The sequence below is a fragment of the Trifolium pratense genome, linkage group LG2, assembly GCF_020283565.1.
Source record: "Trifolium pratense cultivar HEN17-A07 linkage group LG2, ARS_RC_1.1, whole genome shotgun sequence".
Classification (NCBI taxonomy): domain Eukaryota; kingdom Viridiplantae; phylum Streptophyta; class Magnoliopsida; order Fabales; family Fabaceae; genus Trifolium; species Trifolium pratense.
The window spans coordinates 8162369-8306547 of record NC_060060.1 but is presented as its reverse complement, the minus strand read 5'-3'; the positions used below and the strand labels follow the sequence as shown (position 1 = coordinate 8306547).

At 35.8% G+C, this 144179-nt stretch overlaps 9 protein-coding genes and 3 long non-coding RNA genes across 38 annotated transcripts; 6 read left to right on the top strand and 6 right to left on the bottom strand.

The window, feature by feature from the left end:
• Positions 1-15665: 15665 nt before the first annotated feature.
• Positions 15666-18038, bottom strand: LOC123904106. The gene is made up of 3 exons (XM_045953796.1): positions 17103-18038; positions 16203-16874; positions 15666-16142 (listed from the first exon to the last, which is right to left on the bottom strand). The coding sequence occupies exons 1-3, from the start codon at positions 18036-18038 to the stop codon at positions 15666-15668; spliced, it is 2085 nt and encodes a 694-aa protein (XP_045809752.1).
• Positions 18039-26263: 8225 nt separating this feature from the next.
• LOC123905738 lies at positions 26264-35106 on the top strand. Of its 9 annotated transcripts, none has more exons than XR_006808479.1 (11): positions 26264-26398; positions 27284-29518; positions 30192-30228; positions 30368-30490; positions 30819-30855; positions 30956-31208; positions 31781-31878; positions 32026-32142; positions 33019-33850; positions 33984-34289; positions 34401-35106. It is a non-coding gene; the product is annotated as an uncharacterized LOC123905738 (long non-coding RNA). The 9 variants fall into 9 exon arrangements; XR_006808477.1 differs by adding an exon at positions 30603-30699 and having other exon boundaries at positions 26267-26398; positions 32026-33850; XR_006808480.1 differs by lacking the exon at positions 26264-26398 and adding an exon at positions 30603-30699 and having other exon boundaries at positions 29277-29518; positions 32729-33850.
• A 519-nt stretch (positions 35107-35625) lies between these two features.
• Positions 35626-36851, bottom strand: LOC123905740. Its single transcript, XR_006808487.1, has 3 exons — positions 36699-36851; positions 36549-36621; positions 35626-35704 (listed from the first exon to the last, which is right to left on the bottom strand). It is a non-coding gene; the product is annotated as an uncharacterized LOC123905740 (long non-coding RNA).
• Positions 36852-51413: 14562 nt separating this feature from the next.
• Positions 51414-74667, top strand: LOC123905739. Its single transcript, XR_006808486.1, has 5 exons — positions 51414-51727; positions 56847-57019; positions 73023-73077; positions 73699-73821; positions 73935-74667. It is a non-coding gene; the product is annotated as an uncharacterized LOC123905739 (long non-coding RNA).
• A 17370-nt stretch (positions 74668-92037) lies between these two features.
• Positions 92038-93849, top strand: LOC123905737 ((+)-neomenthol dehydrogenase-like). The gene is made up of 5 exons (XM_045955452.1): positions 92038-92113; positions 92270-92513; positions 92690-92767; positions 92840-93028; positions 93472-93849. The coding sequence occupies exons 1-5, from the start codon at positions 92082-92084 to the stop codon at positions 93847-93849; spliced, it is 921 nt and encodes a 306-aa protein (XP_045811408.1). The 5' UTR covers positions 92038-92081.
• Positions 93850-93906: 57 nt separating this feature from the next.
• Positions 93907-98619, bottom strand: LOC123905735 (bifunctional aspartokinase/homoserine dehydrogenase 1-like). Its single transcript, XM_045955447.1, has 13 exons — positions 98264-98619; positions 97855-98005; positions 97684-97761; positions 97446-97561; positions 96705-96758; positions 96027-96114; positions 95788-95880; positions 95622-95662; positions 95272-95325; positions 95010-95173; positions 94783-94852; positions 94422-94588; positions 93907-94222 (listed from the first exon to the last, which is right to left on the bottom strand). Exons 1-12 carry the CDS (start codon positions 98357-98359, stop codon positions 94463-94465), a joined length of 1131 nt encoding a protein of 376 aa, XP_045811403.1. The 5' UTR covers positions 98360-98619; the 3' UTR covers positions 93907-94222; positions 94422-94462.
• A 2820-nt stretch (positions 98620-101439) lies between these two features.
• LOC123905734 (protein EDS1L-like) lies at positions 101440-104818 on the bottom strand. The gene is made up of 3 exons (XM_045955445.1): positions 104275-104818; positions 103019-103822; positions 101440-102473 (listed from the first exon to the last, which is right to left on the bottom strand). Exons 1-3 carry the CDS (start codon positions 104665-104667, stop codon positions 101745-101747), a joined length of 1926 nt encoding a protein of 641 aa, XP_045811401.1. The 5' UTR covers positions 104668-104818; the 3' UTR covers positions 101440-101744.
• A 2480-nt stretch (positions 104819-107298) lies between these two features.
• LOC123904105 (UPF0481 protein At3g47200-like) lies at positions 107299-108663 on the bottom strand. Its single transcript, XM_045953795.1, has one exon. The coding sequence runs from the start codon at positions 108661-108663 to the stop codon at positions 107299-107301; it is 1365 nt and encodes a 454-aa protein (XP_045809751.1).
• A 2130-nt stretch (positions 108664-110793) lies between these two features.
• On the top strand, positions 110794-117810 carry LOC123905733 (protein FAR1-RELATED SEQUENCE 3). 2 transcript variants are annotated; one of them, XM_045955443.1, is made up of 6 exons: positions 110794-111245; positions 111765-114078; positions 114173-114262; positions 114485-114634; positions 116354-116470; positions 117284-117810. In XM_045955443.1, the coding sequence occupies exons 2-6, from the start codon at positions 111832-111834 to the stop codon at positions 117326-117328; spliced, it is 2649 nt and encodes an 882-aa protein (XP_045811399.1). In that variant the 5' UTR covers positions 110794-111245; positions 111765-111831; the 3' UTR covers positions 117329-117810. The 2 variants fall into 2 exon arrangements, with proteins under 2 accessions (XP_045811399.1, XP_045811400.1); XM_045955444.1 differs by lacking the exons at positions 116354-116470; positions 117284-117810 and having other exon boundaries at positions 110826-111245; positions 114383-114523.
• A 2063-nt stretch (positions 117811-119873) lies between these two features.
• Positions 119874-125249, top strand: LOC123904104 (linoleate 13S-lipoxygenase 2-1, chloroplastic-like). Its single transcript, XM_045953793.1, has 9 exons — positions 119874-120102; positions 121733-122004; positions 122239-122479; positions 122632-122958; positions 123044-123129; positions 123231-123341; positions 123425-123726; positions 123810-124076; positions 124341-125249. Exons 1-9 carry the CDS (start codon positions 119874-119876, stop codon positions 125098-125100), a joined length of 2595 nt encoding a protein of 864 aa, XP_045809749.1. The 3' UTR covers positions 125101-125249.
• A 3558-nt stretch (positions 125250-128807) lies between these two features.
• LOC123904103 (protein FAR-RED IMPAIRED RESPONSE 1-like) lies at positions 128808-131078 on the bottom strand. Its single transcript, XM_045953792.1, has one exon. It carries the CDS (start codon positions 131076-131078, stop codon positions 128808-128810), a length of 2271 nt encoding a protein of 756 aa, XP_045809748.1.
• Positions 131079-133628: 2550 nt separating this feature from the next.
• On the top strand, positions 133629-143018 carry LOC123905736. 18 transcript variants are annotated; one of them, XR_006808469.1, is made up of 11 exons: positions 133881-133997; positions 134869-135184; positions 135376-135567; positions 135640-135831; positions 135954-136051; positions 136179-136288; positions 136358-137366; positions 137442-137498; positions 140244-140280; positions 140484-140811; positions 140909-141593. XR_006808469.1 is itself a non-coding variant. In XM_045955450.1 (8 exons), the coding sequence occupies exons 5-7, from the start codon at positions 135971-135973 to the stop codon at positions 136735-136737; spliced, it is 534 nt and encodes a 177-aa protein (XP_045811406.1). In that variant the 5' UTR covers positions 133881-133997; positions 134869-135296; positions 135376-135567; positions 135640-135831; positions 135954-135970; the 3' UTR covers positions 136738-137366; positions 137442-137715. The 18 variants fall into 18 exon arrangements, 3 of the variants coding, with proteins under 3 accessions (XP_045811406.1, XP_045811404.1, XP_045811405.1); XR_006808464.1 differs by having other exon boundaries at positions 133629-133997; positions 135983-136288; positions 136526-137366; positions 140909-141592; XR_006808468.1 differs by having other exon boundaries at positions 133879-133997; positions 135983-136288; positions 140909-143018.
• The last annotated feature ends 1161 nt before the right edge of the window (positions 143019-144179 follow it).

Below are 144179 nucleotides of genomic sequence, written 5' to 3'. Positions count from 1 at the left end.
ATTTGAACGGCGGAATTAATCACAATTTTTATTTATTTATGGATGTCTACTTAAGTTTATGTTCTTGATTATGTCTTTAATTTTTTTTTAACCTTTAATTATCATCAATTTTTTAACAAGTAAACAAAACGATGGGGTTCCAAAATTATTTATAAAATATATAAAATATAAAATATAAAATAAGCACATAAACAAATATAGAATAATTTTGTTTTGAAGAAGCTAAATTAGCCCACCTAAATTGCAAATATAGAATAATTAGTCCATGAAATTCCCTATAATACTCTTATTGAAAATGCTCTTATAATTTTTGTATTTTATTTTTTATTGTTACATATTACAGCTAATTAGACTCATGCACCGCATGACCCATGCACCGCATGGGTCAAAGTTCTAGTAATTTAAAACTTTTTTATTAGAGTAAATAATTAAATTATTAAAGTAATAATATTTTAAGATTTTAATAATGATATGTCATAAAAAAAACTATTTGAAACATATTTTTTTTGACAAACTATTTGAATCATGTTATGTAAACCTTTGTAATGAAATAAGACTAAAATTAAAATAGTAAATTTAAAAGGTCCAAAGTTCGAAGAAAATATTTAAAGAAAAGTTTATATAAAAGTTGATATAAGTGAGATGACCGAATTTCGAATTCCGACCCCTGCATATCTTTTATATTACAACTTTGTATACACAAGCAAACCCTAAACCCTAATTTGTTTTCCCTGTTTTCCCTCCATTTTATCTTGCAATTTTTATTAAAAAATAATACAATTTTGTCTTGATTAGGATTCGAACCCGCAACCCGACAATATTTCCACCCACTATGGCAAGTATACTGATGAAAATTTAGCAAGTGTACTAAATAGCCATCAAGTAGTATAATAAAATCGTTCTTTCCGCAGGGATTGTTGTAAATCAATTGTAAATTGAAGACATACTTATGTAAATTGACATAAATTGTAAAGGGGGGTCTTGTTTGGTTTCAAGTTTAAATTTTTAAACTTTGGAATTGCTTTAGTGTTTAGATTGATGTAAGAAAAGCGATTGGTCCTTTTTGGGTCATCTAATTACTATTTCTCTTGGTAATGTCATGTATGATAACGAATTATTCAAATTAGTTTCATGATTTGATTAAAACACAAGTGATTATGCCCAATGTCTTGGTAACATAATCCTCTCTCATGATCATCAATCCCTAATGTCTTAGTAAGACCTGTGATCATGTGAGGAAGAAAAACTTTAATCATAAAATCTCAATTAACAATCCGAAATGTCTTAAGTGATAGTTAATTGATTAATTATTCCTAGATCGATGATTTATTCCCATTTTCATGGTAAAACAAACAATTGAAATCATCACACAATTGATCAGATCATGTAAAGCATTAAGAACAAAGAACAATCAATAGAAACTAACTTCGTAATTCATTAATCATATCATATGACAATCACATAATTCAAGAACAAAAGTAATTAGAATCACCTAAGGACCAATCATGAGAATTTAGCTAGACATTGCAAATTCAGAAATTACATCAATTAAAATGAAAGAAAGCATGATTACAAGAAGAATCTTGATGTGTTTCCACACTGGAATCCTTGCTTGGTCGCTCTTGATCTTCCAAAATCGCTCCAAATGCTGTTCTTAGTGTAAAAATTCGATATGGATCCAGATCTGATGTTTCCCTTTAATAGAACTGATCAAAAAATAACGTTTTCCGCCTGAGGCACAGAATTTCCGCCCCAGGCGCAAGCAGTTTCGCCCCAGGCACCAAAATTTCGCCTGAAACGGCAAAACAGAGAGCAAACCAGCTTCTTCAGCAATGTTTCCGCCCTAGGCGCAAATAATTCCGCCCCAGGCGCAAAAATACTTCAAATTCCACCAATTTTCATCTGCTATCTTCCTTTGCATGTAGTTTCAAATCAGTGTCTTATTCTTCATGATTTAGGTCAAAAACCTCTAAAAAAAACACTTGAAAATGGTCTTTATTTCCATGTAATGACTAACGTCATCACAACCCCAAACTTGAACTTTTCCTTGTCCTCAAGGAATATCTCAATCTCTAAGAAAATAAAACACTACCTCAATCCATTTGGCTAGACAAACTCAAACCCAATCAAGTTAGATGTAATTTGCATAATAATTCAATGATCAATTTCGTCATGATTCAAATACACACAGTTTCAAATTTAGGCAAAACAAAGAGCATCAAACAAAGATTGACCATACTTAATCTCTTCAGACCCTCACCGTGTAATGACCCGATTTTCAGTAAATCGATATTTTATATATTTGCATATATTTTGGGTTAGTGTTAAATATTTATTTACGCGACCTATTATTATTTATCGCGAACATAAGTTTGTGAGCGAAACCTTTGTCGTGTTAGTGGGCTTGGGCGTGTGATAGAAGCTTAGTGGGCTTAGGCAAGTTGGGCTTGAACCAAGAGAATTGGAGAGTAGTATAAGTAACCAAGTCAAAGCCATGAATAGTTTCACAATTCATTTTTCATGAGAAGTGAGGTTTGTAAGCTTAGAAGCAAAGCAAGAACCCTAGGAGAGCAAGAAGAAGAACACAAGCAAGGAGAAGAGATTTAGAGGCCAAGAATCATCTTTCAATCTAAGGTGAGAGTGGTTAAGCATAAGCTTGGGTGATCCAAGAGAGGGGAGGTGTCTAGCCTCCATTCCTAAACTCTCTCATCCAATTTCTTTGGGGTTTTGGGTGAAGTTTCTTTATCATAAACATGTCTTTTCATCTTAGTATGCTTAATGAACATCTAGGAGGGAATATGTTTATGTTTGATGATGGTTTTGCATGTTTATGCAACTTTGCTTATTTTGCAAGAAATTGACATGATTTTGTATGTGTGATGTGTTTTGGTGTTTTTGATTGTTGATTCATGTATATATGTATGGTATATACATGATTGATCACTTGTTATGCATTTATAACATGTTTAGATGTATTTTTGAGTGGAATCAATGTTAAACCGCCTTAGAAACTCAAGAACAGATATTTTCTGGTGTAGTTCGCTACGGATTCGCTACGGATTCGCTTAGCGAATAAGTTCGCTACGGATTCGCTACGGATTCGCTTAGCGAATAAGTTCGCTACGTGTTCGCTACATGTTCGCCATGTACCTGTAACCCTCTGATGTAGTTCGCTACCTGTTCGCTACAGCGAACGTGTTCGCTACGTGTTCGCTACGTGTTCGCTACGTGTTCGCTACGGGTTCGCTACGGATTCGCTCAGCGAACAGCTCTGTGACAGCAATTTTGTTAATGTTTGTAAAGTGTGTGTATCCATGTATTTGGTTTCGTTTTGGTTTGGAATTATTATATGTTTAATAATTGTGTTGTGTAATGGCATTTATATAAAATGTCAAAGAAGTATATGTATTTTTGTATATCGGGTTGTCCGATAAAGAAGAATATCAGTTTGTCTGATAAAGAAGTTTAATGGATTATGTTATCCATGTAGTGAGCAGTAGCTTCGTGCTAAGTGATTATCATATGTTTGGTAAATGCATGGCATTCATAAATTCATGCATTATTTAGGGATATCAGACTCGTCTGATAAAGAAGGATATTGGACTTGTCCAATAAAGAAGGATATCAATGGTAAGTTCCTTGATAAAGAAGATGGTACCACATGCATTAGTCGTGTCTAGGTTGGCATGACATTGAATGTTTGGCATTAGTCGCATTTGAGTAAATGTGCAATTATGTGTTATGTGTTATGTGAGTTCTTTGTGTGGTCCGAAACGACGCGAAACTATCTGGTTGTGTATTTGTGAGTATGTGTTATCTGGTGTGTTGCTTATGGAAGCATGTGTGTGAGTTAGTAATATGTGATAGGTTGAATATAGGTGCGTTTCTATATTCGTATGTATGTGATTATGTTTACTAACTCTCTACCTATTTGTTATGTGCTGGACCTTTGGGGGTTCAGGTATTCAGGTCGAGGTTTCGATCGAGCTTTAGCTGTAGATCGTTTTTGTGTGGAGCACTTTTGGTGAGGAGCTAGTGTAGGCTACCTTTGTATAGTTTTGTTAAGTTAGTTTGGTTGTGATGTATATTAGTGCTCTGGTATGTTGTAACATCGAGTCGGGGATCGTTTGTATTTCGTCGTATATCGATGCGAACATCTTAACTTATGTTTTATGTTAATGAATTATCTTTTGAACTATTTTGTTCATTGCTTTGAAAATCCTTTATGTTATGTTTTCCGCTGCGACGTTTCGTGTCATGTGCACGATCGTTTTTGAAAATGTTTTTCCGTAGCGCTCCGGCTACTTATCTTTAAAAAGTTTTTAAGATCACGTTTTTAAGGGTAGTTAGTTCGGGGTGTTATAATAGTTGGTATCAGAGCAGGTCGGTTCATGTGAGCCATTAGGATTTTCTTTCTCTTGTATGAAGCATGTGTTGGGTACACTGTTAATACATTCTAACGTTGAGTTGTGATTCGTTCAGGAATCATGGCTGCTGCTAGGACCAACGCTCAGATTGCACAAGCTTTGACTGCTTTGACTACATTGGTGGTAAGGGATAATGACCCGGGAAGGGATAGTGAGAAAAGATTGGAAAGGTTTATGTCGCATAAACCAACTCTGTTTACCGGAGGCTATAACCCGGAGGGGGCTATCAAGTGGTTAGATGAGGTGGAGATCATCTTTGAAGCAATGTGTTGTTCTGAGGAGAACAAGACTACTTTGGGAACTTATGCCCTTAGAGAGGAGGCAATCGTTTGGTGGAGGAATGTGAAACTCAGGATTGGAGTGGACGGTGTTGCTATTGTTTGGGAAACTTTCAAAAGGGAATTTTTAAGGAAGTACTTTCCGGCTGATGTGAAGAATAAGAAAGTGATCGAGTTCATGGAGCTCAAGCAAGGAAATTTATCGGTCGCCGAGTATACAGCTAAGTTTGAAGCTTTGTGTGTGTTTAGTCCACACTACAACACGGTGGAAGCCGAAGAGGATAAGTGTGTCAAGTTCGAGAGTGGACTTCGTCCGGATATCAAGCTTTTGATTGGATTTTCTGAAATCAGGGATTTTCCGACCCTTATGACCAAGGCAAGGATTTGTGATGAAGATAGCAAAGCCAAGACCAACTACTATAAGGTTCTGAATGATAGGAAAGGAAAAGGTTTGGATCGTGGTAAACCGTATGAGAACAAGGGTAATGGAAATGGAAAGAAGAAGCAAGGAAGTGGAAGTTGTTACAAATGTGGAGAGCGGGGTCATATGTCATATGATTGCCCGAGGAAAAGCGACAAGTGTTTCAGTTGTGGACAGTTTGGGCACAAGGCCGATGCTTGTCGGGTGAAAGTGTTTTGTTTCAATTGTGGCGAGGAAGGTCACAAGAGTCCGGTATGCAAGAAACCGAAGATGCCGCGTTGAGGGTTCGTTCTCTGTTTTATCTCTTAGGTAATTTCGAGGGCGAAATTCTTTTAAGGGGGGTAGAGTTGTAATGACCCGATTTTCAGTAAATCGATATTTTATATATTTGCATATATTTTGGGTTAGTGTTAAATATTTATTTACGCGACCTATTATTATTTATCGCGAACATAAGTTTGTGAGCGAAACCTTTGTCGTGTTAGTGGGCTTGGGCGTGTGATAGAAGCTTAGTGGGCTTAGGCAAGTTGGGCTTGAACCAAGAGAATTGGAGAGTAGTATAAGTAACCAAGTCAAAGCCATGAATAGTTTCACAATTCATTTTTCATGAGAAGTGAGGTTTGTAAGCTTAGAAGCAAAGCAAGAACCCTAGGAGAGCAAGAAGAAGAACACAAGCAAGGAGAAGAGATTTAGAGGCCAAGAATCATCTTTCAATCTAAGGTGAGAGTGGTTAAGCATAAGCTTGGGTGATCCAAGAGAGGGGAGGTGTCTAGCCTCCATTCCTAAACTCTCTCATCCAATTTCTTTGGGGTTTTGGGTGAAGTTTCTTTATCATAAACATGTCTTTTCATCTTAGTATGCTTAATGAACATCTAGGAGGGAATATGTTTATGTTTGATGATGGTTTTGCATGTTTATGCAACTTTGCTTATTTTGCAAGAAATTGACATGATTTTGTATGTGTGATGTGTTTTGGTGTTTTTGATTGTTGATTCATGTATATATGTATGGTATATACATGATTGATCACTTGTTATGCATTTATAACATGTTTAGATGTATTTTTGAGTGGAATCAATGTTAAACCGCCTTAGAAACTCAAGAACAGATATTTTCTGGTGTAGTTCGCTACGGATTCGCTACGGATTCGCTTAGCGAATAAGTTCGCTACGGATTCGCTACGGATTCGCTTAGCGAATAAGTTCGCTACGTGTTCGCTACATGTTCGCCATGTACCTGTAACCCTCTGATGTAGTTCGCTACCTGTTCGCTACAGCGAACGTGTTCGCTACGTGTTCGCTACGTGTTCGCTACGTGTTCGCTACGGGTTCGCTACGGATTCGCTCAGCGAACAGCTCTGTGACAGCAATTTTGTTAATGTTTGTAAAGTGTGTGTATCCATGTATTTGGTTTCGTTTTGGTTTGGAATTATTATATGTTTAATAATTGTGTTGTGTAATGGCATTTATATAAAATGTCAAAGAAGTATATGTATTTTTGTATATCGGGTTGTCCGATAAAGAAGAATATCAGTTTGTCTGATAAAGAAGTTTAATGGATTATGTTATCCATGTAGTGAGCAGTAGCTTCGTGCTAAGTGATTATCATATGTTTGGTAAATGCATGGCATTCATAAATTCATGCATTATTTAGGGATATCAGACTCGTCTGATAAAGAAGGATATTGGACTTGTCCAATAAAGAAGGATATCAATGGTAAGTTCCTTGATAAAGAAGATGGTACCACATGCATTAGTCGTGTCTAGGTTGGCATGACATTGAATGTTTGGCATTAGTCGCATTTGAGTAAATGTGCAATTATGTGTTATGTGTTATGTGAGTTCTTTGTGTGGTCCGAAACGACGCGAAACTATCTGGTTGTGTATTTGTGAGTATGTGTTATCTGGTGTGTTGCTTATGGAAGCATGTGTGTGAGTTAGTAATATGTGATAGGTTGAATATAGGTGCGTTTCTATATTCGTATGTATGTGATTATGTTTACTAACTCTCTACCTATTTGTTATGTGCTGGACCTTTGGGGGTTCAGGTATTCAGGTCGAGGTTTCGATCGAGCTTTAGCTGTAGATCGTTTTTGTGTGGAGCACTTTTGGTGAGGAGCTAGTGTAGGCTACCTTTGTATAGTTTTGTTAAGTTAGTTTGGTTGTGATGTATATTAGTGCTCTGGTATGTTGTAACATCGAGTCGGGGATCGTTTGTATTCCGTCGTATATCGATGCGAACATCTTAACTTATGTTTTATGTTAATGAATTATCTTTTGAACTATTTTGTTCATTGCTTTGAAAATCCTTTATGTTATGTTTTCCGCTGCGACGTTTCGTGTCATGTGCACGATCGTTTTTGAAAATGTTTTTCCGTAGCGCTCCGGCTACTTATCTTTAAAAAGTTTTTAAGATCACGTTTTTAAGGGTAGTTAGTTCGGGGTGTTATACACCGACTCTCCTGTTTAAGGGTAATATTCACTCAATCAACACATCATAACTAGACTACTATAAATTTGCAGACATTCTCAAAAATCAATCACCATGTCATGAGCACACACATTAGAGGACTTTTATAGGTTATAATGTGGCCTGGTTATAAGGTGGTTGATGGCATTTCTGGTAAGTGAGTAAAAAAAACTTGAAGTTAGATACCACTAAATTGAATAGATACAACACCCCACCCTACTTTGTAAGAATTGATACTAGAGAACAATTTTCTTTCACAAAATTTTCTTTCAAGGAATTCTTTTTGTTTTCAAGAAGATCACCATGATTATTTTTTTTCTTTCTTTTTTTTTTTTTCGAACTTCTTTTCTCGGTGAACTTTTGAATTTTTCTTTCATAATTTTTTTTTTAGTTCTCTAGTATACCCACCCCAAACTTAAGTTGTTGCTAATTCCAAAAGCAACTCCAAACTTAGTGACATGCATTGTGCAAAAACCACTAAAGGTATCTAATTCTCCAAGAAAATCATTTTTTTTTATATATTATTTTGATAACTTGGGTCAGATAACAAACAAAACATTTTTCTTTAAGCTCAAAAGGGGTTAAACAAAGGATAAGCAATGATAAAGGTGGCTAGAACAGGCTCAAGGTACCAAACAACTTGCCTCGTGTGTACATCACAACAATAAATCAATTAAAGAGAACATGCGCAAATTCTAGAGACATAGCTAAGTGTGGAATTCTCATAATCATCAAAAGAAATCAGTGTTTGGGCTCAAAATCTCACGGTTTTGCTGGATTAAACTATGGTCAATATTTGTGAGAGTCCCTAAGCTTTGCCTAAATTATCACTATGATGCATAAGAAACAATCAAAAACATCACAAATTCATATCACGCATTTGGTCAACAATTTTGAATCCAAGATGATAGCCAAACAAATTTCAAATAGTGTGAGGTTTTCAAAAAGACTAAGACATTCAAAGAAAACAAAACGACTAGCTCAAGTACTTATATAGACCAAAATCAAGCATGCAACATGTAACGACCCGATTTTTAGTAAATCGATATTTTATATATTTGCATATATTTTGGGTTAGTGTTAAATATTTATTTACGCGACGTATAATTATTTATCGCGAACATAAGTTTGTGAGCGAAACCTTTGCCATGTTAGTGGGCTTGGGGCGTGTGATAGAGCTTAATGGGCCTAAGCCATTGGGCTTGGTTCAAGACCAATAGAGAGTGGTATAAGTAACCAAGTCAAACCCATGAATAGTATCACAACTTGTTTTTCATGAGAAGTTAGAAGTTTGTAAGCTTAGAAGCAAGAGCAAAACCCTAGGAGAGCAAGAAGAAGAACACGAGCAAGGAGAAGAGATTTAGAGGCCAAGAATCATCATTCAATCCAAGGTGAGAGTGGTTAAGCATAAGCTTGGGTGATCCAAGAGAGGGGAGGTGTCTAGCCTCCATTCCCAAACTCTCTCACCCAATTTCTTTGGGGTTTGAGTGAAGTTTCTTTATCATAAACATGTCTTTTCATCTTAGTATGCTTAATGAACATCTAGGAGGGAATATGTATATGTTTGATGATGGTTTTGCATGTTTGTGCAACTTTGCTTATTTTGCAAGAAATTGGCATGATTTTGATTGTTTGATGTATTTGGATGTTTGGAAGGGATGATTAATGTTCCTTGATACCATATATGCTTGAAATAGCTGTTTATAAGAATTTATAACATGTCTAGATGAATTTTTGGTTGAATCCAATGTTAAACCGCCTTATTGAAACTCAAGAACAGATATTTTTCTGGTGTAGTTCGCTAAGCGACCAGGAGTTCGCTGTAGCGAACATGTTCGCTGAAGCTCGCCAATGCTCGCCATGAGCAGGTGACTTCCTGGTGAGGTTCGCCATGTCTCGCTGAGGCTTCGCTTAGCGAAGGCCTCTGCGACAACAATTTTTGTTGATGTTTATAAGTGTAATTAGACACTTGTAACATGGTTTAAGGGTATCCTTACATGATTGTTGATACACGTTGATGCTGTTAATGCTTATGGTTAATCGTTATATGATTGTACGTGTATGCGATAAGTTGCAGTTTAAAGTATGTTTAATAATTGTGTTGTGTGATGGCATTTATATAAAATGTCAAAGAAGTATATGTATTTTTGTATATCGGGTTGTCCGATAAAGAAGAATATCAGTTTGTCTGATAAAGAAGTTTAATGGATTATGTTATCCATGTAGCGAGCAGTAGCTTCGTGCTAAGTGATTATCATATGTTTGGCAAATGCATGACATTCATAAATTCATGCATTATTTAGGGATATCAGACTTGTCTGATAAAGAAGGATATTGGACTTGTCCAATAAAGAAGGATATCAATGGTAAGTTCCTTGATAAAGAAGATGGTACCACATGCATTAGTCGTGTCTAGGTTGGCATGACATTGAATGTTTGGCATTAGTCGCATTTGAGTAAATGTGCAATTATGTGTTATGTGTTACGTGAGTTCTTTGTGTTGTCCGAAACGACGTGAAACTATCTGGTTGTGTATTTGTGAGTATGTGTTATCTGGTGTATTACTTATTGAGGTATGTGTGTGAGTTAGTAATACGTGATAGGTTGAATATAGGTGCGTTTCTATATTCATATGTATGTGATTATGTTTACTAACTCTCTACCTAATTGTTATGTGCTGGACCTTTGGGGGTTCAGGTATTCAGGTCGAGTTTTCGATCGAGCTTTAGCTGCAGATCGTTTTGGTGTGGAGCACTTTTGGTGAGGAGCTAGTGTAGGCTACCTTTGTATAGTTTTGTTAAGTTTAGTTGGGTTGTGATGTATATTAGTGCTCTGGTATTTTGTAACATCGAGTCGGGGATCGTTTGTATTCCGTCGTATATCGATGCGAACATCTTAACTTATGTTTTATGTAAATGATTTATCCTTTAAACTATTTTGTTCATTACTTTGAAAATCCTTTATTTAATGTTTTCCGCTGCGACGTTTCGTGTCATGTGCACGATCGTTTTATAAAATGTTTTCCGTAGCGCTCCGGCTACTTATCTTTAAAAAGTTTTTAAGATCACGTTTTTAAGGGTAGTTAGTTCTGGGTGTTACACAACAATTTCAACAAAAGAACATAACAAACAGGCCAAAAAGAATTCATAGAGGAGGAGAAGGAAAGTAAAGATGAATGGCACAAAACCTCAATCCTGCTCAGGCATGTTATGATCATGATCAAAACGAGGTAAGTTTTCAGGAAATTGCATTGAGGAAGACCCTCCTTCATCCGGAAGGCCAGCTGCCCTCCTTTGGCGAATGTAGGTGGCACGGTTCACTTCATGTGTAGCTGCCATGCTCCTAACTCTTTGATTATAGGCTTCATCAAAATCATGCATTGTTGGATATCTAGGATAGAAATATGCCGGGACTTGCTCTCGGTAACGCATGGATTCTTGCCATAAGGCGAATGAAGTGTCATAGTGGTCAGCCATATCAATCCCCTGTTGAGTGCTCATATCCATAATCCATCTTCCACACCATATCCGCAAGAACATTCGCATCATATTGCGGAGCTGGAAAACTCTCCATTTCCAGAGCTTGTGGCATTTCATGGTGCATCATATTTTCAACATTTTCCTCCCTTTCTTCACCTCCTCCCTCAACCGTGTAGTCCATCACATCATCCACATCGGCAAACGGAATGAATGTCTTCCCAAAAGTTTTTCTTCTAACATCTCTCACAAAAGCCGTAGTGACTTTTCTAGGTTCTTCTATATGATCATCATTAAAAGCAGTAACATTTTGATCACGACAAAGTTTTGTGATCAAACAAAGATGTGTCAGACTATATGAACCCGAATCTTTCTAGATAAGTGAAGCCAAATCATCACTCAAAATTGTGCCCAAATCTATGTCTTCACTTAGCAAGATGGCTTGAAGTGCTAGCCCTACATCCATTGCAATCTCAGAATTGTTCCCACTTGGCTCCACATTGTTTAGCCAAAATTCCGCCCAAATCCGTGGAATATCCAACAAATGAGCGGTTTTAAACCGCTGGGGTGGGAGCTGTCTAGATGGTCTCACCCATACACTTCCAGGTGCGGTCAACTGAGATTTTAATGCCTCCCGTTTATCCGATGCCATGGTTGCCCTATTCTCACGTCTATGTTTCAAAACACAAAATTCAGGAACAATAAAATGAAACACCCTATTGATAGCTTCCGGTGAGTAGTCTACATCTACCCCGCGTACTTTAGCAATTCGCGATGACACACTTTTCACTCGCCATGCATTACTCAAAAATTCTAATGCCATAGTACGATTCCCAGACCTAAGACAAAAATTAAATTCATACCATTGTCTGTTGCGGAATTCTGCTTCAATTAGAGGATATGCTAACACTTCATCCGTGAGGCGCCTTTCGGGTTTGAAATCCTTATTTTGGAGAGTCTGATACCGAGTGAAAGCCGTTTGACGAATAAAGCGTGATCGAGGAATTTTAGTCACAACCGGTGGTGGAGGAGGTGGTGATTGCTCTCTAGGCGGTGATGGTGGAGGAGAAGGTGAAGGTGACGGTGTAGGAGTTCGTGCTACTCTCCTTTTTTTCACTTCCTTCGATCTTGATTTTGAAGAACCAACTTCAATTTCTTTGTCTTTTGAAGATTTTTTGAAGATGTTCCTCATGGTGAGAAAATTTTTTGCAACCTTTTTGGAAATTTTGTGAAGGTGAGGTTTTGGGAATTATGGTTTTAGGGTGAAAGATGTAAGGATTGGTGAGGGTAGTGGTTGTTAGATGAGGTTTGTGGTGGTTATTGATGAAGAAGATGAAGATTTATGGTGGTTTTGGATGGAATTTGATGTAGGTTTAATGGTGGGTTCTTGGGGTTTTGAATATGAAGAAGGTAGAGATTTGGTGGTTGGTGAGGAGGATAATGAAAAGAAAGAGGTTTTGGATGGTGTTTTGGTGAGAATTGTTGGTTTTAGTGAGTTTGGGAGAGATTAGGATGAGGGAATTGAATTTCTTGAATATGGGTAAGGTATTTTGTGTTGGAAAAGATGAATTTGTGTTGGAATGAAGAGTTTCACGTGCAGAATTTTTCCTTTTCATCAGTATTTTTCCGCCCCAAACGCCAAAACAGTGAGCAACCGCTTTTCATCAATATTTTTGCGCCTTAGGCGCAATATTTCCGCCCCAAACGCAAATCACTCAGGATTTTAATTTTTCTGCTCCTTTCTTACGCCTAAGGCGAAATTTTTGTGCCCCAAGCGTAAATTCCTGATTGTGACACTTTTCACACTCCTCTTTTTTCCAATTTGACCTGCAAAACACAAAAAATCAAAAGAAAAACTATTACGGTTAAATAAAACCTTGGGTTGCCCCCCAAGCAGCGCTACTTTTAGCGTCATTAGCTTGACGGTCTCAAAACCACAAGGGTCTTCGAAAAGTACTGCCACCTTGTGGCGATTAAAATCTCCTCCCTTATAAAACTTAAGTCTTTGTCCATTTACTTTGAAAGATTTCTCCTCCTCTCCTGGTGTAAAAATTTCCACAGCCCCGTGTGGAAAAACTTCCTTAATGACAAATGGACCAGACCACCGAGACATCAGCTTACCCGGGAACAACCTTAAGCGAGAATTGAACAACAAAACTTGCTGTCCTTTCTTAAACTCCTTTCTTACCATCCCTTTATCATGATACTTCTTTGTTCTTGCTTTAAAAATCACAGCATTTTCATACGCTTGCATCCGCCATTCTTCAAGTTCATTCAGCTTAAGCAATCTTTTCTCATCTGCAAGACCTGCATCAAAATTTAAAAATTTCACAGCCCAATATGCCTTGTGTTCTAGCTCAACCAGTAGATGACATGATTTGCCATAAACTAGTTGGTACGGAGAGAACCCCAAGTGTGTCTTGAACGCGGTTCTATAAGCCCAAAGTGTATCATTAAGCTTCATTGACCAGTCTTTCCTTGAAGTAGAAATCGTTTTCTCCAGAATTTGTTTCAATTGCCGGTTAGATACTTCAACTTGTCCACTTGTCTGAGGATGGTATGGAGTGGCCACCTTGTGCTTGACATTGTATTTCTCCAGGACATTCTCCAAGTATTTGTTACAAAAATGTTTGCCTCCATCAGTAATGAGAATTCTAGGAACCCCAAACCGAGTAAAAATATTTTCTTTAAGGAACTTCACCACGGTATGAGAATCATTTGCTTGGCAAGGAATAGCTTCCACCCATTTTGTAACATAATCCACACACACCAATATATGAAGGTTAGACCGTGAAGATGGAAAAGGTCCCATGAAATCAATCCCCCAACAATCAAAAGGTTCTACTTCGAGCATTTGGTTTAGAGGCATCTCATCCCGCTTTGAAACATTGCCGGTCCTCTGGCAATTATCACATCTTCTAGCAAACTCTACACAATCCGCAAACAGTGTCGGCCAAAAGAAACCACTTTGAAGCACCTTTGCTGCTGTTCGTGGACCACTGTGATGACCACCATATGGAGAACTGTGGCAATGCCACATTATGCTTCGCGCCTCTTCTTCATCAACACATCTACGGATCAAGCCATCTTGCCCCACCTTAAATAGGTATGGATCATCCCAAAAATAGAAGTTAGCGTCTCTAAAGAATTTCTTCTTTTGTTGATAGGAATAGTCCTCCGGAATTTCATTTCCTGCTTTGAAGTTAGCCATGTCAGCAAACCAAGGCCTTTTAGAAACCATCAGCAATTTTTCATCCGGGAACTCTTCGTTAATGCACTTCTCTTTTGTGGTCACCATTGGATTTTCTAACCTTGACAAATGGTCAGTGACCACATTCTCCACACCTTTCTTGTCTTTTATCTCCAAATCAAATTCCTGCAAAAGTAGTACCCACCTCAAGAGTCTAGGCTTTGAGTCGCCTTTTGTGAGGAGGTACTTAAGTGCCGAGTGATCTGAAAAAACAACAACTTTCGATCCAATCAGATAAGAGCGAAATTTTTCCAAAGCGAATACTATTGCAAGCAACTCTTTTTCAGTAGTTGTGTAATTGATTTGGTTTTCATTTAAAACCTTGCTTGCATAATATATAGCATGGAAAAATTTCGCATGTCGTTGGCCAAGCACCGCTTCAACCGCATAATCACTTGCATCACACATTAATTCAAAAGGAAGATCCCAATTAGGTGCAACGATTATGGGCGCGGTGACCAACTTTTCTTTAATTACAACAAAAGCATTCAAACATTCATCATCAAATTTAAATTCATTTTCCTTCACAAGGAGGTTACTTAAAGACTTTGTTATCTTCGAAAAGTCTTTGATGAAACGCCGATAGAAACCGGCATGACTCAAAAAACTTCTCACTCCCTTAACATTAACGGGAGGGGGCAATTCCTTAATAACCTCTATCTTTGCTTGGTCAACTTGAATGCCCTTTGAAGAGATTTTGTGTCCAAGCACAATACCTTATTTAACCATAAAATGACATTTTTCCCATTTTAAAACTAAATTGGTACTTATGCATCTCTTCAATACAGCATTCAAATTGGCTAAACATTTATCAAAAGACTTACCAAACACAGAAAAATCATCCATAAATACCTCAATTGTGTCCTCCATCATATCAGCAAAAATAGAAAGCATACACCGCTGGAATGTGGCCGGTGCATTGCACAACCCGAAAGGCATCTTCCGGTAAGCGAATACCCCAAAAGGGCAAGTAAAAGCTGTTTTCTCTTGATCCTCTAGGTCTACCACAATCTGATTGTACCCAGAATATTCATCCAAAAAGCAATAATAGGCCTGCCCTGCAAGCCTTTCTAACATTTGGTCCATGAATGGAAGAGGAAAATGGTCCTTCCTTGTTGTTGAGTTCAACCGCCTGTAGTCTATACACATCCGCCACCCAGTGACGGTGCGAGTGGGTATCAGTTCATTTTTTTCATTTCTCACAACTGTCATACCACCCTTTTTCGGGACCACATGGACAGGACTTACCCAAGCACTATCCGAGATTGGATAAATCATACCAGCTTCTAGAAGTTTAAGAACCTCTTTCTTCACCACCTCTTTCATGGTTGGATTTAGTCTTCTTTAAGGTTGCACCACAGGTTTGTATTCATCTTCCATTTTTATTTTATGCATACAGAATCCGGGACTAATCCCTTTCAAATCAGAGATGCTCCAACCCATGGCTTCTTTATTTTCTCTCAAAAATCTAGTTAGTTTCTCTGCTTCCAAAGAACTCAATCTGCTGCTTATGATTGCCGGTTGTGAAGCATCTTCTCCTAAGAAAACATATTTTAAGTGAGGGGGGAGCTCTTTCAACTCCGGAATAGTAACTTTTAGGTCCTCCCTACCACTAGCTTTCTCATCCACAGCATACACATTTTCAAAATCTTTTTGTGCCTCTTCTTCTTTACATGATTCAAGTTGGCGGAGACATATTTCGATCTCTTTGTCCCATTCCTCCTCTAGATCATCAATAGAATTTACAATGACTCTTTCTAAAGGAAATGAAGGTGTTTCTTCAATTAACACATCTTCAGCCACCTCCTCTATCACATCAATCTTAAAACATTATGGTTCATCATCATGATGCTTCATGGCTTTGAACACGTTAAACATCACCTGTTCTCCATGTGTCCTTAACATAAGCTCTCCCATTTCCACATCAATCAATGCTCTCCCGGTAGCAAGGAATGGTCTACCCAACAATAATGGTTCTACATCTGCATCATCTTCCATATCAAGGATGACGAAATCAGCCGGAAAAACAAACTCAGCAACTCTTACCAAAACATCATGAAGTACGCCGTAAGGATGTACAATAGAACGATCAGCTAAAGAGGGCTGCATCTTTGTGGGTTTTGCAACAACTCCGGGTATCTTCTTCATCATTGACAATGGCATTAGGTTGATGCTAGCTCCTAAATCACATAGAGCTCGACCGACGGAGATGTTACCTATTGAACATGGTATGGTAAAGCTTCCAGGATCCTTCTTCTTTTGAGGAAGTTTCTTTTGGATTATGGCACTACATTCCTCTGTCATCTCTACTGTGTCATCATCAAGGGGTTTCCGCTTCTTTGTCATAAGTTCTTTCATGAATTTGGCATAGACAGGCATCTGTTCCAACACTTCAGCAAAAGGAATGTTAATTTGGAGATCATGAAGCATCTTCATAAACTTTTTGAATTGTTGGTGATCATTAGCCTTTGCCTTCTTCTTGCGCGGATATGGCAATTTGGCATGGACAGAACTTTCTTTCTTCTCTACACCCTTGCCTCTCTTTTCAACTAACTTCTCATCATTATGTTTTTCAATTCTTTTATCTTTCTCATCTTCAACTAACTCCTCTTTCTCAATCTCAATCATTTTCTCCAACTCATTTTCAACTTCTCCCTCATTCTCATTTTCAACTTCTCCCTCAACATTATTTTTTTCTTTCACTCCCTCAACACTAGACTCACTCTTTTTCTTCGTTACAATCTCAGGTGAAGGAACCACTCTATTTCTCAAATTAATCACCTTGCAACTTTCATTCCTCGGATTATCCTTTGTAGAACTTTCAAAACCATTATTTTGAGTAGCCGCGAATTGCCTTGACAGTTGCCCAACTTGAGTTTCCAAGTTCTTAATTGAAGCTTCATGATTTTTGTTGGCAATATCTTGGTTGGCTTTCATTTGATCTTGGCTAACCTTCATAGCTTCGAAGTTCCCTTGAGTCACCTTTATGAATTGAGTAAGTGTATCCTCTAATTGAGAAGGTCTCCTTTGTTGAGAGTTTTGTGAAGAAGATTGTTGTTGAGATTGATTTGAGTTTTGATTTCCTCCCCAACCAAAGTTTGGATGATCTCTCCAACCTGGGTTATAAGTGTTTGAATATGGATCGTGCTTTGGGTTGTTCCTTTTGAAGTTGGCTAGGTACTTTGCCTCTTCTGACCCTTCAGGAAAACATTGGCCATTAGCATGTCCTTGTCCACAAAAATCACATTTCACTTCATTAGCTGCCATGACTGGCATTTGGGAATTGGAAGTGCTAGTGATGTGTTTCAACACAGCTGCCATTTGAGAATTCATCAATGTAGATTGGGCCAAGAGAGCAGTTTGAGTATCAAGCTCTAACATGCCTGCCTTCTTCTTTGCACCACGATAATTTTCAACTCTGTATTCATTTTGAGCCATGGATTCCACCAACTCTCTAGCTTGAGCTTGATTTTTATTTTTCAAAGATCCACCTGCTGATGCATCCAGAAACATTCTAGTTTGAGCTCTCAATCCTTGTGTGAAATGCTGCATTTGAGTATGACTATCGAGCCCATGCTTAGGACACTTTTTCAGGCACAGTTTGAATCTTTCCCATGCATCATATAATGTTTCGGAGTCTCCTTGCTCAAAACTTGTAATGTCAGCTCTTCTGTCAAGATACTTATGAATTGGAAAGTACCTATCCATGAATTTCATTTCTAGCTCTTGCCAAGTAGTGATGGTGTTAGGTGGTATTGTGTCCAGCCAGTCTTTAGCTCTTCCAATTAGCGAGTACTTGAAAAGCCTTAATCTCTTATCTGATTCAGATACTCCTGGTGGGTCTGTGTAGTCACAAGCTTCATAGAAATACTCCTGCTAACCGGGCAAACTCTCGGGCTAACCGAACTGCTTTTCTGTTTGCTTTAGCTGTTTTCTCTATTTCAGGATCAAAGATAAGTTCTCTTGCTGCTTTCCTACCTTGCATAAACAACCAGAAAATACCTTAAGAAGCAACTGCACTACACAAGAATGAAAATGAAAATAAAATTCAGAACTTATTTTTGTATATATATTTTTTATAATTAACATAAACAAAAACTTAATCAATAAACCAATAAAATTTAAAAAGTATGAATCAATTGCCTTGTTGATTTAATCAACAATCCCCGGCAACGGCGCCAAAAACTTGATGAAAATTTAGCAAGTGTACTAAATAGCCGTCAAGTAGTATAATAAAATCGTTCTTTCCGCAGGGATTGTTGTAAATCAATTGTAAATTGAAGACATACTTATGTAAATTGACATAAATTGTAAAGGGGGGTCTTGTTTGGTTTCAAGTTTAAATTTTTAAACTTTGGAATTGCTTTAGTGTTTAGATTGATGTAAGAAAAGCGATTGGTCCTTTTTGGGTCATCTAATTACTATTTCTCTTGGTAATGTCATGTATGATAACGAATTATTCAAATTAGTTTCATGATTTGATTAAAACACAAGTGATTATGCCCAATGTCTTGGTAACATAATCCTCTCTCATGATCATCAATCCCTAATGTCTTAGTAAGACCTATGATCATGTGAGGAAGAAAAACTTTAATCATAAAATCTCAATTAACAATCCGAAATGTCTTAAGTGATAGTTAATTGATTAATTATTCCTAGATCAATGATTTATTCCCATTTTCATGGTAAAACAAACAATTGAAATCATCACACAATTGATCAGATCATGTAAAGCATTAAGAACAAAGAACAATCAATAGAAACTAACTTCGTAATTCATTAATCATATCATATGACAATCACATAATTCAAGATCAAAAGTAATTAGAATCACCTAAGGACCAATCATGAGAATTTAGCTAGACATTGCAAATTCAGAAATTACATCAATTAAAATGAAAGAAAGCATGATTACAAGAAGAATCTTGATGTGTTTCCACACTGGAATCCTTGCTTGGTCGCTCTTGATCTTCCAAAATCGCTCCAAATGTTGTTCTTAGTGTAAAAATTCGATATGGATCCAGATCTGATGTTTCCCTTTAATAGAACTGATCAAAAAATTTAGAGAGCAAACCAGCTTCTTCAGCAATGTTTCCGCCCCAAGCGCAAATAATTCCGCCCCAGGCGCAAAAATACTTCAAATTCCACCAATTTTCATCTGCTATCTTCCTTTGCATGTAGCTTCAAATCACTGTCTTATTCTTCATGATTTAGTTCAAAAACCTCTAAAAAAACACTTGAAAATGGTCTTTATTTCCATGTAATGACTAACGTCATCACAACCCCAAACTTGAACTTTTCCTTGTCCTCAAGGAATATCTCAATCTCTAAGAAAACAAAACACTACCTCAATCCATTTGGCTAGACAAACTCAAACCCAATCAAGTTAGACGTAATTTGCATAATAATTCAATGATCAATTTCGTCATGATTCAAATACACACAGTTTCAAATTTAGGCAAAACAAAGAGCATCAAACAAAGATTGACCATACTTAATCTCTTCAGACCCTCACCGACTCTCCTGTTTAAGGGTAATATTCACTCAATCAACACATCATAACTAGACTACTATAAATTTGCAGACATTCTCAAAAATCAATCACCATGTCATGAGCACACACATTAGAGGACTTTTATAGGTTATAACGTGGCCTGGTTATAAGGTGGTTGGTGGCATTTCTGGTAAGTGAGTAAAAAAAACTTGAATATATTATGATTATGTGCAATTGTGAATAAAATTATGTGCAATAATTGATAAGCACCATCAATTTTAAAAGTATATCATATCAAAATTATTGTTGACTATATTATTCATCACGAAATATTTTTATGTCTTTCCTGATCAACGTTTTTTTTTCTACCGGATCAAAAATTTAGAGAATAATTATCATGTGAGATTTGGAACGTTATTATCACGTGTGATTTGGAAAGTTATTATCAAACTCAATTCTGCTAAATCAATTTTTTTTTTTGCAATACAACCAAACACAACTATAGTCATGTCACTAATCACATTCATTATTTTGATTTTAACATTGCAGATTTAATATTAACCGATGATCAATTAATACAATATGCACTAGCAGATATTGAGATGATGTTACGTAGTTGTGGGAAGAGTTTAAAAGAATATCCTTTAATGCCTAGAGCAGACATATTATTAGTTCCTGATATACAAAATAGTTTAATACACGACGAATTGAATTATAACAGAAAATCAGTAGCTGAAGAACGTATTAGATTGATGTCAACTATGACTTTAGAGCAACGTAAAGTATATGACACAATCATTACAAGAGTTAACGAAAACAAACCTGGTGTGTTTTATCTTTATGGTTATGGCGGTACAGAGAGGACATTTATCTAGAGGGCCATGTCAGCCGCATTACGCTCAAAAGGTGAGATAGTTTTAACAGTTGCCTCAAGTGGGATCGCTGCATTGCTTATACCTGGCGGTAGAACAACACATTCAAGGTTTTGTATTCCTCTAAATGTTGACGAGTTTTCAACATGTACCATAGTTCCTAAAAGCTCTTTAGCGCTATTAATACAAAAAGCAAAACTCATTATATGGGATGAAGCACCAATGATGCACAAACACTGTTTCGAAGCTGTTGATCAAACTTTAAAATATATTCTCAAGTCTGTTGATGAAAAAAATAAACATGTTCCCTTCGGTGGAAAAGTTGTTGTTTTTGGCGGAGATTTTAAACAAATTCTATCAGTAATACCCAAAGGTACAAGGCCAGAAGTTGTTCATGCTTCTATTAATTCTTCGGTTCTTTGGAATTTTTGTAAAGGTTTAACATTGAGTAAAAACATGAGGCTTCTCGGTGGTACTTCGAGTGTAAACGTTGAACAAAGAAGATTGTTTTTTGAATGAGTTTTGGGTGTTGGCGATGGAGAAATTGGAGATGACAACGACGATGATTTAGAACTTGACATTCCATCAGATTTATTGATTCCAAATTCAGGTGATCCTCTTGCTTCTATCGTTGAAAGCACCTATCCCCAACTTTTACAAAACATGAACGATATAACGTATTTCCAAAATAGAGCTATACTAGCTCCTAAAAATTCAATAGTCGACACAATAAATGATTATATGTTGGATTTAATTCATGGTGAAGAAAAAACATATTTGAGTTATGATACTCCACTCACACAAAATGTAGACGGTCAAACAGTGGATGATGTTCATACTCCCGAATTTTTTAACACGATTTCTACGCTAGGACTTCCAAATCACAAGTTGAGACTTAAAGTTGTAGCTCCAGTTATGCTATTAAGAAATTTGAATCAAAAATTAGGATTATGCAATAGAACAAAACTTATTATTACGAGATTGGGAAAACGTGCTCTTGAAGGAAAAATTATTTCAGGAAGTAATATTGGTGATCAAGTTTTCATACCTAGATTTTCTATGACACCATCTGACGTGAGAATTCTTTTTAAATTTCAACGGAGACAATTTCCTATAATGATTTCTTTTGCAATGACTATTAATAAGAATCAGGAACAATCTTTAAAGCATGTTGGGATATATCTTCCGTCGCAAGTGTTTTCACATGGTCAGTTGTATGTTGCAATTTCAAGAGTTACTTCTAGAAAATGATTAAAAATATTGATCATCGATGACGACGGTGAAGATACGACTAAGACTTCGAATGTGGTCTATAAGAAAATCATCCGCAATATAACATAATTTTCTTTGTATGAATATTTTTCCAAAATAATTGTTGAACTATCGTTTAATGTTACTCAACTTTTTTCATATACCTTGTATTATTGGAATTATCATATCTTATTTAATCATTATATAACTTACAACTAATTAGACCCGTGCACCGCACGGGTCGATGTTCTAGTATAATGACATTGAAGATTCTCAGAATTTCCACCGATTTATTTTTTCAAGGTGTTGTAATAACAAGTTTGTGAGTCTTGGAGGCCGAATTATTCTGTTGAACTCTGTTCTTAATGCTATTCCCATTTTCTACCTTTCTTTATTAAAAATACCTGTACAGGTGTGGAAAATTATTAGACGTATTCAGCGGGAATTCTTGTGGGGAGGTAGAGGAGGAAGGAAACAGATTAATTGGGTCAAATGGGATGTGGTTTGTCAACCGAGAAGTTGTGGAGGGTTAGGAGTTAGAGATATTAGAGCGGTGAATATTAGTTTGTTGTCCAAATGGCGTTGGAGACTGCTAAAGGATGATCATTCGCTGTGGAAAGATGTTATTAGGGAAAAATACGGGAATACGGTAATTGGAAAGGTTGATTTGGGTGAAGAGTGTAAACCTTGGTTCTCCTCATCTTGGTGGAGAGATATTTGCTCGATCGGTACTAATCTTGATCATAATTGGTTTTCTGAACATGTGGTTAGAAAGATGGGTAATGGAGAACAAACAAGTTTTTGGGAGGATATATGGGTGGGAGAAGTTTCGTTACGCGATCATTTCCCGAGATTATTCTCTATCTCAATGCAGAAGGAAGCATCAGTTGCGAGTCTAAGGAATTTGAACGATGCAGTTGTGTGGAATTTTATTTGGCGTCGGAGACTGTTTGTTTGGGAAGTTACTTTGCTTGATGAGCTTTTATTGATTCTAAATCCAATAACTCTGTCATCAGTGACTGATTGTTGGGGCTGGAGACCGGAGAAGGGTGAAGAGTTCACTGTAAGATCTACTTATGGTCTGGTGTTGAATTTGATTATTCCCAGGGATGCTATGCCTAATGAGGAGCGATTAGCCTTCAAAGCTATTTGGAAGGGTCCGACTCCGTCTAAGGTATCAGGTTTTGCTTGGATGCTTCTGCATGATAGAGTTCCAACTAGAGTGAATTTGTACAAATGTCGTATTATCCAAGAGGACGGTGATCAACGCTGTGTGTTTTGTGGTCAATGTGCAGAAACAGTGACTCATTTGTTCCTGTATTGTAGTGGTATTACACAGGTATGGCATAGAGTTTGTGCTTGGTTGGGATTACATTTCTTGCTTCCTCACAGTATTTCGTCGCTGCTGAATTTCTTTGCAACAACTCCCGGGTGTAAACAATTGCGACAAGGTCTGACTATGATATGGAATGCGGTTATTTGGGTTATTTGGAGACACCGAAATAGTATTATTTTTTATAATGGTGTTGCGGATTTGGCAGGCTTGGTGGATGAAGTTAAAATCGCGTCTTGGAAATGGTGGATAGGAAAATCCAAAGCTTCTCCGTGTTTGTTCTATGAATGGAATGTGGAACCTGAGATTTGTTTGAAGAGGTGAGAGAGCTCAGGTTGTGTTTCTGCGATTTTGTTTTTGGAATCTGGTTTTTTTTTTCTGGTCTGTACACTTAGCCTTTGATGTAGCAATTTTAGTTGCAATTTCCTTGGCTTTTGCTGTTCTGTTATTGGTTTTAGTGAGTTTGGTTCAGGAAGAGCTTTTCTCTTCCTTGCCTCTCCCTTTTGCTTTTGTTGTAATTATCCTTTGGAGCTTCTTTGTACTTCTTGTGCATAGAACTCCTTTTAATAAAATTTTGCAGTATTCAAAAAAAGTAGTAGCATTTAATTTTCAGATTTTGTTATGACATTCTTCAAGGAAATTGTTTCAATTGTTTCAATTGTTTCAACTATCTATGGTTTGGTTGGAAGGAAGAAGCCCACCCCCCTCCTTGATTTTGCTTATGTACTTAGTCCACTAATATAATGCTCTATTCAATCCAAATTGGCCTTTAAATTAAGTGTATAATAATTTTCTGAGATCAAAATAAGCCATTTTTTATAGAGACAAAAAATAAAATTCGATAATTTTATAATTATAAGAATCGAAAATATATTTAACCTTAAAATTTAAAAAGTTAAAAATTTATTTTTTAAAAAATCTAAAACGGCACATTAAGTGAAGGGATTACTTGCGTAAAAAAAAAAAGAAGCTAAGGGATTACATTACACACACGCAGTACGCTACGCATTGTAATAGGCAAAAGTTAATATGCATAAGTCATTCACAGCCATCAGATGATTTTACACATGTAATAATCATAACTGAAGAACTTTTTATTTTTGCTTGCTCAATTTCGGCCACATTTTACATGCGATTCGATCACCGATTTCGAAAAATAATACCAGAAACATTCATAAAATCGAACGACGATCAAAACGGTATAAAGAACGTCGAGTTTCGTTGATTATTGAGGGAGGACGAACCGGGTCGACGAACCGGGTCGTAGTGACCCGTTTCTGCAGAAAATGGGTGAGGAAGATGACGAACAGTGACGCGCGTCCACGCTCACTCTCACTGGCGGCGCGTGGGGGCGCGTGCGGTGCCAAGGAGACTCCAAATTTTTTTATTATTTTTACATAAAAATAGTAAATAATTTTCTGAGAATTTTGGGACCAGTTTGGTATTTTTCTGAGACCTGGAACTATTTTTAGTTAATTAAATGAGGTAAATATGCTTTTATAAATATAAGATATTAATAAAATTTTCCCAAAATTTTATTTAGGGTATTTTGAATTATTTGGAACGGTTGGGGATACCTCACTCTCTTCGGTTTTATATCGTCTTAAAAATTTAAATTTATTTCACAATTTTTATTAAAGGTTAAATATGTTTTGGAGAACAACTCTTTGAAACCATTCCACAACAAAAATGGTTTCATACCGTTATACACTGAAACCATTAGTCTAGTTAAATGGTTTCATGGCGTTATACACCGAAATCATTATTATAGTTAAATGGTTTTATATGAGCATTATTGTCAAGATGTTATACACTGAAACAATTAGTCTTGTTAATTGGTTTCAAGATGTTATACACTGAAACCATTTGTCTAGTTAAATGGTTTGATACTGTTATACACTGAAACCATTATTATAGTTAAATGGTTTTATATGAGCATTAGTGCCAAAATGTTATACATTGAAACCATTAGTCCTTTTAATTGGTTTCAAGATGTTATACACTGAAACCATTTGTCTAGTTAAATGGTTTCATACTGTTATACACTGAAACCATTATTCTAGTTAAATGGTTTCATAGCATTATACACTGAAACCATTAGTCTTGTTATTTGGTTTCAAGATGTTATACACTAAAACCATTAGTTTAGTTAAATGGTTTCATAGCGTTATACACTGAAACCATTATTTTAGTTAAATGGTTTCATATGAGCATTAGTGCAAAGATGTTATACACTGAAACCATTGTTATTAAGTAAAACATCACATAACCATTTTACAAAACCATGCTACATAAAGCAAAAAATCATATAAAGCAATTAGGGTTAGTTTAGTTGAAAAAAATTTGGATAGTATGCATGCGATATTGGATTCGATCATTTTTTTATTGTAAAGAAAAATCGATATATATATGTAATTAATGTATGAAATTTTATTTATATTGTGATTATGATTGATAAAATTTAATATTAAATTGTATGTTTGACAAGTATGCTTTATATATACATGAACCATTCGTTATTATGTTGGGCTTCGAGGGGGTGTATGACGAAAATTAATTAAAAATGGATTTTTATAATATATACTTCAAAGGAACAAAAATTATTATTTAATTGGAAACGGGGGGCGCGCTAGAAATTTGGGGGAGGGGTGCGCTAGAAGTTTGGAGGAGGAAAAAAAATTGGGGGGCTCACAAGAAATCTAGAAAAAAAAGGAAAAAAAAACTGGGGGTGCGCTAAGCAAAAGAGGGGCGTGCAAGTAATGGGGTAGTATATGGGGGCGCGCGAGTAATAGATTGCCTAATTTTGGGCTTGGGCTGACCTTTGGTTGACTTTTGGTGTAGAAAGTAAATATGGTGGGTATAGGAAGCAAGTTTATGCATGGTGCATAAGTACCATAACCACACCCATCGTAATATGTCTGCAATTCAAATTTTCAATCTCACGCTAATTTGTGAAAATAATATATAAAAACTCATTTTGTCAAAAAAATAAAAATAAAAACTCATTCTTTCTTTCTTCTTCAAGAAATGAATGAAACGCACAGCACACAATGGAATTTATGGCGATGGGTCGGTCGCTCAAGAATCAAGAAACTGGTATGCTCGATCTGTGCCGATAATCACTACGGTAATTTTTCAACTTTCTTTCCACATATTTTGATTACGACAACATTCAATCTTCTGCTTCATAAAATCAAATCCCTTTTTTCTTGTTTTTTTTTGGATGAAAATGAGGGTATAAACCCTAAATCAAGAACATTCAATCTTCTTCTTAATCGGGCAAAAATGTGTTATGTGCCAAGATCTTGTTTACGATTGATACCTTTCTTTCGTTGTGATACCGATTTTTCAATTCTTGATATTTCAAGAACATTCAATTTCTGGTTGATGAAAACATGAAACTTTAATTGAGGAAACGTGTTTTGTCCCAATAACTTCATTCCAACAGTATTTGCCGCGTTTGGTTTATAATTAATACCTATTGGTAACATGTAACGATGATGGGTTTTCAATTTTTTCATTCTTGAGTATTCAAGAACTTTCAGTCTTCTGCTTCGGAAAAAAATGAACTTTCAATAGTGATTTTGAACTCTCTTGTTGAAGGAGGGGTTTTGAGATCTTTCTTTTCGTTTGGTATCTCAGTTATTGTTATAAGGTAGTGATTCAAATCAATATCGTTGTGATTTTTTTTGACTGATTTTATGAAATATACATTGTTACGAAGCATCTCTTAAGAGTCCTGCATAGGGTGAGAGATGACCTGAAGATATGTTTTTAAGTGGGGCAATTCTTACCTTGATCAGTTAGGCCCAACTCAAAATTCTAAGAGCCTCTATGCAGTATGCATACTCTTGGAACTAATTTTACATGTCATGCTGTCTTAAATTTTATTACATTTTCATGTTTTACTTATGATGAAACATGTTCATTTCTGCGGTCTAACGTTGTTGTATTGCTTGTGTTAATTGGTGGTTCAATAGTGTCATTGATTGAATTTTGGCATGGTTTGCAGGCTTTTTTCTTTCCTTTGAATTCTACAGCTCTGAGGAAAGATCATCAGGCTGTAGAGGAGAGTGGCAGAAACTATGGGGTCCAGTCACTTCCACCAAAGAGTGTTGTGAAGAAAATTATGTACATTCGACATACATTGCAGAACTTTATAACACTATATCCAACATTCCCACAATTATTTTGGCTTTGATTGGTCTTATAAATGCTTTATGACTGCGATTTGAGAAAATGTTCCTTCACCTATCAAACATGACACTTGCCATTGGAAGCATGTTGTACCACGCCACACTGCAATGAGGTAAGTATTGATCTCCATTTTTGTGTTGAAATATTTCATTTCCAGATAGTTTGTATGATACAAAATGAGGTTGCCATTTTATAAATTGTTTGTTACAAAACTAAAAAATTCAGAATTTAGGGATATATCACTGTACTGTCCATGGGGAAATGTTGGTTTATAACTCAGATTTGTAAGGGATGGATGCTTCAATGACCTTTGAGGAAAATGCATTATGAATTCATTATTCATAATGGAAAAGTTGGATGGTGGTTTTCAAAGCAAAGCAAAGTAGTTTTATTCAAAATGTGAATGGATAGACTTTGTTCCATGATTTTTTTAACTGTGGCCCAAAAATGTTGGATGATGCCTTAATGTGAAAGCTAGTTGTTGACCCTAGTCCCTAAATGCTATTATCTATTGTGCTTTGAGGTTATAAACCGTGAATCAAGAACATTCAATCTTCTGCTTAATAAAAGGTATAACTTTACCCTTTTTCTCATTCTTGATCATTCAAGAACATTCAATCTTCTGCTTGAGAAAAACAAAAAAAAAACCTTAATCGTGCAAAAATACGTTTTTGTGCCAAGATATCATGTTTACGATTGATACTTGTTGTGATCCCAATTTTTTAATTCTTGATATTTCATTTCAAGAACATTCAATTTCTGCTTGATTTAAACACAAAACTTTAATTGAGGAAACATGTTTTTTCCCAATAACTTTCAATCTTTTGCTTATTGGAAACTTCATTCCAACATATTTGCCCCGTTTGGTTTATAATTAATACCATTGGTAACGATGATGGGTTTTCGATTTTTTCATTTTGAGTATTCAAGAACTTTCAATCTTCTTCTTTGAAAAAAAAATGAACTTTCTATTTTTGGAAGAGATTAAATGTCACTGAATGTGAAAACTAGTTTTTGCCGTAATTGCTTGTCTCTATCAGTAAAAATTATGAATTTTTATTCATAATAATGCATGAATGAATATATATTCTGCTTCGATGACCCTTAGTCCCTAAATTCAATTTTGCAATTGCAATTAGAAGTGATTTTGCATTATGAACTTAATGACCCTTGTAAGGGATGGTTGCCTCAATGACCTTTGAGGAACATGCATTATGAATTCATTATAAATAATGGAAAAGTTGGATGGTGGCTTTCAAAGCAAAGTAATTTTAATATGAAATTTATTCAACATGTGGATGGATAGACTTTGTTCCATGATTTTTGTAAGGGTGGCCCAAAAATGTTGGATGATGCCTTAATGTGAAAGCTAGTTGTTGACCGTAGTCTCTAAATGCTATTATCTATTGTGCTTTGAGGGTATAAACCCTAAATCAAGAACATTCAATCTTCTGCTTAATAAAAGGTATAACTGTACCCATTTTTCTCATTCTTGATCATTCAAGAACATTCAAGAAAATTATGTACATTCGACATACATTGCAGAACTTTATAACACTATGGGTGTGTTTGATTTGTTAAAGTGTAAGTACTGGACAGAACAGTACAAGACAGAACAGCACAACACATGACAGAACAACACATAACAAACTTTTGGGACATTGAACATTTTTTTGTCTTATACGATATTTTGTTAATAAAATGGTATTTTGGCATTTTAGACAACTTGTACTGCGGACAAAAAGTTGTGCTGTGGTTTAGTGAGGGACAAAAAATTCTGTTTTTGTCCTGTCCATTGCCTCCCAGCTTGTCCAGTTCCTGAAACAGTTTTACAATCAAACACAGTACAACTACAGTTGTCCTGTCCAGTCCCTTATTTTTTAGCAGATCAAACGGACCCTATATCCAACATTCCCACAATTATTTTGGCGCTGATTGGTCTTATCAATGCTTTAAGACAGCAATTCGAGAAAAGGTTTAGTATCCTTCATCTGTCAAACATGACACTTGCCATTGGGAGCATGTTGTACCACGCCACATTGCAACAAGTGTAAGTATTGATCTCCATTTTTGTGTTGAAATTTATGCTTGCTTTACTGATTGGTTCTATTTTATTTCCAGCTAGTTTGTATGATACAAAATGAGGTTGCCTTTTTATAAATTGTTTGTTACATAACTAAAAAATTCAGAATTTAGGGATATATCACTGTACTTGCCATGAAGAAATATTGGTTTATAATTAATACCTATTGGTAATGATGACGGGTTTTCGATTTTTTCATTCTTGAGTATTCAAGAACTTCCAATCTTCTGCTTCGGAAAAAAATGAACTTTCAATTTTTGGAAGAGATTAAATGAACTTTATAATTAAGACGCATTTTCCTGTCAATTTTTGTGATTTGATGCAAGTGAAGAATAATCTTGGCTGCCATTTATACATAATCTATGTGTTGGGAAACTCAAAACAAAATTCCCGTACTAGAATGGTTGTCAGTTGTCATGAAAATGGAGAAACACAGTAGTTTCTGTTTGAGTGAACAAATTGAGCTTCTTTGCTAGCTTCATGTTTTTCTTTGGTTTGGTTGAAGTTGTTGATAAAATACACCTATAATTCAGTATGTAGGTTCATAGCTTTATTGATCAATGTTTTAATTTTAGTGTCGCATGATACAATTTTCTCAATGTCTTTCTGATGATTTTGTTTTTCTGATAAATTTTCTCAGCTCGGAGGAAAATGAAAGTTCTCTCGTTGGACACCTTGTAAGGCATAAGGGACCGGCATGTTCTTCTCTGTTTTTATGAGCCTACTTGCTGCATGTTTTTATTGTCTTCTTTTGTTCTATGGCATATATGTAGTGTTTGCTATTGAAATCATATCTTCGACATTCTTATATTCCAGGTTCGTGGACTTGAGTTTAATACAATTGCACCCAATCTTCTTGCATTGGGGGCTGAGGATGGTGAAATTTGCATATGGGATTTGGCCAATTCTTCATAGCCTACACATTTTCCACCATTAAAGGTCAATTTTTTTTCCCTCTATGATCTTTAGTCACCCCCTCTTTTGATGGATTAATATGCTTCTTAATCATCAACTATATTTTTACACACATAGTGTTTATGATCACTGGCAGGTTAGTGGCTCTGCTTCCTAGGGGGAAGTTTCATTCTTATCTTGGAATAGTAATGTGCAACACATATTAGCATCCACTACATATAATGGGACTACTAGTGAGGAAGCGATTAAATTCAACCTTTATATTTTGTTCTCATTGTTGTATTGTTCGTTGGGATGATACTTGTTTTGTTTATTTTTTAATATTTTTTAAAATTTTGGTTTTATTCTCCAGTGGTTTGGGACCTAAAGAAGCAAAAACCAGTGATAAGGTAACTTGATCATCTCTTGCCTTCTGGTTTTGAAAAAGCCTGATATTATATTGCCAAAAAGAACTCACTGTAACCTTGTATGTCCTATTGGAACTGACAGCTTTGCAGACTCAGTTAGACGGCAGTGCTCAGCTTTGCAGAGGAATCCTGATGTTGCTACACAACTTTTTGTTACATCAGATGAAGATGGATCTGCTTCTATAAGGGAATAGTCTCTGCGGATTGTCTGTTTATTTTGAAGGTAATTTGTCTGTGTATTGACTTTATATGAGCATGTTGGCGCAGCTTTGGGATATGATATGAGGAATATAATGACACTGATAAAGGAGTTTGTGGGGCACACTAGAGGTAAGGTAAAGTCAGCCATTAATTTATTTATGATTTATTGTATTCTGTGTCTGCATAGTTGGCATTATCAATGCCACCTTTTCTTTTGTTATATTCTTATTCCGCTCCCATGAATCCATTGAAAAAACATGGGAAACAAACGAGTAATTAATAAAAAATAATTAAAGTCTGATGGCTGTATATCCCAATTATGTGTGAATTGTATATGACAAGGGATAGAGAGTGCTAGGAAGCAAAAATACAATATAGAACATGTGTATTTTACATGGTATCTAGATATCTTAGAACGTAACATAGCTTGGGCATGGTAAAGAGTATGCGATATAATATTTCTCTTCCTTAGTGCTGTATTTTCCGGCTCTTCCTTTTTTGATCAAGTATGATGTACTGCAATATTATTGATTGTTCCGGTCAAATTGATGTGATGATGGATAATATTATGTTTTAAAATGATTGATAGGCTTCCTGGATTGATCTTAATTTTATAGTTATTTTAGCTTTTACTGTGAAGCTACAGTCTCCATCACTGTTATAAGTTTATCTGACTTTATTTTATTGTCTATATCTCTGATATCAGACGTAATTTCAATGTCTTGGTGTCCCAATGATAGCTCTTATTTGCTTACTTGTGGCAAAGATAGCCGAACCATATGCTGGGACACTATTTCTGGAGAGGTGGTGTTTGGCCTTCTTTTATCGCTTTCACATTTTATTTTTTTTTGGTGAAGAATTTCAAAATTGCCAGATTTGGCTAGATTTCGTATTTATAAGACATTTTTCCAGTTGTGACTATTTTTCTTTTTTGGTTGGGGGTGGGCACAGATTGCCTATGAATTGCCAGCCGGAACTAACTGGAACTTTGATGTGCATTGGTATTCTAAGATACCTGGAGTAATAGCATCTTCCTTTGATGGAAAAATAGGCATATACAATATTAAGGTACATAAATATAATGTTTCCATTAAAGCATCTGTATTTGGAACTCTGGATTCTGGAAGTGAGATTGAAACACTAGAACACAGTTATATCTTACTCATGTGGGTCTGGGTCTGTTGACATGCCTTTGTAATACAAAACAAGCAGATCTGAAGTTGATTTAACAGAGTCTACTTTTTTTGTTTAGAAATATTGAGAACGATATTTAAAACCACATGATTCTTGCCGAAAATTGTTTCTAATTGTATCTATGTGCTAGTTGAGCTGAGACAGGAGTGGCTCAAATGTAAGGATGGTTGCGTGTTTTTTGCTACCAATCAAGTGCATTAAAATAACAAGGCTAATGAATAGTCATACTATATAATAATATTGTAAAATTCTTTATGCACTTCAATGTGCACCGGTATTAAGCTAGCTTTCAAACAAGTTGTTTATAAGGGCGTGCCTGACTATTTGTTTATGTCGACCATCTTATTGTTTCTTGTACATTGTTTATTATAATATGATGTAGGGATTGTGTGAGCCAATATATTTCTTAGCACCACACTGCGATACCTGCTAAAATTAATTCATCTTTACGCATTTGCAGAAGACTTTGGTTAGGGAAGAAACCCGTTTCCGACCATCCTGCTGCTTTAATTTGTATCTTATGATTAGTAGACGCATGTTAAATACTTTCTTTCTAAAGATGAATTATAAAACTGCTAGTTGTCAGAATTATCAATGAGAGAAGGTTTATAAAGATAACTAAGCTTTCTTGAACATAAGCATGCTGTTGGAGAGCATAATTCTAGGACTTGGAGGCTGTATTTTGAACTTCCGTGATTCCTGTTGTCGCTCATTTATTTGTCCGTGCTTATTCTGAATATTGACTTACAGTTAAAGAGGCTGCTGATCAGGTTCAACAACCATATGCAATGTTTCCTTTGCCATGTTCCTCATCTCAAGAACAATACGATGCGCAACCATCAATGCATGCACCATCCTTTGCATCTCACAGCCATTCTGACTCATCTATCAATGTTGCTGATTAACCTTTAGATTTTGCACCTAGGTTTGTCGTGATGGTGACCTGCATATGCAATCAACTTATAATCATCATGATTCTGGTTCTTCAATGAATAACTGGGGTGCTCCAGTGGCACCTGGTGTTGGTGGTTATGGACCAATACCTCCAAGTCATCCCTCAGGGCCAGAGGTTATAAATTTTAGCACACTGTTTTTTCTAGTCAACTAATATGTTTCTTTTAACACACCTGACACTTGGTTAATTTAACCGCACAATCCTTCTATTACCACTCCTGATCATGTAGCAGCACCACACGGAAGGTTTCCTGGACCTGGTCACTCTCCAACAGTTTCACCAAATGATGCACCCTATTCCCTTAGTACAATAGCTACGATTCATCCTACTGCAGCTTTTGCTGCTGATGCATATTGCGTATCTGGTCTTCCTGAACGTTCTAAGAAGGTAATTACCTTCTGAAGGTTAGTGCTTTGATAGATATGATTCATCCAACCTCATTTTGAAAACTGGCTTAGAGAGGAAATAAAGAAAACAGTCATTGCCGCTCCTTCAGCAGATCATCCAAAAGTTGAACAAACACTTGTGCGTGATGGCATTGATAAATCATATGTGAAGGCTGATGATGAGACAAATAGTAGAAGTATTGATTCGTCTAGATCAGCTGAGGATGAAGAGGACTAAGAGGTTTGCTTCTTTACTATTTCTTCCCATAAAAATAAATTCTCTCTCTCTCCACACACACACATACCTGCTTCATTTGTTATTGAATGTGCTTTGTCCACTTCCAGATTTGATATGACATATAATGTATGATCAGGTCGAAGTTGATAGAACTGCAGAAATCATCCAAGAAATAAGAAAAATTCTTACTGACCTTCTTTTGAAGGTAAGCATTGGTTGAAACATAAACCTCTGTCTTATTTAACACCTTTTTTATTTTGGTGGAAAAAAAGACGTTAAATTAGATGCAACACAACAATTCATGATTAACATCTGTATACTGTCTGTAGCAGAAAATGATATATTACAGTTCTAATTTTATAGCCTCGTCCTTTAGTTACTGATGAATTGTTTGATGAGATTGTCACCAAAGTTCTTGGTGAAGACAATTTGCCTGCTGAAGGTAATTTCCTGATCCTTCTAATTTTCTCTATCTTCCTTATACACAAATGATTAAATGCTAGCTATGTAGTATTAGGTATTGGAAGCTCTAACCGTTATTTTTTTTCACCAGTGGGTCATAATGTTGCCACTTCAAACTATAATGCATCAACCTCTCCACCCTCTGCTCCGGTTGCTAAGGCAACTGCTAAAGTTTTAGTTACAGTTAAAGCAAAGGAAATAGAGAATGATGGTGCCAATGAAAAATCTAATTCAAGCTCTCCTGGAGATGTTTTAGGTCCTTGAAATTATGGTTCTGATGCCGATGATGAAATTGAGAGTTCCATTGTGCCTGTTCTTGCAAAAGATGCTGCATATATGGTGAATAATATAGTTAAAACCAACTCATCGCTCTCCAGAAATAGCAATGGCGATGCTATTGATCAATTACATGATGCTAAGATGACCGAAGAATCTGATCATTCAGATTCCAAGATAGTTTATAAATAATGCGCTTGATGCAATTGAAGACGCCACACAAGATTTAGTGGTTACAGCTCGAAAGACATGTCAGGGGTGCCAAGATTTGACCTGCCTTGAAAGAATGGTGTGGAAAAAGTAACAGAAGATCATCTAGGAAAGGAATGCAGAAGAAAATCAGAAAAAAGTGACCGACATGTCAAGAGTTCTTCCGAGAAGGATTTTAAAGAGGTAAAAAGTAGTCACAAGTCCAAGACAGATGAAAAAAGTTACGAGATCAAAAGAAGAAAGGATGAAAGATGTAACATCCTAAAATTTTAGTCAATTAAATTGAATAAATTTACTGAACTTTTTTTTTTTGAAAGAAGTAGGACAATTTTGAAAACAAGGGTCATTGAAAACATACTGTGATAGTAAATCAAGCAAAATACCAAAGTGGCCAAAAGTACGATGATCTCTAACTCGGATAGTATTATTATCGTGGCACTTGAAAAGGTTCCTGGACCAACCAATTTGTTTTACAAAGACTTGAACTATGGATGAATTGAAATAAGTTTGAAATTGGATTTTCATGCTCATAAAGCAAGTCCATATTATTATTGACGTAAAGAAGAAAATATTCATAGCCTATTAAGAGTTATCTTGCCTTGACGGGCTATTGTTACGATGAAATATGCGTATTTAACTATTTTTAAAATAAATCAGAATATGTCATTAAGTAAATTGTTTTAAAACTTAAAAGCCAACATTGAACAAGGTTATTGAAAACAAATCAGTTTTGACGTCGATCCTAACAGAAGACAGCCTGCTTCCATATTTCTAAGGATGGTCGAAAATAAGTAAACATCAAGTACCAGAATTATTGTTTAATACAAAGATTGTTTATTGGCACAAAACCCCTTTTATTTTCCCCGCGCGCATAAGCAACACATCAACTTCACACATCACTTTTAGTACCTACAACAATAATCATGTAAGGGTCAATTTCCCTATCCAAATTGATTCATACTTGACGCAGAGAAAAATGCCATGAAATAAGTAGCATAAAAAGTTATCAAACAAAAAGAATAAAAAGTAATCAAATTGTATATATGTATACATTTTATATATATATATATATATATATATATATATATATATATATATATATATATATATATATATATATATATATATATATATATATATATATATATATATATATATATATTTTATCACGACAACTTTGGACCATCATTTTTCTTTAAGAGGATTTAACACAATATTAAGGCACAAAAGTTGGACAATCAAACTATGCAAAAATGCATGCTCCTAAAATCTAAATGATCCGGATATAGTCACCCATACCAATGGGGAAAATCACGTACCCCCTTACGCACAAGGCTGGAGCACCACAAAATAAGATTACGCACAAGGCTGGAGCACCACAATAATAAGAAAATCACGTACCCCCTTACGCACAAGGCTGGAGCACCACACACAAAATATTTATGCCATGATGATACTAATATTTATACCACAAATTACAATCACTAAGATACCACAAAGAGATCAAATAATCACACCATCATGACAAACCACCACTATATTTTTTTTTCAACGATGTCATCTTCTTTCTTTTTTTTTTTATTTTTTTTTTTTAATCAACACTCATTTCTCATACGACAAGCATTTTAAAGATTCAAGCTTTAAACTATTAAATTATATTTTACCTTCTTATCTTTCTACATGACAAGAGTTTATACAAATATTTCATAACATTAATCCCATGAGCATGAATATATGGGGAAAAAGCCCTTACCTTAGGCGCTTTACTACTCTAACGCAAAAGTCCTTAAGTTCTCCACGTCACTCGAACAAAGAGTGTTTTAAGACTTTAAAAGAATAAATTATAGTATTAGAGACAAAACAAGGGTTCACGAAGTAGAAGAAGGAAGGAAAGAGTTGTTACCTCTAGTGACACCAAGAAAATAAAAGGACTGGCGCGGTGTTTTCTTGCTCTTTCTATTTCTCTTATATTTAGGAATATGGAATTGAGAGGAGATGATTGAAACTATAGCATATGTGTCTTTAAATAATGGTATGACTCTATGACAATTTTTCCTCACAAGGTTTAGGGAATCTAATGAAAAAATGGTTGCAATATTTTTTATCCTATACTAAGTTTCACATATACGGCATTCTAGAAAGGAGATAGACATACAATTTATGGGAATTAAATGGCTGCAAGGTGTAATGGACTTGGCGGTTTTATCATCTGAAAGGAGTAATTAAACATCACGTGGTATAAGAAAGGGAATTATACTAAGAGCAAATCAATTGCAATAAGTGGGGTTCATAGTATTTTATCATAATTGATTTTGCCCATGAAAATCATAATTTCTTCAACCATTACACTCAGCATGAGTTGTAACTAGAATGGAAAATAAATCCTCAAACAAAGTCAATGACCTGCTATATTAATAATATAACATTTTCACATAATTTGCATAATTATAGGACTTACAATAAAGGTATTCCGCTCCACATATAATATTAAATCATTTTTTTTTTATTTTGTTGTATTTATTCTCACACTATGTTAGTAAATTATGGAATAATTCACTATTCATTAAAACACATTTTCAATTGGTCAAAATAGGAATAATTCATAGACAAGTAGAGTCCAAAAATAATTATTTTATCACGGTCACACCGAAACTAGAAAATAAAATAGTTAGGTGCACCAAATAGATAGAATACGATTCAATTTTTATTACTTAAAACAAAATGAGGACGTTACAAAAGAAATCATAAAATGGAACAAACAGATTACATCAGTGAGTCAAATGAAACATCGAAAGGCACAATGTAAAGCATGGGGAGAAGTCAAAGGAATCAGAATCAAGGAAAAGGTCCTCCCATGTTGATGTCAAGGATGATAGGAAGGGAGGAGAAAAACCTCAGAGGTCGTACCACTGAAGATACTAGCCGAAAAAAGGAGCATTCAAAGGATAAGGGGAGCATAAATCTAGGGGAAGAGAAGCTAGTGACCATGACAGGCACAAAAGAAGGCGTTCTTCGTCAGTAAGCAGTAGAGGTAGAACCAGCAAGGATCATAGTCTTGCCGATGATTCAAGTGGTGAAGGCTCAGATGGCTCGAAAAGGTTCAGAACAAATTCCATTTTCCCTTCATTTTTCATGGTTGTCATATAGTGCCTAATTTCATTTTTGTACTGCAGGATGCTGCGTTCAAGAAAACGTGACTTGTCACCATCTCCGGTCAGGTCTAAAAGAAGGTATTATTTAAAAAGTGACTCCTTACCTTTTTTCAGGTTTACAATATGAATGTTTTGAGTATTTCATAGCATATGCAGATGCTGAGATAAGTTGTTTGTGTTTATGGGCTATAGTGTAATATCTTTCTTCTTCCTGTTCATATATAAAATACATTTACAGTCATAGTAATTCTCAGTTGGTTCATGTTGTATGGCATATAATTTGATAGTGTATCATTTTATATTTTCTTGATTATTAATAGCTTTTTGGTTAAGCAAATATCTTTTCTTAGTTTGATGTGCTAACTAGTCTTAAAATGATCAGTACATGATTAGTAGGATACACAATTTCTTAGTCAAATTGCCATTCTTTACTTTTTTTCTTGTTTGTCTGTGTTTAAGCTTCTAAGTTACTTGCCCGTCTTTCTGCAATTTCCATTATTGATTTCAGCCCCAAGTCTTTTTGCAACTTGAAGGTCAGGGTCTTGATTGCTTCCTTCATATCTTTTGACTATTTTTTTTTTTTTGCTTGATTATTATTGGTCAGAAATTTAATAGATAGTTGTTATTGTGGTATAGACTGAAGTTGTCTCATAAAGGGTATAGAATGATTTTGTATTTCACTCTGCAATATTTTTTAAAAATAACAAATTTCATGTTGTCCATCCTACAATTCTGTTTGTCAGATCAAGTTACTGCGTATCTTGTTCTACTTCTCATCTCTTATCTTATCACTTCAATCATGCTATGAATTGTAAGATAATTTGTTCTTGTTCAAGTTATAGACATGGAACTGATCTCCATAATTTTAAATTCCATCTCGTAAATAAAATTCTTGTTTTTTCCTCTATAATTTCCCTTTAATTACTGACCTTTGACTATAAATTGGACTTGCTCTTTTGTGAGTATAATAGTGTGCCTTAAATCCTATCTATCAGTTTTCACATATATACTTAGCTTATGTTCTTATTTTAACATTTTGCTTAGAATTCAGGCCTTCATATATGTTTTAGTAGATGAAAAAGAAGCCGTTGTGAGCAGAGTTCCTTAAGGGCCTCTTTGTTTTATCTTTAATAAAAGTGATTTTTTCTTTGTATTTTTAAAAATGGTTTTTTATGATAACTTAATTAAAAATAGTAAAAGTTATTTCAAATTCTTTTTTATATAAATTAATAGAGTGATTTTGACATTTAACAACTTAAATATTCATGTTAGAGATTTTAACTTAATAAAAATCACATTTTTTTAAAAAAATATATCTCAAAAATGATTTTTATGACAAGCTATTTAAAATAGGTTCTGATTTTAGAGATGATTTAAAATTTATCATCCAAAAAAATTTGTAACAAAATGATGAAATACTTAAAATGGGATTTTAAGAGAAACTATGTAAACCAATTTCTCACTTGAAACTTTTATAAAAAAATTATTTGTTAATTTTTTTTTTAACAAAATAACAATACACTTACCGTAAAAAAAAAATAACAATACACTTTGAAAATCATTTAAAAGAAAAAGATAAAGCAAACGGTCCCTAAATCCTACCAACCAGTTTTTTCGACTTGGCTTATATTGTAATTTGTATATTTGGCTAAAAATTTTGGCCTTCATATATTCAATTTTTTAGTTCTAGTAGACAAAGAAGCGTACGCATAGATGGTATAGGAAGTTGAATAAGTTATGCCTATTTCGACTTTTATATTTTAGACATAATCTGCTTTCAATACTCCTTCCTGCTGATCCCTTTACTGGCATATTAATTCTAACACGTGTGGTTATCTGCAGGGTTGCCGTGGTTCTGGAGAGACTGATTTTAGTGCAGGTGATGCTTTAATTATTTAATTTGATCAAATAAGTTTTTAACTATTATATTTACTTTCTTATAATTCATCTGCATGTACTATGCTCAGTCTATGTAGATTTTGTTTCTAAGCATTTGGTGGTGTATGCTTGTTTTGGTTTTTATTTTTTATTTTTTTGTGGCATTTGGTGGTGAAATGACACACGCATGTCCTTTCTGTGCAGTACCGCCGCTGAGTGCTCCAAAATGGTATAAACGTCCTGCTGGTGTGTCTTTTGGCTTTGGAGGTAAACTTGTGTCATTTCGTCCTAGTGCTTCAGGTTCTCCTGCTGGGGCTTCAAAGGAAAGATTTTAGTGCTTTGAGTATATTTCTTTGTCCATGTTCTGTAACCTTTCAGTTGAATTCATCTTATTTACAATTTTCCAGGTTTATGTGCATAACATGGTCACTGAAGACGGTCTGGTGAGTCGTTCATCTGAATTTGAAGCTGCGATACATAATGGGGAAAAAACTTTATTAAGGGTTTTATGAGATAAAAAGACTCAGGAGTCAGGGTAAGTTATATCGACGAAGCGCAATATTGTTTTATGCTGTTTGCGTTTGATTGTCAGTCTAACAATTAGGCTATGGCTCTTTTTATTGTTATGGAAGATCTGAGGAGGAAAGGGAAACATGGGCCTTTTTGAAGGTTATGTTTGAAGATGACGGAACTTCAAGAACAAAACTTCTCACACACCTTGGTTTTAACGCACCAAGTGAAACAAAAGACACAGTTAGTGATGATCTTTCTCAGGAAGTCAATGCCATTGGACTTGAGGACACAACCGTTAATAACGTAGGGCATGTGGCTACTAATGATATCCACCGTATCAGACTTCTTAGTGAGATGGTCCTTGTAATCTTGACCAATCACCCATAATTTGATATCGGCGGCCCAACTATCGTAATTGGAACCATTCAGTTTTTCTGTAGAGAGAGGAGATGTAACATAGTTGGTAAAAATACTCTTGGAAGCATCAGAAGTGTTGGTAAAAGCACTTCGGTATAAATATGGACTGTTTGTGAAAGAACACGTATTTTGGTCGATCGAAACTGAAAACTAAGAGCAGATATAGAACCAGCACGGAGAGGTGAGTCAGGCGCTGAAAATGGCAACCTGAATGGCGGCCGAGTTTTTCTGTAGAGAGAGGAGATGTAACATAGTTGGTAAAAATACTCTTGGAAGCATCAGAAGTGTTTGTAGCAGCACTTCGGTATAAATATGGACTGTTTGTGAAAGAACACGTATTTCGGTCGATCGAAAATGAAAACTAAGAGCAGATATAGAATCAACACAGAGAGGTGAGTCAGGCGCTGAAAACGGCAACCTGAATGGCGGCCGAACGCACCGTCACTCGCAGGTTGGACGGCGGCGCGTGGAGAAGATCGCCGGAGATGATGGTGTCACACGAGAGCGCGTGTGAGGTCTTTTTCGGTATAGGCCGGATCGGAGGTTGCGATTCAAATGGTGGGGTTGGTTGCTGGAAACGTTACCGGAATAGGCGGCGGTGGCAGATGCAAGGAAACATGTCGGAATAAGTCACAGCAGCAAATAATAGAAAAATTGGAGTTAACACACAGTTTGTCGAAAAAAAATATCACCGAGGACTGTGGGTCCACCGGATAAGCACGGTGTAGGGTTGCTCTCCTTTCTCTCACTGCCACCTGTCCTTTTCAGCCCATGTGATTAGTGGTGATAGTTAGGGAATAATTCTGTGGTCCCATCTTTCTTTTTTCTCTTGTACACCTATCAAACCTTTCTATTAGAAGTGAGAGAGAAGAGAGAGAAATTGTGATTCATTGATTATGGCAAAGTTAGTTACAACTGAAAGTGATTCTTATCTTATATAAGAATCTGAAAACTAACTAGGAGATATTCTAGAAGCAGTATTACAAAGCTAAACTGAGCTTAGCCATCTAGAGTACTATATATCTCTAATATTCCCTTGCAGAAGCTGAGCTTGGCTTGAGTAATTGTTGCTTGTCAAAGACCCTGAGTTTGTCACGAAGGGAGCAAAATTTGGCAGCAGATAGGGGCTTAGTAAGCACATCAGCCCACTGGTCTTGTGCAGGAACATGAGAGACCACAAGGTTTCTGCTAAGAACCTTCTCTCTAACAAAAAAGATATCAAGCTCTATGTGCTTGGTCCTGTGATGTAAGGTTGGATTATGAGCCAAGGAAACTGTACTCAGATTATCACATAGAATCTTAGGAGTATGAAACTGACATCCTAATTCAGTAAGTAGGGATTGTAGCCATAATATTTCTGATGATAGATTAGCAAGACTTCTGTATTCAGCTTCAGCACTAGACCTTGCCACTAGTGTTTGCTTCTTGGACCACCAAGAAACTAGATTAGGACCAACAAAGATGCAAGCACCTTCTATCATCAGGATCAGATGCCTAGTCAGCATCACAGAAGCCAATGAATCAATGGCTTATCAACTGGTGCTGCTTGTATTAAAAGACCATAATGCAGGGTACCACTGAGATACCTAAGAATTCTCTTAACTGCCTTCCAATGTTCTTCAAGAGGATTAGATAAAAATTGGCATACTTTGTTGACAGAATATGCTATTTCAGGTCTAGTGAGAGTTGCATACTGCAATGCACCAACAATAGAACGAAATAGAGTAGGATCTTCAACAGGAACAGACCCCACTTTGGAAAGCTTGAGACTTGAAACCATAGGAGTTGGCATACCATGTGCAGTATCCATAATTGCCTTGGCCAGAAGATCTCTAATGTACTTAGCTTGTGACAATAAAAGAGCACCATTGGCTAAATGAAACACTTCAATCCCTAAAAAATAGTCCAAGGCACCAAGTTGCTTAAGAGCAAATTCTGCATTTAGCTTGGAAATAAGTTGTTGAATATGATGTAGAGAGCTGCCTGTGATGATAATGTCATCAACGTACACTATGACAATTAAATGTAAGGTACCAGTTTTTATCATGAATAGACTTGGGTCACACTTACTTGCCTTAAATCCATAACCAATGAGAGCAGCCTTCAGCCTATCAAACCAGGCCCTTGGTGCCTGTTTGAGACCATATAAAGCTTTATTAAGCTTGCAGACCAGAGTCTTATCTGAGACCTCAAAGCCATGTGGTTGTTGCATATAAACCTCCTCTTCTAGAATCTCATTCAAAAAAGCATTATTCACATCTATTTGCTGTATAGGCCATTTGTTTGACACAGCCATAGTTAAAACAGTTCTTATAGTAACTGGCTTCACTACTGGAGAGAAAGTTTCAGTGAAGTCAGAACCAGCTTGTTGATGGAATCCTTTAGCTACAAGCCTGGCCTTGTACTTATGAACAGTTCCATCTGGATTCTCTTTAACTTTAAAGACCCATTTACACCCTATAGGTTGTTTATGAGCAGGAGGAGCAACCAAGGTCCATGTATTATTTCTAAGAAGAGCATCGTACTCTTCCTTCATAGTAGTAACCCAATGAGAGGACTGGAGTGCCTGCTTAACACTGTTTGGTTCAATGTGAGTTACAAGGACAGTGGGATTATTTTTGGTTTTGGACCTTGTGAGCATGTGGTGAGGGACATGAGGCTTCTTGGTAGGCAAGGGTGGAGGTGATGGTGAGGGTGAGACATGAATAGACTCATCTGCTGGAGAGGGAGAAAATATATGTTGAGAAGCATTAGATGTTTGTATGGGAGGAGAGCTAGTGGCAGAGTTAAAGGATGATGATGTTGATGGTGGGGTGGGAGGTGAAGGAGGGCTATGAGTATGGTAAACAGTGGTGAGAGGTGCGGGACATAAAACTGGAGACTAACTAGGTATATTTTGAGTGGGAGTGGGTATATCTTGGTGCTGGGTAGGTGAATTTATAGATTGGGTGGGAAGATGAAGATGGACATGTGAGGGAGAGTTGTAAACAGTAGGTGTGGGATTAGGATTGTAGGATTTAGTGTTGGAGAAAAGGGAAGAATATGGAAACCGTTGTTCATTGAACAACACATCTTTGGATATATATACACGACCCTCAAGACTTAGGCACTTATAACCTTTATAGGTAGAGAATTAGCCGAGAAAAACACACTCTTGAGACCTATAAGCTAATTTTGTAGTATGATAAGGTCTAAGGAAGGGAAAGCATGCACAACCAAAGATTTTGAGAGCTTTATAGTCAGGTTGTTTATTTAAAAGGACATAATAAGGTGACTTATTGGTCCAGCACGGGGGTAGGAATTCTGTTTATAAGAAAAGCTGCTGTAACAAAGGCATGATCCCAATATTTCATTGGTAAGTTGGCTTGAGATAACAAGGTGAGGCCAGTTTCAACTAAATGTCTATGTTTTCTTTCAACTAGGCCATTTTGGTGATGAGTGTGAGGGCAGGTTAGTCTATGAACAACACCAAGTTCAGTGAGGTATTTGGTAAGAGGCCTAAACTCACCACCACCATCAGTTTGGACGGTTTTAATCTTGCAATTAAATTGCAGTTGAACCATAGATTTGAAGTGAATAAATTTGCTCATGGTTTCAGATTTTAGTTTTAAAGGATACACCCAAACAAATCTAGAAAATGCATCAACACATGTGAGAAAATAAGTAAAGCCAGTAGAGGACTTGATAGGGGCAGGACCCCATAAATCACAAGTGACAAGTTCAAAGGGTGTGTGATAAACAGTAGTAGAAGAGGGTGCATGCAATCTATGACTCTTTCCTAAGCAACAAGCAGAGCATAGACCATTTGGAGACTTAGATGGAATATTAACATTGCATAGTTTTAAAGCTTCTTTAAGTGCATCATGGTGAGGGTGTCCTAAACGTGCATGCCACAAATCATAAAGAGAGACAGTCATTGGTGCACAACCAGAAATATTATTATTATTTGATGCAAATTGAGAAACATGAACATAAGGTTGAGAATTAACCATAGAAGCAGACAAACTAGAATGAGGAAAGAAAACAGAATTACACTGTTTAGGAATTTTATTCAAAGCAGAAATTGAGTCTAAGGGTGAGGCAAACTTATAGAGTCCATCAGCTCCAACAATGCCATGTAGCAGAACTTCAGAAGAAGCCTGTGATTTAACAAGACAAAATGTAGGGTGAAATTCAAAGAAAACATTATTGTCCTGAGCAAATTTAGACACGCTCATGAGATTTTTAGTTATAGAAGGAACTAAAAGCAGATTATTAAGAGTAAGGGAGGTTTTAGGGTTAGTTTGGGAGGTAAAACACATTGAACCAATAGAGTTAATAGTCAAACCTTGTCCATTTCCCATTAATACTTGATCAGAACCAGGCAAGGATGCTGCATCAGAAAGATTAGAAGCCTCAGGTGTGACATGATGTGAAGCTCCAGAGTCAGGGTACCACCACTGGTTGTTAAAACCTGCATTTCCACCAGTAAGTAGAGCTTGAGGCATAATAGGACGTTGAGGTCTGGGTTGATATCCATAGCCATAAGGATTTGAGAAAGAGGCTTGGTACTGTGGAGGTTGAAACTGTGTAGTGACAGATAGAAGCATCATGATTGTTCATGTGACAAATCTGACAAGTGACACCACTGTTGTTTCTGCCTCCACGGCCAGAGCGTCCACCACCTCTACCATATCTACCACCACGATGAAATTCATCTCCTCCTTGAGATCCATTAGCAGTAATATGACTGGAACCAGAGGGAAAAGAAGGATTAGGAGGCTGTGAAGTCTCACCAGTGGAATTTTGAGACGAAACTGGTAGAGATGGAGTTTGAGCAAGATTGACAGTTGCAGCATCAGTGAGACTCTGTTTCTTGTTCTTCTCAAGCCTGGTTTCATGTGCGAGCAAGAACGACTTAACCTCATCAATGGAAACAGAAACTGACTTACTCGAAATCGCAGCAATAACTGGATCATAATCTTCTGGTAGCGCATCAAGAACTATCTCAATTAGGTTACGAAGAGGAACGGGATCACCAATGAAAATTAGAGATTCATTGATTACGCGAACGCGTTGGATGAAATCAGTGACGGTGCGATCTCCTTTGCTTAGGGTTCGCAATTCCGATCTAAGTTGTCGCGCTTTGGTAGTGAGTAAAGTATGAAAATGACGATGAATTTCGTCCCAAACCTGCCACGAGAACGTGTGATCAACGACCTTCGCAAGAAGCGAATCAGAGATGGTGGAAAGAATCCAGGTACAGATTAACGCATCATTTTTCTCCCATTCTTGATGAAGCGGATTGATTGTTTCTGCAATACGATCTTCTTCGGTGAGAAATTTCTCTGGTATCACTGGATCGGTGATGTATTTCTGCAAATCACATCCACGAATAACTCCTGAGATTTGTTGTTTCCACTGCTTGAAATTCTTGTCGTCAAGCTTAAGAGAAACGAGATTTGAGATCTTGTTCCCTTTAAAGGGATTTGCTTCCGCCATGGATCGAAGAAAGAAAAAGCTCAAGATACCATATTAGAAGTGAGAGAGAAGAGAGAGAAATTGTGATTCATTGATTATGGCAAAGTTAGTTACAACTGAAAGTGATTCTTATCTTATATAAGAATCTGAAAACTAACTAGGAGATTCTAGAAGCAGTATTACAAAGCTAAACTGAGCTTAGCCATCTAGAGTACTATATATCTCTAATACTTTCAAACCTATCATACATCTCTTTATGAAGAATTACCACTTTGTCCTCCATTACTCTTATTTCAAATTTCCATCTTGCTTACTAGTCTTCATTATATTTCTTAAATAAATTCTCAACTTACTAGTCTCCATAATATATGAAACAAAACATATATTATTACCTTATACGTGATTATAATTTTGGGGATGTTATAATCTACCCCCTTAAAAGAATTTCATTCTTGAAATTCAAGGCTTTCCATCTTATCATCGGGATAATTGCCTATACTCACGTCTAAATTCATCGACTTCACTTTGTTACCTATCATGGTTTGCCGTTGTAAGGCATAAGGGACCAGCATGTTCTTCTCTGTTTTTAGGAGCCTACTTGCTGCAAGTTTATTGTCTTCTTTGTTCTCTGGCATATATGTAGTGTTTGCTATTGAAATCTTATCTTCGACATTCTTATATTTTAGGTTTGTGGACTTGAGTTTAATACAATTGCACCCAATCTTCTTGCATCTGGGGCTGAGGATGGTGAAATTTGCATATGAGATTTGGCCAATCCTTCAGAGCCTACACATTTTCCACCATTAAAGGTCAGAATTTTTTTCCCTCTATGGTGTTTAGTCACCCCATCTTTGGATGTATTAATATGCTCTTAATCTTCAAATATATTTTTACACATATAGTGTTTATGATCACTGTGCAGGGTAGTGGCTCTGCTTCCCATAGGGGGGTTTCATTCTTATCTTGGAATAGTAATGTGCAACACATATTTGCATCTACTTCATATAATGGGATCACTAGTGAGGAAGTTGTCAAATTCAACCTTTCTATTTTGTTCTCATTGTTGTATTGTTCGTTGGGATGATAATGTTTTTGTTTATTTTTAAAATTTTTGGTTGTATTCTCCAGTGGTTTGGGACCTAAAGAAGCAAATGCCAGTGATAAGGTAACTCGATCATCTCTTGCCTTTTGGTTTTGAAAAAGCCTGATATTATATTGCCAAAAAGAACTCACTGTAACCTTGTATGTCCTATTTGAACCGACAACTTTCCAGACTAAGTTAGACGACGGTGCTCAACTTTGCAGTGGAATCCTGATGTTGCTACACAACTTGTTGTTGCATCAGATGAAGACGGATCTCCTTCTATAAGGGTATAGTCTCTGCGGATTGTCTGTTTATTTTAAAGGTAATGTGTCTGTGTATTGACTTTATATGAGCATGTTGGCGCAGCTTTGGGATATGATACGAGGAATATAATGACACCGATAAAGGAGATTATGGGGCACACTAGAGGTAAAGTCAGCCATTAATTTATTTATGATTTATTGTATTCTGTGTCTGCCTAGTTGGCATTATCAATGCTACCTTTTCTTTTTGTTATATTCTTATTCCACTTTTTTATCTTACTCATGTGGGTCTGGGTCTGTTGACATGCCTTTGTAATACAAAACAAGCATATCTGAAGTTGATTTAACAGAGTCTACTTTTTTTGTTTAGAAATATTGAGAACCATATTTAAAACCACATGATTGCTGTCGAAAATTATTTCTAATTGTATCTATGTGCTAGTTGAGCTGAGACAGGAGTGGCTCAAATGTAAGGATGGTTGCGTGTTTTTTGCTACCAATCAAGTGCGTTAAAATAACAAGGCTAATGAATAGTCATACTATATAATAATATTGTAAAATTCTTTATTCACTTCAATGTGCACCGGTATTAAGCTAGCTTTCAAACAAGTTGTTTATAAGGGTGTGCCTGACTATTTGTGTATGTCGACCATCTTATTGTTTCCTGTACATTGTTTATTATAATATGATGTAGGGATTGTGTGAGCCAATATATTTCTTAGCACCACACTGCTTTAGCTGCAAAAATTAATTCATCTTTACGCATTTGCAAAAGCCTTTGGCTAGGGAAGAAACCCATTTCCGACCATCCTGCTGCTTTAATTTGTATCTTATGATTAGTAGACGCGTGTCAAATACTTTCTTTCTAAACATGAATTATAAAACTGCTAGTTGTCAGAATTATCAATGAGAGATGGTTTATAAAGATAACTAAGTTTTCTTGAACATAAGCATGCCGTTGAAGAGCATAATTCTAGGACTTGGAGGCTGTATTTTGAACTTCCGTAGTTCCTGTTGTCGCTCATTTATTTGTCCGTGCTTAATCTGAATATTGACTTACAGGTAAAGAGGCTGCTGATCATGTTTAACAATCATATGCAATGTTTCCTTTGCCAAGTTCCTCATCTCAAGAACAATACCATGCGCAACCATTAATGCATGCACCATCCTTTGCATCTCACAGGTTTTCTGACTCATCTATCAATGTTGCTGATTAACCTTTAGATTTTGCACCTAGGTTTGTCGTGATGGTGACCTGCAAATGCAATCAACTTATAATCATCATGATTCCGGTTCTTCAATGAATAACTGGGGTGCTCCGGTGGCACCTGGTGTTGGTTATGCACCAATACCTCCAAGTCTTCCCTCAGGGCCACAGGTTATAAATTTTAGCACATTGTTTTTTCAAGTCAACTAATGTTTCTTTTAACACACCTGACACTTGGTTAATTTAACAGCACAATCCTTCTATACTCCTGGTCATGTAGCAGCACCACACGGAAGGTTTCCTGGACCTGGTCACTCTCCAACAATTCCATCAAATGGTGCACCCTATTCCGTTAGTACAGTAGCTACGATTCATCCTACTGCAGCTTTCGCTGCTGATGCATATGGCGTTTCTGGTGTTCCTGAACGTCCTAAGAAGGTAATTACTTTCTGAAGGTTAGTGCTTTGATAGATATGATTCATCCAACCTCATTTTGAAATTATTTTTCAGGCATCAGTCCCTAACTGGCTTAGAGAGGAAATAATGAAAACAGTCATTGTGGCTCCTTCAGCAGATCATCCAAAAGTTGAACAAACACTTGTGCGTGATGGCATTGATAAATCATATGTGAAGGCTGATGATGAGACAGATAGTAGAAGTATTGATTCGTCTAGATCAGCTGAGGATGAAGAGGACTAAGAGAATTGCTTCTTTACTATTTCTTCCCATAAAAATAAATTCTCTCTCTCTCCCCCCCGCTCTCTCTCTCTACACACAGACACATACCTGCTTCATTTGTTATTGAATGTCCTTTGTCCACTGCCAGATTTGATATGACATATAATGTATGATCAGGTCGAAGTTGATAGAACTGCAGAAATCATCCAAGAAATAAGAAAAATTCTTACTGACCTTCTTTTGATGGTAAGCATTGGTTGAAACATAAACCTCTGTCTTATTTAACACCTTTTTTATTTTGGTGGAAAAAAAGACGTTAAATTAAACGCAACACAACAATTCATGATTAACATCTGTATACTGTCTGTAGCAGAAAAAGATATATTACGGTTCTAATTTTATAGCCTCTTCCTTAAGTTACTGATGAATTGTTTGATGAGATTGCCACCAAAGTTCTTGGTGAAGACAATTTGCCTGCTGAAGGTAATTTCCTGATCCTTCTAATTTTCTCTATCTTCCTTATACACAAATGATTAAATGCTAGCTATGTAGTATTTGGTATTGGAAGCTCTAACCTCAGAGGTCGTACCACGGAAGATACTAGCCGAAAAAAGGAGCATTCAAAGGATAAGGGGGAGCATAAATCTAGGCGAAGAGAAACTAGTGACCATGACAGGCACAAAAGAAGGCGTTCTTCGTCAGTAAGAAGTAGAGGTAGAACCAGCAAGGATCATAGTCATGCTGATGATTCAAGTGGTGAAGGCTCAGATGGCTCGAAAAGGTTCAGAACAGATTCCATTTTCCCTTCATTTTTCATGGTTGTCATATAGTGCCTAATTTCATTTTTGTACTGCAGGATGCTACGTTCAAGAAAACGTGACTTGGCACCATCTCCGGTCAGGTCTAAAAGAAGGTATTATTTAAAAAGTGACTCCTTACCTTTTTTCAGGTTTACAATATGAATGTTTTGAGTATTTCGTAGCATATGCAGATGCTGAGATAAGTTGTTTGTGTTTATGGGCTATAGTAATATCTTTCTTCTTCCTGTTCATATATAAAATACATTTACAGTCATAGTAATTCTCAGTTGGTTCATGTTGTATGGCATATAATTTGATAGTGTATCATTTTATATTTTCTTGATTATTAATAGCTTTTTGGTAAAACAAATATCTTTTCTTAGTTTGATGTGCTAACTAGTCTTAAAATGATCAGGACATGATTAGTAGGATACACAATTTCCATTATTGATTTCAGCCCCAAGTCTTTTTGCAACTTGAAGGTCAGGGTCTTGATTGCCTCCCTCATATCTTTTGACTAATTAGCAAGGAATGATGTGATGAGGAAAATGAAATAGTAGATTATAGTTATATTGAATTTTTTTTGCTTGATTATTATTGGTCAGAAATTTAATAGATAGTTGTTATTGTGGTATAGACTGAAGTTGTCTCATAAAGGGTATAGAATGATTTTGTATTTCACTCTGCAATATTTTTTAAAAATAACAAATTTCATGTTGTCCATCCTACAATTCTGTTTGTCAGATCAAGTTAGTGCGTATCGTGTTCTATTTCTCATCTCTTATCTTATCACTTCAATCATGCTATGAATTGTAAGATAATTTGTTCTTGTTCAAGTTACAGACATGGAACTGATCTCCATAATTTTAAATTCCATCTCGTAAATAAAATTCTTGTTTTTTCCTCTATAATTTCCCTTTAATTACCGACCTTTGACTATAAATTGGACTTCCACTTTTGTGAGCATAATATTGTTCTTGCCTTGGCAACTAGCCAGAAGCGCTTTAGTGCCTCTCTGTGCAAGCTTGTTGAGAAATATGCTGAAATCTTAGCAAGTCAAGGGTTGCTGACCACAGTAATGGAGTATCTAAAACTTTTGGGTTCTGAAGAACTTTCGACATAACTTGTGATATTGAAGGACCGAATTGCACGGTTAAAAAAATAGAGGAAAATTATACAAATTGAACGCTATTTATTAGCATATGACTCTTTAAATGCCACTTCTGGTTGAGGAATACTTCAAGTACTAGCATTTTTGTGTATTTTGTTATAGTGGGATAGCATTAACATTATAATAGCATAGTGAACATCAGTGCGTAGTTATATTTTGCTGTTATTAAACGTGCAACATTATACACCTAACCATATTTCAGGAAGATATTGGCCGGTTTAGAAACACCTAACTACTCAAGTGATTACTTGTTGACCACTCTTTTAAGATTTAACATTGTTTTTAACATTGTTAATAACTAGTAGAGTGGTTATGTAACACCCTCAGCTAACTACCCTTAAAAACGTGATCTTAAAAACTTTTTAAAGATAAGTAGCCGGAGCGCTACTGGAAAACATTTTCAAATAAAACGATCGTGCACATGACACGAAACGTCGCAGCGGAAAACATAACGTAAAGGATTTTCAAAACAATGAACAAGATAGTTCAAAAGATAATTCATTAACATAAAACATAAGTTAAGATGTTCACATCGATATACGACGGAATACAAACGATCCCCGACTCGATGTTACAAAATACCAGAGCACTAATATACATCACAACCAAACTAACTTAACAAAACTATACAAAGGTAGCCTACACTAGCTCCTCACCAAAAGTGCTCCACACCAAAACGATCTACAGCTAAAGCTCGTCGAAAACCACGACCTGAATACCTGAACCCCCAAAGGTCCAGCACATAACAAATAGGTAGAGAGTTAGTAAACATAATCACATACATACGAATATAGAAACGCACCTATATTCAACCTATCACATATTACTAACTCACACACATGCCTCCATAAGCAATACACCAGATAACACATACTCACAAATACACAACCAGATAGTTTCACGTCGTTTCGGACAACACAAAGAACTCACATAACACATAACACATAATTGCACATTTACTCAAATGCGACTAATGCCAAACATTCAATGTCATGCCAACCTAGACACGACTAATGCATGTGGTACCATCTTCTTTATCAAGGAACTTACCATTGATATCCTTCTTTATTGGACAAGTCCAATATCCTTCTTTATCAGACAAGTCTGATATCCCTAAATAATGCATGAATTTATGAATGCCATGCATTTACCAAACATATGGTAATCACTTAGCACGAAGCTACTGCTCACTACATGGATAACATAATCCATTAAACTTCTTTATCAGACAAACTGATATTCTTCTTTATCGGACAACCCGATATACAAAAATACATATACTTCTTTGACATTTTATATAAATGCCATTACACAACACGATTATTAAACATATAATAATTCCAAACCAAAACGAAACCAAATACATGGATACACACACTTTACAAACATCAGCAAAAATTGCTGTCACTGAGGCCTTCGCTAAGCGAGGGCTTAGCGAGACATGGCGAACCATACCCGGAAGTCACCTGCTCATGGCGAGCTTTGGCGAGCTTCAGCGAACCTGTTCGCTGCAGCGAACTCTTGGTCGCTTAGCGAACTACACCAGAAAAATATCTGTTCTTGAGTTTCAATAAGGCGGTTTAACACTTAAATCCATCCAAAATACATCATAACATGTTATAAATGCATAATAAGTGATCAATCATGTATATACCATACATATATACATGTATCAACAATCAAAAACACCAAAACACATCACACATACAAAATCATGTCAATTTCTTGCAAAATAAGCAAAGTTGCATAAACATGCAAAACCATCATCAAACATATACATATTCCCTCCTAGATGTTCATTAAGCATACTAAGATGAAAAGACATGTTTATGATAAAGAAACTTCACCCAAACCCCAAAGAAATTGGATGAGAGAGTTTAGGAATGGAGGCTAGACACCTCCCCTCTCTTGGATCACCCAAGCTTATGCTTAACCACTCTCACCTTAGATTGAATGATGATTCTTGGCCTCTAAATCTCTTCTCCTTGCTCGAGTTCTTCTTCTAGCTCTCCTAGGGTTTGCTCTTGCTTCTAAGCTTACAAACTCTAACTTCTCATGAAAAATGAATTGTGATACTATTCATTGGTTTTGACTTGGTTACTTATACTACTCTCCAATGGTCATGAACCAAGCCCAATAGCCTAAGCCCATTAAGCTTCTATCACACGCCCAAGCCCACTAACACGACAAAGGTTTCGCTCACAAACTTATGTTCGCGATAAATAATAATAGGTCGCGTAAATAAATATTTAACACTAACCCAAAATATAAGCAAATATATAAAATATCGATTTACTAAAAATCGGGTCGTTACAACTCTACCCCCCTTAAAAGAATTTCGCCCTCGAAATTACCTAAGAGATAAAGCGGAGAACGAACCCTCAACGCGGCATCTTCGGTTTCTTGCATACCGGACTCTTGTGACCTTCCTCGCCACAATTGAAACAAAACACTTTCACCCGACAAGCATCGGCCTTGTGCCCAAACTGTCCACAATTGAAACACTTGTCGCTTCTCCTCGGGCTATCATATGACATATGACCCCGCTCTCCACATTTGTAACAACTTCCACTTCCTTGCTTCTTCCTTCCACTTCCATTGCCCTTGTTCTCATACGGCTTACCACGATCCAAACCTTTTCCTTTCCTATCATTCAGAACCTTATAGTAGTTGGTCTTGGCTTTGCTATCTTCATCACAAATCCTTGCCTTGGTCATAAGGGTCGGAAAATCCCTGATTTCAGAAAATCCAATCAAAAGCTTGATATCCGGACGAAGTCCACTCTCGAACTTGACACACTTATCCTCTTCGGCTTCCACCGTGTTGTAGTGTGGACTAAACACACACAAAGCTTCAAACTTAGTCGTATACTCGGCGACCGGTAAATTTCCTTGCTTGAGCTCCATGAACTCGATCACTTTCTTATTCTTCACATCAGCCGGAAAGTACTTCCTTAAAAATTCCCTTTTGAAAGTTTCCCAAACGATAGCAACACCGTCCACTCCTATCCTGAGTCTCACATTCCTCCACCAAACGATTGCCTCCTCTCTAAGGGCATAAGTTCCCAAAGTAGTCTTGTTCTCCTCAGAACAACACATTGCTTCAAAGATGATCTCAACCTCATCTAACCACTTGATAGCCCCCTCCGGGTTATAGCCTCCGGTAAACAGAGTTGGTTTATGCGACATAAACCTTTCCAATCTTTTCTCACTATCCCTTTCCGGGTCATTATCCCTTACCACCAATGTAGTCAAAGCAGTCAAAGCTTGTGCAATCTGAGCGTTGGTCCTAGCAGCAGCCATGATTCCTGAACGAATCACAACTCGACGTTAGAATGTATTAACAGTGTACCCAACACATGCTTCATACAAGAGAAAGAAAATCCTAATGGCTCACATGAACCGACCTGCTCTGATACCAACTATTGTAACACCCTCAGCTAACTACCCTTAAAAACGTGATCTTAAAAACTTTTTAAAGATAAGTAGCCGGAGCGCTACTGGAAAACATTTTCAAATAAAACGATCGTGCACATGACACGAAACGTCGCAGCGGAAAACATAACGTAAAGGATTTTCAAAACAATGAACAAGATAGTTCAAAAGATAATTCATTAACATAAAACATAAGTTAAGATGTTCACATCGATATACGACGGAATACAAACGATCCCCGACTCGATGTTACAAAATACCAGAGCACTAATATACATCACAACCAAACTAACTTAACAAAACTATACAAAGGTAGCCTACACTAGCTCCTCACCAAAAGTGCTCCACACCAAAACGATCTACAGCTAAAGCTCGTCGAAAACCACGACCTGAATACCTGAACCCCCAAAGGTCCAGCACATAACAAATAGGTAGAGAGTTAGTAAACATAATCACATACATACGAATATAGAAACGCACCTATATTCAACCTATCACATATTACTAACTCACACACATGCCTCCATAAGCAATACACCAGATAACACATACTCACAAATACACAACCAGATAGTTTCACGTCGTTTCGGACAACACAAAGAACTCACATAACACATAACACATAATTGCACATTTACTCAAATGCGACTAATGCCAAACATTCAATGTCATGCCAACCTAGACACGACTAATGCATGTGGTACCATCTTCTTTATCAAGGAACTTACCATTGATATCCTTCTTTATTGGACAAGTCCAATATCCTTCTTTATCAGACAAGTCTGATATCCCTAAATAATGCATGAATTTATGAATGCCATGCATTTACCAAACATATGATAATCACTTAGCACGAAGCTACTGCTCACTACATGGATAACATAATCCATTAAACTTCTTTATCAGACAAACTGATATTCTTCTTTATCGGACAACCCGATATACAAAAATACATATACTTCTTTGACATTTTATATAAATGCCATTACACAACACGATTATTAAACATATAATAATTCCAAACCAAAACGAAACCAAATACATGGATACACACACTTTACAAACATCAGCAAAAATTGCTGTCACTAAGGCCTTCGCTAAGCGAGGGCTTAGCGAGACATGGCGAACCATACCCGGAAGTCACCTGCTCATGGCGAGCTTTGGCGAGCTTCAGCGAACCTGTTCGCTGCAGCGAACTCTTGGTCGCTTAGCGAACTACACCAGAAAAATATCTGTTCTTGAGTTTCAATAAGGCGGTTTAACACTTAAATCCATCCAAAATACATCATAACATGTTATAAATGCATAATAAGTGATCAATCATGTATATACCATACATATATACATGTATCAACAATCAAAAACACCAAAACACATCACACATACAAAATCATGTCAATTTCTTGCAAAATAAGCAAAGTTGCATAAACATGCAAAACCATCATCAAACATATACATATTCCCTCCTAGATGTTCATTAAGCATACTAAGATGAAAAGACATGTTTATGATAAAGAAACTTCACCCAAACCCCAAAGAAATTGGATGAGAGAGTTTAGGAATGGAGGCTAGACACCTCCCCTCTCTTGGATCACCCAAGCTTATGCTTAACCACTCTCACCTTAGATTGAATGATGATTCTTGGCCTCTAAATCTCTTCTCCTTGCTCGAGTTCTTCTTCTAGCTCTCCTAGGGTTTGCTCTTGCTTCTAAGCTTACAAACTCTAACTTCTCATGAAAAATGAATTGTGATACTATTCATTGGTTTTGACTTGGTTACTTATACTACTCTCCAATGGTCATGAACCAAGCCCAATAGCCTAAGCCCATTAAGCTTCTATCACACGCCCAAGCCCACTAACACGACAAAGGTTTCGCTCACAAACTTATGTTCGCGATAAATAATAATAGGTCGCGTAAATAAATATTTAACACTAACCCAAAATATAAGCAAATATATAAAATATCGATTTACTAAAAATCGGGTCGTTACAGGTTACTTATTAATCCCGACTGCCTCTTGTTGCTGAATACCCTAGCTCCGACCGTTTCAACTGTTTATCTTGGGGGAGAAACGGTTCTTCTTCTGAAGGTTTTTCTCTTGGTCTCGTTGCTGGTGGATTATTCGATGGAAACATTGATATCTGGAATCCTCTCACTCTGATTCGGTAATTTGATTTTTTTTTTCAATCTTGCGCATTGTTTTTTTCATATTAAGAATTGATGATTTTGTTTAATAGATTGTGAAATGCATTGACTGGAGATATGATTATATATCAGTAATTCGGATTTCGGAGAAGTAGACATGTTTTTCTGACGTTATGAATTGATCTTGGAATTTGCTGAAAATTTTGTTTCATATAGTTCAGTCACTATTTTCACATAATGCTAAATGCTTTGGTGGTTTAAGTCTGGGGAATTTTGGTTCATTTTAATATATACTTTATCTGCTCGTTATTACAATTTGCTTTCTTGATGAATATATCACTATGGTTGGGTCCTGAATTTTACACTTTTGTATGCAGAACTCCACCAATTTTATTTTATGAATTCAATGCCATTTTATCCAGAGTTTTAAGACGCATTTTCCTGTCAATTTTTGTGATTTGATGCAAGTGAAGGATAATCTTGGCTGCCATTTATACATAATCTATGTGTTTGGAAACTGATACGAATTAGAGTGCTTTAATTCGTAAGGGTAGCGGAAGCAAACAACCAATATCGAAGTTAATAGGTACCACCCTTATTAGTCGAATTCTGCTAAGTGTTTTTGGATAGTTTTTGTGTTTTAATGAAACAGCAAGGGATAGGCAATGTTAGACTACACCAATAGTTTAACAAAGAGATTAGCACTCAACACCAATTGAGCTAATCGGATTATTCTCAAGACGACACTTGCAAATAATCTTTCGAAAATGTAGACACAAATTCTATGTTAACTTGAACTGTTCTTTTTTCTCTGTCTCAAAATGACCAGCATACATGGCATATATAGCCGAAATATAGTGCTAAGATTAGCTTATTTAAAACTGGTAATAAAGTACAGCATAAAAGGTAATTACACTAGTAATAAAATGACATTATTCTATCAGCTATGTAACTCCTTTTCCAATGACTGGCTGGGAGGAATTTAAGGTCTTGAATTGTCTTTAGTGCTCCTTATTTTGCTTCTTTGTAACTGATCAGAATAGGATTCAAATGGCTGATATTATTTGTCTTAACTTGGTGATTTTAAAATGACTAAAATAGCCAAGTAATTAAACTCAGCCCTGGATGATGGCTAGCAAAGGACCTCACGCCATTAACTCCTTGATGATTGTCACGTGTGTTGATTTCAAGTTCTTCTTTATCAATTTTCGCATCATCCCATCCCCCTTTGAAAGGAATTGACCTCAATTCTTGAATACCATCATCATCCAAATATGGTGAGAGATCTCCAACATTGAAAATAGCATGTACTCCATATTCTCCGGGCAACTCAATCTTGTATGCATTGTCATTGATCTTTGATATAACCTTGAAGGGACCATCAACTCTAGGCATGAGCTTATTCTTTCTCTTGCTTGGGAATCTCTCTTTTCTCAAATGGACCCATACAAGATCACCTTCGTTGAACAACTTAGGCTTCTTAGTCTTAGACCTTTGCTTGTAGGCTTCATTTACAGCCTTGATTCTTTCTCGCACTTGCTCATGTAGTTTCATCATTGAATTGAATTTGGCCTCGGCATCTGGATGAACTAATTCCTCCTTTGGCATAGCCATCAGATCCAATGGCAAGTAAGGATTCACACCATAAACAACTTCAAAAGGAGAATGGTTAGTAGCATATGTAGGGGATCGATTGTAGGCAAACTCGGCATGAGCTAACTTCAAGTCCCAATCCTTTTGAGTTTTATTAACCAAGCCACGCAGCAAAGTACCAAGAGTTCTATTAGTCACCTCTGTTTGCCCATCGGTTTGAGGGTGATGGGAAGTACTAAACAGCAACTTAGTACCCAATTTCCTCCATAATGTATTCCCAAAATAACTCAAAAACTTTGAATCACGATCGGAAACAATAGTTTTAGGAACTCCATGTAAGCGTACAATCTCACGAAAGTACAAATCAGCAACGTTACTAGCATCATCTGTTTTGTGACAAGCTACAAAGTGTGCCATCTTTGAAAACCTATCAACAACAACCATAATAGCATCCTTACTTCGCTGTGTGCGGGGCAAAGCCACAATGAAATCCATGCTTACGTCCATCCAAGGACCACTAGGTGTTGGTAATGGAGTATATGCTCCTGGTTTGAAAGAACTCTTTGCCATATGACAAGTAACACACTTGCTAATGTCCTTTTGCACATCTCCTAACATCTTTGGCCAATGAAAGTGTTCTTTTAAAATCTCCAGTGTTTTTGTAATGCCAAAGTGACCAGCCAAACCCCCACCATGAGCCTCACGAACTAGCAACTCACGAATGGAATGCCTTGGGATGCAAAGCCGATTCTCTTTGAACAAAAATCCACCCTGCATTATGTACTTTCCAAATGCTCTATTTTCACAGTTAGAGTATATCTCACCAAAATCTACATCCTCTTTATAATAGTCTTTCAAAGTCTCAAAACCAAGTAAGCGAGTTTCGAGAATTGAAATCAAAGCATACCTCCTTGAAAGTGCATCAGCCACCACGTTACTCTTACCATCTTTGTATTTTGAAGAGAAATTAAAAGATTGAAGAAATTCAACCCATTTAGCATGCCTTGGACTCAACTTTTGTTTTCCGTTGATATACTTTAAAGACTCGTGATCTGAATGCAATACAAAGTGGTTAGAACGCAAATAATGACTCCAATGATCAAGAGCTCTTACAATGGCATAGAACTCCTTGTCATAGGTGCAATAGTTCAATCGAGCTCCCCCAAGTTTCTCTGAGAAATAAGCTATAGGCCTTTTGTTTTGTATCAAAACAGCTCCAATGCCAACCCCACTAGCATCACATTCAACCTCAAATGGTTGAGTGAAGTCGGGCAAAGCTAAAACAGGAGCTTCACAAAGCTTTAACTTAATCAATTCAAAAGCCTTTTATGCTTGCTCATTCCACACAAACGCACCCTTCTTCAAACATTCAGTAATAGGACTTGTTATAGTGCTGAAATTCTGGATAAAGCGTCGATAAAATGATGCAAGACCATGGAAAGATCTCACCTCCGAAACTGTTGTAGGACTTGGCCTTGTTTTGATAGCATCCACCTTTGTTTGATCAACCGATACTCCATCTTTAGACACAACATATCCAAGGAACACCACACTTTCAACCAAGAAATCACACTTCTCTTTCTTCCCATAGAGTTTTTGTGCTCTTAGGGTTTCAAAGATTTGTTTTAAATGAGTGAAATGCTCCTCATTAGACCTTCTATACACCAAGATATCATCAAGATAAACAACAACAAACTTACCCAAAAAGGGCTTGAGTACTTCGTTCATGAGCCTCATGAAGGTGCTAGGTGCATTCGTGAGTCCAAATGGCATAACCAGCCATTCATATAGACCATGCTTGGTCTTGAACGCCGTCTTCCATTCATCACCTTCACGCATTCTGATTTGGTGATACCCACTCCTTAGATCGATTTTTGAGAATATAACCGACCCATGTAACTCATCATGCATATCATCTAATCTTGGAATGGGAAAGCGATATTTGATGGTTATGTTGTTCACCGCCCTACTATCGATACACATTCTCCATGAACCATCCTTCTTAGGAACCAGCAACGTCGGGACAGCACAAGGACTCATTGATTCACGCACATAACCCATGCGGATCAATTCTTCAATTTGCCGTTGCAACTCTTTTGTCTCCTCCGGATTACACCTATGGGCAGCCTTGTTTGGTAATAGAGCTCCCGGAATTAGATCAATTTGATGCTCAATTCCACGAATAGGTGGCAAACCAATTGGTAGTTCAATTGGAAACACATCTTCATACTCACCCAAGACAGCCTCCAATTGTTGTTTAAGAGGAGTTTCGATATCATCCTGTTTAGCATTCTTTGCAACCAACATGTAAACTAATTCACCATTATCAATAGCATTTTTCACTTCATTTTCAGTAGCAAACATAGTGAGGCTAGGCCTTTTACCTCTTTTTGTAGTCATGGAACGGACTTCACTTGATGCCATAGGTTTCAGCACAATCCTCTTGCCTTTGTAGTTCAATTCATGCTCATTTGATCTTCCTCTATGCGTCACATCTCTATCAGATTGCCAAGGACGTCCCAAAAGTATATGACTCGCATCCATAGGCACAACAATCACACAAGATCTCATCAACATAAGACCCCATGGTTAACCCCACACGAGTCTGTCTTGTAAATTTTATACTACTCCCATTGTCCAACCAATGTAGTGCATAAGGTCTAGGATGTTTTGTTGTGAGTAATCCTAATTTAGACACCATTTCAGTTGAAGCTGCATTGGTACAACTACCTCCATCCACAATGACACTACACCATTTATCCTACACTTGGCACTTAGTGTAGAAGATTTGATTCCTTTGACCCCCATCCAAGGGTACAGTTTTAGCTTGTAAATTTCTAAGCATCAAAGTATCATAGATGGGAGGTCCATATTCTTCTACCTCATCGTCGACATCTTCGACAATTTCAGGTCCATCCATGTCAACATATTGCCACCAGATTCTTCCTCTTCCTTAACCAACTCATCACACATGCTAACCGCTTCTCTGAGGGTCACAACTCGTTGATTAGGACAAGCTCTAGCAAAGTGTCCAAAGCCTTGACACTTAAAACACCTAACCTTCGACAGGCTAGTCTCTTTGGGTGCAGCACTAGACTGTTTAGGAGTAGGCTCACCCTGTTTTGGTTGAGTCATATTTGGTTTAGTGCTAGGGGCTGCATTTACACTACCCGACACACCTCCCTTGGACCAAACACTTGAACCCCCAGCATTATATCTGCTCTTATTTTGATTTTCAATTTTTAAGCACAAGGTGCTCAAAGTGTTGAAGTCAGTATAATTACATAGCTCAACAGCAAATGCTATGTTCTTATTCAGACCACGAAGAAAACGGCTCATTCTTTGCTCTTCATTTTCTTCCAACTCACCCATTAAGCATAGGTTTTCGAATTCATCAATGTACTCAGCAACACTCATTTTGCCTTGTACTAAATCTGAAATCTTCTTATACAAGTTCAATCTGTGGTTCGATGGCACATATCTTTTGCGCAACTTTCTTTTCAAGGACTCCCAAGAACTGATTTTCTCCTTCCTATCTCATATTCTTCGAGCCTTCAAGCCCTCATACCACAACGATGCACTTTTGCTAGGTTTCAGAATAGCTTACTTACAACGCTTCTCATCGTCAAGATCCTTGAAGTCAAACATTCTATCGATCTTGCGCTCCCATTCCAAATAAACCTCTGGGTCTGCACTGCCATTGAATTCAGGTAGCTCGGTGATTTTTAATTCATCCACGTTTGGACGTGGTTCACCCCTTCTAGGCCTCCATCGTTCATCTTCCAAATTGACGCTCTTTAAGGCTTCACGCAATCTGTCCATGAAATCATCGCTGTTGAAATCCACCATTGTCACGAAACAAGGATTCAGAGCCGAAACTCTGATACCACCAATGATACGAATTAGAGTGCTTTAATTCGTAAGGGTAGCGTGAAATTCTGGTATCACTAGAATGATGTTGCCTAAGTTGTCCCAACAACTACTTTGTGAATAATGTTGTTTTCTATTGTTGGCACATCTTTATATAACATATAAAAACTGACAGAGAATAAATAAATGACACAAGTAATTGTTAACCCAGTTCAGCCAACTGCCTACTCTGGGGGATACCAATCCAGGAAGGAAATCCACTAATAGCTCTAGTTACTAAGACCTCCAGCAAACCCTAGGATTTACGCCTTAAACTAAGACCTCCAGCAAACCCTTGGTTTACGCCTTATAACCTCGACACTACTCATGCAACTTCTGCCTAGGAACTCCTAGACATGAGATCCCATCTCACTTCCACTCACACAACACAACCTGTGTTGATTATACAATGTTGGGAATGATGTGGCGACAACTTGCCAAGACAACACTTCACTTTTGCTTAAAAGCTTCAAGTGAATCACACACGGTAAACTCCGTACTTCAAAGCTTAGGAGTCACCTTAAAATAATAAACTTACTTCTTAACTCGTGTTATAGAATCCACAAGCAAGAATTACAATCAAACACTAAAAGACTCAGCAAAGACTCAATATGTGAACTAATATTTTTCAATGAGATGCTTAGTCTTGAGCTTGGTCTTCGTATATATAATGATTAGGCACGCTCCTCTTTCTTCACAAATGCTCAGACGCTCCTTGAGAATCATAAAGGATGATCTGATTCTCTTTTGATCTTCATCAAGAATGTATAGAAACTTTCCAAAAGTGTTTAAGGACTTTATAGGATAATTGTGATCATACCGTTGTACCATTAAGTCTTATCTTATCCTTAAAATGTCTGATCAGATCAAATCTCCATTGAGCGTGCTCTTTAAGTGGATTTCCATAAATAGCAGATGCTCTCATAAATGCGCGAGATTTCTTTGAATAAATATGATGTTGTAACATGTTTTCCAACATCTTGTTAGTATATTTGTTTTAGCAAAATTAAGCCAATTCAAATATCCAACAATCTCCCCCTTTGGCAATTTTTGGCTAAAACAATTTCAGGCCATTACCTTTGAGAGATTAAAGAGCGCAATCCTTCAAATCACCATGGTCACACAAAAGAAGGAATGTTAGAGCATCATTTAAACAAAATTTCACATAGGTGAAAATATATGCATCAGAGGCAGCAGCAGCGGAGTTATCATCAATTAGCCTCGAGCAAAATAAACGTGGTATCAGAGCAAAACATATATCATATGTCATATGTCATCAAAGATGTTGTGACATATGGGAGCACATCTTCTAGCACATGTTCGTCCAATCAGGGCAGCATCCATTCAGTAGCAAACTCCCCCTGACTTCATCAGCTTGTGCATCATCTCAGGGAAAAAAAATAATTTTACTCCCCCTGAATACTTGCTTACTGCTACTTAAAACATGTCATAACAAAAGACACAACAACATGTAGCAGAAACAAACACAAATCAAGTACTACTCCCCCTTTTTAGCCACAAAATGTGCCAAAACAGGAAAGTTAAGTATCCAAAGTGCAGAATTTAAAAGTACAGACCATGCACTCAGAAGGTGCTAAAATCCAGGGCACAAAACAACCCACAAAACAAATAACAAAGTGCAGTAAAACATTAAAACTGATTACAAAATCATTCATCATCACTACTGTCAGAGGCTTCATCCTCATCTGTAGCAGTAGCATAACCTTCATCCTCATCTGCATTGTTTTGATCACCTGTAGCAGCCACATTTGCACTAGCTTTGACAGGTATTTCATCAGCTTCCAATCCTTCAATCATCTTCAAGAACACATTCTTCCTTTCCTCAAGCTCAGCCTGCTGTTTATCTATTTCCTGACATTGAACCTTTAAACCAGCAATAATTTCCCTTCTGGTCATAACACCAGCTCCAGCAATAGATGTTCCAACATGATCAGTAACATTGTGATTACCAAAAAGCTTGTGATGGAAAGTAAAACCAGATTCCCTTTTCTTGGGAGTGTCAGTCACAACCTTAATGTCTGGATATTGGGCCAAGATGATTCCACATAACAACGAGGGAAATGCTATTGGCATCTTTACAGCTGTTGATCTAATATGCTTAATGGTTTGATCAAAAATAAAGGTTCCATAGTCATAATCAAACTTGGTTCCTACAGCATATATAAATCTACCCAGGTTGGTTGCAACATTGGTTGCATGCTTGGTTGGTACCCAATTGGTTGACCCTATCCTATTGAGGATGGCATATTTGACATTCAATTTACTCGTGGGAATCAGCTTCTTTGTAGGCCAGACCTTAACCTTACCACCAGTTATCTCAGCACTCACCACATCATTAGCAACCTCTAATTCAGCCTTAGGTTCTATAGATCTTCCTAAGTAATTATTAATCACAACAGGAGAAAAATTGATACATTTACCTCTGACAAAAACTTTGTGGTAGTCCTTGCTCAGTGGATTATCACATTCTTCAGGGATGTTCACAAGAAATTCTTTCACCAGCAGCTCATAGCAGGGACTGAAATCACAGACTGTCTTCATCAGACCAGCTTCTTTGATGTAGTCAAAGATGTCTTGACATTTGAGAGCATCTTTGGTTAATTCCCTTTCAACAGCCAGTCTCCTCTGGTAGATGTAATCCCATCTCAGTGCAAAGGCAGCACGATGGAATGAAATGTTGTCACAGGGGGCTTCTTCAACACCTTGAGGAGCCTTCTTCACAGTAGCCTTCTTAGGATTGGCAGATGAGATGTTAGCAACATCTTCAGCAACTTCATAGTCTGAGTCACTGGATGACTCCTTCTTTCTCTTCAGTGTCTCCTTCTTCTTGGCAGGAGGGGAAAGAACCTTACTCCAACTTTTTATAGGTCCAACACCTTTTGTTTTCACTCTTGGTGCAGGAGTTTTGCTTGCAGTGGCCACAGCCTTTCCTGTACAGCTTCTCAACCTTTTTGTTATACCACCAGTTGGTTTAACAGCAGTCTTGGTGGTGACATAATCATCAACATCTACTACATCTTTCTCTGTTTCCTTCTCAGCTTCTGCAGGCTTGTCAGCTTCAATCTCTGGTTCTTCTGTGGGAATGGACTGGTTGCTCTCTTCAGATTGAGTGTCCCCTTCATTATCAGAAGTACCCTCATCAGCAGTTCCTGTTTCTTCATCTGTGGACTCAGATGTTGTGGCAGTTGTCTCAACATCCTTTTCAGCAACAGTTTCCTTCACAGGTTCTTCCTCAGCAGTTGTAGTTTCAACTTCTTCATTCTTATTCAAGGATGTTTCAACATCCTTCATAACAACTTCTTCAGTAACAGCAGGGGTTGATTTTTCAGCCACCATCTCAGCAATTGTTGGTGATTTCTCAGCAATATTAGGCTCAACCTCTGTAGGAGTGTCTTCCATCTCAGTATCAACAGGCATATTATTCAGATCTCTCTTCTCAGCATCAGACCCCAAATTATCTTGATTAGGGTTACCAGCAATTGAAATAAGTGTTTCAACAACTTCAGACACAGATTTAGGGTTCTGAGATTCTTCTTCAGTTGTTTGCTCGGATGTTTTAACATTAGATTCAAAAACCAGATCAGACATAGAAAGAGGAATTCTAGACTTATAATCCCTTCTCTTCTTCTTAGAACTTCCTTTACCAGATTTATCAATAGAAGGGGAAGTATCGTCACTTACTTTTGGAGCTTTCATCTTTTCAACTGATTTTCCCTTTACCTTCTTCTCAGCAACACTTGATTGAGTTTTGGATTTGGAAGCACGAACAATTGTAACAGGGACGGCGTCTTTGATGATCTTTGATGGTTCGATTTTTGCTTTTGATCGAGTAGAACGGCCGGTAATTGTAGTTTGGGAAGATTCAGACATGTTTGGATGATGATTTTTGAGGTTTAGGAAGTTGAATGGATGAAAGTTGAGGTTGGAAGTGGAAGAATAGGGTTCACGGTAGAAAATTAGGATTTTAATGAAAGTGCATTGATTGCGTGTACAGACATATTTAAGGGAAGTTTGTAATGATTTCCCTAAATTAGCGTGCATTGAATGATGGGAGAGAAAACGGTTTCCTTTTGCACGCCTCAACTGCTGTAACTGCTATGCTTCTTCATGCAGGCAAATTCCCAATTTGCCCCTTAAAAATTCAAATTGATTAGCATCAAGCGCCTTTGTAAAAATGTCAGCTAGCTGTTCACTTGTACCAATGTGCTTGAGTTCCACACAATTTTCTTCAACAAGGTCTCTGATGAAATGATGTCTGATGTCTATGTGTTTGGTTCTTGAGTGTTGAACTGGATTCTTTGATATATTGATTGCACTCAAGTTGTCACAATATAATGTCATGACATCTTGGTCGACATTATATTCTTTCAGCATCTGTTTCATCCACATCAGCTGGGAACAACTGCTTCCTGCAGCTATGTATTCAGCCTCTGCAGTAGACAGAGACACACAATTCTGCTTCTTGCTGAACCATGAGATTAAATTATCACCCAAAAAGAAACATCCTCCTGAGGTACTCTTTCTATCATCAGCACTTCCAGCCCAATCTGCATCACAATACCCTATCAAAGTTGAATTCTTTGTCTGGGAGTACAGAATCCCATAATCACTGGTGCCCTTTATATACTTCAGAATCCTTTTGACTTGGACAAGATGGCTCATCTTTGGCTTGGCTTGATATCTTGCACAAACACCCACAGCAAAGGTGATGTCTGGTCTACTAGCTGTAAGATACAATAGACTGCCAATCATGCTCCTGTATAGGCTTTGATCAACATCAATGCCATTTTCATCTTTGGTTAGCTTTAGATGAGTAGCAGCTGGTGTTCTCTTGTGTGCTGCAGTGTCCATTCCAAACTTTTTGATCATGTTCTTCGCATACTTGCTTTGAGAGACAAATATGGTGTCTTCCATTTGTTTTACTTGCAGACCAAGAAAATATGTCAGCTCACCTACCAAACTCATTTCAAACTCTGATTGCATTTGTTGTATAAAATGTTGCACCATCTTTTCAGACATTCCACCAAATACTATGTCATCAACATAAATCTGGGCAATCATCAGCTTCTCTTCTTGTTCTTTAACAAACAAGGTTTTGTCATGGCCTCCTTTTCTGTATCCTTGACTAACAAGGAAATTTGTCAGCCTCTCATACCAAGCCCTTGGAGCTTGTTTTAATCCATAAAGCGCCTTCTTCAGCTTGTACACATGATCAGGATTAGCAGGATCTACAAAACCTTTTGGCTGCTCCACATAAACTTCTTCATGTAGATACCCATTTAGGAAGGCACTCTTGACATCCATTTGGTACAGCTTAAATTTGAAGATGCATGCTATACCAAGGAGTAGCCTAATAGATTCTAGTCTTGCTACAGGCGCAAATGTTTCATCAAAATCAAGTCCTTCAACCTGAGTGTACCCTTGAGCCACTAACCTTGCCTTGTTTCTTGTTACAACACCATTTTCATCTGACTTGTTCTTGTACACCCATTTTGTGCCTATGACATTAACACCATTGGGTCTAGGAACAAGATCCCACACATCACTTCTTCTAAACTGAGTTAATTCATCTTGCATGGCTTCTATCCAGAACTCATCAGTGAGAGCCTCTTTTACATTTTTAGGCTCAACTTTTGAAACAAAACATGAATTAGTGACCACTTCATTAGTCCTTCTTGTAGCAATTCCTTGGTTAGGATTTCCTATGATGAGATCCTTGGGATGGTTCTTCTGGATTCTTATTGAAGGAACTTTACTTACAGGACGAGGTGTAGAAATGGTTGAATCATCATCTGAATCTGATTCTTTTTCTGCTACAGCTTCTTCAGATGTTGGCAAAGATGTTGCAACATCATCTTCAGTATCAGATGTTTTAGCAGGTGTCAAATCATCTATCACAACATTGATAGATTCTACTATTACCTTAGTTCTCTGGTTGTAAACTCTGTAAGCCCTGCTGTTTGTTGAGTACCCAAGAAACAATCCTTCTTCACTTTTACGATCCATTTTTCTTCTGTGCTCTCTATCAGATAGGATATAGCACTTACTTCCAAACACATGAAAGTGTTTGACAGTTGGTTTTCTGCCTTTCCACAGTTCATATAGTGTAGTAGAAGTTCCAGTTCTGAGTGTGACACGATTGTGAATATAACAGGCAGTATGCATGGCCTCAGCCCAGAATTGATATGGAAGATGTTTTGCATGCAACATCACTCTGGCTGACTCTTGTATTGTCCTGTTCTTCCTCTCAACAACACCATTTTGTTGAGGTGTGATTGGAGCTGAGAATTCATGCTTGATTCCTTCAGAGATGCAGAATTCAAGAAAGCTTGCATTCTCAAACTCTTTACCATGATCACTTCGTATCCTTACAATAGCAGAATTCTTTTCTCTTTGGAGTTGAAGGCAAAGTTCTTTGAATGCATCAAAACTTTCAGATTTGTCTTTTAGGAATTCAATCCATGTGAACCTTGAAAAGTCATCTACCATGACGAACGCGTACCTTTTTCCTCCAAGGCTCTCCACTTGCATAGGCCCCATCAGGTCTATGTGCAGCAATTCTAGTACCCTTGTTGTGGTAAGATGTTGCAACTTTGGATGCGACATCTTTGTCTGCTTCCCTATTTGACATTCTCCACATATACTTCCTTCCTCTATCTTGAGCTTTGGAAGTCCTCTGATAGCCTCTTTAGCTATTGCCTTCTTCATGCCTTTGAGGTGCAGGTGGCCAAGTTTTTGGTGCCACAACTTTACCTCATCTTCTTTGCTAATAAGACATGTTGGTACATCTTCTTCTTTAGGGATCCAGAGATAGCAGTTGTCTCTTGACCTTACTCCTTTCATCAACAGCTCTCCTTGCTCATTTGTAACTAGGCATTCAGCTTTTGTGAAGTTAACTTTCATGCCTTGATCACAAAGTTGGCTTATGCTGATTAGATTTGCTTTAAGACCTTTTACAAGCAGCACATTATCTAGCTTTGGTAAGCCCTGGTTTGCAAGTTTACCAACTCCCTTGATCTCTCCTTTGGCTCCATCTCCAAAGGTCACAAAGCTTGTAGCATATGACTTCAAGTCTTCCAGATAGTGTTCAACACCTGTCATGTGTCTAGAACAGCCACTATCAAAGTACCAGGTTTCTCTTGAAGAAGCTCTCAAGGATGTATGAGCTATTAGACCTGTGATCTTCTTCTTTTCTCTCCATTCCTGTCTTGTTGTAACATTAGGAAAGACAGGAGTATAGAATTCTTGATGAACTCTCCTTGGATATCCGTGCAGCCTATAGCAGAAAGGCCTAATGTGTCCTTTCCTGCCACAATGATGACATGTCCAGTTATAGAACCTGGGCATAGAATGTCCCATCAGATGTTGCGACAATCCTCCTGATACAAACGTGTTGTTGATTGGAGTATGTATAGTGGCATTGTTGAACTTCATCTGTTGCTTTACTCTTTCATGTTCAAAACCAATGGGCTTAGGTTTCCCGTAGTTTTGTCTTTGTAGCATTTCCTCAAAGGCATCAGTACCTTTGGTCATCATTTTAGCCACTTTTGTGACTTGATCCAAGTCAGCATTTAACTTGGTCACTTCTTCACCTTGTTCAGCAACTTTACACAGGAGGTTAGACTTCTCTATTTCCAACTGTTGAATTTGACTACTCTGATCTTCAACCTTAATGTTGAGATTATTAATGTTCATGAGTAAGTCATTTCTCTCAGCTTGCAATTTGCCATTGATCTTCTTTTGTTTCTCCAATGCTTTGCAAACTTCTATACTTCTACTATGAAGATCTTTGTAAGTAGCAGCTAGTTCTTCATAAGTTACCTCCTCATCACATGATTCTGAGTCAGATTCACAGACTCCTGTTAAAGCATTAACATATTTGGCAGATTCTTCCTCCTCTGAATCTGTATCAGACCATGAAACCACAAGACTTTTCTTTTGCCTTTTTAGAAAGGTTGGACATTCAGGTCTGATATGGCCAAAACCTTCACATTCGTGGCATTTCACTCCTCTTTCATCTTCATTTGTCTTTTTCTGAAAGCTGGACTGTTTGTTGTTGTTGAGTCGACCATTTGGCTTGTGCCTTTGATCCACTTTCTTCATCAACTTGTTGAACTGTCTTCCAAGCATAGCCATAGACTCAGCTAAGCTTTCTTCACCTTCAGATTCAATTTGTAAATCATCAGCAGCACTTTTCGAGGCAAAGGCTAGATTCTTATCTTTCTTTTCATTTCTCCTGTTTAGGCCAATTTCATAGGTCTGAAGTGATCCTATGAGTTCATCTAGATTTAGACTTGAAAGATCATGAGCCTCCTCAATAGCTGTCACTTTCATATCAAATCTTTTAGGCAAAGATCTGAGTATTTTTCCAACTAGCTCCTCATCTGAGATAGGTTTTCCAAGTGCATCAAACGAATTTGCAAAGTCAAGCACATTCATCTGAAAGTCATGAATGGTTTCTTCCTCCTTCATTCTGAGATTCTCAAAATTGGTTTTGAGCATCTGAAGTTTAGATAGCTTAACTTTTGATGTTCCTTCATGAGCTTTTCTCAGAATTTCCCAGGCATGCTTAGCAGTAATACATCTCTTAACAAGCCTGAACATGTTTGCATCCACACCATTAAAAATTGCATACAAGGCTTTGGAGTTGCCAAGTGCCAGATCATCCTCATCTTTAGTCCATTCATCATTTGGTTTCTTGACATCAGTTCAGCCAACTGCCTACTCTGGGGGATACCAATCCAGGAAGGAAATCCACTAATAGCTCTAGTTACTAAGACCTCCAGCAAACCCTAGGATTTACGCCTTAAACTAAGACCTCCAGCAAACCCTTGGTTTACGCCTTATAACCTCGACACTACTCATGCAACTTCTGCCTAGGAACTCCTAGACATGAGATCCCATCTCACTTCCACTCACACAACACAACCTGTGTTGATTATACAATGTTGGGAATGATGTGGCGACAACTTGCCAAGACAACACTTCACTTTTGCTTAAAAGCTTCAAGTGAATCACACACGGTAAACTCCGTACTTCAAAGCTTAGGAGTCACCTTAAAATAATAAACTTACTTCTTAACTCGTGTTATAGAATCCACAAGCAAGAATTACAATCAAACACTAAAAGACTCAGCAAAGACTCAATATGTGAACTAATATTTTTCAATGAGATGCTTAGTCTTGAGCTTGGTCTTCGTATATATAATGATTAGGCACGCTCCTCTTTCTTCACAAATGCTCAGACGCTCCTTGAGAATCATAAAGGATGATCTGATTCTCTTTTGATCTTCATCAAGAATGTATAGAAACTTTCCAAAAGTGTTTAAGGACTTTATAGGATAATTGTGATCATACCGTTGTACCATTAAGTCTTATCTTATCCTTAAAATGTCTGATCAGATCAAATCTCCATTGAGCGTGCTCTTTAAGTGGATTTCCATAAATAGCAGATGCTCTCATAAATGCGCGAGATTTCTTTGAATAAATATGATGTTGTAACATGTTTTCCAACATCTTGTTAGTATATTTGTTTTAGCAAAATTAAGCCAATTCAAATATCCAACATAGCGGAAGCAAACAACCAATATCGAAGTTAATAGGTACCACCCTTATTAGTCGAATTCTGCTAAGTGTTTTTGGATAGTTTTTGTGTTTTAATGAAACAGCAAGGGATAGGCAATGTTAGACTACACCAATAGTTTAACAAAGAGATTAGCACTCAACACCAATTGAGCTAATCGGATTATTCTCAAGACGACACTTGCAAATAATCTTTCGAAAATGTAGACACAAATTCTATGTTAACTTGAACTGTTCTTTTTTCTCTGTCTCAAAATGACCAGCATACATGGCATATATAGCCGAAATATAGTGCTAAGATTAGCTTATTTAAAACTGGTAATAAAGTACAGCATAAAAGGTAATTACACTAGTAATAAAATGACATTATTCTATCAGCTATGTAACTCCTTTTCCAATGACTGGCTGGGAGGAATTTAAGGTCTTGAATTGTCTTTAGTGCTCCTTATTTTGCTTCTTTGTAACTGATCAGAATAGGATTCAAATGGCTGATATTATTTGTCTTAACTTGGTGATTTTAAAATGACTAAAATAGCCAAGTAATTAAACTCAGCCCTGGATGATGGCTAGCAAAGGACCCCACGCCATTAACTCCTTGATGATTGTCACGTGTGTTGATTTCAAGTTCTTCTTGATCAATTTTCGCATCAGAAACTCAAAACAAAATTCCCATACTAGAATGGTTGTCAGTTGTCATGAAAATGGAGAAACACAGTAGTTTCTGTTTGAGTAAACAAATTGAGCTTCTTTGCTAGCTTCATGTTTTTCTTTGGTTTGGTTGAAGTTGTTGATAAAATACACCTATAATTCAGTATGTAGGTTCATAGCTTTATTGATCAATGTTTTAATTTTAGTGTCTCATGATACAATTTTCTCAATTACTTTCTGATGATTTTGTTTTTCTGATAAATTTTCTCAGCTCGGAGGAAAATGAAAGTTCTCTCGTTGGACACCTTGTAATGCATAAGGGACCAGTATGTTCTTCTCTGTTTTTATTAGTCTACTTGCTGCAAGTTTTTATTGTCTTCTTTGTTCTCTGGCATATATGTAGTGTTTGCTATTGAAATCATATCTTCGACATTCTTATATTTCAGGTTCGTGGTCCCATCTTTCTTTTTTCTCTTGTACACCTATCAAACCTTTCAAACCTATCATACAGCTCTTTATGAAGAATTACCACTTTGTCCTCCATTACTCTTATTTCCAATTTCCATCTTGCTTACTAGTCTTCATTATATTTCTTAAATAAATTCTCAACTTACTAGTCTCCATAATATATGAAACAAAACATATATTATTACCTTATACGTGATTATAATTTTGGGGATGTTACAATCTACCCCCTTAAAAGAATTTCATTCTTGAAATTCAAGGCTTTCCATCTTATCATCGGGATAATTGCCTATACTCACGTCTAAATTCATCGACTTCACTTCGTTACCTATCATGGTTTGCCGTTGTAAGGCATAAGGGACCGGCATGTTCTTCTCTGTTTTTAGGAGCCTACTTGCTGCAAGTTTATTGTCTTCTTTGTTCTCTGGCATATATGTAGTGTTTGCTATTGAAATCTTATCTTCGACATTCTTATATTTTAGGTTTGTGAACTTGAGTTTAATACAATTGAACCCAATCTTCTTGCATCTGGGGCTGAGGATGGTGAAATTTGCATATGGGATTTGGCCAATCCTTCAGAGCCTACACATTTTCCACCATTAAAGGTCGGAATTTTTTTCCCTCTATGGTGTTTTGTCACCCCCTCTTTTGATGGATTAATATGCTCTTAATCTTCAAATATATTTTTACACATATAGTGTTTATGATCACTGTGCAGGGTAGTGGCTCTGCTTCCCACGGGGAAGTTTCATTCTTATCTTGGAATAGTGAAGTGCAACACATATTAGCATACACTTCATATAATGGGACCACTAGTGAGGAAGCGATTAAATTCAACCTTTATATTTTGTTCTCATTGTTGTATTGTTCATTGGGATGATAATGTTTTTGTTTATTTTTTAAAATATGGTTTTAGTCTCCGGTGGTTTGGGACCTGAAGAAGCAAATGCCAGTAATAAGATAACTCGATCATCTGTTGCCTTTTGGTTTTGAAAACACCTGATATTATATTGCCAAAAAGAACTCACTGTAACCTTGTATATCCTATTTGAACCGACAGCTTTTCAGACTCTGTTAGACGGCGGTGCTCAGCTTTGTAGTTGAATCCTGATGTTGCTACACAACTTGTTTCATCAGATGAAGATGGATATCCTTCTATAAGGGTATAGTCTCTGCGGATTGTCCGTTTATTTTAAAGGTAATGTGTCGGTGTATTCACTTTATATGACCATGTTGGTGCAGCTTTGGAATATGATATGAGGAATATAATGACACCGATAAAGGAGTTTGTGTGGCACACTAGAGGTAAAGTCAGCCATTCATTTATTTATGATTTATTGTATTATGTGTCTGCCTAGTTGACATTATCTATGCTACCTTTTCTTTTTGTTATATTCTTATTCCGCTCCACGAATCCATTGAAAAAACATATGGGAAACAAACGAGTAATTAGTAAAAAAAAATTAAAGTCCGACTGCTGTAGATCCCAATTATGTGTGAATTGTATATGACAAGTGATAGAGAGTGCTAGGAAGCAAAAATACAATATAGAACATGTGTATTTTACATCGGCATGGAGATTTAGCAAAATCTAGATATCTTAGAACGTAGCATAGCTTGGGCATGGTAAAGAGTATGCGATATAATATTTCTCTTATTGATTTTAGCAGTTACTTTAATTATATTATTGCTACCTCTGGTGTTCTCTTCCTTAGTGCTGTATTTTCCGGCTCTTGCTTTTTGATCAAGTATGATGTACTGCAATATTATTGATTGTTCCTGTCAAATTAATGTGAAGATGGATAATATCATGTTTTAAAATGATTTATAGACTTCCTGGATGGTTCTTAATTTTATAGTTCATTTAGACCGTGAAGCTACAGTCTCCATCACTGTTATTAGTTTATCTGACTTTATTTTATTGTTTAAATCTCTGATATAAGGAGTAATTGCAATGTCATGGTGTCCCAAATGATAGCTCTTATTTGCTTACCTATGGCAAAGATAGCCGAACCATATGCTAGGACACTATTTCTTGAGAGGTGGTGTTTGGCTCTTATTTGTTTTATGAAGAATTTCAAAATTGCCAAATTTGGCTAGATTTCGTATTTATAGGACATTTTTTCTGTTGCGACAATTTTCTTTTTTGATTGGGGGTGGGCACAGATTGCCTATGAATTGCCAGCCGGAACTAACTGGAACTTTGATGTGCATTGGTATTCTAAGATACCTGGAGTAATAGCATCTTCCTTTGATGGAAAAATAGGCATATACAATATTAAGGTACATAAATATAATTTTTCCATTAAAGCATCTGTATTTGGAACTCTGGATTCTGGAAGTGAGATTGAAAAACTAGAACGCATTTATATCTTACGCATTTATATCTTTTTTTTTGGGTACATTTTCGGTGCTTATTCTGAATATTGACTTACAGGTAAAAAAGCTGCTGATCAGGTTCAACAATCATATGCAATGTTTGCTTTGCCAAGTTCCTCATCTCAAGAACAATACCATGTGCAACCATCAATGCATGCGTCATCCTTTGCATCTCACAGCCATTCTGACTCATCTATCAATGTCGCTGATTAACCTTTAGATTTTGCACCTAGGAGGACGGGTCTTGTTGGGGACTTAGGAGGTTTGTATGTAAAAAATAGCACGGAAAGGAACAACAATTTTTTTTTTATTCATCACTTGCAAGTTTAATATATGGCCATGGACCATTGTCTTGCTAGAAAGGGGATAAAGTATTCTAAGGAGAGTGGGGATATAAAGGAAGAAATGGTAACCATAGACAGCTTAGGCTTAAGTCCTTTGATCAAAACCTCTAGTTTCGTTAGTCTTTATGTAATCCGCAGAAGCAAGTTGTGATGACGCAGTGTTGTAAAGCTTGCATGGTTTCTGACTTTGAGGGAAGCATAATTCAATAAGCTTGCATGATTTCAATGTTGCTTATTTTCATGCTGGAAAAGGTTTTTTATTCTGTAAAATGATGCTTATTTTCTATGATGTTTATCTGCTCCCTTTTCTATGTTCCATGTTGTTAGATGTGTTACTTTTCTTCAGGAGGGTGGTTTCTGAAATTCTGGTATCACTAGAATGATGTTGCCGAAGATGTCCCAACAACTACTTTGTGAATAATGTTGTTTTCTATTGTTGGCGCATCGTATATAACATATAAAAAAAACTGACAGAGAATAAATAACTGACACAAGTAATTGTTAACCAGTTCAGCCAACTGCCTACTCTGGGGGATACCAATCCAGGAAGGAAATCCACTAATAGCTCTAGTTACTAAGACCTCCAGCAAACCCTAGGATTTACGCCTTAAACTAAGACCTCCAGCAAACCCTTGGTTTACGCCTTATAACCTCGACACTACTCATGCAACTTATGCCTAGGAACTCCTAGACATGAGATCCCATCTCACTTCCACTCACACAACACTGTGTTGATTATACAATGTTAGGAATGATGTGGCGACAACTTGCCAAGACAACACTTCACTTTTGCTTAAAAGCTTCAAGTGAATCACACACGGTAAACTCCATACTTCAAAGCTTAGGAGTCACCTTAAAATAATAAACTTACTTCTTAACTCGTGTTATAGAATCCACAAGCAAGAATTACAATCAAACAATAAAAGACTCAACAAAGACTCAATATGTGTAACTAATATTTTTCAATCCGATACTTAGTCTTGAGTTTGGTCTTCGTATATATAATGATCTAGCACGCTCCTCTTACTTCACAAATGCTCAGACGCTCCTTGAGAATCATAAAGTGTGATCTGATGCTTTTTCAACCTTCATTAAGGATATATCAGGACTTTCCAAAAGTGTTTGAGGACTTTATAAGATAGGATAAGTCATCCAGCTATTTCATTAAGTTTGTCTTATCCTTAAAGCTCCTGATCAGATCAAATCTCCATTGAGCGTGTTCTTTAAGTGGATTTCCATATATAGCAGATGCTCTCATAAATGCGCGAGATTTCCTTGAATAAATATGATGTTGTAACATGTTTTCCAACATCTTGTTAGTATATTTGTTTTAGCAAAATTAAGCCAATTCAAATATCCAACAATCTCCCCCTTTGGCAATTTTTGGCTAAAACAATTTCAGGCCATTACCTTTGAGAGATATAAAAAGCGCAATCCTTCAAATCACCATGATCACACAAAAGAAGGAATGTTAGAGCATCATTTAAACAAAATTTCACATAGGTGAAAAGTATATGCATCAGAGGCAGCAGTAGCGGAGTTATCATCAAATAGCCTCGAGCAAAATAAAACGTGGTATCAGAGCAAATGATTAATCATATCATATGTCATATTTCATCAAAGGTGTTGTGACATATGGGAGCACATCTTCTAGCACATGTTCGTCCAATCAGGGCAGCATCCATTCAGCAGCAAACTCCCCCTGACTTTATCAGCTTGTGCATCATCTCAAGGTAAAAAAAAAATTTACTCCCCCTGAATACTTGCTTACTGCTACTTAAAACATGTCATAACAAAAGACATAACAACATGTAGCAGAAACAAACAAATCAAAATGCTACTCCCCCTTTTTAGCCACAAAATGTGCCAAAACAGGAAAGTATAGTATCCAAAGTGCAGAATTTAAACAAAGTACAGACCATGCACTCAGAAGGTGCTAAAATCCAGGGCACAAAACACCCACAAACCAAATAACAAAGTTCAGTAAAACATAAAAAAGATTACAAAATCATTCATCATATCCTTCATCCTCATCTGCATTGGTTCACCTGCAGCAGCCACATTTGCACTAGCTTTGACAGGTACTTCATCAGCTTCCAGTCCTTCAATCATCTTCAGGAACATTTTCTTTCTTTCCTCAAGCTCAGCTTGCTGTTTATCTATCTCCTGACATTGAACCTTTAAACCAGCAATAATCTCCTTTTTGGTCATAACACCAGCTCCAGCAGCCGATGTCCCAACATGATCAGTATCATTATGATTACCAAAAAGCTTATGATGAAAAGTGAAACCAGATTCCCTCTTCTTTGGTGTGTCAGTCACAACCTTGATGTCTGGATATTGGGCCAAGATAATTCCACATAGCAAAGATGGAAATGCTATTGGCATCTTCACAGCAGTTGATCTAATATGCTTAATGGTTTGATCAAAAATAAAGGTCCCATAGTCATAGTCAACCTTGGTTCCTACAGCATATATAAATCTACCCAGGTTGGTTGCAACATTGGTTGCATGCTTAGTTGGTACCCAATTAGTTGACCCTATCCTATTTAGGATGGCATACTTGACATTCAATTTACTACTGGGTATCAGCTTCTTTGTGGGCCAGACCTTAACCTTACCAGCAGTTATTTCAGCACTCACAACATCATTAGCAACCTCTAATTCAGCCTTAGGTTCTACAGATCTTCCTAAGTAATTATTGATCACAACATGAGAAAAATTGATACATTTACCTCTGACAAAAACTTTGTGGTAGTCCTTGCTCAGTGGATTATCACATTCTTCAGGGATGTTTACAAGAAACTCTTTCACCAGCAGCTCATAGCAGGGACTGAAGTCACAGACTGTCTTCATCAGACCAGCTTCCTTGATGTAGTCAAAGATGTCTTGACATTTTAGAGCATCTTTGGCCAATTCCCTTTCAACAGCCAGCCTCCTCTGGTAGATGTAATCCCATCTCAGTGCAAAGGCAGCACGATGGAATGAAATGTTATCACATGGGGCTTCTTCAATACCTTGAGGAACCTTCTTTGCAGTAGCCTTCTTAGGGTTTGGAGATGAGATGTTAGCAACATCTTCAGCAGCATCATAATATGAGTCACTGGATGACTCCTTCTTTCTCTTCAGTGTCTCCTTCTTCTTGGCAGGAGGGGAAAGAACCTTACTCCAACTTTTTATAGGTCCAACACCTTTTGTTTTCACTCTTGGTGCAGGAGTCTTGCTTGCAGTGGCCACAGCCTTCCCTGTACAGCTTCTCAATCTTTTTGTTATACCACCAGTTGATTTTACAACAGTCTTGGTGGTGACATAATCATCAACATCTACTACATCTTTTTCTGTTTCCTTCTCAGCTTCTGCAGGCTTGTCAGCTTCAACCTCTTGCTCATCTGTGGGGATGGACTGGTTGCTCTCTTCAGACTGAGTGTCTCCTTCATCATCAGAAGTACCCTTATCAGCAGTTCCAGTTTCTTCTTCTGATGCCTCAGATGTTGTGTCAGTTGTCTCAACATCTTTTTCAACAGCAGCTTCCTTCACAGGTTCTTCCTCAGCAGTTTCAACTTCCTCTTGCTCATTCAGAGATGTTTCAACATCTGTCATGACAACTTCTTCAGTAACAACAGGGGTTGATTTTTCAGCCACCATCTCAGCAATTGTTGGTGATTTATTAGCAGTTTCTGTTTCAACCTCTGTAGGAGTGTCTTCCATCTCAGTTTCAACAGGCATAGAATTAAGATCTCTCTTTTCAGCTTCAGATCCCAAATTTTCTTGACTAGGGTTACCAGCAGTTGAAACAATTGTTTCAACAACTTCAGACACAGGTTTAGGGTTTTGAGATTCTACTTCAGTTGCTTTCTCAGATGTGTTAACATTTGATTCAAAAACCAAATCAGACATAGAAAGAGAAAACTTAGATTTATAATCCCTTCTATTCCTTTTAGAAGTTCCTTTCTCAGATTTATTACCAGATGGAGAGATAGCATCACTTACTTTTGGAGTTTTCTTCTTCTCAACAGATTTTCCTTTCCCTTTCTTCTCAGCGACATTTGATTGAGCTTTGGGTTTGGAAGCATGAACAATTGTAACAGGGACGGCGTCCTTAATGATCTTCGAGGAATCGATCTTTGCCTTTGATCGAGTAGAGCGGCCAGACTTTGTAGTTTGTGAAGATTCAGACATGTTTGGATGATGATTTTTAAGTTTTTGGAAGTTGAATGGATGAAAGTTGTAGTTGGAAGTGGAAGAATAGGGTTCACGATAAAAAATTAGGATTTGGGAGGAAGTGTATTGATTGCGTGTACAGACACATTTAAGGGAAGTTTGTAATGATTTCCCTAAATTAGCGTGTATTGATTGATGGGAGAGAAAACGGTTTCCTTTTGCACGCCTCAACTGCTGTAATTGCTATGCTTCTTCATGCAGGCAAATTCCCAATTTGCCCCTTAAAAATTCAAACTGATTAGCATCAAGCACCTTTGTAAAAATGTCACCTAGATGTTCACTTGTACCAATGTGCTTGAGTTCCACACAATTTTCTTCAACAAGGTCTCTGATGAAATGATGCCTGATGTCTATGTGTTTGGTTCTTGAGTGTTGAACTGGATTCTTTGATATATTGATTGCACTCAAGTTGTCACAATATAATGTCATGACATCTTGGTCGACATTATATTCTTTCAGCATCTGTTTCATCCACATCAGCTGGGAACAACTGCTTCCTGCAGCTATGTATTCAGCCTCTGCAATAGATAGAGACACACAATTCTGCTTCTTGCTGAACCATGAGATTAAATTATCACCCAAAAAGAAGCAACCTCCTGAAGTGCTCTTTCTATCATCAGCACTTCCTGCCCAATCTGCATCACAATACCCTACCAAAGTTGAATTCTTTGTCTGGGAGTACAAAATCCCATAATCACTCGTGCCCTTTATATACTTCAGAATCCTTTTGACTTGTACAAGATGGCTCATCTTAGGCTTGGCTTGATATCTTGCACAAACACCCACAGCAAAGGTGATGTCTGGTCTACTGGCTGTAAGATATAATAGACTGCCAATCATGCTCCTGTATAGGCTTTGATCAACATCAATGCCATTTTCATCTTTGGTTAGCTTTAGATGACTAGCAGCTGGTGTTCTCTTGTGTCCTGCAGTGTCCATTCCAAACTTTTTGATCATATTCTTCGCATACTTGCTTTGAGAGACAAATATGGTGTCTTCCATTTGTTTGACTTGCAGACCAAGAAAGTATGTTAGCTCACCTACCAAACTCATTTCAAACTCTGATTGCATCTGTTGTACAAAATGTTGCACCATCTTTTCAGACATTCCACCAAATACTATGTCATCAACATAAATTTGGGCAATCATCAACTTCTCTTCCTGTTCTTTGACAAACAAGGTTTTGTCATGGCCTCCTTTTCTGTATCCTTGACTAACAAGGAAATTTGTCAGCCTCTCATACCAAGCCCTTGGAGCTTGTTTCAGTCCATAAAGCGCCTTCTTCAGCTTGTACACATGATCAGGATTGGCAGGATCTACAAAACCTTTTGGCTGCTCCACATAAACCTCTTCATGCAAGTACCCATTAAGAAAGGCACTCTTGACATCCATTTGGTACAGCTTAAATTTGAAGATGCATGCTATACCAAGGAGTAGCCTAATAAATTCTAGTCTTGCTACAGGCGCAAATGTTTCATCAAAATCAAGTCCTTCAACCTGAGTGTACCCTTGAGCCACTAACCTTGCCTTGTTTCTTGTTACAACACCATTTTCATCTGACTTGTTCTTGTACACCCATTTTGTGCCTATGACATTAACACCATTGGGTCTAGGAACAAGATCCCACACATCACTTCTTCTAAACTGAGTTAATTCATCTTGCATGGCTTCTATCCAGAACTCATCAGTGAGAGCCTCTTTTACATTTTTAGGCTCAACCTTTGAGACAAAACATGAATTAGTAACCACTTCATTTGTCCTTCTTTTAGCAGATGTCAAATCATCTATCACAACATTGATAGATTCTACTATTACCTTAGTTCTCTGGTTGTAAACTCTGTAGGCCCTGCTGTTTGTTGAGTATCCAAGAAACAATCCTTCTTCACTTTTAGGATCCATTTTTCTTCTGTGCTCTCTATCAGATAGGATATAGCACTTACTTCCAAACACATGAAAGTGTTTGGCAGTTGGTTTTCTGCCTTTCCACAGTTCATATAGTGTAGTAGAAGTTCCAGTTCTGAGTGTGACACGATTGTGAATATAACAAGCAGTATGCATGGCCTCAGCCCAGAATTGATTTGGAAGATGTTTTGCATGCAACATCACTCTAGCTGACTCTTGTATTGTCCTGTTCTTCCTCTCAACAACACCATTTTGTTGAGGTGTGATTGGAGCTGAGAATTAATGCTTGATTCCTTCAGAGATGCAGAATTCAAGAAAGCTTGCATTCTCAAACTCTTTACCATGATCACTTCGTATCCTTACAATAGCAGAGTTCTTTTCTCTTTGGAGTTGAAGACAAAGTTCTTTGAATGCATCAAAACTTTCAGATTTGTCTTTTAGAAATTCAATCCATGTGAACCTTGAAAAATCATCTACCATGACGAACGCGTACCTTTTTCCTCCAAGGCTCTCTACTTGCATTGGCCCCATCAGGTCTATGTGCAGCAATTCTAGTACCCTTGTTGTGGTAAGATGTTGCAACTTTGGATGCGACATCTTTGTCTGCTTCCCTATTTGACATTCTCCACATATACTTCCTTCCTCTATTTTGAGCTTTGGAATTCCTCTGATAGCCTCTTTAGCTATTGCCTTCTTCATGCCTTTGAGGTGCAGGTGGCCAAGTTTTTGGTGCCACAACTTTACCTCATCTTCTTTGCTAATAAGACATGTTGATACATCTTCTTCTTTAGGGATCCAGAGATAGCAGTTGTCTCTTGACCTTACTCCTTTCATCAACAGCTCTCCTTGCTCATTTGTAACTAGGCATTCAGCTTTTGTGAAGTTAACTTTCATGCCTTGATCACAAAGTTGGCTTATGCTGATTAGATTAGCTTTAAGCCCTTTTACAAGCAGCACATTATCTAGCTTTGGTAAGCCATGGTTTGCAAGTTTACCAACTCCCTTGATCTCTCCTTTGGCTCCATCTCCAAAGGTCACAAAGCTGGTAGCATAAGATTTCAAGTCTTCAAGATAGTGTTCAACACCTGTCATGTGTCTAGAACAGCCACTATCAAAGTACCAGGTTTCACTTGATGAAGCTCTCAAGGATGTATGAGCTATTAGACCTGTGATTTTCTTCTTTTCTCTCCATTCCATTCTGGTTGTAACATTAGGGAAAGCAGGTGTATAGCTTTCTTGATGAACTCTCCTTGGATATCCGTGCAACCTATAGCAGAAAGGCCTAACGTGTCCTTTCCTGCCACAATGATGACATGTCCAGTTATAGAACCTGGGCATAGGATGTCCCATCAGATGTTGCGACAATCCTCCTGACACAAACGTGCTGCTGATTGGAGTATGTATAGTAGCATTGTTGAACTTCATCTGCTGCTTTACTCTTTCATGTTCAAAACCAATGGGCTTAGGTTTCCCATAGTTTTGTCTCTGTAACATTTCCTCAAAGGCATCAGTACCTTTGGTCATCATTTTAGCCACTTTTGTGACTTGATCCAAATCAGCATTTAATTTGGTTACTTCTTCATTCTGTTCAGCAACTTTACACAGGAGGTTAGACTTCTCCATTTCCAACTGTTGAATTTGACTACTCTGATCTTCAACCTTAATGTTGAGATTATCAATGTTCATGAGTAAGTCATTTTTCTCAGCTTGTAGTTTACCATTGATCTTCTTTTGTTTCTCTAATGCTTTGCAAACTTTTATACTTCTATTATGAAGATCTTTATAAGTAGCAGCTAGTTCCTCATAAGTTACCTCCTCATCACATGATTCTAAGTCAGATACACAAACCCCTGTTAAAGCATTAACAAATTTGGCAGATTCTTCCTCCTCTGAATCTGTATCAGACCATGAAACCACAAGACTTTTCTTTTGCCTTTTTAGAAAGGTTGGACATTCAGGTCTGATATGGCCAAAACCTTCACATTCATGACATCTAACTCCCCTTTCATCTTCATTTGCCTTTTTCTGAGAACTGGACTGTTTGTTGTTGTTGAAATCGACCATTTGGCTTGGACCTTTGATCTACTTTCTTCATCAACTTGTTGAATTGTCTCCCAAGCATAGCCATAGACTCAACTAAGCTTTCTTCTCCTTCAGATTCAACTTGTAAGTCATCAGCAGTGCTTTTTGAGGAAAAGGCTAGATTCTTATCTTTCTTTTCATTCCTCCTGTTCAAGCCAATTTCACAGGTCTGAAGTGATCCTATGAGTTCATCTAAGTTTAGGCTGGAGAGATCATGAGCCTCCTCAATGGCTGTCACCTTCATATCAAATCTTTTAGGCAAAGATCTGAGTATTTTTCCAACTAACTCCTCATCTGAGATAGGTTTTCCAAGCGCATCAAATGAATTTGCGAAATCAAGCACATTCATTTGAAAGTCATGAATGGTTTCTTCCTCCTTCATTCTGAGATTCTCAAAATTAGTTTTAAGCATCTGAAGCTTAGATAGCTTTACTTTTGATGTTCCTTCATGAGCCTTTCTTAGAATTTCCCAGGCATGCTTAGCAGTAACACATCTCTTTACAAGCCTAAACATGTTAGCATCCACACCATTAAAAATTGCATACAAGGCTTTGGAGTTGCCAAGTGCCAGATCATCCTCATCTTTTGTCCATTCATCATGTGGCTTCTTAACATCAGTTTTATTGCCATCTTTGTCAAGAACCATTGGTGGTTCCCATCCACGTAACACAGCCTTCCATGTCCTGCTGTCAATTGATTTTATGAAAGCCTCCATACGAGATTTCCAATAATCATAGTTCTCAGGACCTGTCAGTAAAGGGGGTTTAGACACTGACCCTCCTTCTTTTTCCATTGTACCAGAAAGTACTCTCCCTGGAGCTCACCCAAAATAACAGAACAGGGTGTCTGCTCTGATGCCAATTGAAATTCTGGTATCACTAGAATGATGTTGCCGAAGATGTCCCAACAACTACTTTGTGAATAATGTTGTTTTCTATTGTTGGCGCATCGTATATAACATATAAAAAAAAACTGACAGAGAATAAATAACTGACATAAGTAATTGTTAACCCAGTTCAGCCAACTGCCTACTCTGGGGGATACCAATCCAGGAAGGAAATCCACTAATAGCTCTAGTTACTAAGACCTCCAGCAAACCCTAGGATTTACGCCTTAAACTAAGACCTCCAGCAAACCCTTGGTTTACGCCTTATAACCTCGACACTACTCATGCAACTTCTGCCTAGGAACTCCTAGACATGAGATCCCATCTCACTTCCACTCACACAACACAACCTGTGTTGATTATACAATGTTAGGAATGATGTGGCGACAACTTGCCAAGACAACACTTCACTTTTGCTTAAAAGCTTCAAGTGAATCACACACGGTAAACTCCGTACTTCAAAGCTTAGGAGTCACCTTAAAATAATAAACTTACTTCTTAACTCGTGTTATAGAATCCACAAGCAAGAATTACAATCAAACAATAAAAGACTCAACAAAGACTCAATATGTGTAACTAATATTTTTCAATCTGATACTTAGTCTTCTGTTTGGTCTTCGTATATATAATGATCTAGCACGCTCCTCTTACTTCACAAATGCTCAGACGCTCCTTGAGAATCATAAAGTGTGATCTGATGCTTTTTCAATCTTCATTAAGGATATATCAGGACTTTCCAAAAGTGTTTGAGGACTTTATAAGATAGGATAAGTCATCCAGCTATTTCATTAAGTTTGTCTTATCCTTAAAGCTCCTGATCAGATCAAATCTCCATTGAGCGTGCTCTTTAAGTGGATTTCCATATATAGCAGATGCTCTCATAAATGCGCGAGATTTCCTTGAATAAATATGATGTTGTAACATGTTTTCCAACATCTTGTTAGTATATTTGTTTTAGCAAAATTAAGCCAATTCAAATATCCAACAAAGTCCTAATACATAAATGGTTTCAGCTCTCTTGCTTCGAAAGGGATACCTTGATCTTCTAACTTTTTTTCACTATTGATGGGTTACATTGTTTGAGCTTGGTTATGCATGTTTCCCTGTTTTGCTTATTTATATTCTTTGCACATTCAGAAAGCTGCAGAAAGAGAGGGTATGGTGATGAAAGATATGAAAAGCTCGAGTTTCAGAAGAAAGTTGTCGAACATTACAAAGTCCTTCATGATGCTTCCTGGAAGGTAATGAACAGTTTTTCTGGCCTCAAGAACAATACAGTCCCATTTTTTCATTTTTTATTTGTCAAGAACATTCAATCTTTTGCTTGAAAAAGAGGTACAACTTTACTCATTTTTCTCGTTCTTGATCATTGAAAAACAAAAACAACCTTAATTATGCAAAATGTGTTATGTCCAATATCATGTTTAGTACCAATATTTTAAAACATTTTTTGGAATTTTCATTCCAACATATTTGCCCTATCTGGTTTATAATCAATACTTGTTGGGAACGATGATGGGCTTCGATAAAAACTTTTAATCTTCTGCTTCGATAAAAAGTAATTGGATACATGCCGGATAAATTACTTAATGACCCTAGTTCCTGAATGCGAACGCTAGTTGTTGCCTTAATTGCTACTCAAGCAATTGTCTCTATCGGTATCCGCTTTTCTATTAAAAAAATTATGAATTTTTATTCATAATAATGCATGAACGGGTATATAGTTTGCTTTGATGACCCTTAGTCCCTAAATTCAATTCTGTAACTGGAATTAGAAGTGATTTTGCATTATGAACATAATGACCCTTGTCCCAAAGGTTACATAAGTTTTGTAAGGGTTGGATGCCTCAATGACCTTTGAGAAAAATGCATTATGAATTCTTTATTCATAATGAAAAAGTTAGTTGGTGGCTTTCAAAGGAAAGAAATTTAATATGAAATTTTATTCAAAACGTGGATGGTGTCTATTATCTTTTTATGACCGTAATTGTGAAACTCTCACTAGTGGTATGATATACAAAGTTGGATATACATTGTTCCATGATTTTTGTAAGGAATTGTCTTGGTGGCCCAAAAATGTTGGATGATGCCATATTGTGAAAGCTAGTTTTTGCCTTAAATGCAATATTAATATAAAATTTCATTCATAATAATATAATGCAAGGATAATATCTATTGTGCTTTGATGACGCTACTGATAAGGGTTTCAAAGGAATTCTCAGGAACAAAGTAAAAAGAAACCAACTCTTTGGAGTATAAATTATTTCTTATAATATTGATCTGGTATGTATGGCATTATGCAGACAACCTATGCCATATAAGGATGCTTGCATTGTGATCAATGGAGGAAACCATAATGAGGTTGTATCTGATAAAATTCATTGGGTGTTGGCATAATAGCACTAGATTTGTGTTGATAATTATAAATGTAAGTCTTGGATTTAGTAACTGAAAAAAGGTAGAACCTTACCGATTTTTATCATTCTTGATCATTCAATAAGATTCAATCTTCTGCTTGATAAATACAAAACCTTTTATTGCTGAGCATTGCAGTGTTCAGGTTCAGCATGCTAATAAGGTGGTTAATTCCCAAGGTTCAACGGTAATTTGGAAACCGAAATCTCATGGAACTGTTCTTGGAGGACTGTAACTGAAGTTGAAAGAATGTTGTTGGGTAAAGGGAAGGTTGATGGTTCAGATGCGGCTTCATGCACGAATCTGAGCAACCTTTTGAAAATGAAAAGTCAGATCAAGAGGTATATGACTCCTATCCCAGTTTCTTATGTTTTGATTTCATTAGTGGATGTATCAATTTTCCTTGTTTATATTTTTTTTTCTTCGTAATAATTGTTTGAGTTTCAATTTATTAGATAATTAAATCAAACATAATTTTTTCAAGAACATTCAAAAGAAATTGATATGCTCTGCTGAAAGATAAACTTTGTTTGTTATGGTAATTTTTTTATTTCATTCCACATATTTCCATTGATGCATGCTTAGATATACTCATTTTCTAATTCTCAACAACATTCAATCTCCTGCTTGATTAAAACAAAATAACCTTACTAATTGGGTAAAAGGTCTTTTGTTCTAAGACCCTATTTAATACCAATATTTTGAAAGATAGAACTTTTTCGTTTGCTACGGTAACTTTGGAACTTTCAATCCAATATATTTTCGTTGATACATGTTGAGATATCTATTTTTAATTTAGTCAAGAACATTCAATCATTGCGTGACATAATTTTTTTTCATTACTGAAAAAGGGGTGGGGAGTATATTGCCCAAGTAACCCTAAATTTGACGGTTGGAATCGATGAATATACTTTGTTTTATAAATTTTGTATCGGATGGATCATAGATACCTCAATGACTATAGAGTGAAATGTTGGATGAACTTAGTGACCCTAGTCCTTGAATGTGAAAGCTAGTTGTTGCCTTAATTGCTACTTGTCTCTATCGGTGTCCACTTTTCTATTAAAAAAATTATGAATTTTTATTCATAATAATGCATGAATGGGTATATATTCTGCTTTGATGACCCTTAGTTCCGAAATTCAATTCTGCAAATGCAGTTAAAAGTGGTTTTGCATTATGAACTTAATCACCCTAGTTATGTTTCATAAGTTTTGTAAGGGATGAATGCTTCAATGACCTTTAGAGTAAAATGCATTACGAACTCTTTATTCATAAAAGAAAAGCTGGATGGTGGTCTTTAAAGAAATTTGAATGTGAACTTTTATTCAAAATGTGTATGGTATGGTCTATTGTCTTACTATGACCCTAATTGTGAAAATGTCGGCTGAGATGATGTTTCTTTTTCTTTTCATTCTCTATAATAAAGAGTGGTATGGTATACATGAACCCACTAACTCCAAATTCGATAATAAAATGGTTTTACTTTTTCCCATGATTTTTGCAAGGGATTGTCTTGTTAACCCGAAAATGTTGGATGATACCTTAATGCGAAAGCTAGTTGTTGCGTTAAATGCAATTGTGCTTTGATGAAAAATATAAGGCACATATGTTTACTATTGTGTTTTGATGACCCTAGTCCCTGAATTCAATTATGCGAATGCAATTAGATATGAATGAAAGACAAAAGTTGATATAAAAGACAATGGATTATATGAATGAAAGACAATGGATTATATAAATAAATAGGACTAAAATTAAAAATAGTAAATTTAAAAGGAAAGTACATATAAAAGTTGATATAAGTGGGATGACCGGATTTCGAACCTCGATGCATAGAGCTGTCAAAACGGGCGGTCCGGCCAATTTCGGGCTGGCCCGGTCGGGCTTTGGGCTTCGTCGGGCCGGGCTAAAAATCCCAGATAAAAAACGGGCTACCAAAATTAGTGTCCAAGCCCGGCCCGGGTAGTCGGGCTTTCGGGCCGGGCCGGTTTATTTTTTTTTATTTTTTTTTTATTTCTAGTGCTCAAACTCAACCATATAAATAGCATTAATAAATCTCGCGCGTCCTATTTTTTACTCATCCGCTATATATATACATATATATATATATCTATAATAATTCTTGCGCGCCGTATTTTTACTCATCCCCTATCTACGAGTTTCGCGCACGCCCTATTATTACTCTCATCCACTACCTACGAGTTTCCCGCGCGTCATATTTGTACTCATCCGCTACCTACAATTTTCCCGCACGCCCTATTTTTACTCATCCGCTACGTACGAGTTTCTCACGCGCCCTATTTTTCTTTATCCACTACGTACGAGTTTCTCACGCGCCCTATTTTTAATCATGCACTCACTACCTACGAGTTTCTCGCGCCTTATTTTTACGCATCCGCTACTTATGAGTTTCTCGTGCGTCATATTTTTACTCATCCGCTACCTACGACTTTCTCGCGCGCCCTATTTTTACTCATCCGCTACGTATGAGTTTCTCGCGCGCCCTATTTTTATTCATCCACAACGTACGAGTTTCTCGCGCGTCCTATTTTTACTCATCCGCTACCTACGAGTTTCTTGGGTGCCCTATTTTTACTCATCTGCTACTTAAGTAGCGGACGGTGTTTTATAATTTATATTACAAAACTAATTTCAAATCATCCAAAACAAATTATTTATATTTATATTTTATTTTATTTTTTAATTTTAATTTTTTCGGGCTTGCGGGCCGCTCGCGGCCCATTCAGGCTAGCCCATATTTTAATCGAACTTTGTCGGGCCGGGCTAAAAAGCCCAGAAATAATTCGGGCTAGGATTTTCAAGGCCCGAGCCCGGGAAAAAATCGGGCTTGTTGGGCCGGCCCATTCGGGCTAGCCCATTTTGACAGCTCTAGATGCACTGCATATATAATGCATTGTGCTTGCTAATTGAGCTAAACTCACGAAAACGACCAAAATATATTTAACCATATGTTGTATCATAATATACGCTTGAGGCACACTACTAACACAATGAAGTGTGGGTCTCCTATTTTAGGAGGAAATAAGTATCATAGTACTTAAATATAGGAGATGTTGTCAATAGGAGACTCACACTTCATATATAGAGGGTACTATATTCTAAATTATATGTTTAAAATAGGAGATCCACACTTCATTGAAATTATTTTAAATTAGGGGTATATATGGAACTAAATTATTAATATATATATATATATATATATAATTTTGAATATGTTTGTAATATCATGATATATGTTTATAAACATTACTTAAATTATTTTAAGGGTTTGTCTAACATGTGCGGTATGTATGGAATACATTGAAATTTATAGGTTTATTAAATGAAAATAATTATTTACAATGTGTTTTCATGATTTTGATGATTATGTCTTTTGTTTCTTATAAAAAGGACTAGAAGAAGTATAAAATTGAGTTATCTAGATTTTTTTTTTATTTTAATCAAAGAGTATATCAAGACTTATTAAGTTTACTTTTACTCCGTTGAGCAACTTTAGGATACAACAAATGAAGGTTTTTTCTAACATGCACAAGCAACTCATGTGGTGCATGGTGCACAAGTTTCGAATAACATTATAATGAATACGAATTTTACAAAATAGACCATTGGATTGAAAGATTATATCATATAGATCTTCCATAGAAATTTTTAGAAAAATCGAAAATCATTTGATATGTTATTGAGACCCATAAAAATTAACGGTTTATGAGTTTTTATTAAATACCGTTAATTTTGATGGGTCTCAATAACATATGAAATGATTTTCAATTTTTCTAAAAATTTCTATGGATGATCTATATGATATAATTTTTCAATCCAATGGTCAATTTTATAAAATTCGTATTCGTTATAATGTTATTCGAGACTTGTGCACCATGCATCACATGAGTTGCTTGTGCATGTTAGACTTGGCCACAAATGAAAGGTTTTTGTTGCAATTGCTATTGAATGCATGATGCACGCTGAACATGATCATGATTCATTTGCAGTACTTAAGCCAACCAACATGTCAACAAAATCACAAACTTGGCGATGCTTCTTATTTGATACACATACCAATAGATTTACTTAATAACGGATCTTCAAGAATAATTCCTTATAATAATAATTGAATTAAATGATAAACAAACATGCCATTGACTTATTATTACCGGTGTTAGTTTGTTTCAATTGTCACCCTGCCTGCAATGCCACATAAATCCTTTCTTTATATATCCACCTTCCAATTAATTTTCTTAATATGTACGTAAGTATGTTAAAGGACAATCATTTAAAACAAGACATTGGGCTCAAGTGGTTAATGAGCTCCCCTTACGACGAATTGTTTGGAAGAACCCAAGTTTGATGCTTGGTGAGAACAATTTTTGGCCAGACTTTACTTACCTCGTGGCTGAACTCTGAATTACCGGGGCTCCTTTCCTTGAAAACCATAGCGTTAAGACAAAAAAAAATGACAATCATTTAGAAACATTATCTTTCTATACAAAATAGAGAAACTCTTATTCATTCCTTAAGATATAAGTTTACTAAATTCAACATTTAAAATTTTGCAGGTTATAAACTTAAGAGCCTGAAGCATATCCTCTGCTAGACACATTATCTACATACATAAATGGAATCAAATGGAAGATATGTAGCACAAAGGTGAGAAACCATCAATTATTAAACCTTAGGCTTGAAAATCACCCTTGACACTTGAAACTCAAACTTTTACAATTTCAGAAGTTAACAAAATGATATAAATAATACATGACTATACAAGGTGGTGGCTGACACATAATATGGTTTATATGGATATAGATATGCAGTGGTTACAGGTGCAAACAAAGGTATTGGACTGGAAATAGTGAAGCAATTGGCGTCTTTAGGCATCGCGGTTGTGTTAACAGCAAGAAATGAGACAAGGGGAAGGGATGCCATAACAAAGCTTCACCAAATAGGTCTGTCAAATGTGATATTCCATCAGCTGGATGTCGTGGATGCTCTCAGTATTGAGTCATTGGCCAAGTTCATCCAACAGGAGTTTGGCAGGCTTGATATCTTGGTTAGCTTTTATAGATCTAAGTTCTAACATCTAAAATATTAATCATCTTCTTCAGTGTTTATAATCATCATTATCTTTAAGGTCAACATAAGATTGAACAAATAATATGCTACAAAATGAGTCAATTCCTAAATATTAGGATAAACAGAAGTAAATTGACAGATTGTTCTGTGAAGATTAATAACGCAGGAGCATCGTGCGTAGAAGTAGACAAGGAGGGTCTAAAGGCTTTAAATGTGGATCCTGCAACTTGGGTATGGTCAAATTTTCTACTAAATTACTAAAATTTACAAAAAATGGAACATTTTTATGACTTGTGAATGCAGTTGTCAGGAAAGGTTGACAACACATTGTTTCAAGGAGTTATTACAGAAACTTACAGAAGCGCCGAAGAATGTTTAAATACAAATTATTATGGCGTCAAAAGAGTAACTATGGCTCTCCTTCCCTTGCTACAATTATCATTTGGAAAGGCAAGGATAGTGAACCTCTCCTCCCTTAGGGGTGAGTTAAAGGTATAAAGTCGAAATCCAGCCACATAAGAAACATCATTTACAGATAGTATGCTCAGTATATTCTGTGTATTAGTGTGAAAATTAACAACACCTTGACCACCTGCCTAAACTTTCATGCATACACCCAATTTATCTTGTTTATTTCTTTTTAAAGTTATACCATAAAGTTTATTCTGGAATGTATGGTTGCTCTCACTGGTTGACGTAGATCCTCTTCTGTTACTAAACAGTTCCAATAGGAGAGACACAACTAATAAAATAAAATTAGTTGTGTATTTTTCTCTCTTACTACAACCATTCAGTAACTGGAGTCGGAGAGAAATCCAACCCTTGTCTGACAGTTGGTCTCCAACAAACTCCAAACATACCAATCCATTTGGATTGGCTAGATTTCCAAAATGAAATGCAAAATACATGATGAAAATATCAATGGTTATGTGCAGAGGATTCCAAATGAGAGGCTAAGAAATGAACTTGGGGTTGTGGAGGAACTATCAGAAGAGAAAATAGATGCCACAGTGAAGAAATTTCTGTATGATTTTAAAGGAAATGCTCTTGAAGCTAATGGGTGGGGAATGATGCTTCCAGCATACAGCATATCAAAGGCCAGCCTCAATGCCTACACAAGAGTTCTTTCCAAGAAAAATCCTGACATACTCATTAACTGTGTTCATCCTGGGTTTGTAGGCACTGATCTCAACTGGCACAAAGGCACAATGACAGTAGATCAGGGTGCTAGAGGACCAGTCATGCTGGCCCTTTTACCAGATGAAGGCCCTACAGGTTGCTATTTTGATTGCACTGAATTAGCAGAATTTTAAAGGATGATACTGCATTATAATTTATGAGATGATACAAGTCGTAACCATATCCTTATGTTATCCAAACAAAATTATTGCGATTAAAGTTATTACCAATTACAGCCGACATTGATATATATTCTCATAGTTCTATACCAACCGAATAAAAAAGTAATATTACATCAAAAACATTTCCAACATAAACAGACATTAGAATGTGTTTGAGGGGAAAAAAATGCCTCGCAGGTAATCTAGTAACATTCATCCGTATGAAGCCTGCAGGTAAGCTCTATTGATCATCAACTTGTGATTTTCACCTAAAATGTAATCTAGTAATATTCATCCATATGAAGTCTGCAGGTAAGCTCCATTGATCATCAACTTGAGATTTCACCTAAAATGTATACTATAGGCCATGAGCACAATAATACTATAGGCAAATTTTTACATTGAAATCACCTTACTTGAAAACAACATTGAGAACGGTACAAATTACCAAATCAAAATAAATCCATGAATGGGGGACCAACCAATAATATATTTTAACCCAGCACATCAGCAAGATTTTAGGACAAGATGCCTAGCAGCTGTACCTTTTATTTTTCTTTAAATTCACGGAACAAAAACTTTTCCCTCAAGAAAATAAATCCTGAATATCCACAATATCAGCAAGGACACCAGCTGCAGTCGTGTCATTTCCTGCTCCAGCACCTTGAATAACCAGAGGTTGGTCACTATAGCATCGAGTGTATATTTCCAACTGTCATTTGCATCAACATACAAAATGGTCAAGTCTTTGAAGTTATTGCTCCGCAAAGCTGAATTTGTAGTATATGGAAAAGCAAAGAAATTGAGAATGAAAGCATATTGTACCAGGTCAAGCCTCTAATATGGAAAAGAATCCTAATTAAAAGTACATGACAGCAAAATAGTATTCTAATAAAAGAAGTTTACCACATTATCGCTTCCTCTTAATCTTCCTAAAGCAGAATTCTTTGGAAGCTCTTGAATACCGACTTCACACCTAGGAAAAGGAGAAAAAATAGAATTAATATAAAAGGTGCCGATGTATTTAATATTAATAATTTTGAGCAGTCAACGTTACCAAAACATATGCAAAGATTGAATTGAACATAAAATAAGAGAACATAAAATATGAAGGGAGGAAAAAAAATAGATACCTTTGACCCTCAACGACACAGACATATCGCAGAACATTTCCGTTTGAAGCAGCCTTCTCAACTCTCTCTTGAATATCTTTGTCTAGCAACAAGAGTCCACGGTCCAAAAAGTCTTCAACATTCATTACATCAGGCCCCATTTCTTTGGGATACAAGCTCTCAATCTTCGAAATTCATATAAAATTATTAACATAGGAGGAAAATAAGCAAAATATAGGAAAGGCGGGACATAAAAGTAGAATGTTAAAAATGCCTAACAAACCTGAATGCTATCCATATTAATCCGATGTCCAAGTATTCTAGCAAGAATCAAAGCCTGTTTCAATATCAAAAAGCAGAAAGTTTGCATTAGACCATCTTAAATTATTATTCATAATAATACATCCAACTTCATTCAAAAGTAGTGCAGAAAGTCCCATGATAAGAAATGGTCAACTAAAAAGTTTAAAAAACTCCAATATCACAATTTTGGAAATGAAACTGAAGCCTCATTAGTGGCATACAGCGCATGAATTTTGCTAACGTGAACCAGTGAAACAGATTTGCGAGGTTTTGGATAAAGCGGAACAGCTAATGAAACTAATTTTTGGAGAAGAAAAACAAACATTGAACCTTTCTAGCAACATCCATTCCACCAAGATCGTCACGCGGATCTGCAACAAGACAGTGCACATATGTAGTCCACACGCTTAAAGGTAAATTATCAGAAACTAACTGTGTAGCAATTAGCAAATGGAGCACACTCAACAATACAATTTCAAAAGTAGTAGTCAATAACCTGGTTCAGTGTACCCTAGACTTTTAGCAGCTTTTACAACTTTGCTCAGTGGCTTTCCATCTTCAACCTCACTCATTACATACCCCAATGTCCCTAGTAAGAGTATACAACATAAAATACAATATTAACATAACAATACCTTACATTTATGTGGAAGACTGCCAACTATGAATATGTGATCAAGCATAAGGAAATAATATCTAGAAGATGTAATCGTACGACAACGAAAGATATTATACCACTCAAACTTCCAACAATGCGATGAACAGGATCACCAGAAGAGATTATGCGGTTCAGGGATGCTATCACAGGAAGACCAGCCCCTACCTTTGAAAACATCACAACCAGATAAGTCATAGCACTTCAATCAATGATATTTCAATATTCCCATGAAGCCAAATAAGATTTTGTCGATAGGCAAAGCTTCCTATTCAAATTTCACTTCCATTAACTAACAACCTAACAAATATGCACGGCCCATTCAAAGCATAGTTCTCATTTTGCTATAGTAAGAAATTGATCACTTTACATGCAAGTGTATTAACTGATTGATTGAAGCATAAAATCAATAAATACAACATTGAAAAAATTGTCATAAAGTAAATAGATATAATATAATGACTAATTCAAAAACAATGGATGAGACAAACACATAGCAGAATCAAACATATATAAATTATAAATCCATACAACATCCAGAACTCATACAGGCTCTAATTTGGTTACTGTGAGATTAGTGTTTATGACAGAAATACAACCAATCAAAGAAATTCTAGAAACATATTTGCAGCTTATATAGCTCTTTACTGAAAATTCACACTTTCACGATCACGACTATTTTTATACAGTCCCACCATGTTGCGATAACAAGTTGATACATTTGTAATCTAGCCAAGGCAAGAATTAACATCACTTACAGTTGACTCATGTCGGATACGACGTGGATATGTCAGAAGTTTTTCAAAATCCTCCTGTTCCATGTAAGAGTTACTATTTAGATGAGGCAAACACAACAATATAACAAAGAAACAAAGTAAAGCGGGAGAAAATAAAACCATATCTTTTACTTGATAGAATAGTCATAACAAAACTCTTTTAGGGAAAATTCTAATTTTACCATCTTTAACCAAGGGCCACGTGCACTTCGGTCGGTCTCAAAACTTTGAGACAGGCAATGTCCTAAACTTTTTTAGATGCACATTTTCATTGTTGTATTTGATTTTCTGTCATATGTTAACAGAAAAAGGAACATTCAAATCATGTGACCACTTTTTTTTAGCGAATTTTATGATTAGAAAAGTCCACTTCAAGGAGGATCATATATGGTGCTGAAGCTTCAAAAGCATGATACCAGAATGACAAACTATGTTAATAGCTTAACAGAAAATCAAACAGAAAGACAAAATTCCACACATTATAAAGTTTAGGGATCATGCAGCATGATTTCTATCTATTAAGACCGAAATGAACATGACAATAAAATTACAGCGGATAAATTGGACTTTTTTTGCCTTCTACAACATGGCAAATTGTCAATAAGTGCCACTGGTTACCCGTAAGGCAAAATGAGACATAAATAGGATTTTTCTACTTGACATTTATGTATTTCCTACCCTATCATTTCAACAATCATTATGAAACAGTTGTAATGATCTAACCATTGTAGATGTGAGAGGCTTTTTATTTGCCATAACAACACAACAACCCAGATCAACCACTTGTTTTAGCACCACAATAGTGTCTGCGCTAGCAGTACAATCAACAAAGACCAATCCTACAATGAAAATAATCAGACGTAACATCTATCAGAAGTGATTGCATGCACAAAATTTTCCTCTTATTTAGAACTTCCTTTGAAATCAATCACATTAAGCAAGTGATACAAATTCAACACACCTGTCTTTTTACCAAGTTGAGATGCAATCTCTAAAATCTTTCCTTTCGATTCCGGATGCACAAATACTTGACATTGTCCTTTCAATAACAATCAAAGAGTAAGCATAAGAAATCACACAGATATGCATATCACAACCAAGAAAAGCTAATCATATTGGCATAGATATCTACCAAAATCACCAAGATTTGATAGAGATTCGCCGCCATTCTTGAGCCGACAAAGTTCTAACAAGAAGCTATCATCCAACCCTTTATTCAACAAATCATCAACAACCACCAGAGATTTACTATCACCAACTCCCACAACTCTCAAACAGAGTCCCTGCCAATCAAAACATCAATCAACCAACCAACAAAAACACTTCAAACTTGATGAACACATTTTCTCAAACAATGTCAAAAAAGGATCATATTTTACTATGATCAATAGCTAGATGAATAACCCCATAATAAAAAAACAAACATAAAATGGTCAAGAAGACAAATGGGTCATCAAAAATCATCAAAAAATTTAAACTTTGAAGCTAAAGCAATGATTTTGATTGATAAGTATGAAGCAAAAGGGGTGTTAATTAATTACCTGTGCAGAGTGAAGAGAACGGCATGAAACAATGTGTTGGAGAAGATGAGAACCAACTCCTCCACAACCCATTAGAATCAGAGGAATTGTCTTCATTTTTGAGTGAGTTATTCACTTTTTCTTTCTCTATTGAAAAAGATTAAATAAAACTTGGCAAATTGAATTCTAGGGTTTTTGTGTAATGGTATAATGGAAGAAGCAGTAATGGGACTGTGTCTGTTACTGTGAACTCAGAAATTTTATTTAGCTGAAGGGTTTTTCAATGTTTGACATTGGCAAACGAAAAATAGTTAATAACAAGGTACTATATCAATTTTTTTATTTTGGTAACTTTAATTAATAAATCAAATCAGGTGATGGGACTCGAGCTTTCTCTAAAATAAATCGTTAGAAAAAATTCAAGTTCCATTGTTCAGAGAAATAATATTTATTACAGTAGAATTTACTTAAATTATGTCCGGCTTTGAATTAGCATACCACAAAACAGGAGGATTAATGCATTCGATCCCCTGCAACTACGATCGAGAGGGGGCTGGAACCACTTGATGTCAGAACTGACCCCTGAACAAGATTAAATTTGTGGTGAAAACCAAATATATATATATATATATATATATATATATATATATATATATATATATATATATATATATATATATAGGGGGCTGCTAATTTAGACCCAGTTGGGTCTAAATTAGCAAGGTGCACCTTTTGAGTTTGACAAAAATACCCTTTCTTTTTTTTTAAAAAAAAAAAAAAACATATTGGCGCTGATCCAGTGTCGCGCGCCTACCGCAGGACCACCGTTACAGACCGTTGATTTCCATCAGACGGCCAAGAGATGATCTCATCATGGCTGTCGGATCAATCAGACAGTCCAGATCATCCATCTCCATGATAAGCCAGCGCGTGCACCACACTAGATCTGCGCCTGGAGAGAGAAAATTTCATTTTAAAAAAGCAGGACACGTGTCAACTGCTGGGTGGTTGGCGTGTTTTTTTTTCATTTAATACTTTAAACTCAATTATTTCGTTGTAAATTAATTTTTTATTTTTTTATTTTTATACCAAAATTCATAATTTTTTTTTGTTTACAAATAGAGACTTGGTTCGTTTGATTTGGACACAAAAAAAAAACTCAATTTTTCACTACCTTTAATTATCTTTATATAATACTGTGAAACCATTTAGCTGGTAGAATAGTTTCACAGTATAACTCTCTGAAACCATTTTACTGGTAGAAAGGTTTCAGTGAGTAATTTCTTAATTGTTTGCTTCTGAAACCATTCTGAAACCATTTAGCTGGTACAATGGTTTCAGAGCGTTGTACTTTGAAACCATTTCACTGATAGAATGGTTTCAGGGGAGTTGATTTTTAATTGTTTGCTTCTGAAACCATTTTACTGCTAGAATGATTTCACAGTATAACTCTCTGAAACCATTCTTCCAGCTAAATGGTTTCAGAAGCAAACAATAGTTTTTAATTACCGTTTTATCTCATTTAATTAACGAAAAATAGTTTCAGGTCTCAAAAAATTTCATAAAATATACCAAAAGTTTCAGAATATTATCTAATATTTTATTAGAAACAAATAAAAACACAATTGGTTTCAGAGTACAAATCTATGAAATTATTATTATTATTTGTTAAATGGTTTTAAATAATCAGCGGAATTTGTGAAAATAATTTCATGACTTGAACTAGGGAGAGTGAGGTACACAAGAGGGTTCTAAATAATTCATAGTACTTTACATAAAATTTTGGTAATTTTTTATGGAATTATAATATTTTTAATTACCTTTTTACTCATTTAATTAACTAAAAATAGTTTCGGGTCTCCAAAAATTTTATACAATATACCAAAATTTCCAGAATATTATCTACTATTTTATTATGAAAAAATAAAAAAAAATAGAGCCTCCCTGAGGCCGCACGCGCCCCCACGCTCCGCCGGTGAGAGTGGGCGTGGGCGACGCGCACTGTTCATCGTCCCTCCCACCCGTTTTATGCAGAAACGGGTCGTGCGACCCGGGTTTTGACCCGGTTCGATCTCCCTCAATACTCAACGAAACTCGACGTTCCTTATATGGATTTTGATCATTTTTCAATTTTACAAAGGTTTCCGGTATTAGTTTTCGAAATCGGCGTTCGATTCGCACGTAAAATGAGGTCGAAATTTAGAAGAAATTTAAAAAATGTAATAGTTGTTCTATTGTTTCAAAAAAAAAAAAAGGTATTTTTATGATGCAAATTACATACATGCCCCAGTTGCTCTATTGTTTCAAAAAAAAAAAAAATGGGTATTTTTGTCCAACTCAAAAGGTGCACCTTGCTAACTTAGACCTAACTAGGGTCTAAGTTAGAAAACCCCATATATATAGTCTTTATTTCACAAAAAAATACAAACAAATGAGATAGTAAGAGATCTCTTTCAGCTGAATAAGAGATTTTTAGTTCGAATTCTACTTAAAATTGCACATTACTATCGTTGCACTAAGAGAATATCCTGTTTGTAGAAAAATATCACATCATCAATATTTTATATAAGGTAAAAAAAATAAAAAATTATAAGGAATATTATGGAGATTGTACAGAAAATGTATCCCAACAAGGGTTCTTGAGTCCAAAGGGTTCATTGTTGACTGTCCTATAATTTGCCTTAGGTGCATACAATAGGCTAAAACAAGTTGGCATTGCTGCTTTGCGTGCCTTAAGTCTGTAAGCGAAGATTGAATTTCCATTATATTTTTAAGGATATGCTAAAATCTCTTGAAGATGACATTTAAATTATAGTTTGGAGTATATGGAGGAGTAGAAGAAACATTTTGCTATGGAAAGGAAACAATGAGAATGTGGAAATGATAGTTGGAAGGAAGGGCTTAGGTCTCAAACAGTGAAACTTGCTTAATGGATTCATTGCAGGCTCAACAGATGAATGCTGAGGATGTGAGCTTTTCACACTCCACCTATGTGGATTCCAAAGTTTAATGTGAATGCCGCTTTTGACGAAAATGATAGTGCAGTTGGAATTGACATTTGTAGTCGGGACCATACATGTTCTTTTGCACGTACTAGTTCTATTTTGTCCGACGATGTATTATTTTCTTATAACATTATAGTTGTGTTCACCATGAGGCAAACAAATATATGACTCGTATGTTGACAAGAGCGACTATAACTAACATGACATATTTCAGTTGTATTTCTCTTTTGAAAGCTAATCAATGCCAATATTTGAAAGACTAATCAATAACTTTTATCAAGTACAATAGTGTGAACGAAACGTGGTTGATACTCGCAATAATGCCATACATGAGATGAGACTGATAATATTAAGAATATACATCACAAAGGGAGGATACTGTATTTTAGTTGAATCAAGATAGCAAGGTGATTTATCCTTTAACAATAAAGAGCCTAGATGTAGGATGTGAATTCGTGTTCTTCGTTTTGAGTTGAAAATTACGATATCTACATGAGCTATCCTTTAACAGTAAAGAGAGAGGAGATGCCGGACGTAGATTTGTGTTCATGAGGTAGACATTCCCATAACTTTATGAAAGTTGGATCCTTTGAGAACACATCCTTGGTTAGTACCCCTTTATCAGTCCACTTTTTAATATCTTGCTCAAGTTTGAGAATCCTTTCCTTGACATCTTCAAAAGGTTTATTATTACTAATCCAGCTGCAAAGCTCCTCCACCTCAGCCCAAAAAGTCGATTCTGTGATTTCTTCTTTTGGCAACCTATTTGCATGCTCCAACCATCTCTGAGTATACCTATACCTCTTTGGCCTAGCCTTGTTCATGTAAGGTCCCGTGTCCTCATTCTTCAAATGCCGGTGATAATTGGCAATATCTAGAGGCTCAACAAGACGACGGAACCTGGTTCCGTGTCCAATCCATTCTTTTTTCCCTTCAAACTCATCTGGTAGTTCATACCTCTTAAGCATTTCAATTATCTCATCCCATACTCCTGCCAGCACAAGCCTCTTCACATTTGCTTGGAAATCCTTTGCCTCTTTTTGCACTTTGAAGGCATCATAGTAACCTTTTCCATTGTTTGTCTCACATGTAGCTTTGTATTCTTCCAAATCACTCATGCTTGCCAAAGCCTTATCTTGAATTTCCTTTTTTATTTTCTCCTCATTTCTTTCCTTTTGATTTTCTAACTCACCAGCTGCTCGAAGGCATAACCGTGCTCTTACGTTCTGAAATCAGTTTCAGGAAAACAAATCATCAGACACACGTACATATATAATATCAACTACCAAAATTATGCAGTTTAGTTTTATGCTTGGAAATATAAGATCTATCGTATCTAGTGAGAGCAGGAGACGCAAAAGGAGTAAATCTTGACCATATCACCGTTAATGGATGGTCAACATTAACTTCTCTGGTAATAACATGCTCTAACCAAGGTTTTAATCATTGTCGAGCATCATTTCGTGATATAACACAATTGCAGCATATGAAGCACGGACACTTTTCAGTCCCGGTGTCGGACACCGACACAACAGCAACACTTATGATTACATTGAATTCTGTCATTTTCTCAAATTATTATCGGTGCCGACGTGTCAGTGTCGTGTCCGTGTTTGTGTCTGTGTCTGTGCTTCATAGATTGCAGCCACATAGCAATCACAAAGACATAAATAAAACATTGACGTTGCAGCCACCATCACACTTTTTAAAACCTTGGCTCTAACTTAATATGCTTTCTATATATAGAGAAAGCAAAAACTGAATTACTCACCAGTCCAAGACTATCCAAGGCAGCTGCAATGTCGATATCAGGACCATCTTTAGCAGATAAGGGAAGGATGTCAAGTTTGTTTAAGTACACCACATTTTGCATTCCCAAGCTCTCCTCTAATTCAGCTTCATAGGCTAGATGTTGCAGTATGCTTTTGTTGGCAACTTCAGAAAGTTGTTTCAAATCTCTTAGCTGAGCAATGTGGAACATGAGTTGTAAAACGGCGTCTGAGTTTCTTACCACAATCAACTGTCCATTACCGTCGCAAAAGATGTAAGTTCCAAAGGGTCTATAAGGACTTAACTCAACAAAATTTGTCATAGTCTCCAACAACAAATTTGTGCTTCCCATTAGATTACAAGCAACATGGCTCGTAACAGTCGCTACATTCCTCATGACAGTAGAGTAAAATTCACAACTCACACTGTCTTCTATCGAATCTTGAGTGAAGGAAGGTTCAGATTTGTTGTTCTTGGGAGTTAAAAGCTGAAGAACAGAACTAAAAAGTTTTTCAATAGAAGAGAAAGGAGCAAGAAAAATCCTTGGCACTATATCATATCTCATGACAAAGTGTATGAAGTAACGAGACCAATTTTCTCGGTTTGAAGCATGAGAGAATATATGATTACCAATCAAGGGAGAACCAAAAGTTACACACATGGGTGACTTGTGCTGAATTTGGTTGGTTTTGTTAGAGTTAAGATTCTCTTCCAAGGCCCTAAATGTTGCAAGAATGGCCAAAACAGCTCCTGAAGAGTGCCCTGCAAACACTACTTGCTTCCCTTCTGCCATAGCTTTGTTTACCTGCAATGCAACACATTTGATTGGTCTCTTTGCTTAATAAGTGTTTCATTCGCAATATTATATTTATCTCAAATTAATTATCACTTTGAAATATCAACGGAACATTAATATACCCTTATTAATTGTAGTATTTGCTTTTCGTATATAGACAAAACAACTGAAAACTCACACACAAAGTGGAGGGGCCGAAGTTCGGACCCCAGTCATAGCGTCCAAGTTAGCAATTTTGACATTTATGTCGGTTGAGCTAGAATTTATGGACAATTGTAGTATTTCAACACAGCTAATTATTTCACCGATTATATTTAAATAAACATGTTTTAATAAATGAAACTCATGTTATCATTGAAATCAATGCAACTAATCATTTTCATATGAAGTAAGAATTGTGCAAAAATGAAACACTTATAATGAGACAGATGAAGTAAATGAAAGATTGTGCAGTTACATACCTCGGATATAATTGAGGAAAATTTCAACAAACGATCGAATCTGTTTAAGAAAGCTTCATTAACCAAAGCAGTTTCATCATTACCAACACTTTTAAGTAAAGGAAACTGAGCAAGATCTATCTTAGTTTCTCCAAAAGGTTTTCTAACAAACCAATCAGTTTCAACCCATGATCCAGGAAAGCTTATAACAAGATATTCTGTTAAATCCGAGGATGTCCTAAAAGTTTCATAAATATAAGGTTGATTTGGTGACTTGTGAGCTTTGAAAGATAAACTACATGTTTTCTTGATAACCTCTTCATTCAATCCTATGTTGTCTCCAACTAAACCTCCAACCATGTTTGGATTAAATTTGATTTGTGTTTGTTTCATTTTTGTTATCATCATGTTCATATATATAAGGTTAGTGTAGTGAAGAAATGGAAATTACTATATTGACGAAGACTTAACTTTACTGCACTTTCTTAGAAGTTTGGTTGCAATTATTTGATTAATTAAATGGAAATTTTGATGTATGGTGATGGCCTCATGGGGGTTATTACTTGGTAGTTGACGTTTAGACTATTGAGGTAAAGTACATGCCAATCTTCCAAGTGGGCTCCATAACAAATATGCTTTTTTTATCCTCCAATCAAACCATGGCTTGTAATTTACTCTCATTTATTATTAACAAGGTGTGATATATAAAAAATACAAAAAAGTTGTACAAAAATACAACACATTTTTTCTTCATTCATAGCATGGATATCGAGGCGTACAACAAATATTAAAAAAAGCAAAAAGTGTAGTTTTATTGTATTTTTGTTAAAAATTTGTGTTTAAATAACATTTTTCTTTATTATTAGTGACTAAAGATGTTGTAACTCGTTTTTGTTAGAATTAAGAGTTGGACCAGGTAGCTTACTAGATATGGATGTTCTATTAGATGACATTTTAGAATTGGAGATTGGGCATGTTGGGTCACGAGGGGGCAGTTGGGGATCATCCATATTGGGTTTAAGAAAAACTCTACACGTGAGTTGGACACCACACTTTTACCAAAAACCTTAAGGCGTTAGGTTTATGGATTCTCTCACTTATAAAGTGTTCAACCTCCACTTTTCTATGCAATATGAGACTTAACTCATACTTGTCACAATAGGCTCAACCCTATAAAATCAACTTTTAAGGAGAAGATTGCCCTCACTTATAAACATATATTAAGGTCATCTTGCAACTGGTGTAAGATTTCTTAACAACTTTTTCAAATAGGCCGGTGATTCTATTTATAGATATTGAAAAAACTTTTTTTTTTGGGTAAGAAGATATTGAAAAACTATTTGAGACTAATTTGACATATTAAGATAAGTTACATGGACCAATCTGGTGATTTACTCTATTTATAGATATTGCTACAAGTAGTTTAATTTACTACTCTTTTTTTTGGACAAAACTTAAAGCCTAAGATCAGGCCAAAGGCGTAGTCGATGGACAACAAGTGAATATTCTTGTACTACCTCTTGTTGGTCCCGAGGAACGGAGGAGGCTAGGTTAGCCGATAAAATGGTTGTCGGGCTTTGGTAAAAAATAGCGGATAACTTATAAGCTAGCTTTTAGGGGATAAACTAACTTATTGAATTTGTAGTGTTTGGTAAAATTAGTGGTTTGACTAGCTTATAAGTGTGAAATGACATAAAAAAAATTTTTTTTTTTCTTCTTTCAAGTAAGATGATAGGTGTAAAATTGGAAGAAAATATGATAAGCTATAAGAAACATGCTCTGAGTGTCCTTGAGTGCATTGGAACAAGAAAGTATTTAGGTCTCCTTTTTAATGATTGAATTGAGCAAAAGGCTATTTTGATAGAGTTTGGAAACATATTTGCAACTGGAGTAGTAAAATGATTTCTTACGTGGGTGGAGAAGTTCTTATTAAATCAGTGGTACAAGCCATTTCTTCTTACTTAATGACTGTATTTTTTCTTTTTAACTCCATTGAAGGAGATATTCAAAATCAAAAGGTGATGATGAATTCTTTCTAGTGGAGGTCCATTTGAACTATTTCTCACCCCTCTTCATTTTCTGCCAATTTTTAAGTTAAACAACAGATTGCATAAAACTAGTACATAAAGATTGAATAGCTTGATTTGGGGCATTCTCTTACTATGTTCTAGTGCCAAACTTCCTTGCCAGTCCAAATTATGAGCCTTAACATTGTGGTGACAACTAACAAGAAAATTATCAAACTGGTGTTTAAAGAGATTTACAACCTTGAATTACTGTGTCTATTGTGGCAAGAACAGAATTGGAACTTAAGCATTTAACAACAACATATGCATTAGATTCAATAATTACATTACCTATATTCTGATCTAGTGCAGGCTGGAGTCCTTATCTCACTCCAAAGGCCTTGGCTAAGGCAGGTTCCACAACCATATCTGCCGACTTGCAAGTATAAAACAACATTTCATTTTTCTGGTTTCTACTTTCTGATATCTGCAAAACAACTTGCATCTACACTAATTTTAGTTGCCTAGTGTCTGTGACTATTATCTAAACAGATTGAGGGGGTTGATGTTGTTGGGCCTAAAGTTGCCTCAGTGTCATTTGTCACCACTTTCAATATCTTCAACAACCTGACCTATACTCTGTTAGTATACCTTAAAGAATTTTAGCATTACTAAGTGTCGTGTTTACATGCTTAATATCAATAAAATTAGCAACTAAACATATACATTGCATGACTGCTAGTAACAAAAAGGAAATTGATAAAGAAAACTATTGAAAGCTCTATTGCATGAAATGATGAAATATCAGAAAGGAAACATAGCTCGAAGCATGTTCGTTTAAGATCTCAGTGGAATCAAGCGGAAAAAAGTGCTTCTTAATACACTATAAAAAAAATACAAAACTTGCTATCACTAAATCTAGTTTGAGGCATCTCAAAATGTAAAACAAATGGGCTAATGATCAAGTGTCATATTGCCCGGTAGCAAAAGCTGAAGACGACAACATTATTGAAGAATGAATAATACAACAGAATTGAACCTAAAATAATGTGATGACAGAACATGTGGCTTGAATTAGAGTAAGCAAAAGTAACACAATTGCAGCTACAAAAGACGTTATTTTCCAAGGAGTGCTGAAGTAGTCATGTATGAAAATTGCCTTATATTTATGAGAAGGATCCTCATAGAAGCAATTCAATTTTCTGCACAGCGAAATATAACTGCCATTGATATTTTCCTGAACAACATTAAGGCAAAGATTGTTAATCATTTTAGCAACTGCATTGCTATCACCCAATGTGTTAATCATTATTCCCTTGTCAACAAGCTTATCAACATCTTGACTTGTATCAATCAGGAAATCCAAGAGGACCGTGTAATCAGTCACGTAAGTCTGAAACGGATAATGACATTGCTCGAACGCAATCACATTTCTTATCAGTGTCTCAGTCCAGTGACAAACTTCGAATCTTGGTATCGTAAGTGTGCCCTTTGCAAACTTTAACTCGAGTAAACTTGGGTAATCTTGACCAACATCGAGTTTTACACCTGCTTCTACTAATTGGCTTGCACTATATAAATGCTTCACTATTTGTTTTTCCCTCTTTGGTAACATATCAGGCGGCAAGTAAAATACTCGTAACAGATCAGTGAGGTTATGTAATTGCATACTAACTTGATCAGGTTTCATTATATATTGCTGATAGTGTTCATGAAAATAGTGGATTGTAAACTTATTGTTATTTGCTTCATTAGGCAAAATACTCTGCAGGAAATGAACCTTAAAATAGTGAAAAGCAACATCAAAAAACGAAGAAACCTCGCCATCGATGCAACTAGGTTCAGTTAAGTTGAACAAGTCTTCAAGAACAAACCAAGGAAGCTGATTTTCAAGTAATATCAGATCAAGCTTAACATCACACCTCAACCATGGTTTTGATAATAAAGGATCTTCTTGCGGCCACTCAAGTGACCGAAGAAAATACTCGATTATAAAACAAGCGTCAGTTAAAATAATCTTAACAAAATCATCACTAGTTTGTTGAATGGCTTCTGAGTAACAACATCTAATGATTTCTTCTGATTTTTTTATGTATTCAATGAAATCACCTAAACCCTTTTGAGTTCTTTCTAGGAAACTCTTGAGGTACCTTAATTTCAGATCTTCCATTGATTCTAACCTCTTGTCACCATAGTGAAATGGGCCAATGGAAACAATGGTTGGAGTGTATGCTTCTTGATTAAGTTTTCGGATTTTTTGAGGTACTTTGTATATACAACAACGTGAGACTAAGGGAAGTTCTACACTTTGTAACATGGTTTCCATGTGAATTATCAAATCTCTATTTTCATTCCCTCTTTGAATTAAACTATTCTGTTGTAATTGTAACTCCATTTCCTTCATTAACCTAGCAACAAGTGTAGAAAACAAAAGACTATAAAAGTATGGTAAAGTGTAATGAAATGTAGAAGTACCTGTGTGAAGAACACAATTAGGAAGAGTCTTGCAGTGAAAATGTGTGAAATCTATTATAGAAAGAAAAAGAGCAATAACAAAGGGACCATTTGAGAGTCATACTTTTAGGCTGAGTCATACTTCAATTCAATTCCAAAAAGACCAAGTCTTGTCTTTTTAGCTTAAGAGTTAAGTCTTTCATGAAACGAAGTGAGAGGAAGGAAGACCATTTGAGATTTGTTTAGTAGTTTGATATTTGCTAAAATATTAGAAAAATTATTTTTAAGTGAATTATTATCATAATGCTTTAAAGATTTAACTTTTTTTGTCTATCGTCTCAACTATTTTCATAAAAAATTGAGAGATAATTGAAATATAATAAAAAATTATAATATTTTAAGAGATTTTTCAACAGCCAATATGTTTTTTCCGTATTCATCATCATAAATCGACCAAATTAAAATGGGTACGGAATCGGTGCGTACCATACGAGTACCATGGAGTATCCGGTACTGATACGTACCCAGTACGGGTACTTCACCATCTTAGGAGTACCCATGCTACATAGGTTAAAACTATAAGAGAAAATGGAAACAAATCACAAATGAATTAGAAAAAGTGAAAAACAAGGGCATGTGAAAAACAATTTTAATAATTTCTTTTATTTTTTCATAAATTAAAATATATTCTATGCACAACAGTAAAAAAATTAACTTTTTGAAATCTTTAAACTCGGTTAAACTAGTTGAGCAAAGTGTTAAGGAGCAGGAGGTCCACTGTTCAAGTTTTGTCCTGACAAAGAAGAAAAAAACTAACATAACATTGCAATACTAACGACTAACATTGCTTATAAAAAAAAAATTTTTGAAATAATATTTTAGTTAGTTTGCCATTGACTATTTATCTTGAGTTTTTAACCTTGAATCTCATTTATGTATTTTTTTTAAATAATTTTAAAGACCATATTAGTGTATGTTGCATACAAAAAATAAAATAAAATCAGTGTCTGCTATCATTAATTAAGAAAACAAAAAGAAAAATTTACATTAAAAAAACATTTTTTACACTTTTACAATGTTAATTACACCAATTTTAAGAAGTTTTTAATAAATATAATTTTCTTAAGTAGTACCCAAAATTAATGGTTAACATTTTTCTAATTTTAACTAGGCATTGCTTCCTTGTGTTTAAAATAATAAGTTAAAAAATGAAAAAAATAAAAAATACTAAAGAAAATATTATTTTTTTTCTCAAGAAAAATAGTATATGTACGGACAATATAAACTATTTTTTGTTGTTGACAATTTTATACTACTCACTCCGTTCGTTTTTAAGTGTCGTTTTAAATTTTTGCACACATGTTAATACACAACTTTGATCACTAATATTTTTAATTATATATTATAAAAATTATGAAAATTTAATATCTTTGTTGGCGTAAATTGTGTATCCTCTGCGTGTAATTGCAGAGACTAATCTCTCGAGTCTAGTGGGATCCAAATGGATGACAAACTCTCCCTATGTTTTAACATAAAATTTAATATTTTAAAAATATTTGTCGAGACAAATTGAACAATATCTTGTATTATAATATTTATTTTTATATATTAATAAAAAAATTACCCTGATATAATTCAACTTATACTTTTTTTTTTACGAAATAATTCAACTTATACTTGATTTTTTGACTTAAAAACAACATATATCAAAATCAATTTATAGAGCACTAGCGGGCCAGTCCGCGCCTGCCTGTGTCTAACTTATGTACCTAAAAAAAAATATACGCCTTATGTTATGGTGAGTTTGTTAATAAAAGATTTTTGTTGCGACTCAAAAAAAGCAAGGGTAATGTTGGTATTATGAAAATTCTACCCCAAAACTCATGGATTCTTTTTATATATTATAGTATAGAATATATATAGATGAAAAAACCATAAAAAAAAGAGAGGAAGTTAAGGGCAATTATGAAATAATTAAAAAAGCATAAAGGAAGTTAATGCCAAAATGGACCCAAAAAAATTCAGCCCAAACTCCCTTATCCCCTTTATATATTGTTATAGATATCCTTCCATTCATTAAACTCAAAATGTATCGTAAAAAAAAAAAAAAACCAAAAATACAATGCCAAAGTATAGTACCACAACCACAACATTGGTCAGGCACTTCCTTCAAAAAAAAAAAAAAACATTGGTCATGCACTTGGCAAATCCACCACAAAACACAGAGCTTTATCTCAGTCCTCAGATCCCACTCTGTTAAAAAGGAAAGTGGTTTGGTCTAACCCAAATTTAACCGTTCGATCTAAATCTAACGGCACACATCACGCGTGTGTACTTATGTCACGTTGAATCTGTGACACGCACTCACATTCTCTCTCCTCCTCCTCTCTCTCTCGCCTGCAACTCCCCGGTCGTCGACAAACCCTAACCACCTCCCTAAACACCGTCGTTTTGTTTTCCGAACTTCCCTGTTCACGCGCGTTCCACTACTGTGAATTCGTGAATCAATTTCTGGAGCTTATCATTATTTCTGTAAGTTAGGGTTCTTAATTCTTCATTTCAATTTAATTTGTCCAAATTCGTTTCTTCTATCAATTCAGTAAAAAAAAGTTTATTTTTTTAAAGGGCTTAAGCTTCAATCTTGTTATTGTAGGTCACACAGTCATGTGTATTAGGAGCTTTGTTGATTTTTATAGATTTTTTAATTGGAAGTTTTTTCCCTCTTTTTTACTGAAGATTTTATTACTTATAATAAATTGTTATCTATTTTACACTTACTTGATCATGTCATGTTAGTTGCATAGTTTGGGTAAATATCATTTATGTTTGATTGATGTAGTTTCTTATATAAGCTTAATTTGGTATATTTTTTTATCTGAACAAGTTTTTTTTTTGGTTATTCAGAAGTTGTTTTTCTTTGTTTTGTTCTATGTCATTATTAAGAATATATTACAAGGATAAAATGATTGAACACATTCACAAAGTGTGTATATTTTGAATTTACTCTTGGAGTTCTGATAACTTAGACAGCAACTACTTTCTATTTTACAGGATTAGCGTATACAGTACATTTACTCATGAATTAGACACAGTAGCGTATTGGTATAAATTATTTCAAATGGATGTTCATGTGATAAATGTTGAAGAAGAAAGTGATCATCAATCTGCAGATGACAGAGATACAGAACCTAGTGACGGTGAAATTAATAATGCTGAAAGTTCTGGATTTTATGTTGAGGAAGGGATTTCTGACCCATATTTGGGTATGGAATTTGATTCGGAGGATGCTGCCAAGGCTTTCTACTACGAGTACGCTAAACACGCGGGTTTCATCTCTAAAGTTGGCTCACGTAGTAGCTCTAAAGCCAACGGGCAAGATATGTATAGGGAGTTTGTGTGTGAAAGGGAAGGTTTGAACAAAAGGTTTAATGACGGTTGCAATGCTATGATTAAGATTGAGCTAAAGGGTCAAAATAAATGGGTTGTAACCAAATTTGTGAAGGAGCATAGTCATTCATTGATGAGTTCCAGCAAGTCACAAAAGCTGCATCCACGTAAGCATTTTTCCAGTGTCGGAAGGACTATGCCTGAAACTTATCAAGGAATTGGACTTGTTCCAAGTGGTGTCATGTATGTCTCTATGGATGGGAATCACGTTTCTAATCAGAATACTTCAGCGGTTCTGAATATTCATGCTTCCACTGCCGTTGATCCAAGTACCCCTGTTAAAAATGCCACATCGGTGAATTATACTGCTAGGCCACCTTCTCAAAACAGGACATTAGGGAAGGATGCCCATATTTTACTGGAGTATTTTAAGAAAATGCAGGGTGAGAACCCTGGTTTCTTCTATGCTATACAACTGGATGAAGACAATCATATGTCTAATGTCTTTTGGGCAGATGCCCGTTCCAGGACAGCTTACAGTCATTTTGGTGATGCAATTCATCTGGACACCACGTGTAGAGTTAACCAGTACAGCGTCCCATTTGCTCCTTTTACTGGAGTAAACAATCATGGTCAGTTGGTTTTGTTTGGTTGTGCACTCCTTTTTGATGACTCTGAGGCTTCTTTTTTGTGGCTCTTTAAGACATTTCTCTCAGCAATGAATGAACGACAACCTGTCTCCATAATTACTGATCAAGACATAGTCATACAGGAAGCAGTTTCACAAGTTTTCCCACAAGCTCGGCACTGTATTAACAAGTGGCATGTCTTGAGAGAAGGCCAGGAAAAGTTGGCCCATGTATGTCTAGCGCATCCAAATTTTCAGGGTGAACTTTATAATTGTATTAACCGGACAGAAACCATTGAGGAGTTTGAGTCATCTTGGAATTCTATCCTTGATAAATACAAACTTAGAAGAAATGATTGGCTTCAGTTGCTGTATAATGCCCGTGCTCAATGGGCTCCAGCTTACTTCCATGATTCATTTTTTGCTGCAATATCTCCTAATCAAGGATTTGGTGGTTCTTTTTTTGAAGGTTACATCAACCAACAGATGACATTGCCATTATTCTTTCGGCAGTATGAAAGAGCTTTAGAAAGCTGGATTGAAAAGGAAATAGAAGCAGACTTTGAGACAATTTGCACAACACCAGTTCTGAAGACTCCTTCACCAATGGAGAAACAGGCTGCTAACCTATATACAAGAAAAATATTTTTGAAGTTTCAGGATGAACTAGTTGAAACTTTTGTTTATACTGCAAATATAATTGAAGGAGATGATGTAAACAGTACATTCAAGGTTGCAAAATTTGAGGATGTCAACAAGGCATATACTGTTTCATTCAACCATGCAGAATTGAGAGCTAACTGTAGTTGCCAAATGTTTGAGTATTCAGGCATTCTTTGCAGGCACATTTTAACTGTTTTCACTATGACAAATGTTCTTACATTACCGTCTCATTACATCTTAAAAAGGTGGACAAAAAATGCAAAAAGTAGTGCTGGATCAGATGAATGTACTGGTGAATTACATGGACAGGAGTCCCTGACATTGAGGTACAGTAATCTATGTCGGGAAGCCATCAGATATGCTGAGGAAGGGGCAGTAACTGTGGAAACTTATAATGTTGCAGTGACTGGTCTTAAAGAAGGTGGAAAGAAGGTTACTGCAATGAAGAAAAGTGTTGCCAAAGCTACACCTCCTAACAGTCAAGCCAGTGGGACTAATAATAACAAGAAAACTACCACCAGTTCAACTTTGGATTCAACCCCTCTTTTGTGGCCCCGACAAGATGAAATAACAGGGAGGTTTAATCTCAATGATTCTGGTGGTCCGGTTCAATCAGTCGCTGACCTAAATTTGCCACGAATGACCCCAGTGTCTCTTCATCGAGATGGCGGTCCATCTGGAAACATGGTACTCAGGAAAAGATCCATTTTTCATCTGTTTCTATTGTTTAATGAAATAGGACTCCATGGAATTAATTTGATCGATGTTTTCTGTCATATAGGTGGTTCTTCCATGCCTAAAAGCAATGACATGGGTAATGGAGAACAAAAACTCAAGTCTGGGGAGTAAAGTAGCTGTTATCAATCTGAAGGTATGCTCATATTATCCTCTACTAAGGAAAAGTAAATTCTAATATTCTTTATTTAGCTTAGCTTTAAAGTTGGTCCTGATTTCAGTGCTTTATTTGTATGTTTATGGATATCTTTTGTAGCCTTTCAGTTGGAAAAGTACTTTGCTTTTTCCCTCTCATATCATATTTGATAACCAGTAAGGAGATTTAGTCCTTTAACATATTTCAAGCACCATATTGCAGCTGCAAGATAATAGTAGGAATCCATCAACAGAATTTGAGGTTAAGTTTCAGCTTTCAAGAGTTACTTTGGAACCAATGCTTAAGTCTATGGCCAGCATTAGTGAACAACTCTCAAAACCAGCAAATAAGGTTGCTGTAATAAATCTCAACGTATGTGATTTTATTTTCTAGATCTGTCTTAAATATTTTTTTATAATAATTTGCACAACTGTTCTTGTACTAGAAAAGCACAGTCCAATGCATCTTTAAACATCTGTGATTAAACTTCCTTTGAAGCAATGCTCTTGATATTAAGTTGCTATAGGGGTTAAGGAAGATGTACTTGTGTTAGTTTACTATTTATATAGTATTTATGATTGAGGAGAAATTGATTCTGTTGTTGAAGAAGATAATGTAATTTTTAGAATTTGGGTTGGACACTTGGACCTAACTCAACCCATATTTAACCGGTCTGTAAGGTGATGACTACTAACCACTTATTAACACATTGTTAAACCACATGTGATTCATTGCGACACTCTTAGCACACACCCCTCACGCCCAATATTTGGACATCTAAAGTGTGACCCGAATGACCCGATAGCAGGTGGCCCAACAAATATTTGATAGGTTCTGATACCATCTTAGAATTTGGGTTGGACGCCTTACTCAGCCCGTACAAAATTGGCTTGCAAGGTGATGGACTCACCCCTTATAAACACATTGTTTGACCATATCTCATCCAATGCGTGTCTCTCAGGGGTGGGGGTGGTGCAGGGATGGGGGTGGTGGCGGGATGGGGACGAAGAGGGTAAGGGGTAGGCGGCTACTGAGAGTTTTCAATGGTAGAAGAAGGGTTTTATTAGGGATTAGGATTTGGTTTTTTTTTTATGAATTAATTTTATTTTAGTTATTAATTAAATAAAATATGATTAATAATATAATTGCTTATTCATTTACCACATGGATGCCACCTCTATTAAAATGTCCACTGGCAAGGCTGATGTGGAGTTCTGTTTGTTAATTCATCAAAATCAAATGACAAGACTAAAGTTGAAAACGGAGAATAAGTGGAGGACAAAACATTATAGAAAAGTTTAGGAGATTATTTTATCGGGACTAAAAAAATATTTAGTACTCATTTTAATATCTTTTTAGACACAAAGCATGATCTTTTTTATACTAATATCCTATAATTGTTCTTATCAAATTTGTTTTAAACAAAAAAGTACCGTTGGTAAAAGTGTTCCATTCCTTAGTATCTCATGGTTAAGTCCTTAGTATCCCATGGTCAAGTGGGAGGTGGCATTTTGACTTTGAAGCCATATTTTGAGTAAACTGTCGGCTACTGCCTACATGGACTCATGGAGTAGTAATTTTATACAACATGGCTGTGTTATTTATTTTATTTTGTTTGGATAATTCTTTGAGGAAAAAGTCAAATATGTTTACTTTTAGTTCAATAATGGACCATTGGATCAATATGAAGTTATCAAAATCATATGATTCTCCATTTGAATCATACAACTAGATCCAATGCACAATGTAATGATATGAATTAGAACCGTACCAGAATGGATAAGAAAATAAAGACATTGATAAAAACAAATGCTAATAACTTATCACTAATTATATCATGATTTTTTTTTTTTTAAAAAAAATCGGATTTAATTTTTTTTTGGTTTACAATGAGCTGGGGATCGAACCCAAGACCTATAGCGTACTACCCAAACCCCTCACCACTAGACCAAACCTAATGGCTTAATTATATCATGATTCATGTCTCTTGTTGTAGCATTATTATACTATTATGTGTTATTATTTGATTAATTAGTTTTCTGTCTCTCGACTTTGACCTGCTTTTTGGATTAAATCTTGTAAATATTTCAGCTTCAAGACGTGGATACAAATTTCGGTGAGTCTGAAGTTAGGTTTCAGGTGTCCAAGGATACATTGGGTGCCATGCTACGATCAATGGCCTATATCCGTGAACAACTATCTCATGTTGTAAGTTTGTTGTTTGTTAATGTTACCTCTTTGCACATGATTCATGGGTCATAAAATTATTGTAATGAGCGAATCATTATTTTGGTCCTCAAAATTGTATGCGTCGAGCAATTTCGATTCTCAAATTTACAAAATGTCAGTTTATTTCATGAAATTGAAGATTGACAATCAATTCAATCATGTTTGATGAACTAGATTGCAAAATAGAGATCAATGGAAGCCTTAAACAAATTTCTGTATACTACTCCAACTAAGCATGCCCTAAACTTGTCGGCTAAGCATTTTTTTCTCTATTAGCTGCTGAAAGAGAGACTGAATTGATTGGCGACTTTTTCAAAAAAAAGAAAAAGAAAACTGGCTGTTGACCTTCAATTTTAGGAACTAATATTTCAGTACGTAAAATTGAATAATCCAAATTAGTTTGGGATGGGCTATTACCCAAATCTCTTCAACTCCGGGGGCAATTTACTCCTCAGCTTGAACTTAAGATTGTTTGAGGTTTTTTTGCAGTCCTGGTTGAAAATAATAGTGCCTCTGAAATTTCTTTGACTGCAAACTAGGACAAGTCAATACTTTCTTAAAAATTTAATATTAACCTTCCACCTTTATCACAACAGGTAGTTTTCAGTATTCTGATTTGATTATTGTGTTATGTGTATAATTGCATGTGACAAATATGCATTGCAATTGATCGACTTGGCATATATCCATTTTCTGAGTTCAATTTCCATGAATTTAGCCGAAAATCTGTCATTATGTGGGATTATTTTCTTTGTTGATGTTAATGTTCATTTAAATGTTAAAATTTGGCAGGGTGATGCACATTCAGAACCTCTATTGAAAAAGCATAAGAAGTAAAGCATCAGATTTTCATATCATAACCAGGTGGTGTGGCTGCATGTCTTCTAAATGGAAGTGCAATGACCACTCAGTACAAAGGGCAGGAAAAACTTAGTAGTTGTAGTGTTTATTTTAGTGTGGTTAGGTTCTTTCATCCGTCTGTTTTCTAACACATACAGGTATATCCTAAGCCGTAGCTTTGTTTTATATATGTCATGTTCCTCTTTATTTCACCCCATTCGTCAAATAACATATACGGTTTACGAATTTGGGCCTAAGGAAGGTAAACAAACAGTGTGAGCACCTCTTTCTCTGCCATCGCACCAGTTATTTGTAACTTTGTAAGTACGCATCTAGACGGAAGAAATTTGGTAATTATTTTGATTGCATTGATGATTGGGGTGGAAAAAGTAGTCTTCAAATAGTATGTAACGTAGGGGAATAATAGTATTAGCAAAAAAAATTATGGTTGGTGACGATTAATCTATAAATTGCATTTATCATGGGTCTCTATCTAAACTTCTACATTTGGGGGAAGAACAGCTATCACACTGCCATATTTTGAAGAGAGTTATGTCATTGTTTCCACAATTTTTTGCTTATAGCAAAACCTCACGATAATAACTGGTTGACACACAACTACTCAATTTGTACGTCATTGCATTACATTACATTAATCCGCCCGTTTGAAATAGCCAATTTTAAGTTTATCTTAATATAAGCCTAAAAAGGGAAATTATATCTTACAAGAAAAGTATATAATAAAGAAAAGTACTTATTAGTACGAAAGCAAAATTTAAAGAATGTGGGAGACTAGCTTCATTCACCGATATTTAAGATATCAATTGTTTAATAGATTGACAAATCAGTTTATAAGTGTGTTTTATTTATTAAAAAAAAGAGTATATAAGTGTGTGTTTTGGTAAAAAAAATTTATTTATCATATTAAATAGCAGCTATCTAAGCAGGGTAATTTCTATCTCAATATATAAGTTCAAAATCCGAATTATGCATATCTTCATTATCAATTTATCATTGTGATTTGTCATATGATCGCTTGGTGCCACAACATGATATACTCTATAATCATCATGTCTATATTGGGCAAAGAAGTACATAGCTTGGGGCTTTGGGGGTGTTATTCATTAGATTTTTTTCCCCTTCCTACATATTTTTTGTGCGTCCTACGTATTTTCATTTTTATGTTTCCGCTACTTAAATAGTGAATATTATAAAAAATGAGAAATTTTAAAGAAATTTTGTAAATTTTGTCTGCTACTTAAGTGATGGACGTTCTAAAAATATTTTGGTAGGATATTTTGGGGTGTATTTTGCTACCTAAATAGCAGAAAATGATATTTTGATAAATTAAAAATAAGTAAGGTGGCAAGAGAAAATTTCATTATTTTTTTTTGACACTAGAAAATTTCATTATTAAATTCAATTGTTTTGACTTTTTTGCCAATGGCAATTGGCAAACAATAGTAATATTTAAAAGCAAGCATAATTAGCTGAAGCCTTATTGTCATATTTAATTGGAGATTTCTTACAAGAAAATTATTCTTATTGACTCATCAAAGCACCCTGAATCCAACTACCTCAAGGTTTTATAACCCTTACATACACTACACAATAATTGTCGCATTTGTAAAAAATAATAATTGTCACAATAGATGTTAATCCTTTTATTTCATAATAATTGTCACATTTATAAAAAATAAATAAATAATAGTTGTTCAAAAAAAATTGTCACTTTTGGTTTTTAATGTAACTTTAATAATTTGTTTTATTTGTAATCTCTAATTAATACAATTTACCTCACTTATAAATTATTATTATTATGTTGGGTAAATAAAGGGACCTAAGCCAAAAAAAAAAAAGAGAGAAAGAAAACAACTAGAATAAATTACAGTAGTGAATGAAACACGCCTACCATCATAACTTAGCACCGGAACTACTTCACGAGGCGGTTGATCAAATACCATATAAGGGTAAAGTAGTAAAATTTTCCTTCTTTTTCAGTTATTAATTACTCTAAATTAGTGAGCCCCTTTTTCCTAAGAACCGGAGAGCACCCAAAAAAAGAAAAAAGAAAGAAATATCTATCTTAATTTGTGTAAGAAAGTGTAAGTAAATCTTGTAAACAAAAGAAAAAGGTTTTTTAGTAATCCTTGATCTTTTCAAACATATTTACCCCAAGGGATTTTCAAACAAAATTGAAGACTGTCTTCAGCTAATATACGTCTATGTTGTATGACTAATATTTGTTTTTACCAAAAACTTTCGGTTTTTTCTTAAAAATGGTGTACCATGTGGTTCTTTCTTCTTTCCGCAATATATATCATATGTGTATATAAAAATAGCCACGGAAAATCTCTACTTTATATTTGAGTGTAATATTGATATTGTGATGAGAAGAAATTAAGCAACACAATTGTAATGCACGACGTTGACTAATTAATTCACATGCATAGGTCAACAATCTTAATCTCTAGCTAATCTACATTTTTCTCCCCTATAAATACAATACATATATATAATAATAGTAATAACTTAAAATACAATGGATTGTGTAGCTCAATTTGTGAAGGTTGTATTGACATGTGGCAATGGCAACAATGACACCAACACAAAATCTCAAAATAATTTGATCAAAGTGAAAGCTATTGTCACTTTGAAACATAGTGATGATGGACTTCTACCCAATCTTGTAGATGATGGGATCCAAAAGATTGAAGAGTTGGTTGGAAAAACACTTGTCTTGGAGCTTGTGAGTAATGAAGTTGATCAAGGTAACTTCAAATTTTACATTAGTGATTTATATTATATAAATTTTTATTTCGATATTAAGTTTAACTAGACCCTTACCCGTGCGATGCACGGGTGTGATGCGATTGTTTTTATTTTACAATTGCATAAAATTGAAACATTAAATATTATCAAAATAATAATAATAATAATAAAATAGAGAATTCGAGATTCAAAAAATTTATTTTGTGGCATTGTAAGTGACTGATGTGGTTAAATGAAGAAATATTATTGGTTTAAGGATTATGGTTTACTTTACATGAGTAACAGAATAACTATATAAAATTTATATATATAGGAGTAATATGATATATCTTCGCACAACATATAAATCTATTTCAAAACACACAAATGATTGGATGAAAAGATATGCGGCAAAATCTAAGTCACACAATTGACATATAAATAGTGACAGAATTAGAAAAACTCAAATAAAACAAATAAAATTAAAGGGTACATACTTTTTAAAAATATTCCAAATGGACATATGTGAAGAGCATCAACCTCACAGTTGAGTTCTTTTAAGTAAGAGATGATGACCCAAAGCCTAAAATCAAATATTATAAAAATAAGTATTTCAATTAAAAAAATGAACAAATAAAAAAATAAAGGAAAGGAAAGTAAAGTAAAACAACTATTACATAATTCAATTAAAAATAAAGTATATATTATTTAATTTGTATCATAATAGAATATGAATACACATATACAGTAACACTTAACTAAACCTATAAATGATGTGCAACACAAAAGTTGAATGTATGATTTGCAACAAACAAAAAATGTCAAATTCTCTTAATTTTATTTGTTATGCAAAAAGTTAATTTTTGCAAAAAATAAAATAACTACAACAAATCATGGTTTTAGAAAATAACATAAGTATTTATACCTGATGCACAAAAGATGAAGAGGCAAGATAATGGAAAGAGAAATTGCACATATAAGATATGAGAAAATCTATTCTCACATTCAACCGAAAAAATAAATGGTAATCTTGTTAAGCACATGATTGAGCATCAGGGGATGAAAATATTTGTTTATAACATTCGTAATGGTTAGTTAGGAAAATATGAATAGGATACAAATTAAAACAATTGTAACCTGTATATTAAAATATTGGTAGAAGAGTCGAAGGGATGAAAATTGAATGGTGACTTAAGAGATGAAAAATATATTACCGGGAGTTACAAAGTTAATTATTGTGTATTTTTGTATTCTCCTTATTATAATATAGTAAGCAAATGTTATTATATTCGCCAAAAAAAGTAAAAGCTAAGTAAAGGTTTGAGTGAGTGTATATTAAAAAGCCATAAGTATATAAATGTAGAATATGAAAAGTATAGAGATGACAATAATAAAATAATAATAATAATAATATAAGTAGAAATGATGTGACATTGTAGAGTGATTTAATTGGATTTAAATGGATAATGTGGCTAAATGAAGCAATTTGATTGGTCTAAGTGGATTAGGGTTAGGAGAACTATTTAAGAATTATATATATAGATATATAATATAGTGTGAAAGTTCTGAAATATTATATCAGTGTAATTTGATGTGTCTATTCGATTTGAGCATGACGTAAAAATTTATCCGATTTTTGTATGAATGAAGAAGCAAACTCGGAGAAGGAAATGGTAAAAGGCTCGGCTCAATGTATAGAAGAAAAAGACGATGAAGAGCGGTATGAGGCAGAATTTGAGTTATATAAAGATTTTGGGAAGGTTGGTGCTATTCTCATTGAGAATGAGCAACACAAGGAGGTGTTTCTGAAGACTATAGTCCTTCATGGTTTCCCTGATGGTCCTCTCAATTTCACTTGCAATTCCTGGATTCAACCTAAGAATGATAGTCCTGATGAGAAAAGAGTTTTCTTCACCCACAAGGTCCGAATGATAGAAAATTGTTTTACACTTAGGGGACTTTTCAATTCCCCGATTTCTAAAAAACCACACATATTTCTGGAAGTATATTTTCAGACGATATAATTTTGGTCATTTCATTTCCTTATCTCGCGATAGTAATGGTTTATCTCGCGATAGTCTCATATATATCCTTAGAGAAAATTCTTTCCTATGTTCCTATATATGTTTAACTAATTTATATATGTAATGTAATAGCCATATTTGCCTTCTCAAACACCAAGAGGGTTACAAAGATTGAGAAAACAAGAGCTAATTTTACTCAGAGGAAACGGCGAAGGAGAAAGAAAAGACTCAGACAGAATCTATGACTATGATGTCTACAATGATCTTGGTGATCCTGACACCAACATTGAACTCAAAAGACCTATTCTTGGTGGCTCCAAACAATATCCATATCCAAGACGGTGTCGCACCGGTCGAAAACATTCTGATGCAGGTTATACCTATTCTAAAAGCTCATATTTTATGGAAAATGCTAAATAGTGCCCCCAAGGCACACCGATTAAGCATACTAATAAAAAGTTTTATCTTGAACTATGTATATTCAATACTTTATCTATATGTTTATAACAAAAATTATTTATGCAGATCCAAGGTATGAAACAAGGAGTAGTTTAAACTTCTATGTTCCACGTGATGAATCATTTTCTGAAACAAAGCAAACACAATTCAATACTTCCACCATAACCTTAGGAATAACTGCAGCTATTCAATCCTTAGATACAATCCTCACTGATCCAAATCTTGGATTTGCAAGCTTTGAAGACATAGAAAAAATTTACAAACAAGGATTTCAATTACCACCTTTTAAATCTAATGACTTAACATTTCTTCAAAAAGTCATTCCAAAGTTAATCCAAGTTGCTAATGATAGCCAAAATCTTTTGCGATTTGATGCCCCCGAACCATTCAAAAGTAAGTTTAATTCAATCATATAAATAAGTTGTAAATAATTTTTCTTAGTTTCTTATTGATATAAATAGGTTATTTGGAATTGCAGGAGATAGATTCTTTTGGTTTTCAGATTTGGAGTTTGCTAGAGAAACTTTGGCTGGTGCCAATCCACATAGCATTCAATTGGTCAAGGCATGAATATATTGCTACAAAAATTAATATTCATTTTACTTATTTATATATATGGAATAATTTTCAATTTTTTTCTTTCTGTTTTTGTTCAATTTATTTAGGAATGGCCTTTGAAAAGTAAACTAGATGCCAAAATCTATGGTCCACCAGAATCTGCAATTACTAAAGAAATCATTGAACAACAAATAATCACTTATAGCACATTTGAAGAGGTACCAAAAACATCAATGATATCTTTACTAAATTAACAATGTAAAGTGCTTAAAAATTAATCAATTTTATTTATAACTTGTAGGCTATTAAAGAAAAGAAGTTATTCATGCTAGACTATCATGATTTATACTTACCATATGTAAGCAAAGTGAGAGAAGTTGAAGGAACAACACTATATGGATCAAGAACACTATTCTTTCTCACCAATCAAGGCATATTGAAGCCAATAGCTATTGAGCTCACTAGACCCCCTATTGATGGCAAGCCACAATGGAAGAAAGTTTTCACACCTTCTTCTCATTCCACCAATCTCTGGCTTTGGAGGCTTGCGAAAACTCATGTTCTTGCGCATGATACCGGTCATCATCAACTTATAAGCCATTGGTGAGTACCAAATAAGTTGTATGAGATGTTATGTGAAGCTTATAACTAGTACGAACTTAGTAATATGTTGATTGTGTTTGTAGGCTAAGAGCTCATTGTGTTGTGGAACCTATTATAATTGCAACACATAGACAACTCAGTTCCATGCATCCAATTTATAGATTATTGCATCCACATCTAAGATATACCTTGGAAATCAATAAGGTTGCTCGTGAAGTGCTTATTAATGCAAGTGGAATCCTTGAAATATCATTTTTTCCTAAAAAGTATACGATGGAATTAAGCTCTGTGGCGTATGATAAGCTTTGGCGATTTGATACACAGGCGCTACCAAATGACCTTATCAATAGGTAATGTTATATAGATACTGAGTATTACGCTACAAAGTACTAACACAGACACAAACAAGACAATGTTAGTGACATGTCAACACTGATTGAAAAATGAAAGTTATAATGTAATCACATGTATTGGTGTCCGACACTGACACATGTCTCTGCAGACATGTCTTCAATTTGAAGTGTCGTGCTACATATATAATTATATATTATGCGTGTTTGTGTTTTCATATTGAAAACCACTAACTTTATTAAGTAAATTGTTATTATTTTTAGAGGAATGGCTGTGGTAGATTCTAAAGCACAACATGGCCTTAAGCTAGCAATTGAAGACTACCCTTTTGCCAATGATGGTCTTCTCATATGGGATGCTATTAAACAGTGGATCACAGATTATGTCAACCATTACTATCCAAGTCCAAATATAATAGAATCTGATCAAGAGCTTCAAGCATGGTGGACAGAAGTTCGAACAAAGGGTCACGGCGACAAATCTGAAGAACCATGGTGGCCAAAACTCAAAACACAAAATGATCTTATTAACATCATTACCACTATAGCTTGGGTAGCATCTGCACATCATTCAGCTGTAAACTTTACACAATATACATATGGAGGTTATTTCCCTAATAGACCAACAATTGCTAGAAACAAAATGCCTACAGAAGATCCTACAAAAGAAGAATGGGAAAAATTTATGAACAATCCAGAGCAAACACTTTTGGAGTGTTTTCCATCACAAATTCAAGCAACCTTATTTATGGTTATTTTGAACGTATTATCAGAACATTCACAAGATGAAGAATACATTGGACAAAAAATGGAGCCATCTTGGGGTGAGAATCCAACTATAAAAGTAGCCTTTGAAAAGTTTCATAGAAGATTGAAAGAGATTGAAGGTATTATAGACTCAAGGAATGCAAATATGAATTTGAAGAATAGATATGGTGCTGGAATAATGCCTTATGAGTCATTAAAGGCATTTTCAGGACCTGGAGTCACTGGCAAAGGAGTCCCATATAGCATATCCATTTAAAAGTTCAAAGGTTCTTCATATCCTATAATTTTTATGTGAGATTTGAACTGTGCTATAATAAATTATTGTACATTTGTTGTTAATTTAATCAAGAATAAAGATGCAAGTTGTTATGAATCAAAATAGCACATGTGGCAATATATTTGACATAACATAATTGGAGGTAAATGCACACGTGATTTTAAAATCAATAGTGGGTATGAAGAGAATTGATGAAGTCTTATCGTTAAGTCTTAGACTTATTCTTCTTCTATATTTTCCTTAATATTTCTTTCGTACTAAGAACATCAATTCTAATTGGGTTCTCATATATCAATTTTACCTAATCAATTTACAATATTATTGAGTATGTGAATCAATTGTTGCTTGAATATTTTTTTTTTATATATAACGATTTAATTTTTATTTAAAATTAAATATTTGGTTTATATAGCATGATTATGATGTTTGAATTTATTGTTATTATGTTTCTATAATAATTTCCTTTTACCATGCTCTTTGAATATATTTCATGCGAATTTAGTTTGCTTATGAGTTTTTCCTCATATTAAGGGATGCCAAGCAATCTAATGATTATCAAGTGGCGTCCTAAAGATACCTACATTTTTTGGGTAGTGCCAGCATATTTAAGACTTTTCTCATTTAATTTAATAAATTGTCGGGTAATTTTGACTTGAGTTGATTGAAACAACACAAAGCTAATTACAAATTGGACTTGGAGGAGTTAGCTTATTGATATAAAATAAAGAAGTGACCGACCATAATAAATTCCAATATCGGAGTACGAGTATCAGTAAACCATAGTAATAATTTGAATTGTTTTGGAAACTATAACTAAGTGTATTTCTGGAACTTTAAGGGTGTGTTTGATTGAGAGAAGAAAGTAAGAAGAAAGAAATAGGTGAGAGAGGGTGTGAAAAAAGAGAAAGAGACGAGAAATAGAGTAGAGTTTATATATTGATTGGTATAAGAGAAAGATGAGAGAAATAGAAGAGAAATAAGTGTTTCTCTCTCATTTCTTTTGTTTGGTTGAATAGAAAGTAAGAAGAGAGAAATACAATTAATTGTAAAAGTACAAAATTATCCTTAGACTAAAACTTAATATATAATTATTTATTACATTTAATTAACTACATTATTAATATATTGTAATTCAATTAATTTATAATAATAATTATTATTTTTGACAAAAATTTAATAATTATTTTTAATCAATTAATTAATAACAACATTACTTAAATTATCCCGTCAGAAAAAACATTACTTAAATTAAAAGTTTAAAATAAATAATATTTTTTATTAACGTGAATTATAAATCATGCTTTGATAAAAGTTTGTTTTACAAATCATGCTTTGTAACACTTTGGTCCTTTATCTTTTTTTGTAACACTTTGGTCCTTGATCTTTTATTTGTAACACTTTAGTCCTTTATTTTTTTATTTGTAACACTTTAGTCCCTTTTTTTGTAACAGTTTGGTCCTTTATCTTTTTTTTGCAACACTTTGGTCCTTGATCTTTTATTTGTAACACTTTAGTCCTTTATTTTTTTTATTTGTAACACTTTAGTCCCTTTTTTTGTAACAGTTTGGTCCTTTATCTTTTTTTATTTGTAACACTTTGGTCCTTTATTTTTTTATAAATAAATAAGATAAGGACCAAAGTGTTACAAAAAATAAAAGATAAAGGATCAAATTGTTACAAAAAAAAGATAAAGGACCAAATTATTACAAAAAAATAAGATAAAAGACCTGTAATGTAATTTTGCCTAAAAAATAAATTAAGAAGCAATACAAGGGCAAAATAGGAAAGTGATAAAAGTGTGCTTCATTTCTCTTCACTTTCTTCGCAGGTGGGAGAAGAAATGAAAAAGTTAGGGGTCCCACCATTTTACTTTATCTCTTCACAATTTCTTTGCTAACCAAGCAGGAGAAATTAAGCATTTTTAAGCATTTCTCTTCTCTTTCTCTCTTTCCTTATTCTCCCTTGCTTATTTCTCTCAAACCAAACATAGTATAAAGTTAAATCGACCAATTATAAGGAAAAAAAACTCAAATTTGACCAATTTAAAAAAAGAGAAATGATATTCTAACATCAATTTTGTTGACAACATTTGACAACAATAATAAAAAATTATTATTTTCTCTCAATTTATTTTTTTAAAAAAAAACTCTTGAAACCATGACGATAAGTCGGCAACAACAATTGAACTGAGAGAAAACAATTGAACTGAGAGTTGCAACTCTTGAAACCATGACGGCAACAACTTCCCACAACCTGTTTCCTCCTATGTCGGTCGTCTCCTTCCTTCCACAATTTGTTTCCGTCGATGTCGGTAGTCTTGTTCTTTGTTTGGAAAACATCCTGTTTCAGTTCTTCTTGATCTGCTTTCACTAAATCATTTTTTCAATTTAAATAGTTGTTCCAAATTTCAATTGTAGAGGGTGTGAATTTGCTTTCACCGGAAACTACAAATTAAGGAAACAGAATACACCGGCGAGAAGAGCTAGGTGGTCGTGCACGGTTACCTGAGGAAAAAATCGTGGAGAGCGTGAGAGGGTGAATGACGATGGTGTGAGATTCGCCGGCGAGTAAGAAGGATTTAGCGGTGCTGTCGTGACGATAACAGAGCGAGAGGTGCTAGGTTTGGAGTGGCGGTGATACTCTGATAGAGAGAGAGAGAGAGAGAGAGAGAGAGAGATAAAACCCATTGTTCCTCAACAACAACAATCTTGGTGATTGTGTGACTTTGTTTCCATATTTCAATTGAAGAGGAAGTGAATTTGGGAGGAGTATTTTTATGCTTTCAATGTTCCTCACTGCTGTTGTTATATTCTTTTGTGTTGGTGTTGGTTGTGTTTTAATTTTGTTGAATCTTGCTTATTTGGATGTCATTATTCAGGTTCAATTGTAATTGGGAAATGGAAGAACAATGACATTTGACAAAGGAAAATATTAGTATGTGCATCATAAGTGAAGAATGTTTGGATTGGTTTTGATTCACATAGCTTGATAATCTTCTGCATAATTTTTAACAGACCAAGATTTCACAACACAAAAGACATATGCTTTGACACCACTATGAAGAATTTGAAGTTCTCTCATTGGCAAAGGACAAATACACCACTATGGAGAATTTGAAGTTTTCTCATTGGCAAATGACAAATTCTGAAATTAGTTCAATGTGCTTAAGATTTTTAGGAAAATTAGGAAAACAAATTTATGATGTGTTGCTGGTTATTAAGAGATGTATAATGTATCATCAAAGGGATATATTTGTATTGTAGTTTGTAAACATGTCATATTACTGCACTTTTTGTGCCATATTGTATTCTCTCCTGTGTACATTCAGCCATGTTGCATTCCTTTGTTAACTTTGCTAATCAAAACCATAAATGAATTGAACTTAACTAAAAAACTCATTGCATCCAAAAGAGCATAAGAAACAGAAATATATAACTATATTAAAAAAACCACAGGATTGAACTTTTGTTAAGACACATTCATTAACCAAGCAATCATTATGTTGCATTTAAACAAAATAATATACATATGATAATATTATCAACTCTGTCTTTACAGATTGATGACTTTGAGGTATCTTTACAAGACAAGGTAAACAAAACACTATCAACACAACTTGTCATTGCAAACAACAAAAAATCTAAAGAGTGTATATGCCCAAAGTTTCCTTGAAGATTATATTGTCACTAGTTTGTGCTGAACTCTGAGGATCCCGTGAAATCTATTTCTGATGTTGTTAAAAGATCTGTGAATGACGCATTACCTCCAACATTTACAACACCATCAGTCACAACGTCAACCTTAGTTGTCAATTTGTCGCCCCTTTTATTGGTCCTCCGCTTCTTGCATTTCTGCACAACTTTTTCAACTGCTGATATTTTTCTATTTAATGGAGGACGACCTTTACGTGTGACTCGCAATGGACTACGAATCTCAGTAATCATATTTTCATTCCTCCTAGTAATGTTATTTGGATTTGAGTCATTGTTAGAACTTTTGTTAACATTGTTACTTGTAGCAACCATGCATAACAAATTAGATTTAAATTCATGAAGTCTTTGATGGAGAGCCTTAGTTGCATCTTCAAAATCAGCAGCCACTTCAGCAACCTCATAAAAATGCTTGCATAAGTTGTCAAACCTATCCATTTGCGGCTTCAATTCCGTCACACTATAGCTACACTTAATATATGAATGCTTCCTTTTAACATTTTTGCTCCATCTTACTAAAACATATTTCAGTGGCATGTTTTTAACTCTTTCTTGAGTACACACACATAGCACATGACGACACAAAATACCTCTAAACTCAAACAATGAACATTCACAACTAACATCATGATTGCCACGATCAAAAACAACTTTAACGATACGATCTTTTGTTCTATCTCCAACTAACATCTCCTCCAACACATGGTAAGTAGCAAGGTTACCTTCCTCGGTCTTTAAGGAGGGAACACAATTCATTTTAGCTCTGAATTCAACTTGAACCTCCTTAAACTTTGCATGAGTGTATTCAACTTGGAATTGCTTTTCGATCAACGAGTTTGACCCACAAGGAATAATTGTATCCATTGATTGAAAATCAGCTTCAAATTCTTTTTCTGCTCTACTTCTAAGAGCATTATCGTATTGCTTTACAAATTGACGCAGAGTGGTTGTCGATTTGATATATCCATCAAAGAAAGCATGTATGCTCTCACTTCGTTGTGTTGTCGACATACCAGCCCAAAAATATTTCTTCAACATAATTGGCACCCATCTATGACACTCTTTGTACAACCCACTCAACCAATCATTATGTTCCAGCTTAAATTTGTTGACAAAAGAACACCATTTTTCTTCAAACTCAGTTGGTGTGATTGTATCATAAACCGCTTCTTTCATTGCAAATGTAATATTTTTATATTCACCATATCTACTTAGCTTTTCAGGGATTTTTTTCATTATATGCCACAAACACCACCTATGTCTAGTAGTAGGGAATACTAACTCGATCGCATTTTGCATAGCCTTACATTGGTCAGTGACAATACCTGCAGGAGCCTTTCCTAACATACAACGAAGCCAAGATTGAAAAAGCCACACAAATGATTCTGTGTCTTCAGCTGAAAGTAGACCACATCCAAGTAAAGTTGATTGACCATGGTGATTCACACCAACAAATGCAGCAAAAGGCATGTCATATTTATTGGTCAAATATGTTGTATCAAAAGTAACAACATCTCCAAAAGATTCATATGCAGTTCTACTTCTTGCATCAGCCCAAAACACGTTTCGTACATGAAAATCATCATCCAAATCTATATTGTAGAAGAAATTTGTATTTTGCTCCCTCATTTGACAAAAATAGCTTATCAATGCTTTGGCATCTCCGTCTTTTCCAATGACACGTCTTTCCTTGTTAACAAAATTCCTAACATCCCTTTCAAAAAATGCTACATTTTCATAACCTCCGGCATCTCGAACAAGAGTCTGAAAGGTCTTGTTGATCCTCACCCCTGCGTCATCGTTGATATGGATTGTTCTCTTTACATGCATGCTGATATTTTTGTTTGCCTTGAATAACCTTGACTTAGTGGGGCTAATTGTGTGAGAGTGGTTAGGTTCAAACTTTTTAATATACCATAGTTCATCTTTTGCCAACTTAATAGTAATCTTTGAAGGACAATTTTTCACTTTAGTTGGAAGTGTCTTCAATGTACGTGGTATTTCTGACACACGACGACCTTCTCTTGAGCATGACAACATTAAGTAATTTAACTTCCCATCCTCTCCTTTCCTTGATGTTCTAATCTTCCATCCAAAACCTTTTATTGAAGCATACTTTCCATAAAATGATTTCACCTCATCTATAGAAGAAAAAGACATCCCTGTTGCAGGCTCCCAACTTTCTTGTTCACCATTATAGCTATCAACTCCACTAGCTTCACCATCAAAACCAACACAAGTATCCATATTGTTTGTGCTATCCATAAACTTTCAATCATAGGTGTTCAACAAATCTACACAAATTACCCTAATTAGATCCTTCATAAATTATGTCACCCCACATATGAAATAGACGACAACTTTTCAATTCATACATAAAGAGAAAGAGAAAGTGGGTCTGTGATTTTTTTCCCAATTAATGTCATCATCAAAAGAAACTTTCAAATCCTATCTCTATTTTTTTTTCCGAAAAATCCTATCTCTAAATAGTTAGAAAAAGTCACAATATTGACACATATACAATGATTCATATACGATACTAACCTCTTGCATCAAAGTCAGACTTGAACATCTTCAATATCTTCAATATGTTAACATCATCGGAGGTTTTTTCACTGCAACATAGTTCTTCATTGGAAGCTATAGGTGAATAGAGTGAACATAGTTGACAGATCTATGAGAGATGGGTTAAATGAGAGAGCAAGGAGCTGATTGATCAGGAAAGGGGAAAAATGGGTGAGCGGGAACAAAGAAGAGGGAACTTGCTTAACACATTGGGATTTTTTTACTGAAAAAAAAAAAATGGAAACTCAAACAAATAATAAGAGAGAGAGAAAATAATATTTTTTTATTATTGTTGTCCAGTGTTGTCTAAAATATGTGTCCATATATCATTTCTCTTAAAAAAACCTAAAACAAATGAAAAAAAAAAAAAAAAAGAAACGCAACGTTATATGCGAGTTCAGAGTCCAGATCCTCTCCATTTTGGCATTTAATGGCAATCTCCTTTTCTTTTCATAACCAGTTGACACGCGGCAAAATGAAAATGAATGGCTCAGATTTAATAATTAATTATTCTAAAAATTAAAAAAACAAAACCACGTTCTCTTCTTCTTCTCACGATGGATGCTACTCTATTCTCTTCTTCTTCTTCTTCTCACTTCTCATTCTCACGATGCTCACCGGAAAACATGGCTCCCTTCTACTTCGCGACGCTCACCAGAGAAAGCTGCTATCCAATATTGCTTCTATTTCAACTTTCCACGTTGTTGTAAAACTGCACGACGGTGTTTTAATTCCTAACCTCGACGCAGAAGCTCAGTGATGTTGATTAATATCTGACAGTGGCCGAACGGGTTTTACGACGATGGAATGAATATGAGACAAAGCTTCTGAGATTTAGTTGATCCTTTTTTTTCAATTAAAAAAATTGAGAAAGATTTTGAAATTCGTGTTGGCCTTCTTCTTCGCATTCCGATTTCTTCTCTCACGACTGTTCCGTGCTCGAGGTCTGCTTCCGGCCGCCGTCGGCTGCGCCCTTCGCCGGTTTCTAACGACCACTGCACCACAACTTGTTAATTGCCGCCTCAGATTTGAACTTGTCTCTATTTTTCTATTTTTAATCCATTTTTCCTTTGTTGTTTTAATCTCTCTCTGCCTGTTTTTTTTTTGTTTCTAGCGCTATCATCTATCTTTGTTATTTTTATTGTTTTAATTCTATTCCTTCACATCAATATATCAGTTTAGTCTTCAATTATTTTTTTCCAGTTTCATAGCTTCTTCACCCAGCGACAGTAGCATTACGGGGAAAGTTTTTATGGGTTCTGCTTCTGCAGTGTAGTCATGAACTAAAAGAGAGAAAGACAGACCAGTTCTTCGTTTTGTTTCTTAAGAATTAAAAATTAATTAAAGTAATTCATTGGATAAATCTAATCTAAACCGTTTATATTCATTTTTGCAACGTGTCCAAATTTCACAATGGAAATGGAGATGGCCATTTCTTCTCCAAATGGAGAGGATCTGAATCCTCTCCATTTTGGCATTTAATGGCAATCTCCTTTTCTTTTCATAACCAGTTGACACGCGGCAAAATGAAAATGAATGGCTCAGATTTAATAATTAATTATTCTAAAAATTAAAAAAACAAAACCACGTTCTCTTCTTCTTCTCACGATGGATGCTACTCTATTCTCTTCTTCTTCTTCTTCTTCTTCTCACTTCTCATTCTCACGATGCTCACCGGAAAACATGGCTCCCTTCTACTTCGCGACGCTCACCAGAGAAAGCTGCTATCCAATATTGCTTCTATTTCAACTTTCCACGTTGTTGTAAAACTGCACGACGGTGTTTTAATTCCTAACCTCGACGCAGAAGCTCAGTGATGTTGATTAATATCTGACAGTGGCCGAACGGGTTTTACGACGATGGAATGAATATGAGACAAAGCTTCTGAGATTTAGTTGATCCTTTTTTTTCAATTAAAAAAATTGAGAAAGATTTTGAAATTCGTGTTGGCCTTCTTCTTCGCATTCCGATTTCTTCTCTCACGACTGTTCCGTGCTCGAGGTCTGCTTCTGGCCGCCGTAGGCTGCGCCCTTCGCCGGTTTCTAACGACCACTGCACCACAACTTGTTAATTGCCGCCTCAGATTTGAACTTGTCTCTATTTTTCTATTTTTAATCCATTTTTCCTTTGTTGTTTTAATCTCTCTCTGCCTGTTTTTTTTTTGTTTCTAGCGCTATCATCTATCTTTGTTATTTTTATTGTTTTAATTCTATTCCTTCACATCAATACATCAGTTTAGTCTTCAATTATTTTTTTCCAGTTTCATAGCTTCTTCACCCAGCGACAGTAGCATTACGGGGAAAGTTTTTATGGGTTCTGCTTCTGCAGTGTAGTCATGAACTAAAAGAGAGAAAGACAGACCAGTTCTTCGTTTTGTTTCTTAAGAATTAAAAATTAATTAAAGTAATTCATTGGATAAATCTAATCTAAACCGTTTATATTCATTTTTGCAACGTGTCCAAATTTCACAATGGAAATGGAGATGGCCATTTCTTCTCCAAATGGAGAGGATCTGAACTCATGTTGGGTGGGTCGCTCAAAGTTCAAGATCACGAAATTGGTATGCTCAATCTATGACGATAATCCCTTCCGTTTGCTACGGTAATTTTTCACCTTTCTTTCCACATACTTGCATTTTAATTACGTCAAATCCCTTTTTCCGTTTTTTTTGTTGATGAAAATGAGGGTATAAACCCTAAATCAAGAATATTCAATCTTCTGTTTCATAAAAGGTATAACTTTATCCATTTTTCTCATTCTTAATCATTCAAGAACATTCAATCTTCTTCTTAATCGGGCAAAAATGTGGTATGTGCAAAGATCATGTTTACGATTGATACCTCTCGTTGTGATACCGATTTTTCAATTCTTGATATTTCAATTCAAGAACATTCAATTTCTGCTTGATGAAAACTTGAATTCTTGCCCCATTTGGTTTATAATTAATACCTATTGGTAAGGATGATGGGTTTTCGATTTTTTCATTCTTGAGTATTCAAGAACTTTCAATCAAGCTTCGGAAAAAAATGAACTTTCAACAGCTATTTTGAACTCTCTTGTTGAAGGAGGGGTTTTGAGATCTTTCTTTTCGTTTGCTATCTCAGTTATTGTTATAAGGTAGTGATTCAAATCAATATCCTTGTGATTTTTTTTGACTGATTTTATGAAATATACATTGTTATGGCATCTCTTAAGAGTCCTGCATTGGGTGAGAGATAACCTGAAGATATGTTTTTAAGTGGGGCAATTCTTACCTTGATCAGTTAGGCCCAACCCAAAATTCTAAGAGCGTCTATGCAGTATGCATACTCTTGGAACTAATTTTACATGTCACGTTGTCTTAAATTTTATTACATTTTCATGTTTTACTTGTGATGAAACATGTTCATTTCTGTTGTCTAACGTTGTTGTATTGCTTGTGTTAATTGGTGGTTCAATAGTGTGGTTGATTGAATTTTGGCATGGTTTGCAGGCTTTTTTCTTTCCTTTGAATTCTGCAGCTCTGAGGAAAGATCATCGGGCTGTAGAGGAGAGTGGCAGAAACTATTTATAGTTTTTGGGGTCCAGTCACATCCACCAAAGAGTGTTGTGAAGAAAATTATGTACATTCGACATACATTGCAGAACTTTATAACACTATATCCAGCATTCCCACAATTATTTTGGCTCTGATTGGTCTTATAAATGCTTTAAGACAGCGATTTGAGAAAAAGGTTCAGTATCCTTCATCTATCAAACATGACACTTCCCATTGGGAGCATGTTGTACCACGCCACACTGCAACGAGTGTAAGTATTGATCTCCATTTTTGTGTTGAAATTTATGCTTGCTTTACTGATTGGCTAGTTTGTAGGTGTTGGTTATGCACCAATACCTCCAAGTCTTCCCTCAGGGCCACAGGTTATAAATTTTAGCACATTGTTTTTTCTAGTCAACTAATGTTTCTTTTAACACACCTGACACTTGGTTGATTTAACAGCACAATCCTTGTATTACCACTCCTGGTCATGTAGCAGCACCACACGGAAGGTTTCCTGGACATGGCCACTCTCCAACAATTCCATCAAATGGTGCACCCTATTCCGTTAGTACAGTAGCTACGATTCATCCTACTGCAGCTTTCGCTGCTGATGCATATGGCGTTTCTGGTGTTCCTGAACGTCCTAAGAAGGTAATTACTTTCTGAAGGTTAGTGCTCTGATAGATATGATTCATCCAACCTCATTTTGAAATTATTTTTCAGGCACCAGTCCCTAACTGGCTTAGAGAGGAAATAAAGAAAAAGGTCATTGTGGCTCCTTCAGTAGATCATCCAAAAGTTGAACAAACACTTGTGCGTGATGGCATTGATAAATCATATGTGAAGGCTGATGATGAGACAGATAGTAGAAGTATTGATTCGTCTAGATCAGCTGAGGATGAAGAGGACTAAGAGGTTTGCTTCTTTACTATTTCTTCCCATAAAAATAAATTCTCTTTCTCTCTCTCCCTCTCTATCTCTACACACACACACATACATGCTTCATTTGTTATTGAATGTCCTTTGTTCACTTCCAGATTTGATATGACATACAATGTATGATCAGGTCGAAGTTGATAGAACTGCAGAAATCAACCAAGAAATAAGAAAAATTCTTACTGACCTTCTTTTGAAGGTAAGCATTGTTTGAAATATAAACCTCTGTCTTATTTAACACCTTTTTTATTTTGGTGGAAAAAAACTCGTTAAATAAGACGCAACACAACAATTCATGATTAACATCTGTATACTGTCTGTAGCAGAAAAAGATATATTACAGTTCTAATTTTATAGCCTCTTCCTCAAGTTACTGATGAGTTGTTTGATGAGATTGCAACCAAAGTTCTTGGTGAAGACAATTTGCCTGCTGAAGGTAATTTCCTGATCCTTCTAATTTTCTCTATCTTCCTTATACACAAATGATTAAATGCTAGCTATGTAGTATTAGGTCATAATGTTGCCACTTCAAACTATAATGCATCAACCTCTCCACCCTCTGCTCCGGTTGCTAAGGCAACTGCTAAAGTTTTAGTTACAGTTAAAGCAAAGGAAATAGAGAATGATGGTGCCAATGAAAAATCTAATTCAAGCTCTCATGGAGATGTTTTAGGTTCTGGAAATTATGGTTCTGAGGCCGATGATGAAATTGATAGTTCCACTGTGCCTGCTCCTGCAAAAGATGCTGCGTATATGGTGAATAATATAGTTAAAACCAACTCATCGCTATCCAGAAATAGCAATGGCGATGCTATTGATCAATTACATGATGCTAAGATGACCGAAGAATCTGATCATTCAGATTCCAAGATAGTTTATAAATAATGGGCTTGATGCAATTGAAGAAGCCACACAAGATTTAATGGTTACAGCTCGAAAGACATGTCAGGGGTGCCAAGATTTGAATTGCCTGGAAAAAATGGTTTGGAAAAAGCAACAGAAGATCATCTAGGAAAGGAAAGCAGAAGAAAATCAGAAAAAAATGACCGACATGACAAGAATTCTTCCGAGACGGATTTAAGGAGGTAAATAGTAGTCACAAGTCCAAGACAGATGAAAAATGTTACGAGATCAAACGAAGAAAGGATGAAAGAAATCAGAAAAAGGAACAAACAGATTACATCATTGAGTCAAATGATAGATCGAAAGGGCACAATGTAAAGCATGGGGAGAAGTCAAAGGAATCAGAATCAAGGAAAAGGTCCTCCCATGTTGATGTCAAGGATGATAGGAAGGGAGGAGAAAAACCTCAGAGGTCGTACCACTGAAGATACTATCCGAAAAAAGGAGCATTCAAAGGATAAGGGGGAGCATAAATCTAGGCGAAGAGAAGCTAGTGACCATGACAGGCACAAAAGAAGGCGTTCTTCGTCAGTAAGCAGTAGAGGTAGAACCAGCAAGGATCATAGTCATGCCAATGAATTAAGTGGTGAAGGCTCAGATGGCTCGAAAAGGTTCAGAACAGATTCCATTTTCCCTTCATTTTTCATTGTTGTCGTATAGTGCCTAATTTCATTTTTGTACTGCAGGATGCTGCGTTCAAGAAAACGTGACTTGTCACCATCTCCGGTTAGGTCTAAAAGAAGGTATTATTTAAATAGAGACTCCTTACCTTTTTTCAGGTTTACAATATGAATGTTTTGAGTATTTCATAGCATAAGCAGATGCTGAGATAAGTTGTTTGTGTTTATGGGCTATAGTAATATCTTCTTCCTGTTCATATATAAAATACATTTACAGTCATAGTAATTCTCAGTTGGTTCATGTTGTATGGCATATAATTTGATAGTGTATCATTTTATATTTTCTTGATTATTAATAGCTTTTTGGTAAAGCAAATATCTTTTCTTAGTTTGATGTGCTAACTAGTCTTAAAATGATCAGGACATGATTAGTAGGATACACAATTTCTTAGTCAAATTGCCATTCTTTACTTTTTTTTCTTGTGTGTCTGTGTTTAAGCTTCTAAGTTACTTGCCCGCCTTTCTGCAATTTCCATTATTGATTTCAGCCCCAAGTCTTTTTGCAACTTGAAGGTCAGTGTCTTGATTGACTCCCTCATATCTTTTGACTAATTAGCAAGGAATGATGTGATAAGGAAAATGAAATAGTAAATTATAGTTATATTGATTTTTTCTTTTTTGCTTGATTATTATCTATAACAATATATAAAGGGGATAAGGGAGTTTGGGCTGGATTTTTTTTTGTCCATTTTGCCCTTAACTTCCTTTATGGTTTTTTAATTATTCCATAATTGCCCTTAACTTCCTCTCTTTTTTTTTATGGTTTTTTCATCTATATCTATTCTATACTATAATATATAAAAAGAATACATGAGTTTTGGGGTAGAATTTTCATAATACCAACATTACCCTTGCTTTTTTTTAGTAGCAACAAAAATCTTTTATTAACAAACTCACCATAACATAAGGCGTATCTTTTTTTTTTTGGGTACATAAGTTAGACACAGGCAGACGCGGAACGCGCCTGCCTGGCCCGCTAGTTGGTCAGAAATTTAATAGATAGTTGTTATTGTGGTATAAACTGAAGTTGTCTCATAAAGGGTATAGAATGAATTTGTATTTCACTCTGCAATATTTTTTAAAAATAACAAATTTCATGTTGTCCATCCTACAATTCTGTTTGTCAGATCAAGTTACTGCGTATCTTGTTCTACTTCTCATCTCTTATCTTATCACTTCATTCATGCTATGAATTGTAAGATAATTTGTTCTTTGTTCAAGTTATAGACATGGAACTGATCTCCATAATTTTTAATTCCATCTCGTAAATAAAATTCTTGTTTTTTCCTGTATAATTTCCCTTTAATTACTGACCTTTGACTATAAATTGGAATTCCACTTTTGTGAGCATAATAGTGTGCCTTAAATCCTATCTATCAGTTTTTACATATATACTTAGCTTATGTTCTTATTTTAACATTTTGCTTAGAATTCAGGCCTTCATATATCTTTTAGTAGATGAAAAAGAAGCCGTTGTGAGCAGAGTTCCTTAAGGGCCTGTTTGTTTTTATCTTTAATAAAAGTGATTTTTTCTTTGTATTTTTAAAAATGGTTTTTTATGATAACTTAATTAAAAATAGTAAAAGTTATTTCAAATTCTTTTTTATATAAATTAATAGAGTGATTTTGACATTCAACAACTTAAATATTCATGTTAGAGATCAAGCTATTTTAAATAGGTTCTTATTTTAGAGATGATTTAAAATTTATATATCATCCAAAAAAATTTGTAACAAAATGATGAAATACTTAAAATGGGATTTTAAGACAACTATGTAAACCAATTTCTCACTTGAAACTTTTATAAAAAAATTATTTGTTAATTTTTTTTTTTTTTAACAAAATAAAAATACACTTACCATAAAAAAAAAATAACAATACACTTTGAAAATCATTTAAAAGAAAAAGATAAAGCAAACGGTCCCTAAATCCTACCAACCAGTTTTCATGTATCGACTTGGCTTATATTGTAATTTGAATATTTGGCTAAAATTTTTGGCCTTCATATATTCAATTTTTTAGTTGTGGTAGACAAAGAAGCGTACGCATAGATGGTATAGGAAGTTGAATAAGTTATGCCTATTTCGACTTTTATATTTTAGACATAATCTGCTTTCAATACTCCTTCCCAATGTAGTCAGGTTCGCGCACCGGTGCGTAGGATCGTAGGAACCTACGAGCTCGTCAAGGCCAAACGAGCTTAGAACCTGTTCTGGTTCGTTTTTGGGGCATTTTGTAGTCAGGATCACGAATTTTGGGTGGGTGCGTAAAGAAAAAACGATCCTAGGCCATTTACTTGAAAAAAATGAGTTGGGCTTGCAAAACGGTCCGGGTCCGGGTCCGGGTCGGGTTATCCAAAATAAACAAAAGAAAAGAAGGAAACACGTGTTTTCATTCCAACCTTCCTCACGCGTGTTTTCATTCAAACCTAAAACAAAATCACGCAGCTTTCCTCACGCCTTTAATTGTGAATGATGCAAAGCCTCTAGTTACTTGTTTTATGAACTTAGTACTTGGTTGGTTACGAAGTTATGAACATTTAGAATGATGTCTATGAAATATTAATTTAGTTTATTTTATTCATGTAATATTATTATTATTATTATTATTTTTGTGTTTTTGTGTATATGTATATATGTCAAGTTACCATTTTACCCTTGAGTAGGTTCTTACGAATCGAGCTACGATCCCGACCTTACGACTCTCCACCAGCCTACCGATCCTACATAGGATCCCGAACCTGACTACAGTCCTTCCTGCTGATCCCTTTACTGGCATATTAATTCTAACACGTGTGGTTATCTGCAGGGTTGCCGTGGTTCTGGAGAGACTGATTTTAGTGCAGGTGATGCTTTAATTATTTAATTCTATCAAATAAGTTATTAACTATAATATTTACTTTCTTATAATTCATCTGCATGTACCATGCTCAGTCTATGTAGATTTTGTTTCTAAGCATTTGGTGGTGTATGCTTGTTTTGGTTTTTTTTTTTTTTTTTTTTGTGGCATTTGTTGGTGAAATGACACACGCATGTCCTTTCTGTGCAGTACCGCTGAGTGCTCCAAAATGGTATAAACGTCCTGCTGGTGTGTCTTTTGGCTTTGGAGGTAAACTTGTGTCATTTCGTCCTAGTGCTTCAGGTTCTCCTGCTGGGGCTTCAAAGGAAAGATTTTAGTACTTTGAGTATATTTCTTTGTCCATGTTCTGTAACCTTTCAGTTGAACTCATCTTATTTATAATTTTCCAGGTTTATGTGCATAACATGGTCACTGAAGACGATCTGGTGAGTCGTTCATCTGAATTTGAAGCTGCAATACATAATGGGGAAAAAACTTTATTAAGGGTGTTATGAGATAAAAAGACTCAGGAGTCAGGGTAAGTTCTATCCACGAAGCGCAATATTGTTTTGTGTTGTTTGCGTTTGATTGTCAGTCTAACAATTAGGCTATGGCTCTTTTTATTGTTATGGAAGATCTGAGGAGGAAAGGGAAACATGGGCCTTTTTGAAGGTTATGTTTGAAGATGATGGAACTTCAAGAACAAAACTTCTCACACACCTTGGTTTTAACGCACCAAGTGAAACAAAAGACACGGTTAGTGATGATCTTTCTCAGGAAGTCAATTCCATTGGACTTGAGGACACAACTGTTAATAACGTAGGGCATGTGGCTACTAATGATATCCACCGTATCAGACTTCTTAGTGAGATGGTCCTTGTAACCTTGACCAATCACCCATAATTTGATATCAACGGCCCAACTATCGTAATTGGAACCATTCAGTTTTTCTGTAGAGAGAGGCGATGTAACATAGTTGGTATAAATACTCTTGGACGCATCAGAAGTGTTGGTAGCAGCACTTCGGTATAAATATGGACTGTTTGTGAAAGAACACGTATTTCGATCGAAACTGAAAACTAAGAGCAGATATAGAACCAGCACAGAGAGGTGAGTCGGGCGCTGAAAATGGAAACTGAATGGCGGCCGAACGCCGTCACTCGCGGGTTGGACGGCGGCACGTGGAGAAGATCGCCGGAGATGATGGTGTCACACGAGAGCACGTGTGAGGTCTTTTTCGGTATAGGGCAGATCGGAGGTTGCGATTCAGATGGTGGGGTTAGTTGCTGGAAACGTTACCGGAATAGGAAACATGCCGGAATAAGTCACACCAGCAGATAAAAGAAAATTGGAGTTAACACAGTTTGTCGAAAAAAAATATCACCGGAGGACAGTGGGTCCATCGCGTAAGCACGGTGTAGGGTTGCTCTCCTTTCTCTCACTGCCACCTGTCCTTTTCAGCCCATGTGAGTTAGTGGTGATAGTTACGGAATAATTCTCTGTGGTCCCATCTTTCTTTTTTCTCTTGTACACCTATCAAACCTTTCAAACCTATCATATAGCTCTTTATGAAGAATTACCACTTTGTCCTCCATTACTCTTATTTCCATTTTCCATCTTGCTTACTAGTCTTTATTATATTTCTTAAATAAATTCTCAACTTACTAGTCTCCATAATATATGAAACAAAGCATATATTATTACGTTATACGTGATTATAATTTTGGGGATGTTACAATCTACCCCCTTAAAAGAATTTCGTTCTTGAAATTCAAGGCTTTCCATCTTATCATCGGGATAATTGCCTATACTCACGTCTAAATTCATCGACTTCACTTCGTTACCTGTCATGGTTTGTCGTTCAAGGGTTATTAATCCTGACTCTTTACTGCATTAGCAGTCTTAATGCAACCATCAGACTCCCTACATATCCCTTTCAAGATATCGAACTTTCAACTTTGGTCCATCATTATACCTCGTTGATACGCGCTCGTCTTTTAATAGTCTTATGCGTTACTTCGTCTTATTCCAATCTCTTAAGGTACTTCAATTCCTCATATCCAATTCTTCGAATCATACCAAAACGCGCGTATTAAACATCTCTGTCGAATCATACCTAGCAAAATCTTTGCTCTTCTACTTTTCTCTTCATAAGCCTAACGGGTCCTCTTCCTCGGGTTGTCCACGGGTTAAAATGTGTACAAATGCGTACATTACTCGCCATATGTTCGTTTAGACATCTTACGGTCATCCACGTCCAATCCCTTGGAATAAACCTTTTCTCTCTCAAATAGTTGTAACCTTTCAGTTGAACTCATCTTATTTATAATTTTCCAGGTTTATGTGCATAACATGGTCACTGAAGACGATCTGGTGAGTCGTTCATCTGAATTTGAAGCTGCAATACATAATGGGGAAAAAACTTTATTAAGGGTGTTATGAGATAAAAAGACTCAGGAGTCAGGGTAAGTTCTATCCACGAAGCGCAATATTGTTTTGTGCTGTTTGCGTTTGATTGTCAGTCTAACAATTAGGCTATGGCTCTTTTTATTGTTATGGAAGATCTGAGGAGGAAAGGGAAACATGGGCCTTTTTGAAGGTTGTTTGAAGATGATGGAACTTCAAGAACAAAACTTCTCACACACCTTGGTTTTAACGCACCAAGTGAAACAAAAGACACGGTTAGTGATGATCTTTCTCAGGAAGTCAATTCCATTGGACTTGAGGACACAACTGTTAATAACATAGGGCATGTGGCTACTAATGATATCCACCGTATCAGACTTCTTAGTGAGATGGTCCTTGTAACCTTGACCAATCACCCATACTTTGATATCAACGGCCCAACTATCGTAATTGGAACCATTCAGTTTTTCTGTAGAGAGAGGCGATGTAACATAGTTGGTATAAATACTCTTGGACGCATCAGAAGTGTTGGTAGCAGCACTTCGATATAAATATGGACTGTTTGTGAAAGAACACGTATTTCGATCGATCGAAACTGAAAACTAAGAGCAGATATAGAACCAGCACAGAGAGGTGAGTCGGGTGCTGAAAATGGAAACTGAATGGCGGCCGAACGCCGTCACTCGCGGGTTGGACGGCGGCACGTGGAGAAGATCGCCAGAGATGATGGTGTCACACGAGAGCACGTGTGAGGTCTTTTTCTGTTGGAGTAAGCCCTAAAAGCCAATCTATTTTGATAGAATCGTCTTTTGTATGATGACTTTGATTTATATATTTAATATATATAATAAGGCATTTCTTTATTATGTTTGTTTCAAACTAATAAAGTCCCTAGAATAGCTAGTCTAATTAATGGAACATTAAGTGTGACTTAATAGTGAGACTCCATTAAACATAATGACACTATTCTTAAAGTATCCATAGTCAAGTTTTACTGTGATGGGGGATAACAGTAAAACATAGAGACTATTATGTGAGTAGACCGATGACTTCATCTCACGAGTCATGGATATGAGATATCAAGTCTTCACATAGATATAAATATTAGGAGTAATATTTATATTGGATTGACCCGCCATGAGAATGCTACATTGTATGTTATGAAAAGTGTCATAAGTTATTCTCATAGTGATAATGGTGTATACCACCCTTCGACCTGAAACCACTATGGACCCTAGATGTGGAGTAGAATACTTAGTTGCCGTTCAAACATTGTCCGTAACAGGATGACTATAAAGTCGGTTGATGGGTACTCTACAAATCATGCTGAGGGACATGAGTGACCTAGATGGAATTTGCCCCTCTTACATAACAGGAGCAATATCTGTAGGCCTCTTGATGGAATATAACTGATAAAATGCGTGGCCACGCCGAACTAAGTCAATATGAGATATTGAGCTTATTCGTTGTTTAGTATATTCTGGGATCAAGAAATAAAAT

Excerpts from the sequence above, each read along its gene's own strand:
- LOC123905736 (XM_045955448.1), top strand. The coding sequence starts at position 135,971 with ATGTATGATCAGGTCGAAGTTGATAGAACTGCAGAAATCAACCAAGAA. Across the intron at positions 136,052-136,209 it reads TTACTGACCTTCTTTTGAAG|CCTCTTCCTCAAGTTACTGA; the intron begins GTAAGCATTGTT and ends CTAATTTTATAG. Across the intron at positions 136,289-136,357 it reads AGACAATTTGCCTGCTGAAG|TATTAGGTCATAATGTTGCC; the intron begins GTAATTTCCTGA and ends CTAGCTATGTAG.
- LOC123904106 (XM_045953796.1), bottom strand. The coding sequence starts at position 18,038 with ATGAAATTCATGGATAGGTACTTTCCAATTCATAAGTATCTTGACAGA. Across the intron at positions 16,875-17,102 it reads CGAGGAATGAAAGTTGCAAG|TTAGTTGAAAAGAGAGGCAA; the intron begins GTGATTAATTTG and ends AATGATGAGAAG. Across the intron at positions 16,143-16,202 it reads TAAGGACACATGGAGAACAG|ATTGATGTGATAGAGGAGGT; the intron begins GTGATGTTTAAC and ends TAATGTTTTAAG.
- LOC123905733 (XM_045955443.1), top strand. The coding sequence starts at position 111,832 with ATGGATGTTCATGTGATAAATGTTGAAGAAGAAAGTGATCATCAATCT. Across the intron at positions 114,263-114,484 it reads TAGCTGTTATCAATCTGAAG|CTGCAAGATAATAGTAGGAA; the intron begins GTATGCTCATAT and ends ACCATATTGCAG. Across the intron at positions 116,471-117,283 it reads GTGAACAACTATCTCATGTT|GGTGATGCACATTCAGAACC; the intron begins GTAAGTTTGTTG and ends AAAATTTGGCAG.
- LOC123904103 (XM_045953792.1), bottom strand. The coding sequence starts at position 131,078 with ATGGATACTTGTGTTGGTTTTGATGGTGAAGCTAGTGGAGTTGATAGC.
- LOC123904105 (XM_045953795.1), bottom strand. The coding sequence starts at position 108,663 with ATGAAGGAAATGGAGTTACAATTACAACAGAATAGTTTAATTCAAAGA.
- LOC123905737 (XM_045955452.1), top strand. The coding sequence starts at position 92,082 with ATGGAATCAAATGGAAGATATGTAGCACAAAG. Across the intron at positions 92,114-92,269 it reads GGAAGATATGTAGCACAAAG|ATATGCAGTGGTTACAGGTG; the intron begins GTGAGAAACCAT and ends ATATGGATATAG. Across the intron at positions 93,029-93,471 it reads CCCTTAGGGGTGAGTTAAAG|AGGATTCCAAATGAGAGGCT; the intron begins GTATAAAGTCGA and ends GGTTATGTGCAG.
- LOC123905734 (XM_045955445.1), bottom strand. The coding sequence starts at position 104,667 with ATGAACATGATGATAACAAAAATGAAACAAACACAAATCAAATTTAAT. Across the intron at positions 103,823-104,274 it reads TTTCCTCAATTATATCCGAG|GTAAACAAAGCTATGGCAGA; the intron begins GTATGTAACTGC and ends GTTGCATTGCAG. Across the intron at positions 102,474-103,018 it reads CCTTGGATAGTCTTGGACTG|AACGTAAGAGCACGGTTATG; the intron begins GTGAGTAATTCA and ends AACTGATTTCAG.
- LOC123905735 (XM_045955447.1), bottom strand. The coding sequence starts at position 98,359 with ATGAAGACAATTCCTCTGATTCTAATGGGTTGTGGAGGAGTTGGTTCT. Across the intron at positions 97,562-97,683 it reads TCAACTTGGTAAAAAGACAG|GATTGGTCTTTGTTGATTGT; the intron begins GTGTGTTGAATT and ends TTTTCATTGTAG. Across the intron at positions 95,881-96,026 it reads CATTGTTGGAAGTTTGAGTG|GGACATTGGGGTATGTAATG; the intron begins GTATAATATCTT and ends TACTCTTACTAG.
- LOC123904104 (XM_045953793.1), top strand. The coding sequence starts at position 119,874 with ATGGATTGTGTAGCTCAATTTGTGAAGGTTGTATTGACATGTGGCAAT. Across the intron at positions 120,103-121,732 it reads GAGTAATGAAGTTGATCAAG|AAGCAAACTCGGAGAAGGAA; the intron begins GTAACTTCAAAT and ends GTATGAATGAAG. Across the intron at positions 124,077-124,340 it reads CCAAATGACCTTATCAATAG|AGGAATGGCTGTGGTAGATT; the intron begins GTAATGTTATAT and ends TATTATTTTTAG.